The sequence below is a fragment of the Rutilus rutilus genome (genome assembly GCF_951802725.1).
Source record: "Rutilus rutilus genome assembly, chromosome: 17".
NCBI lineage: Eukaryota > Metazoa > Chordata > Actinopteri > Cypriniformes > Leuciscidae > Rutilus > Rutilus rutilus.
Genome location: NC_140230.1, coordinates 25,919,229 through 26,063,407, shown reverse-complemented (window position 1 = coordinate 26,063,407; position 144,179 = coordinate 25,919,229). Strand labels below are relative to the sequence as shown.

The 144,179-nt window shown below is 37.3% G+C and overlaps 5 protein-coding genes across 6 annotated transcripts; 3 read left to right on the top strand and 2 right to left on the bottom strand.

Annotated features, from left to right (window-relative positions):
* Nucleotides 1-5,626: 5,626 nt before the first annotated feature.
* Nucleotides 5,627-8,307, bottom strand: paqr7b (progestin and adipoQ receptor family member VII, b; the record flags this gene model as incomplete). The annotated part of the gene is made up of 2 exons (XM_084385905.1): nucleotides 8,120-8,307; nucleotides 5,627-6,727 (listed from the first exon to the last, which is right to left on the bottom strand). The coding sequence occupies exon 2, from the start codon at nucleotides 6,689-6,691 to the stop codon at nucleotides 5,627-5,629; it is 1,065 nt and encodes a 354-aa protein (XP_084242031.1). The 5' UTR covers nucleotides 6,692-6,727; nucleotides 8,120-8,307.
* Nucleotides 8,308-10,170: 1,863 nt separating this feature from the next.
* stmn1b (stathmin 1b) lies at nucleotides 10,171-13,210 on the bottom strand. The gene is made up of 5 exons (XM_084386057.1): nucleotides 13,096-13,210; nucleotides 11,309-11,354; nucleotides 11,023-11,195; nucleotides 10,744-10,935; nucleotides 10,171-10,631 (listed from the first exon to the last, which is right to left on the bottom strand). Exons 2-5 carry the CDS (start codon nucleotides 11,322-11,324, stop codon nucleotides 10,566-10,568), a joined length of 447 nt encoding a protein of 148 aa, XP_084242183.1. The 5' UTR covers nucleotides 11,325-11,354; nucleotides 13,096-13,210; the 3' UTR covers nucleotides 10,171-10,565.
* A 21,710-nt stretch (nucleotides 13,211-34,920) lies between these two features.
* Nucleotides 34,921-48,630, top strand: serinc2l (serine incorporator 2, like). Its single transcript, XM_084435338.1, has 10 exons — nucleotides 34,921-35,088; nucleotides 38,464-38,625; nucleotides 38,711-38,898; nucleotides 39,019-39,098; nucleotides 39,837-39,974; nucleotides 40,093-40,262; nucleotides 44,163-44,253; nucleotides 44,702-44,852; nucleotides 46,061-46,270; nucleotides 46,570-48,630. Exons 1-10 carry the CDS (start codon nucleotides 35,050-35,052, stop codon nucleotides 46,706-46,708), a joined length of 1,368 nt encoding a protein of 455 aa, XP_084291464.1. The 5' UTR covers nucleotides 34,921-35,049; the 3' UTR covers nucleotides 46,709-48,630.
* Nucleotides 48,631-61,325: 12,695 nt separating this feature from the next.
* hivep3b (HIVEP zinc finger 3b) lies at nucleotides 61,326-127,654 on the top strand. Of its 2 annotated transcripts, none has more exons than XM_084385143.1 (7): nucleotides 61,326-61,607; nucleotides 113,652-118,276; nucleotides 118,446-118,597; nucleotides 121,497-121,672; nucleotides 121,798-121,899; nucleotides 123,514-124,121; nucleotides 125,512-127,654. In XM_084385143.1, the coding sequence occupies exons 2-7, from the start codon at nucleotides 114,089-114,091 to the stop codon at nucleotides 126,274-126,276; spliced, it is 5,991 nt and encodes a 1,996-aa protein (XP_084241269.1). In that variant the 5' UTR covers nucleotides 61,326-61,607; nucleotides 113,652-114,088; the 3' UTR covers nucleotides 126,277-127,654. The 2 variants fall into 2 exon arrangements, with proteins under 2 accessions (XP_084241269.1, XP_084241270.1); XM_084385144.1 differs by lacking the exon at nucleotides 61,326-61,607 and adding an exon at nucleotides 102,624-102,769.
* A 9,276-nt stretch (nucleotides 127,655-136,930) lies between these two features.
* LOC311276154 (uncharacterized protein) lies at nucleotides 136,931-140,914 on the top strand. The gene is made up of 5 exons (XM_084385696.1): nucleotides 136,931-137,093; nucleotides 137,750-137,900; nucleotides 138,256-138,369; nucleotides 139,450-139,614; nucleotides 139,725-140,914. The coding sequence occupies exons 1-5, from the start codon at nucleotides 137,027-137,029 to the stop codon at nucleotides 139,783-139,785; spliced, it is 558 nt and encodes a 185-aa protein (XP_084241822.1). The 5' UTR covers nucleotides 136,931-137,026; the 3' UTR covers nucleotides 139,786-140,914.
* Nucleotides 140,915-144,179: the final 3,265 nt, after the last annotated feature.

Sequence of the window (144,179 nt, the reverse complement as noted above, 5' to 3'; positions counted from 1 at the left end):
CTATTTTGGGGCTATGGTTTAGACATCTATTAAACTTTCACTGACAGCCCAAATTCTGCCCTGTTTTAGACGTCTGGGCTGTGTTTGGGTGGCTATTAGACGTCTTTTAAACGCAAAATTGCTTGCTGGGTAATTTCATGATTGAGAACATGGTCCAACATAGTGGTCCTTATTTCATCAGAAACATGTCAATGTCCTTTGCCTCTACTACCTCTTCTTTTGCCTCCCTACCCTTCCACCACACATCCTTACTCCTCCTCTTCATACAGGTTTACCCTGTTTGTTTCTTTGTTGTCCATTATAAGAAATTGTAACTCTGTGTTGTGCTGTCTATACTTCCCGATTGAAGATTCATGACATGGATCTCTGAGCTATTTTAGAGAACTGGTTGATCATTGGTTTATCTAATGCCTTACATTCCCCTTCATTAGTAAAATTCAAGATTCACCTGTGCTATAAATCAATTCAGGACACATTTACAAAAAAAGTCTCATAGAAATGTATAAAAAAAAAAAAGCATATACTTGACGCATAATGACAACTATTGTAGTTCAATGATTTTGCATTTCATGACTTATCAAAAACAAGACCAAAGCACGCACATCACCGGCAAAAATATGCTCAGGGTTGGGTGCTCGACAAAAGAAATAATAAAAAATAGAAAAAAGACGGCACACCAAAGCTCCAAAATATGCTCACAAAAAAGTGGACTCGCACACAGGTTACGTTTCTCGCACACAGGCTTTTTGTCAGACTGGTGGGCCGACTTTTTTCTGTTTCTCATTTAATGACTTAAGCAATAAACTAGATGTTTTGAGGGGTAAGACTATTCAACAGAGAACCAGTAGTCTATAATACATTTTGAGCAACATGACATAAGCAATTAATAATGTAGCAAACAGCAGACAACTGTACATACTCAATTGCATTAATGTACCAAAGAATTTGCAACTTGTTCAAAAGAATGAGAAATTGCTTATATGATGTGCACAAGTGATATATATATATACATATACATATATATAGTATACCATATATTAGTATCATATTTTACTAATTCACATATTTATTTAATTTTTCTAAATATTTGTATATTTATTTTGCAATAAAAGCCGTAAATTATTTCCAGCACAGTTTTACTGGAAAAAGATGGAATACAGTGCAAAACATCTTCACGTTTTTAAGTTTTATTTTTACAGAATTATGATTAAACAAATTAATAGGCTGGATAAAATATCATAATTGGCATACATGCCATACTAAAGAGTATGGATTTATTGCATCCATACATTTATTGGAATAAGCTTCTAGGCACAGCTGGACTAGATTGCAAACAGGTCACTTTTGCAAATTCAGATTAAAATTGTGAAAATTCTGTCATTTTACTCTCTCATGTCATTCCAAGTGAATGAGAGAATTTGCATTTTTTGGGGGTGAACTTTCCCTCAAAGTGATCTGGCATTGTTGTTTTATCACTTCATTTGAAGCTGTGACAGTCATTGTAGCTGTGGATTGAATGGATTACAATAGCTTTTTTGTTCACAATAACAGATTGTTACTCACTTGTTAGTGTGTGGTGTGTGCATACACCAAACTGATGTTTCATATTAAAGAGGACTTTTCTGCACAGGAAACACAATGACATGTTGAAAGGTAGGACTTACAGTTGTTTATTCACTTACAGTAAATACTGTAGTACATCAACACATCACCATTTCCACACACAATGGTATAGTTTAGGTTAACACAGTCTTTATTTTCCAGTTCTGCACTGCAGCAGAACATGAGTGTTAGTTCAGCTCTGTGCAAGGGCTTGTGGTTGAGTACAGTCAAAAACTGAATTCAAGTGCTGAACGAAATCAAGAGGTTCTAAAGTAACTTTCTGAGTGGTCCTTCCTCTTCACTTAAGTGCAATACAAGAGAAACACAATCACTAAAACAAACTCTAAACGTGGTCATGTTTAAAATAGAAAAGTCTATTCAGATTCTTTAAGTGTCTTCGAGATGAGTAGATTAGTAGAATTTAAGAAAGAGACATTTCAGTTTAGCAGAAATCATTTACAGAGTTCCTTAAAATTCCACTTGAGCATTACGGGAATTGAGGCTTTAGGTCAAATCCCGGTCGTGCCAGGATATGACCTCATCTGTTGTCTTTCTCAGTGACATCAGCTCTTGGCAGCCTCCCTGTTCGCTCTATGTGATTTCAGAGGGTCCATTTATTTCCTAAACACAGGCTGGTACAACAGTAAAAACAACATATTCTCTTTCTGTTTAATATCTTGTGTAAAAATTAATATTCTAAAATAATTTCTTATTTATATCATTATGGTTTTTCAATAAATAAAGCACCCACCATGTGATAATTTTCTGAGATATTTGCCTTGTAAATCACCATTTTGAGCCAACTGACAACGTTAGTCACTTCATCAGTTCCAGACTTCGACAACATCATCAATCTGTGACATCATTGTTGTCTGCTGGTGCTGTTAAAATGGCTTAGGGGCCGTTCACACAGAATACGTTTTTTCATTCCACTGCGCTACTTTTGACGTGTTTGACTGGTCTTTTGCAGTGTCTCTCACATGACACGGCCTGGTATTCTAAAAACGTGGGGCTCAAGTTAAAATAAATTCAACTTCAACCCTTAAGGACTGCTCGCATAGAACTCATTTTTGCATTTCACAGCACTTTTCCATTACTTTTCTATGTAGACATGCACTAGACGTTGCACTTGCATCTTTTACAGTATTTCATGCATGAGCGATGTTTTTAGAATGCTATCTCAAGTTAAAGTAATGCGTTTTTTTGTTCATCCCACAGCCCTGCGTCTCGCGTTTTAAACACAAAAACTTTTAGACTAATAGACTAATGTCTTTGTCCATTCTGCTTGTGCCTCGCGTCTTTTCCAGCATAGCTCTAAACATAGCATTTTAAAAGCACAGCATTCAAGTTAAAAGAAGTTCAACTTAAAAAAAACAGAGTCTCTAGAGTCTAGATCATGCAATTTTTCATTCCACTACCCTGCAACTTGCGTTTGCTTTTCACTTTACTGCTTTTCCATTGTTGTTCTATGTAAATATACGCTAGATGGACACATTTGACCTTTGCACTAGTCTTTCGCAGTGCCTTGTGCATGACACGGCATTTAAAAAGCAGCGCTAAATAAGTTTAACTTGAAAAAAAAGCATCCCTAGACCTTGCTTTTTTTTTTATTACATTATCTAGCGTCATATCATGGTCTGTGTGAATGGCCCCTTATTCTGCCATACGTGTTCCAGGTTGAACACATAAATGCTGGTCACCGTTTATCATGACTTTGATTTTTTACTACAGTATATCTCAAACGGCTCATACCACAGCAACAATTTGTTTTTCTGGGACTAGAAATGCAGCAACAGTCTAGTGACACGATATTCATCTCAGATGAATATGCATCACTTCAATGGGAAAGTAGATTATACTTCTACTTTCTGTCTGATGGATCTGTGTTATGGACAAGGTCTGAAACAAGGGAAGATACACAAGATGTATTTCACGGTCATTAAAAGGCCAGACAGGTTCAGACTAAGATGGAGCCTTCATTTCCTTTCTCATCAGTAGCCATTTCACATAGGTATACATATACATTCAAAAACGCACACACACACGACAAGCACCTGTATGCATACTCACACAAGGAAGCATGCATGTAGTCAGGCACATTAGAATATACATTTAACACATATTAGTTCTGATGCTCAGACTGTTCTTGTAAATAAAGTGCGGAACTTCTAATAGAAAAATCCATGTACGCACAGAACACACAAAGGCATTCATATCAGGGTATGAGTAAAGGTAAAGGCCATAGTTATAGCCCTTGTGTACAAAAGGAGCATCTTCATGACAAAAGGACATCATAGAATTGAAGGACATAAGTTATTGTTTTTCAAAAGCCTCTTTGGCTGTGGAAGTTCACCCAAAAATGAACATTCTGCCATCATTTACAATGAAAGTCAATGTAATCCAATGTTATTTTGGACCCCATTGACCTTCATTGTTTGAACAAAAAAGAGTTGGAGGATTCTAAACAATGTAATACAGGTTTGGAACAACATGAGGGTGAGTAAATGATGGATTTTAATTTTTGGGTGAACTGTCTATTGTAACATTATGCAAAAAAAAAGTGTAATTGAGCAACTTTCTAATAAGTTTGAGAATCATAAAGTACACACAGTTTTTCATTTTTGCGTCAAATTAATAATCAGCCAGGGTTGCATTGAAATCCTTCAATTTGACTATACAAGTGAGTGACATGAAGTGAAGGCCAAGTATGGTTACTTGGAATATGTCCTCTGAATTTAACCCATCAAAGTTAGTGAAGACACATTAGGAGCAGCGAGTAGTGGACACACACACACACACACACACACACACAACTCGCCGGTATTGAGAATCAAACCCACAACCTTTGGGTTACCTTCTGACTCTCTAACCATTAGGCTACGACTGCCCTTGTCCAACATTGCTTGCACACTACCACTGAGCTACAACCCCTATACTTCAATCCAGTGACATCACATCCTGCCTACTGTCTTCTTCATAGCATCTGGCATTTTAGCCCTCTTCACTGGCTAGACATTTAAAAGGCAGGGAAGTGTGCACTGGCAGTGCAAAACCAATCGATTGCAATTCGCAGGTATTTCTAAACTAACCTCAACATGGCACTGGATGGGTTAGACGCACCGTAAGGCAAGTTAGAAGTCAATTTGACACTGATTTACATTGCTCTGTTGAAATAAGTGAAGCCAAAACTGAGAATTGTTGTTTAAAATCTAAAAAGCACTGTAGAGGGGGGAATTTGATCTGATTAATTAAAGAGAAACTGGTTAAAAACCAGTAATCTTTCAGTAAGATATTCCATATGGAGTTTGTAACATTTCTGTCATGGTTTAAGACCTGTGCATTTAACTGACATCCAAATGAGGTTCATCTGAGCACCACATTTTGATAATTGCACTGGTCTAATGGCATGGGAACTTTCTTTACTCACATTTGAATGTCCCGTGTGTATTCTTGTGACAAGAGCAAAGCCAATGTTATGGGTTTGATTTACAGAGAATGCAGGGGGGGGAGTTTTTCTTTGAATGCAATATAATATGTCTGGCAAATGTGTAAATGACATGTGAGTAACAAATAATTAAGAACAGCACACTACACCAAAATGAGGTTGGATTTAGAGGCACAATGCAAGTATTATGGTTATGGTCTACATAAACTATCCAGTATGCAAACTAACCTGTCAGCAAAATGCTGACATTCCCTCACAGATCTCACGTAAACTGGGTTTATTAGGTTGGAATGGCACTCATCAAACAGATCCACTTAGGAACTGAGCACCTTCCAGCAAGCAATTCATTGTTTTAGAGCCATTCTCAATGAGTAATGCGGTTTTAAAGCATGTCAACAGTTTGGTAAACAGAAAGCAGTTGGTTAAAAATGCACTGGCAGGCCACATAATAAAACCATTAACATGGGATATGGGATAAGCTGAAAAATAATAAGAAGGTCCTTCATTGTTAGTTGCTTCAGTTGTTGTAGACCAGTGCAATCCCTCCTACATGTGCAAGCAAGGTCCCTGCCATGACATCTACTCCTGCTTCTCTTCTAGATACGCCTTCACCCGTTTGCGCACGTAGAACGCAGTGAGAGCGCTGCAACACGCTGTGAAGATAAAAAGAGCCACTGCGTCGTGAGCCAAGTCACCATGAAGACGTTCGTAGAGAGGTCTCCTCTCGCTGTAATCCATTCGCACAGCTTCGATCTGCACTAGAGTGCAGAGCACAAGGAACACGTGAAAGATCTGATGGCCCTGTCCGATGAAGTCGCAACATCCCGGGAGCCAGCGCTCAGGATGGGGGTACGAGAAGAAGTAGGCACTGATCAGAAAGAAGAGGACTTGATAGCAGTGGTAGACCACCACCTGGTCAGCGCAGCCTTGTTCAGAGCTGTAGCATTTATAGATGCGATGGAACACCGGACTGATGTCTAAACAGTAGGCCAGGCCCGAGGGCACCACCTGGAATAGCTTGTGAACGAACTTGGGCAAACTCGGGCTGGCGTACTTGCCGTAGCAGCAGCCCGTACAGGACAGCCAGGCCAGGAAGGCTGCAGCCGGCAAGAAAAAGCTTCGCACTTGAGCGTGCCATTCTTCTTCGACAACGTAATAGAAGTGGGCCAGAGCGCTACCATACTGGTAAACGGCTACGCCCACATAGTCCAAAAAATAAAAGGTGTAATGGGAGAGCTCAGACTTGGCTGAGAGTAGGTGGGCCAGCGCACTGCAGCCCAGGTAGGTGAACGCGGCTAGGAGCAAGATGAACATCGGCTGGGCGTGCGGGTCTCGCAGGAAATCCACGGTTTCAGACAGCTCCTGAAACTTGACTAAGATAATGAGGGAGGCCAGCAGGTGTGTCCACACATTTACAGACTCATTATGCCTCTGAAACAGAGTGAGGAAGTAGTAGCGCCAGTTCTGGTCAGGCGGCCGGTAGCCCGTGAATATGTGTGACTCGCGGAAAACCCACGGCACATCGCTCACCATCACAGTACAAGGCAGTTTAGGGAAGGCTGACTCCAGGAAACGTGGGATCTGGCGAAGTTGCTGTGCATTGATGAACAGCCGCCCAATCTGCTCCATCACAACCGTCGCCATAGTGAGGAAAAATTAAGCGGCCGTCTAGCGTGAAATCTGTTTGGGGAAAGTATTAAACAGTTAACTATTACCCTTGTATTCGTCGGTAAGTTCACAAGGGAAAAAATCTAAATACAATGCTTTTTTACACTCTCACCACTTTAATTTGTCTACCAACAGTTTGAATATGCATCACATATGAGTCATAAAAATGTACACTACAGCTCAGATAATGTATTCTATAACATTCTGTGGAGGAAATGATGGTCATGGAAATGATCTGGCATGCTGAGGACATTTTTTTTTTTAACAAAATTAAATATTGTTAGTAAATGACTCACAATATACAACTATCGCTCACAATAACTTTAAATGACTATCCGTTTAGGTTATTAATGTTGTAGACATTTCATAGTTTAAGATTAAAAGTCTGAGCTGGGTAAAACTGTTTTGAAAAATACGCATTTGACAAATAAATCATGAAGGCACAGTAAAAAAAAGTTTCCAACACATTTTAATGTGAATTTCAACTAAAAGAAATAAGGTGAACCCTGTTAGTTTTAATATAAAATCAACCACTAGGACATAAAAGTACCTGAAGTTGCAGAACCCTTATATTTTTAAAGGTTTGTGTTTTTAAAACGTTTTAATTGGTATGTTTTTTAAGATCGTGGCCTATACTTTTTATTGGTCAAGTTATTTCCATTCTATTTGAATGCAAACCACAATCTAAACGATCCATTCAAATTGATACTGTTAAAATGGAAATATCAGGATCATTAAAACTGTATTACCGAATAGCTTGCAAAAACTGTTTATTTCTCTTTTGGTAGCAAAAACTGGTTCATCCTGAAAATTAAGGTAACGTGATGAACACGGGGCGTTTCTTCTCACCGCTTACGTAACATCAGCTCGCTGCGTAAAGCTCCTCGTGCACATTAATTAATAAGGACGAAACTGATCAAACGAAATCATCGATCATAATGTCTGGAAAACAAAAGGGCTGGGAAAATAATGATTTTTACATTTTTAAATCTGTTAAAAGTACGTGATAGAAGGGGGAAGCTGTGGACAATTTTAGTGATGGCATCCCAAAAGGCAGACAACCCTTCCCACACCCTCAAGCTGTCTCGTAAATTCACGAAAAAGAAACGTGACACGCCGGAAGCGCAACAATGAAATGTCTTGACGAAATTTAACGTCTACTGGTGCAAGCAACAAGCCAACACGTTTTCTTCCTTACCTCATGTACTGTACATGTTTTAACAAATGATGATAATCTATCTTGAGCTATGATAATTAATTATCCCCGTTTGTACACCTTAACGGTTCAACACAAAGGCTATGTATGTTTATTTTTACTTTATCTAAAAGATAGTACATAGGGTGGATATCATTTTCACCTTTAATTTAGCCTTAAACAAATGATCGGTAAATGAACTGGTTTACCTTTTAAGAGGATAGTCCCCTCAGTCAGAGAACTGCATTTAACCGCGCCTTCATATGCGTCTTGAGGAAGCGGAATACAACAAAGAAAATTTCATAATGAAAAATTACGTAAAATTGTATTGAGCAGGAGAGGTTCCTGTCAGCTCCCCGCAGTACCGCTGTCAGATGGACAAAATCTAAAGATGTCTGATGGGCATGCAAACTGTCCAATCAGAAAGACCGAAGAGCATTGTCCCCGCCTTCGTCTGGAGTAACTCGCCAATAGGAAACACCCTTTCAGGTGGCAACACCCTGTCAAATGTTTGTGAAATGTGAAACTACCCTCTTATTAATACCGCCTACATGCCCTCTTTAATAAAAGGCGATGTGAGAGCCACTGAGGTATCACACCGACAAAAGATGTGTATATATATTATGGGATATATTTTATAAATTGCACATATCACATATATGTGCCCATATATTTGTGCTATGTGTAAAGTAGCAAATTCCCCTACATTCAGAGTTAACAGCACAGATTTGACAAAAGCCACATGTATACATATTTAAACACTACATTTGTATTGTCCTTTAATTGCAATTAATTAAATTTAAAGGTAATTGTACACTGTCTAATATTTACACATTGTGAATGTACTGTTTTCACTTCTTGTGCTAAAGTTAAACTATGTGAAGGCTTATCTCATCACCCACACAGGCACTCTGGCTGACAATGTGTCCTTGTCATACTCTGTTCACAGTGGAAACAAAGATCCACATTGTGAATTTAGTCACAGGAAGACAAAATATTTCTGTTAGTCAAGCAATAATAGCATATTTCCATTCAATTTGCAGTATTGTACCAGCATAAAGTTGTCAAAGAAGCAGAATAAAAAGAATTCAAGACTTCCTGTTGTAAATTTAATTGTATGTCATATTGATAGGCTTTTCTGTCTACAGTACTGTAGTGACTGAATAATTCAGGCTGGGTCATAACAGCATGTGGATGACTGGAGGAAATTTGGACATTTGACCTTCATAAACCTTCCTTTGACACAGACAAGCACATTATTTCATTTTTATTTGATTCAATAATAATTGATAATATTTTTTTGGATTGATTTAGAATTTAGAGTTTAGAATTTGGAAATAAGGTATAAATCATTATAGAAAAGATTGATGCACTACTTCTTTACACATAATAATGTGACAGCATGTGGACAACAAGCCATTCATCATCGCAAAGGAATATATTTTCATGCACGTAACTCTATTTTGGCAAAAAAGGATAAATCCATAATAGTTGATTATGTCAAGGTTTTTTCTTTTCTTTAATCATTTTGAGATTTTTCACAAAAACCTTTTCCAATAGGTTTGACAAACTCAAACCACTAGATGCCAGTATAGTTCAAATAGTCTCAAGTGACGTATTTTATTAGATTTTCTGGGAACACTACAATAAGGTTTCATTTGTTAACAACTTAACATTAGTTAATGTATTAACTGACCATGAACTAACATGAGCAATACATTATTTACTGTATTTGTTAATCTTTGTTAACATCTTCATTGTTTGTTCATGTTACTTCACAGTGCATTACCTAATGTTAACAAATACAACTTTTGATTTTAATAATGTATTAGTAAATGTTGAAATTAACATTAACAAAGGTTAATAAATGCTGTAGAAGTGCCGTTCATTATAAGTTTATTATAACTAATGGTAACTAATGAAACCTTATTGTAATGTGTTACAATAAGATTTTTATTGTCAGATTTTTTTATTTTTTTTACTCACACGTTTCCAAGTACTTGCATTTTTTTATTTTTTTATTAGCGCATATTACGTATGAATTACTTTGAGTGATCTAGTAAAGGAACTGCTTGTGGATCATGTTTAGTATTAACACGAAAATCTATAAATTATTATTTTGGCAAAATCTTTTTTTCTATATAGAATTACAGAAATACAGGCCATTCATGTCCATAATGTACAAATTTTAAGAAGTTATTTTACTCCACATTACACTCCGGCTGACTTCAGACCAACAAAGAGGCAGTGGCAAAACTGGTACCATAACAAACAACTGTGCAACTTTATTAAGCTCAAAGGATGGCAGTACTGACATACAAGGGAACAGGTGCACAATGCAATATACCAAGATATATTAGACCTATGCATAACACAGGCATGCATCCCTATCAGTAAAACACTGCTCATTTTAAATGCTATAGAGCTGCAACTAGACAAATCTACAGGTTAGAGGGGATGATGAAAGACACAACTGAATACACACAGTGATGAAATGTTGTGCACCAGCTTTCCCCCAAAACCCCTTAATAAAAAAGTGGCAAGTACATGGATCCAAACATGGAAAACAGGCAATTTAATGGAACAAAAAATAAATCTTTGGATACATTAAAAAACCCAACACTATACCCTAAATGAAAAGGAAAATGAGGAAACTTAGTTTTCATCCTCGCCGCCCTCTTTTGTTTCTTTGTTCTTTCGTACCTCTTCAAGCTTCTTGTCCTAAAATAAAGAAACAAATGTCCATTAAAATAATGTATTATTCAATAGAACTAAAGTTTTATGGAGTAATACACAATGCATACTGTATGTATTCATCTATACACACACACACCTTCTCTTTGAACTTCTCGTTCATAGCTGCCATGCGTGCTGTGCGGTTTTCTTTGTTGGCTTCCATTTTCTGGTTAAGCTTCTCCTCTGCCATCTTGCTGAAGTTGTTGTTCTCCTCCATTGCTTTCTGAAGGACCTCCTTCTCATGCTCTCGTTTCTCAGCCAAATGCTTCAGGACCTCTGCCTCATGGTTCTAACATGAGAAAAAAAAAAAAGGAACAGTTTTTTGGGGAACAGATTGCAGGATCAGTATGCAATTCATTGCTAAACAACCACTTACCTTGCGTCTCTCCTCTGCTGCATCCAGCTTTTTCTGGATCTCATCCAGAGATACCTCCTTCTTCTTGGGGGTAGAAAGTGGGAATTCTCCCTTGGCATCTGGAGCCGTGGGACTTAGGATGACTTCAAAAGCCTGTCCTGAGGCACGCTTGTCCAGTTCCTTGACTTGAAAGTCTGTGAACGATACAGCATTGCATTTAATAATCCACGCTCCATTTTCTTTGCAGAATGACTTCATTTAGATGATGGTTTTAGTGAAGCATATTGATTTAGAAATCACATCTTACCTCCAGAGGACGCCATTGCACTTCTAACCTCGAAGGTTTCACACACCTGCCAAATGAAAGCATACAATAATAATATCAGATATAATAACAAACGTTTTGCTACTAACATTGATGCAACGTATGCTAACACAATCTTTTCTCTTAATCATCTGTATTCTGTCACATATTGTAAACAAGTAATAACATTCATATATTGTAAACAAGCCTGAGCTATACAACAGCTTTTCTATCATCTTCAAGGTAAGCTATTCATGAAAAATCCATTGGAGTGAAATCAGTCTCTTGCTGTGATATATACAAGAAAAAAAAGAAGAAAAAAACATATATAAATAACTATAAATAGCACACTACTTTAGGGAGTGGCGTCGCCACAATAGTCATGCATAATTTACTAAGTGAATGATATTATGGGAAGGAAACAAGCAAGACAAAACTCTTGTTAAAAATGCAAATGTCGTGCCTATTAAATGGCAATATATCCTTCTTTTTGCTGGAAGCCAAGAAAAGGACGAGTCGCTGCCAGCACAATAACCACCGGATCAATCTATTCAGACGTGCTGTCATCATCATCCAATTAAACGATAATAGTTCAATTATAATCTACAAAACAGGGTGTCCACTCGGGTGAAATGTAGAGAAAACAAATCATATCTTTTTGTAATGTAATGTGATCGAACTGGTCATTGAGAGAAACAAAGGGGATATTGTGTAAGAAACGAACAAAGACAAACAGGGCAGTGATCCTCGAGCTAGTTCGTTGTGCAAATTCGTCGCATATTAAGCATTAGACAAACTTGACATCTTAAATATGACCTGACAACAAATCATCACTCGATGGATGAAAATAAACATCCAGCACTAGTGCTTATCCGATGGGATGCAGGATCTCATCTGGAGACAATAGATGGCCGAGATACACCCTGAACCCCCACTTTAACATCATGCAAAAAAAATCCATAATATTACATACTATACCATATTAAATAACAATAATGATAGCCTAATAATGTTCAAGGAACATGCTAATATTGAATGCAACCTTTACAAATAATGGTATTCTGTATGACCCGTTTCCAGGAAACAAGATCACACCCAAATCTCTCCCATTTCACACCAGACAACGTTACTGCACTGCCCACTGAAAAGAATAATCTCAGTGCTGACATGCAAAATGCATAATGATACATGTTCATTAATCGATGTTATTGATGCATGCGAAGATAAATAAAATCATTTGTCCGGATTAGTTGGCGAATGCACAAACAACGAAGACAAAAGACGTCGAGACCCTTAGATCACCTGTCACGTCTTTTTGGACTAACGTTATATGGCAGGCTTGTTAAAATTTGAGGTAAAATTTAAATAAAAAAAAACTGCTCAAGTCTATGTCAGCAACAGCAAAATAAACATTCCAAACTGAACTAATAAGAGCCAGTTGGCTCATGTTGAGCTGCACCTCGACCATTTGCACAATTCCTCCCGATTAAACGACGGTAAACACAAAATCTTAACAATGGTCGCGCGACGACGAGCAGCTGCGATGGCTATTTTTAAATGCATGGACTTTCTTTGTTACGGTAACTATCTAACCATACAGAATATTCTCGATGCCCTTGTCTATTATCTACGTCCCCTCCCCAAAGAGTGAGATCAATAATAATGGTGTTACTTACAAAAAAGGTAACCCTGTGAATGTTTACAGTTTTGATACTTTCATTGCCTGTCACGTGAGGAACGGTTGAGATACATTGCAAAAATATTAATATTTGAAAACAAAAAGCACACACCTTTAGACGAAGCGGAAATCCGACCCAGAGTTGACCGCGCGCAGATTCCTCTCTGCCTCAGCATCAACCGTTCGCGCAAAAGAGGACCAAAATGTGTTACGTCATATTTTGATGTGACCAATGACTGTCGAGTAGAGAATTTTGGGATATGTAGTAAACCCACACTATAATTTCAACTGCGTAATAAGATCGTAGTCCTAATTTACTTTTAAATGATTGGCATATATAAGACCGCAGCCTTCACATTTACACAGTGTAATGCTTATTTATGAATAGAAATTTAGTCATAAATTATAAATGGTCATAACGAAGCACTGGTAACCTAAGAAATTTAGTCATAAATTATAAATGGTCATAACGAAGCACTGGTAACCTACTATAGCTTAATTTGGAGGAATAAAATATGACAACTTGAGACTAGCAAATTTATTTTCCTTAAAAAGTAACATCAAGGCAATATGAGATGAGGCTTTATTATACCTGACCTCACCCATCTAGTCATGCAGAGATATACAGCCCAATAAATTATTAGAACAAAGCAGCAACATGTGACCTACTTTACAAATTGTTTTTAGAGCAAAGCAATCTGGCAATTAACAGTTCACTTGGCATTAGTGATTGTTTTGCCTCTGTTCTTTCCGATGCCTCAGTGAATCCTCTGTTATTGCATGAACTTTAGCTAAATGGCAGAGCTGATAGTCTCAGCACTGCGTTATTCAGCTGACTTGTTTTTACTGTCTTGTGGCTAGTGTTTGTTTCTGTGTCACTGAATGGTCTTGGTCTCTGCCTGAGAAAGGCAAATGTTTGGAGTCGGTTACTTGTTTTGACTATTTTAAATGCATAAATATTACATTGCAAATAATAATTTAAGCAGATGCTCTTATCCAAAGGAAAAATACAGCAATGTATTTGGCATGCATTTGCATTATATATATATATATATATATATATATTGCTCCTCAGTTAAATATCTCTCTAATATTTTCCTTGTAGGCCTTATCTCTGTCCAAAAGTGCTTGTATCATGCTCTGCCAGTCTCCTCCTGCCCCACCCTGGATCTCAGTCTCATTCAGGGGGAGACATAAGCTGCCCAGGGAAAAGGGGGAGCAGATGGTGCTTAGATGCCTCGCCCTGTCTAGGGTCTCTGGTGTCTTACACAAAGACACAAAGAAAGCTAAAAAAAAAAAAAAAAAAAAACCTTCCAAGGGACCTTTTGGCCTGGTATTACTGGGGCCAAATGCTATCATAAAAGCTATTTTAGCATTTTAAATCAAATTCATCAGCAGGCCTTTCAGAGACATACTTGCTACACGTGTTGCTTATCACACATGTTGCTGATTGGCATTTCAGCAAAGGAACGCTAGTGTTTGAATGCATCATGTAAGTATATAAACTACCTATCATATATGTAACATTCACACACCAAAACAGTCCAACAATGGTTTTAAGGTTTAAGTCTTTTAGTATACAGTATAAAATTGTCAATACAAATTGATCATGATGAAAAACACCACGTCCTATTGATCTTCCTTCGTTATGTGTCAACCTTATTATAATTGGGCTATAAACCTAAAAACTGATACTTGATCTGTTCAAATGTTTTCAAAAGCCAGTCTATCCAAAGCTGGATGTGCACTCTGACTGACCCATGTGGACCAGATGTGAATAGATTAATGGCAGAATACATTCTGATAAATGCATTGGAACATCTATTGGCATGATTGAGGATCAAAATGTCTGCAGGCAGACAGACAGATAGATAGATAGACTGTGCGTTTAATTTCCCACCGCTGACAGTGACCCAGTTTGGAGAACCACTGAGCGACAGAGAGACTCTCTCTCTCTAATGGACCACTGAACACACTAGCCTGAATAGGTACAGCAAAAAAAAAAAAAAAAAAACACTTCTACTTGAATGCTGGTCTGCTTCTAATATGCAATGTTTGCTTTTTTGAGACAGAATTTTTTTCCCAGTGCCTAGGTTGAAGTCATCAAATTTTTATTTGGATCTTTGGATGATGTCATGAAAAACGTAATGTCATGGTGTTATGTAATGTTCCTCCTCTTTGGACAGAGTGGGGGATGTTAGCTTCCATAAGAGTGACGCCCCTCCCATACCCTAACCACAATAACATACTGGTTGCACATGCTTTTTTCACACTGCTCTGTCTCCTAAATTTGTATGTGAGGGCCTGTCACTGACTGGCTTTATCATGGTAATTCGTCACTAATGTATTGAGCAGTTAATGCAGCATTTGTTTGCCATTACATCACTAGGATCCAAGTTTAACATGTGCTCTGCTGCCTCCATTAGGGGGTGAATAAGCTGGTGATGAATTACAGATGAATGAAGCACTCATCTCTGTGTTGGGATGTCCAGCCAGCCCCACTCCAGAATTTATTTTATCATCATTTTATTATTTTGCCCCCGTGACCTAAGTGAACCTGACATTGTACATTTTGATGCTTATGTAAAAGGTAATCATATATGCATGATGGCCCAACAGTATACCCCCCACCTCCAGTTCTCATCAAAGCTCGCTCTCTTTTTTGCTCTACATCATTAAACCGTTAAGCTGCCTCGGAAGTCCGAAATCACATTCAGTTTTGTGAGGTTCCTTCGTGCACAAACGCTGCTTGCAAAGTCATTGCCTGATAAGGCAGCGAGGCAACAAGTCAGCTGCATACATTTTCGGATGCAGCCATACACTCTCAAACTTCTCTAAGCACTTCCCCTTGGGGGGAATCCCTTCTCTGCCTCTGTGGCTACTCAATGGCAGCATCCGAAAACTGATAAATGCTGCCTTCGGAGGACGCATTCCAAGGTCAGAAGGCATCAAGGCACATCTACTGAGATACCTTCATCTGATCGATTTTTATCCCACAATCCTGTGCTTTCCATTCCGACAGATGAGCTATAAAAATAAATATGGCGTCTGAAAGTTGTGGCTGGTCATCAGTTTGTACGTACATTTTTGATCAATGTTTTCCACTTATATGATGTCATTTCAAGCAAGAAATTACTATTGTAGTCATTCAATATTCACTTAGTTTTCACCAAAGCTTGCTCTGTTTTGCTGTAGATCATTAAACCGTAACACTGCCTCAGAAGTCTGTCCGAAATCAATTTGGTGAGGTACCTTCGTGCGCAAACGCTGCCTGTAAAGTCATTGCCTGATAAGACATTAACGTTTTCGGATGCAGCCAATATGTACACTTCAGGCAGATCTATAGATCACAATGCAACACAATTGTGATGTCACAGCAGGTCATGCTTACCCCCACCCCACACAACTCTAAATGTGATATTGGAGTTATTTTGTTTTTTAACCGCATGTTTATAGCTACCTTAAAGGATTAGTTCACCCCAAAATGAAAATTTCCTAATAATTTACTCACCCCAATGCCATCCAAGATATCCATGTCTTTCTTTCCTCAGTGGGAGAGAAATTATGTTTTTTGAGGAAAACATTTCTGGATTTTCTGGACTTCATTGGTTACCATAGTTTTTAAGTCCAAATCAATGCAGTTTCAAAAGTCTTTGAAGTGTTTAAACGGGCTGTACGCGATCACAGCTGAAGAAGAGGTTGTTATCTAGCGAAACGATGAGTCATTTTCACCTTCAATAGTTCGGATTAAGCTGATCAACAAACGGACAGGGAACTACGTCATCACGTTGAAAGGTCACGCCGGCGCCGGCAATACTATTTGAACTACTATTCATATTCATCAGAATGTTATTCATATTCATATTCACTGAATACTATTACTATTTATATATATATATAATAGCAAACAATACTATTTGAACTATCCTCCTACGTTCGGTCGCATTGTAAACAGCGGGGCGGTACTTCTGCCGGCGCCGGCGTGACCTTTCAACGTGATGACGTAGTTCCCTGTCTGTTTGTTGATCAGCTCAATCCGAAATATTGAAGGTAAAAAGTCTATAAATTATTTTAAAAAATTGAAAATGACCTATCGTTTCACTAGATAACAACCTCTTCTTCAGCTGTGATCGCGTACAGCCCGTTTAAACACTTCAAAGACTTTTGAAACTGCATTGATTTGGACTTAAACGTACAGTATGGAATTTTTTGCCGCTAGGGGTCGCTAACCTCTTTACAATAACAAAGGCGTAGTTTGATGACGCAACATTTGCTAAGAATTATGGATCTTGTCGTCAACGTCAAGCCGACTGATCTAATAATGTTTATGGATGACTGAATACATCGATGTTTTTATCATGACTGTGATATGAAGCAGTTCGGGATTGCTAAGAGACAACTATCAGCCCCACACGTGACGCGAGTCCCGCGGATATAAAAGGAATATGGACATTTCATTCTACCGAACTACACGCAAGTGCAGAATTACAACTCACAGGTCAGTTTATTAAGACAAATTAAACTTGTGAGGTAACGCAGCGCTGTTTCACTTGGTCTAACATTACACTATAACACTAAACTGCATTTGAATGTGTTGAAATGTATGTGTTAGTTTGTCTGTATGAGACTAGCAGTAAGCTAGATCAACATTAGAATAACATACAGATCATATTCTAACATTTTATCATTGTTGAACTATATAACATTGATTAGTTTTATGTAAATGTGCTCACCTGTTTAGTGTTTAATAAAGTACATGTAGGAGCGGTCGAAGTCTCGGATGTGGAGCTCTCGTTTATATCTCGAAAACACCGCGCTGATATTGATTCTCGTTTTAGTTCTCCTTTTTTATCCAAAGTCTGCTTGCCATGGTCCATAATGTTTGAACGAAACAACAACAGCGTGCAGATAGACATGGCGAACTATACAGTTGTCCACGTCTGTCGCTTTGGTTACTATCAAAGGGCTCTGGTTCATAGCTCTGGTTGCTATGGAAGTACGAGCGGAAACCAGGGACAACACGGATATGACGGCATTGACGGCGACAAAACAGAAATAAAGAAACGGGACGTGTCTTCGAATTAAATTACAAATTTCTCCTGGTTTGAAAGTTGTTGGAAACAGTCGGGATAATGTAAGTACACAACAAAAAAATATATATAACATAGATATTTTTGCTATTTTTAAAGCAAAAAAAGTTACATATTGTGCCGTTAAAAACTATGGTAACCAATGAAGTCCATTGTTAGAAGAAAAATCCAGAAATGTTTTCCTCAAAAAAACATAATTTCTCTCCTACTGAGGAAAGAAAGACATGGATATCTTGGATGGCATTGGGGTGAGTACATTATTAGGAAATTTTCATTTTGGGGTGAACTAATCCTTTAAGCAGACTAATAAAACTGTACATATAACTATTCGTTTGAGTATTTTTTTATATATATTTTTCCAACAGCCCAAGCATACATACAGGCCTATAGAATGGTGCGTAAAACAAATTCATAAGGAAGATAAAGGTAAATGATAAATCAGCTCCATAGCGGATTCCAAGTGATCAAAGGCGTTCCATTTAAACCCATTGCAAGGGTTCAGCCAGTAGTGGGTGTTATACGTTACCCCTGAATAGAGAGGGAGAATATTAACCACAAAACTCGCTCGGTGCGAAGTCTGCGAACTTCCCCACTGCGAACTTTATGTGGAATGATTTGTAGCAATTGACAATAATACACAACTTTCAAAAACAGCATCATTCACATTCTTTCTGAAAACGTACACACATTTAACAGTTGGTCACATGTCATGTGCTGTTAATAATGTGCACTTCTCGCGCCCTTATGTAGGCCTAGCGCCATTAATGCTCAAAATGGAGCTCCGAGCTCATGCACCTCTGAACTAATGAGCTTTAAAACATTTAACTCAACACGCAATCCCTAGAATACTCATATCTGTACACTCTTAAACAGTATACAACATAAAATTAACAAATCGTTGGAATTAATACCTGCATAGAGGAGGAGAAGATTAACCACAAAACTCGCTCAGTGTTTCCCCACAGCGAACTTTATGTGTGGAATGGAAAAACCCCGCGAGTTCTCCCCCCTAGTGTTCAACAAGACAAGGGTAATCGATTGCACGTCGCATTGTGCCAAACTAATAGATCGCAGATTAACCCAAAATTACATACAAATGAATTATTTACATTTTATAAACCTTTTTACACACATTCAAAACGTGACTATAGTGCTGTCAATGTTTCACAGATTTAGGGATTTATAAAATACATATTTCAATCTGTCACATGGGCACGCGTGCAACGTAAGCGAGAAAGAGGGAAGTTGGCGAGGGAAAGACATAAAAAATGAACTTAAACGCAGCCCTCTTCTCATCTCTCAGTTCTATGATAATGTATTTTCCGGCAGGACAACGTCACTCATATGATATTGCAACAATAGCAAACGACAATATCCAATCAATTTCCGATGGGTAAAATCAAGTAGCCTAAATTTTTTCTTGTTCGAGAAGCCTTTTTTTTTACTCAGATATACGTTACAATAGGAAAGAAAAGACTTCCATTTCATGCCGACTTTAAGATAAACTAAGAATTCTGAGGGGAAAAAAAATCATGAGACAAAAAGTTGCAATTAACATTTTAATTGTTTTATTCCGTGGCCGAAACTGCTTCCATAACTTCATGCAGTTCCTATGTAGCCTACTGCAAAAAGGTTTCAAATAAATTTATCAACTGATGTTGACTATAGCCTACTATTGTGAACAATATTCATCCCTTGCTAGGCGTAGCCTAATCATTAGGCCTACAGATGATTTTTCCTATAAAGCACACTGTTCCAGGAACAGATGACATTACACCCAACAATGAGACTGTAGTCTCTACACAATCTAAACTGTTCTCCTTGGCACTTTTCCTTTTGTGTCTCTCCCAATGGTGCCCAAGTGGAAAAATACCAGCGTCTCCTAGGAGGGAGCGCTGACGGTTGCTCCAGTATAAAGTTGTAATGCTGGTAGCCGCCTCGATCAAAATGCACAATGGAGAGGCAGATATCAGCTGCCTAGTTTCTCCGGCCCAGAATGGCCCGCCAACATTTCAACAAAAGATCCGATTATAACGGTCAGAAAGCGGGTGAGCTGAATACCCGCCTATAGTCCGTCACAAGGTGGGAGGGGGGAAATTCAGTTGAATCTGTCTCCTAGTCTTTTATCCCTATGAATGACACCAAACCCATTGTAAACCGACCAGGGAACAATTGCTGTATAACAGAACTTACAGCAGCAATTGAACTTGTTCGTAGTCACCTTTTTAATTACAGTTACAGGCCAATCAGTGTCCAATTCTTAAATGTATGACCCCTGTAAGCCGGTTCTTTTTAGAGAATCAAAAACATGGGCAATCGGGGCAGTCTGATTCATGAATGAATTACAATAATTGAGTCAATTCTGTTTCGTGAATAAAACACACATAGGCCAACAGTTTACAACTAAACACGAGACTTAAAATCATTGAAGTTACTGACTGGTTCTATGACAATGTGTAGGCTTAGTTAAAACTAGAATGAAAGATTATGAGTTAGTTATGAGTTTTGTTTATAAAATAAAGTAAAACGCTATATAGCTGTGTTTTGATCCATTAAAGAATCGTCTCACAAGAGTCGTTCGTTCACCAGCAGCATTGTCTGTTTCGCTGTGGATTCAGTTAGTGGTGTTGTGTTGTGGTGCCACATGTTTTTATCACTGTAAACTGTTTTTAGTGCGGTGTTATGTCTGCATCACAGTGAAATAATGCACATGCAATGGAAACAGAATGTAATTTCCGGTCCTTTTTAATGGCTTCAGTTGCTAAATAACCTCATTGCGCTATACCTGACATTCACATTTGTTTATTTAGTAGATGCTTTTATACTTTAACTTACATACAGTAGCCTACACTCAAAGTATGCAGTAGGATACTTCTGGGAATAAAAAACATGCATGACCTTGCCGTTGATAATGCCATGTTGCCGGAAACTCATTTAACATAAGATAAGCTGGGCCATTTCAGGCCTTTATATCAACATGAAGCTGACCCCCTCCAAAGGACACTTGTGTTGAGTGATTATTTTCAGATGATCCACTCATTCACTCCTTTTGATGTTATTTAAATCACTGGTTCTCAACAGGTTGATGTACAGAGAATAGCTGGAGCTAAATGCAACTAACCAAATAATTATGCAAAATAAAAAGATGTCAATTAATTATAATAAAAAGGTTTCATTATAATTATAATTATTGTTATTATTATTATTATCGAATAATATATTATTATAAGAAGTTTGGTTGCCACTTCATGTCCAATGTAAATTCTAATGCAAAACCATCTGCAAACCATTTATTTAAACCATTGCAAAGCCTATTTTCCCGTCTTGGATCATTGTGGCTCATGCAATAAATCACATATAGGAATTCATTGTTGTTTTTGCCTAGAGGTCTGACTTAATGTTTGTCTGCATGTCTTTTTCCATCATTGCACCTCTGTCTCTCTATCCATTGCGCTCACTTTGGCTCTCCCCTCCTCCACTTGCTCCATCTCTCACTCTTTCTCTCTCTCCCTCAGGCAGCATGACTGGCACGTTAAACGGCATGTGCCGCGAGTCTGAATTGGTACTGCCACCCCATGCCCCTGCGCTGCGAAAGCTGCCGATTCTTTTTCATTGGCTCACATCAACACATCATCATTTGCAACAACACAACAAATTCCTCTGGCCCGGTACAGCCAAGAAGCCATGCACAAAATACTGTTAGGCTCAGGACCAAAGAAAAGGTCACCCCTCGGTTAAGGTCTTCAGTGTCTGTATTACGGAAGATCTGAGGGTGCCATGGATAAAGTCAACTGCCTGGGGTTGCGACTACTTGCTGTGCTTTCACACGACATGTAGTTATTAGCATGCTTTTTGTCTGCACCGCATGTGGGTAGATGTGATAGTATCCCGCTGCTGTGAGGATGTAGCCTTTGTTTTCAGCTTTGCATCAGGCTTCACCCATCCCACCTCCACATAGTGTCTCTCCATGTTGTGCCTCTGTAACTACGAACAGTCACATGATGTTGTTGACCTTGCATGATTTCTGAAAACATCAGATGAAAGAGTCTTGTGCATGTTCCTTTTGCAAAACATACAAGACAGGGTTTTTTTTTTTAGCAATACAGTGCATTTTTTAAGCCTAGGTGGTTTCCATGGTAACATGTTACCATAGCAATGGCACAGGCACCATTCTTATTGGCTGACACTCCCTCACAGCATATTTGGGTGGCTACATGCAAGCTAACGTTATCCTCAGACAGCCAGACACAAAGTCAGTCCATGTGCTTGACATATCAAGGGAGGGGGTCCCAATATAGCTGTATTTGATGTCTCACTGAATCTGTATTATATTATCCCTCATATAGCCTAAATAATGAGTGCATTAGCATTCAATAAATGGGGGATTTTGTCATTTCTGTCCTTTCATATTAATTTATTATTATATAATGTGTGTATAATAAAAATATGCTATGAATGCATTATATACAGGAATACATGTGAAACAGGTTTCATTGCATTTACAAATATTTGATTGTACATTAATTAATGATCTAAACCTATTAGATAAATCTAGAAAAAAATATATTATATTTAATTAAATGATTGACATACAGATTTTTTGTTAAAATTGTATTATAATGTTATTTTATTAAGCAAAGTCTTTTAACATGGCTGGAAGGATGTTTTGACCACCAAGAAGCCTCAAAATATAATATATTCAGCTCAGAAACAAAGCAGTTTATCCAATACTAACTCTATTTCCTATCCCATAGGGAAGTTCTACTTCAGCTTATTGTTATGTGATACAGTGGAAGCAAATGCTCATTAAGACAGAGACTAAATGTAACGTTTCTGTATCATTTACACTACACTTTTTGTTTGGCACTAATCTGCATTTCAAATGTAATGCTTATTTAGACAAATTTAAGATTAGATCAAATGATCAGGGCCTATATAAATAAATGTCATTTTCATTGTGGATTCATCACAGATGTTGTCTTAAAATGTCAGAATGGCACAGATGGGCAGATGTTTAAAAGGGGTTCTTATCACGATTAGAAGTCTCCTTTAATCTTTATTGGATGGAGTCTGGATGTCCTCATCAAACCTGCACTAGAGAGCCAAGAGCAGGAGGGACTCCATAATATCAGCAGTATATCACTGTCTTTTTGCTTAGTATCAGTGATACTGTGGCCATATGATGAGCATTATATGAAGATGTTTAAGACGATTAATTGAGAGTGTGATAAAGTATTGGATGAAGGCTGTAATTCTGCTTGTTTTCAAACTTTTTTATTAACAGAAACTGGAAGTGTTTATATTAAATTGCACTATAGGGAAGGGTATTATTTGCTAAGGCCCTTGAGGGAGAAATCATAAACTAATAATGAACTAACAAAAAGGCACAACGACTTAAAAGCACAAAAGGATGATAAAATAGTTGTGTATATTGTGTAAAATATCCTCACGAATATAGATGCAGGTTTCAGTAGCCTATATATATATATATATATATATATATATATATATATATATATATATATATATATATATATATATATATATATATATATATATATATATTTGTAGCATGGAAAAGAGTAGCGTAATTATTTTGCGTTAACATGACAATTCTAGCATGAACATCTTTCACATGATTTTTGATTTGTGTTCCGCTGAAGAAAAATAAAAGGTAAACAGGTCTGGAATGAAATGAGGGTAAATAATAAATGACCTTTTCGCCAAAAGACTTTTCTCAAACGCTGCACTGTCATGACAAATCAACATTTACGTTGACTGCCATGGCTAACAGTGTGATTTGCACACAGATCGTCTCAGCATTAAATATTTTTTTTCACCCTGACTTGTTTACATCTACTGCTTGGGTGCCATACTCAGATATAAGAATCCATTTGTATTGATTGTGTACTTAAAAACAGCTTCACTTTGCCTCTTTACTTCCTGTAAAAATCCAAGCTAAATGTATTATGGCATATATGTATGACATTAGACTTTTATTGCAGAGAAACACATGGTCACCCTCTTATTGTTTCATATCGAAAACATATGACGTGTACAGTAGCTTGCAATGTCCACATGCGAACAGTGGCTCCACCTGGTGGTGCACAGACAGCACTTAATGCATTTAAAAGGGTTCTGAGGTACAGCAAGTTTCAATTGATTTTCTCATACTGGCCCCTTTCGGTATCATCCGTTTTCGATATTTGTGTATATACATAAAGAGCTTCACAGATTCACTGTCTTTGTAATGTTAGATACAATACACACATTGTGTGACTTCATCGATGTGTTTTTAACAGCACAGTTACTGCAGTGTAAAAACATACAAAGGCAATTTTATCCCAGTTTGGCAATTACAACATTTACAACATTTTACATACATTAGCAGTCATCAGCGTAGAGTATAAATGGGACGATAATGTAAAATAAACACACGTATTAAAATAGACAAAAATCGACATCCCAAAACGCCCTGCGCTTCATAAATAATACACTTTTCACACTTATCATGACACAGACAATAAAAAAAGATCTCTCTCGACTTGTCGAACATCAAAGTCATTTTCCTCCATTCAGTTTGCATGTTTCAGACCTTAAAAAGGCTATGGCTCTTGGACACCGCAACAAGTAGGCCTACTCACTGTTTTATCATAGCTATTGTTTAGATTAGCTCAATTATTAACTCGAGTTCATAAGTATTTTCAAGAACATGTATTTTCAACTGACATCGAAGATCTAAACATATACATATATTGTAAGTACACTCCCTTTAGTAAGGACACTCTATACATCACATATACAGTATATGAGTTTATAGAGAAAGTGGACGTTTTTTTTGTTATAAAATCCTTTGCACACTGAGATTACATTAGTTTAGCATTTTTATTTATTTTAAAATGCTAAACCATTCAAATTTAAGTTTGAAATCAGTCTGCATTTTGAAAATTTGTTCAAAACGCTGCAAACTATTTTTTCTTATCCTACTCTGAACTTTCCATTTCCCTTCCAGTCTTTTCATACTACATCCCCCCCCGGTTTGGCAGTTATGATTAATTTACTCACAAATAATTTTAATATTTCAAAATAATGCTACATGACGCTTGAAAATTCACACACATCTGCTTGTATCTCTTCACCGTTACCCTTTCCAAAGACTGAGGCGATTTTCAAAGACACATTACTAAGATCACAGAATATCATACAATATCAAACCACAACTGGATGTATACGTAACTCACAATAGTCATTATTAGATAGAAAGCTCATAAAAAGAACAGCATTTCGTCAAACAAATGTGTAAAATTTATTAAAGCATTCTCAAGCAGGTCCCACCACGTTTTGGCTTCATGTGTTTAAAAAAAGTGAGGGTTGCTCTTCGACTTCCTTTTGCAAGTCCGCTTCCTTTCCTGTTTTTTGGACATTCTATTCTTTCATTGCACAGACCCTTTGAAGACCTTGTCTTTCATTTCAGATTTTAGCTGCCCTCTGTTGCTTCCCATAATGCAGTCTGACAGGCATCAGGAACAGTCGGTAGAGGATGAGCTCCAGGGGAAAGGCGAGGGCGGTCGAGGCCCCATCTCTGTGGTCTAGGCATAGACTCAGCCACCTAGGAGCCCTCCTTCACCTCTGGGCTCTCTGTGGGAGTGGGGGGTTCCTCCGTAGACGGGGACTGAGCATCACCTGGACCGTCTGAAACAGAGGGACAATTAACACTGAGGAATAATAGATGTTTCTATTATTCAGTACTGAAATTATCTTTCCACCCAATACCAGAGTTCCCTCACTTTTTGAATATCCTTGTTTTTTTTTCTGATAACTGGATAAGGATGAAAAGCATTCAAATAAAGTGCGATTCATTAATGAATCACCTGTGAACCGGTTTTGACCAATTCATTAACAACCGACTCAAAAGACAGATTCATTTTCAAATTTTGTAAATTTACTCTACAAGGTTTATATCAAATAATATTACGGAGCTGAGCATAAAATTTTTTTTTTAAAATTTTTAGATTTTATTAATTTCTGTGACTTTTCCAAACAGGAAAATGATATTTCCGTATATAACTATTTGCATACTTTAGTGGTATCGACAACTCAACATAATAACTGTTTATAATAATTATAATAATTGCGATGTATACTTTATTTTAGTGTTAGCAAATCGATTAATAACATAAAGATTCGGTTATATATGTGTGTATATATTATATATGTGTGTGTGTGTGTGTGTGTGTGTGTGTGTGTGTGTGTGTGTGTGTGTGTATATATATATATTAGGGGTGTAAAGGTTCTCTGTATAATTTTTTTTATTTTTTTTTTAACCATACTGTTCTCTCAAATCTGATGACGCATCTATAATATGGTTTGTTGAAAATAATGCGTAAAAGACAGTTCCGCTAATGTATGTTTCTGTCGATGGATGCTCATGCTGGCTCCCCAATAATACATTACAACAGTGATAATAAAAAAAAAACATGAACAAAACGGTCACTCTTGTAAACTTTGTTAAATGCGAGTGCCGTATGCTCGAACATGACGTCATTTACGGCGTCGTCACCCAAGTGTGACGGGTGAGCGCAGGTGAGACCTTAACACAACACCTTGCTATCTGTGTTTAAACTAAACTCAAGCCTTGCCAATTTAAACATTCAAGAACAAGACGCGAAAGAGAACTCGCACGTGCTGTGAGATTTGTGTGTGTGTGTGTGTGTGTGTGTGTGTGTGTGCACTCATCCGAAGTCTTATACAGTCGATAAAGTATCAGTATCAGTATTTTGGTGCATTGTCTTAAAGTGACAGTAGCCTAATATTCCTGCTGTCTATGTTGTTAATATTAATCAAACAACAAAAGACAAGGAAATCACTCACTTCTCATGACTGAATAGCTTTTGTAACTTTAATAATGATCAATCTTTCATTTATACAGTAAAAAATGCAATGTTACTTTACATTTGATGATTACTTTATTCAAATTCTGTACCTGAAAACTATTGTTAGACCTACCTGAAAAACATGCACTGTTTATTTTATAAGTAAATGCAAGTTAAATGCAATCTATAAATAATAAAAAATAAAAATAATATTATATTATATTATATTATATTATATATATATATACACACAATATATACACACACCAGAAAAAAAAAATTATGCTAGATGCGCAAATATGACAGCACTACTTTATTTTCATATTTTCAAATATATATACAGTATTTATATAATTATTTTTACATTATATGTATTATTTTTTATATTTATTTATTTTCTATTAATACTTTACTTTGGATTTTATTTTATATATATATATATTATTATTATTATTTATTTTTTTTAACAAAGTATAAAATAGTTACCTGTGAGGGACAGTTCTGCCAGTTTAAGAGGCAGATCAGGAGGGACTCCAACAGGAGAGCCCAGGATGTCGGGCAGTGCATTACGGCGACCAGAGCGGCCCGATGAGGCAAAATCCAACACCGGCTCCACTTCTGTCATCGCTAAAGAAAAGACAGTGCTGACATGAGGCTTGCAAACAGTATTTGAACAACAGAAGGTTATCTGAATAAAGCACATGGACATGTCTTTTCTGACCACTAGATGGAGGTGGCACCCCAGAAATGTTTTTCGCCCACAGGGGAACAACAGAATTATATAAGCAAACATTTTTATGCTTGACCCATCTCGACGGTTCCACCGTGGCCGGAGGCTTGTCTTTCACAAGCACAAATAGGCCACTCTACAGAACGCAAAGCCTTCCCAAATCACTCTCCATTCTCTCTCAGTCAGGAAGCAGTTGCCTTGGCAACAAGATGGATCACCTATATTGCATAGCAACAGGTAATCTCTTCTGACATACAGTGCTGAGATGCACTTTTGCTCTGTTTTCTTTTGACACAGCTGTTGCAAGATACAAGTTAGCTATTTTTCCACTTGATCCCAGTCTCTGTGTGTATTTCTACTCACATACAGTATGTGAACACTTGAGGGGACATGAACACATGCATGTACTCACATCCCTGTCTTAGCATATGCTTGCTCAAACATATGTCTGCGCTTAAATATAATGAAATTCACATGGGACGAGTGCGTCTTTGGACCACCCAGACCAGGACCAATCTACTGATTAAATCAAAGCTTATTCAAAAAGCTTATAATATCTGGTCCACATTCTCACACTGTTTTACACAGTCAAAGCAACTTCCAAAAATACAGACTAATAAATCAGTGTGTATATACAAATTCTGTAAATCATTGACACCCAAGGCCATGGTGAGCAGGAACTAAAAATGTTATGTCGGTCTTTAATGCAGGATGTACAATGACACATATCATCAAAGATAACATCTTTACGATAGCAGACTTAAAACGTCAGACTTTAATTGTTCTCATGGCATGACTCAAGTGTTTATTGCAGTGTAAAAGCAGTATAATTCAAACACTTCATTTTGTTTATATTGAAACATTATCCTCCAAGCATTACAATTATTGTTTATACACTGTTAAAAATTATTTTTCTAAGGGGCTGTTTACACGACACCATTTTCAACTACAAATGGAAAACTTTTTATGCGTTTTGGCCGTTCATTTACACGACAACAGTGTTTTAGGGGCCTAAACGATACCATTATCGTCTCCGTGTAAACAACAAAAACACAAATTTGTGAAAACGTTGACGTCATGCGTATGCGTATTACGTGTTCAGTCTATATCCGTGTAGTGTCTCTTTACAAAGTAACATCGCCAACTACTGGCCTGGCAGCATAATACAGTATATAATTTATATAATTAAAAATATATCATTTTTAGTCATTTTCACGGATCTGTGTGAATGAGGATCGCTTTGACAATTGTGTTGTCTGTGCGCAAAAAACACAAAGGAAAACCATTCTCGTTTTTAGTACGTTGTTGTCGTATAAATGTACCCTAATTTGCTGGAGTAGGTTTTACAAAAAAATACTATTTCATTTTTACTACTTCAAAGTTCGTAACTTGCAGTTTCTTATAAATTTCTGAGTGAAAATTGTTTCTACACCAATTTGGTGTGTGTGTGTTTATAGTTTTTTTGTATGTAACTCATCTGTTTTTTTTTTGTTGTTGTTGTGTTTTTTTTTGTAGGAATGGGATACTATTACTTTCCAAAGCATATTTTTGCCTGGTGGACAATAAAAAACCTAATAGATTTACACTGAATGAGGGGCCAGAATATTATTTAGAGACTTGAGGGTGGGATCTTCTGACCTGAGACATTAACGCTGTGTCCGAAAACGACCATTAAAAAAAGTATGTTCTATATAGTATGAATATGGGTAGAATGAATGAAATTCAGATGTACTACATTCGCTATGTTGTTACTGTCACGTGACAGTTGTGTCGTTTCACTACCGTTCATATATCCTCTCCCGTGGCCTCATGGGATAGTAAAGCGTCCATCGAATGCGCACTTCAGAATCTCACCAGAAGTAGTAGCCTAGGTCATCCGGGGACTTTTCGCCAACTGTTTTTCAAATGCTATGTTTTTGGACATATAGGCCTACTACACTTTTGGCGTACTGTTTTTCGCATACTAAATAGCAGGGAAGTTTTTCTGCCGCAGCATGAGAAACCACATAGCAACCACCCAAAACACCTTAGCAACCACATAGCAAGACCTTGGCCCACGATACCCTAGAAATGTCTACTAATGCTATAAAATATAAAAAGGATTATTCAAGGTTCTCTCAGCCAGGCACTGAGTCCTCAAGAACTCTTCTCAGGCTATTAAACACTGGTAAAAGCACATCTAGGCTAACTAAAGACAGCATCACTTCCTCTCTCATTCTGTTTGTCTCTCTCATGGCAGGCTGCCTGACTAGCTGTGGCTATTGTAGCTTTATAATCCATATTGCATATTGTATGAAGCTGGAGGATTACGGATGAGAGACAACTCTGGAGTGGATCCACTGCACTCCCAGCTAAACTCTTAATTTATTATCATTTATTTAAACCCCCTTTTATTTAAACGTCTTTGTCCATACTTGCTTCACCACAGATCTTAAACTAAACCAGATGTCATTGCCTCAAAGGTCAAGATTCAAAGAACACTGTCTCTTAATTACCAAAAACCTCACACATGAATTACAAACACACTTTTGTATATGATCAATGCTAAGTAGATGGAAAACATGTAATCTTATGGTTGCAGTAAGTGTGTGGACAAACAAAAGTAGAATTTCTTTTAACGGAAATCTTTTGTAACATTATAAATGTCTTTACCGTCACTTTTTAACAATTGTGTCCTTGCTGAAAAATAAAAGTATTAATTTCTTACTTACCCCAAACTTTTGAGCATCAAGTGTAACTAAAATTAGTCATGGAAGTTACCAAACTAAAAATAACAGTGTATATATCTTTAATCTTGAAAAGTAAACCAATATTAAAAGTGATTTTATTAGAAATATACTGTATATTGTACTGCACAAGTTTTGACAACAGTGGCTTTTGCTTTAACTAAGGCCCATTATAGAAATATTAGCTATTTTACTATTTTACCATAACCTATTTGTCACTGGCGACTTAGTTTTTGTTTAAAGATGAATCTCTTGTAAGAAAAAGTTCGAGCAGCTTGTGCAAAATCATACCATCTGTAACTGTTTGCTTTCTCACACAAAATAGCCACATACAAACAAGACACAATTTGTGTTTGGGAAACATAATCTAACCTGCTGTACGTTAAACATTATATGGCATGCTGTATATTGTAATATGCACTTTTTGATTGATGTGTTTGTTTTTCTATTAGACTCACATGATCGGTCACACAACAGCTGGAAGCCCAAAGCAACGACCTTCACATTGAAAACCTAATTCTGTTAGAGGCGAGACAGTGCACCTAGATTACTGATATCACATTCTGTTGACATATCTCATTTCGTGATTGTTCTATATCCACAGAAAAGCAACATATCAACAAGAGTCGAAGAGATAGAGTTGCACAAGATGTGCAAGGCTATGAAAGCAAATAGAGGTGGACCGCAGGGGTCACTTCACTTCTCGAAGCATTCAGACTGGACAACTCCAGAACACTTTGGGGATGACCTCATACTGTCTATCAAACTGGAAGACACACGTTTGGAAATTGCATTAGGGCAATAATCGGACAACAACATGGGACGAGACAAGAACTGGTGGGTGATCATTCTCAAGATGATAGTTTCTTCTTTTGCTTCATGTCCCTATCATCACGTGTCTAGATTAAAATAATGATAATAATATTTTAACCTTGAGTTTTATATTTTATTTAATTTCATTCTAGAAAATTGATCTTAACCCTATCAGAGTGAGGACCTGACTCAGAGCTAAACTGGAGCAGATGATGTCATGTTAATCCTGTCAATTGTGTTTTTTTATATACAGTCCTAAAGCAAAGGCAGCTGTGTGTGTATGAAGATACTTTCTTATGAGACTGGTTTCACTTCCAAGGCACCATAACGTCTAATGATCTGGAACAAATTTCTCACTGTAGAATCATAAGTTGAACATAAATTAAACGATGGACAGTTATAAATCAGTTCACTTCTTTCAGCTGCTCCAATAAGACACCATTCCTCTGAACTGCAAGCACAGGATTGTAGGTATCATGCATATACAGTACGCTGCCTTCAAAATCTGACCAGATGAAAGCATCCGAGTAAACAGGATGATACGCAAATATTGGCTTCAGACATGACTTGATCTTCCTATTGTCAAATTCTGTCAGCGAAGGCAGCAATTTTCAGTATGCTGACTTTATATTTTACAGTTTGTAACTGTAATGTAAATCTAATATACAAACCTATTTAAACCACTACAATCTTTTTGTTAATATAAAAATATGTGATGACTCAAGTGTGATAGTGAAAGTCCACATGATGATTTAAAGTTCAAAATAGGCCTCTACGGTAATTGTAGCCAACAATAAAATAAAAACAGAGCATGTGTTACCTAGAAACACAAACACTATTAGGTAACAGATGATAATAAAATAAGGTCGCACATGATAATAAAATATTAAACAACATGTGTTGTTTAATATTTAATACTTTTTTTGACAAAAGTTTAAGTAGGGAATTATGGAATTTCTTAACAAAATGAGATAATGCGTACTATATGCATTGCATTCTTCTGCCTTCGAGGCCTAAATGTTATCCTACATTATAAGGTAATTCATACTTTTTAATTCTAAACATTTGTACAAAATTTTACAGCAGCAATTATATATATATGTGTGTGTGTGTGTGTGTGTGTGTGTGTGTGTGTGTGTGTGTGTGTATATATATATAATTTCTGCTGTAAAATGTTGTTATCTTTGCTGTAAAAAATGTTTATATGTATATATACATATACTATCTATGTATGTATATGTATGTATGTATGTATGTATGTATGTATGCATATATATATATATATATATATATATATATATATATATATATATATATATATATATATATATATATATACACAGACAGACAGACAGATAGAGAGAGAGAGAGAGAGAGAGAGAGAGAGAGAGAGAGAAAACCACTTAATACATTCACACACACACACACACACACACACACACACACACACACACACACACACACACAAATAAAACATAATTTAGGCATAAGGTAGGGTAACTAATAGTTAGCCAAATAACAGGTTTTTACTTTAGCATTTTTACAGTGAATTTATTAAAGTTGCCCTCGTGCCACAGCTGAAATTGATCAGAGCAGTACGAGCCCATGGGCTATAAACGTTTATGTTGCACAAGTCCCCTGATGCCTCAGATCTGCTCTGTCACCTTCAAATATCGCAATTCAACAGTTTTACAGAGAATCATCTATTCAGAGCGTTTATTTCTATTTTTATGATTATATTATCATCCTTGGTTCATTTTAATCAACAACAGGGGTGTCCATTCTCCCGATATGTCATTATACTAGTGTCTATCTTGGGTGCATTTAAGTGCAAGTGATCGTTAATGCAAAGATTTGGATAACGTGTCCGTGTTTCACCTTAATAACGATAATGAATGAATTGCATACACTGTGATTGAAGATTAAGCTCATACCGAGCTCGAGGTAGCATAAGGAAGAGGCGAGAACTTACCAGCGGTGTAGACAGATATCCACAGTCCCTGACTGATGCTGATTTTCACGGTACTGAAGAATTATTGCACCTTTTTCCACGGGAGACGGTGTGTTTTGAAAGCACCTGCCCCGGTCCTAAGGTTTGACACCATCTCGGCTCCCGTTTGCGATCGTGATTTCAATGGATTGACAGGGGCAAAGAGGAAGATACCATTAATTATCCGTAGGGGAGACGGTACACTGCAGCGTGAAGGAATACTGAATAAAATCGTTATAATTTCACATAACTTAAGCATTAAAATGACAAAATAAAGATTTTCTGGTTGTCGTTTTTATTTAATTTTATTTAATATATGTTTTTTCTTTAATTGGATTAGGTCGATTCAACAAGTCTGAGAGGTGGGCCCCCAGTGTTTACCTTAAGCACATTCTACAGCAATAAAATATATATTTTTAATCATCTTAAAATGTCACCATTGCCTATTGGATTCTCAAAATGTCTTACATCATTTTCTGTCAGATTTTTTAATTAGTCACGTAATTAAAATGTGTAACCTAAGCTATAAGAGTGAAATATATATCTTATAACCGTATTTTTGTGGATCTAATAAAAACTCATGGAAGAAAAAGAAAAAGAAAAAAAGAAAATCATAGATAGGCCTACCCACCCTGGCACCACCAAACTGTATGTGTAATATATGGCCAACCTTAAATCTCAAAGCAGGAGCTGGATCAGTAGCAGTGACTCTCTGTCACTGTAAAAAAATAAATAATAATAATTGTATTACTCATAATTATGTTAATACCATAAAGGATTATAAGCTATTATGCTAAATTATGCTTAACTGTTATGCTTCAAAATTGCTGATATTCTCACAGATTCCCTATATGCCCTAAGATCTGGAATCCATTCTTATCTAAAGTCATCCAGATAAGCACTCATAAATCCAATAGCACTTTCACTTCAATGCTCACTGCAGTGAACAAACACCAATGTAGGTTAATTACTTCGGTTTGTGAAATATCTGACCCAATTCATCAAAATATGTTATCACTTTAATACATATATCATCAATGGAATAATAAGCTATTTATAGCATTGAATATGATCAAATATATTTAAAAATCAACATCACAAATTCAATTTATTTCAAAATAAATTTATTTTCAAATGCAGACTTTGAACAGATCATCGCCTTTGCTGAGCTCACGATTCAAAATAAAAGTTGTTGAAGTCATCTCAGTTGGTACATAACTCATAGTCGCATTCATAACTCATGTCACATTAATGTAAATAAGATATCAATTTATTTTATATTAATTTATTATAGGCTGTGTATTTATGGTTATTTACAGCAACATAGGATTTGAAAAATACATAATAATAGACAATGTCATTTAATTCAACTCAAATTTTAAAGTTAATATAAAGATACCTTACTAGTATGCATATGTAATTAATATATAAACAATGTAAAATACAATCATAATATATACATCGTTTAAAATACAATAAACAAAGCACTACATAAAAAAATGAACACTACAATGAAGCATACATTTATATAAAAATAAAACCGAGTTTATGGGAGAACATATAAATGTAGTAATTTACAAAAATCTTCGATGTTTTTATTATTTAAAAACCTGGAATTATGTATCATCAAACTACTTAAGCACTTAAGATTCACAATTTTAATAATGTATATTAAAAAAGGAACTTTTATTATGAAATATCATAAGTTGTCAAATGCCAGTTACGATAGCTAGCTTCAAATACCAGAATCATTTAACCAAATAAGAGAAACACCTCATTGTAATTGACTGTCAATTCATCTTCTGAGTTCCGACGGTTTGGAGTTGTTTATTTTTTAATACAAAATGGGAGCCTGTATGGCGTTGTGCTCTCTTGCGAGCTGTGTAAGTATTCTGTTTAATTTTCCACGTTTTAACTGTTAGCTAGCTAACTGAGCTGCCACTTGACATAACAGCGTCGCTAAATCGTTGTCTGAACAGAAAATACTGACTAATATAACTAAGAAAACGTATTGATAAAAAAAATGTACGTAACGTTAATGGAAAATGTGTAATTTCGGAGAGCTTTTCGCTGAAAAACAATAACACGGAAGTGTGTTCATATTTGCATTGAGATCTTTTATATCAAGTCCCACATGTCTTCATAACAAAATAACAATGGGTGATTAAATGAACCATTCGGTCAGATTTATTCTTCTTGTAGTTTCGATGGGGTTTATTTTATATGATTTGCTCTTAGTAGTTCAGGTTATACAGGTTGTCAGAATAACAAATTGGGTTCACCAGTAACTTACTAGTCATGTTCAACGCCCATTTTCAAAGAATTGAAACTTACACATTAAGAATTAATTTGTAATTCAATTCAGTTCAATTATAAAAATGAGGCTCTGATCTGTGTACCTTATAGCTGAAAGAAAGGACTTGAAGCTGAAATGTGCTATTAAATAAAAGAGATCTGATAGAATATGCTAGAAAATCTCGTATATAGGCTACATGCATAAAGTACTAACATAAAATATCTGTACACATTGAATTTCCAACATTATTGGAACATTATTAGTGACAATTGGGGGGGAAAGTAGATGAATTATGACCTATAGATAGACGCTAGTGAGATTTATTTTAATAATTGACTGAACTGCTTTCATCTGCTGGTTTTAGGATCAGGTTAATAAAGGATTATTTCACTGACATTGATTCTACTAAGTTACTTGTTGGTACAAAACACACTGCATGACAGCCAAATCTATTCTAAGTACAGCCAAACAATATTCCCAACACTTAATATTATAGGATAGTTAGGATGGGTTACTTATGTTTGGGAAAAGCATTGTTTTCACTTGACATTTAATATTTGTGGCAGTAAGACACGTTTTCTGATCTGTCCTCAATACAGTCTTCTAGTTCAGTCTACATGTAGTTTTTGAGAAATATTGAAATGAGTGGCAATAATGTTTTTTGTAATAATTTTGCTGGGGAGTTACAGTCTGAGTAACAGTCATGTGTTGCATTTCCTTAATTTAACTTTTATGCAATACGCATGACTGGATTTATGAAGGTCAAAGTCTTTAGCAATGATTTTCTGACTGTTTCCTCCCTCAATAGAGTCAACCAATCCTTCCTTCTCTGGTCATTTTTATATATTATATGTTATATATATATATTCATGAATGTCATGAAGTTTACAACAGTCAAAACATGCATTCATTTTATAAAATCCTTCACTCTTTTATACTTTCATGGGGATAATTAATTTGTTGTATTTGATGTTTATTTTCACATGCTGTGTGAATTGTTTTTGCAGCTGATTCACTAAAGGAATTATTCAGGCTCAAAAATAATTTAAAAATCATTCAAACAGACGTTGAAATTTAATTAATATATATATATATATATATATATATATATATATACAGTACCACAGTACCACAGTACCAGTCAAAAGTTTGGAAACACTACTATTTTTAATGCTTTTGAAAGAAGTCTCTTATGCTCATCAAGCCTGCAGTTAAAAACAAAAAAACAACAAAAAATTATTGAAATATTATTACAATTTAAAATAATGGTTCTCTTTTTTAATATACTTTAAAATGTAATTTATTTTTGTGATGCAAAGCTGAATTTTCATCAGCAAGTACTCCAGTCTTTGGTGTCTTATGATCCTTTAGAAATCATTCTAATATGCTGATTTATGATCAATGTTGGAAACAGTTGTGCTGCTTAATATTTTTTTATAACCTGAGATACTTTTTTCAGGATTATTTGATGAATAAAAAGTTAAAAAGAACTGTATTTATTTAGAATAGAAATCTTTTGTAACAATATACACTACCGTTCAAAAGTTTGGGAACAATAACTATTTTTTTTTTAAGAAATGAGTACTTTAATTCAACAAGAATGTGTTAAATTGATAAAAGGTGATGGTAACGATTTATATTGTTAGAAATGTTTTTATTTTGAATAAATGCTGTTTTTATGAATAAATGCTGTTAACGTTTTACTCATCAATGAATCCTGAAAAAAGTATTCCAAAAAAATATATTAAACAGCACAACTGTTTCCATCATTGATAATAACTGAGTATCAAATTATCATATTAGAATGATTTCTGAAATGGTAAGACACCAAAGACTGGAGTACTTGCTGATGAAAATTCAGCTTTGCATCACAAAAATAAATTACATTTTAAAGTATATTAAAAAAGAGAACCATTATTTTATTATGCAGGCTTGATGAGCATAAGAGACTTCTTGCAAAAGCATTAAAAATAGTAGTGTTTCCAAACTTTTGACTGGTACTGTATATATAACACATTATTATTTTGTGGTTGTGTACTTGTATCTTTACTTTTAAAGACACAAACATAAATCATGCAACTTGTACAAGTATACCAGTAAATGAATTCAATACAATAACTATTTAACTATTTCTATATCTAAAATAACTATTTCTATATCTAAAAACTATTTAAAATACAAGTGTTTTAGTCTACAGTCTGTTTTGAAGTAAAAGTAGTAGGCTAAATTGATCAAAAACAGAATAAATCAAACGACATCACAATAGATTGGTTAGATATACTATAATCAATTGTGATTAATGTTAATGATTTATATTGATACAAAAAGTTTGGGGTCAGTAGTTTTATTCAGCAAAATTGACTGAAGATATTTATAATGTTAAATAAATTACTGTTTCCAATAACTTCGGTTCTTTCGAACGTTCAAAGAATCCTAAAAAAAAAATGTGTATCACAGTAAATATTAAGCAGCAGAACTGTTTTCAACATTGATAATAATAAGACATGTTTTTTGAGCACCAAATCATCACATTTTAATGATTTCTGAAGGATCATGTGACACTGAAGTAATGATGCTGAAAATTCAGCTTTGCCATCACAGGAAGAAATTACATTTTAAAAACACATTCAAATAGAAAACAGTTATTATACATTTGTAATAATATTTAAAAATATTACTGTTTTTACTATATGTTTTTTTTTTTTTTTTTTTATAAATGCAGCCTTAGGAGACTTTCAAAAACGTTTTTAAAAAATCTCTCTGACCACAAACTTTAGATTGATAATGTATGTGTACTCTGTAGATGATCTATTTTCTAGTTAGAAATCTTTTTACTGAACACTGTATATTAAACTTTCACAGATTGTATCTCAGATTGTTTGTGATTTCTGGCAAATTGTGGCAATTAATCAATATGCTACCCCATGTTAACTGGTGATATAATTGCTCTTCCATGTTACAGGCCTCATGTTTGTGTGGCTCTGCTCCATGTCTGCTCTGTGGCTGCTGTCCTTCTTCCAACAACTCCACCGTCACCCGGCTGGTCTTCTCTTTCTTCCTCCTGCTGGGGACACTGGTGTCTGTAATCATGATCTTGCCGGGCATGGAGACGCAGCTCCGCAAGGTGGGTCCACCGTCAGTGCGCATTCACTTCACGTGTGCTTTCAATGCATTGTGTTGATTTTTCTCTGTTTTTAATGTCTCTTCAGATTCCTGGCTTTTGTCAAGGGGGGACCACAATACCAGGGATCGACAACCATGTTAACTGTGACGTGATTCTCGGCTACAAATCAGTCTACCGCATGTGCTTTGCTATGGCGTGCTTCTTTTTCCTTTTTTCTGCAATCATGATTCGTGTAAAAAGCAGCAAAGACCCTCGTGCTGCTATTCAGAACGGGTGAGTCTGACTTATGCTTTATGACCGTTCGTTTATTCTGCTATTGTTTTTTTTTTGTTGTAACATTTACTACATGATTTTAAATTAGCTTGATTTTATCATTAAATGCTTTGTCGACAGGTTCTGGTTCTTCAAGTTTCTGATCCTAGTTGGCATCACTGTCGGAGCCTTTTTCATCCCGGATGGCACATTTCATGATGGTACATTTTTGGTTGAACTCTTCCTTTAACAGTACATAATAAAACAATTTCCATTTTCATATATTCGCGAAGGGAAATGCAATGACAGCATGACAATGATGTTAAGCTCTAAATGCAGCAAAAACATGAAAATGTTATTTTGGGAAGCCAGAAACTCAGGGCTCAATTTCAAGGGATGCAGAAAATGCCTGGTTTTCTCCTGGGAAAAAGTCGATTACTTTTTAATGACTGTTTTGAATGCTCTGAGATGCCTGGGAAAAGATGGGTATTGAAAGTAGAATAGGATGTTATTATTTTTTCATAGCATATTACATTAGCAGGGAGAATGCGTTGTTACTGTCTTGCCAGAATCCTCATGGTGTGGAATTAAAGATGCAGAACATTGTGTTCAGAGATCATGGGTAACTTCCAAAACAAGATCTTGACATTAGTATGCTTCATTGTGAATCTAAGTATGAAACAACAGGCCCTTCAGAGAAGCATGTTTTATTAAGCCTAGTTATAAATAGTTTAAAGAGAGAATTCACCCAAACATGAAAATTCTGTCATCATTTACTCACCATCATTTGAGTAACCTGTATGACGTTCTATCTTCTGCAGAACACAAAAGAAAATATTTTGAGAAATATCCCAGTGTCGGTTATGTTTTTTTTTTTTTTTTGTCTACACGCATGGGTGTGACACATGTACGCAATTTCCACAAGCACAACTGTTTCCTTTTATTCTTCTTTATTACAGTTTGGTTCTACTTTGGTATTGTTGGCTCCTTCTTGTTCATCCTGATCCAGCTCATCCTCCTAATTGACTTTGCCCACTCCTGGAATGAGGTGTGGGTTAGGAATGCTGAGGAGGGCAATAACAAATGTTGGTTCTCAGGTACGTAGAGACCAGATACACAGTAAGACATCCTGTTCATCACAATAGGCTTGCAAAGCGGTGTGTCCCAATCTACTCTTTTCCGAGAAAGTAACATGAGACTATTTCCTGTCTACAGGTCTGTTGTTCTTCACAATCCTGCATTACGCCCTTGCCTTTGCTGCGATTGTGCTGTTTTATCTATACTACACCAAACCCGACAACTGCGCCGAACACAAGTTCTTTATCAGCTTCAACCTTATTCTCTGCGTCATCATATCTGTGGTTTCCATTCTGCCAAAAGTGCAGGTAAAGTATTAAAGCACAATAGCACATGTCAGAGTACTTTTCATTCTGTCTCATTTCTGCTCTTCAAAATTCCCTACAAAAAAAAAGTCAAAACATACAAATAAAAAAAACAAATTCCAAGGCACTTTTTTTTTTACAAAAAGTGTGTCAGAAAGACCCTCTAATGCCATGTTCAGACTACACCATTTTTTTGCCTGCACTGTAAAAAATTTCTAACCCTCCCAAATCAAAAATTTCAAGTGACCGATAACATCTAAATTTTTCAATTGGCCCAAGTGAAATTCTGTAAATTATAAAATTAAATTTACAGAATTTCACTTGGGCCAATTGAAAAATGTAGATGTTATCGGTCACTTGAAATTTTTGATTTGGGAGGGTTAGAAATTTTTTACAGTGTGTTACGATATTCACTGTGTCAGAATATGCGATTTTGACTCCTAAATTCTTGTCATGTCATGGACAAGAAACATGTCAGACTACATGTTGCTTCCAAACCAATCATCGCTTGCCGTCTTTATCGACGTGCGTGATGTCATAGAGAAGGCGGAACTAACGACCAACTTCCGTAAACAAGAGCGTAAACAAACTACTGAAGCGGCATGTTATCTTAATGCTAAACATTAAAGCTGCCGTCGGCAAGATTTTTTTTGATCATATTCACTGAAACTGACACTATGCTCCGACAGAACAACATAAATCAGCCGGTTTTAGAAAAAAAACCTGCGCTTCTACTAGGGCTGAACGATATATCGTTATCGTATCTATATCTAGATATGAACTTTCAAGATATTACTATCGAAAAAAGCAACGATATAGACGATATAGATTTCCCCTCTCCGCGCTCACCCTGCATACAACTCTGGCAGTCACAACAAACATCAGTTTTACGAGTGCCCTTGAATGCATCGCTAAAGCCAGCGCACACACACTACCAGGGACGTGGGAACTATATTGTGAGAGGGGGGGGCGGCGTTTCCATGGTGACGCGTCATTGCTTGTCACGTGACACACCGCAGCAGCAACAGCGCTGAATGAATGATGATCTGCTTTTATGTCATTTTTCCTTTTTTATTCAGAATATTCACAAATGTGTTAGCTATGGCATGAAATATCTGATATTCCGATTGTCAAATACATGCAAGTGGAAGTATATTGTTGTTTAAACACCTTTATAACGATCGCGTTAGTTGAGCTGTATGCGCGATGGGCGCATCCAAGATCTGTTGGATTTACAACCTCTATGTTTACAACACGTGAATTCATCCACTTCTCCCGAAATACTTAAAAGTAAGTGGCTGGTGAACTGGGAATTGAATAGAGTAAACATTGAAGTTACTTACACAATGTGTATCTGATGAATAAAACGTGTCGAATTATAATGGAAAGGATTATTATTACCTCTTCCATAGACATCAGTGTGTATTTTACAAACTCTAAATGTATTGTTTTTTTAGTACTTACGTAGTCATATCGTATTGTATCGAGATATCTGGCATGAAAATCGAGATATGAAATTTTGTCCATATCGTTCAGCCCTAGCTTCTACCTCCACCTGGAGCCTGTTATTTGTTTTGCAAAAATCCACCGCTCCCGGTTCTTCTGGTCCAATCAGTGCAGGGCTGTGTGAGATCTGACTGTCAATCACAGTTCGTGCACACGCCACTGATCCCTCCTCGCGCACGTTACAATATCACATGCACACGCCTGAAGTTCGCAGGTGTATTGGATTGTACGAAGCGCGATGGCGGAGAGGAAATCTACTAACAAGCTTCCAATTCCTCGGTTAACAACCAGAGCTAGAGGTCCAAAACAACCAAGGAAAAGAAAATGATGCTTAAGAGACGGGTGCGTTCACAGAAAATCTGGTGCACACGCACTGACGAGCACGAACTAGATGGGAGGGTGCTCGGTGGTAGTGGGGGAGAGGCATGCGAGTTGTAAACATTCAAAATTTTGGCTAAGTCCCGTCCCCTCAATCTGCCAGACTTGCCGACTGCAGCTTTAAATTGCTGAAGTGCCGCTTCGTAGAGCCTCCGCTATCGTTCGCCATTTATCTTTATTCACTCGGTCGTGGTAGACACTCAAAACATCATAAAGGCAGGAGTATTGTTGCCATAGATCCACAAACCTTTCCTCCATTGCATGATTCTACCTCGCAGCACCAATACCATCATCTCTCTTTTGTTTCACCATGTTTAAAAGCTGTATACGGAAAAGCATCTGTGCTCCTATTGGTCAACTTCATGCCAACTTCTTCCACAATGAAACGATCGGTTCTTTCGTCTCTACGGCCATTGTCTTTTACGAATCACCACAACATCCTAACGTTACGTCAAACGGATTGTTCCAAAATCGTATAGTCTGAACCCAGCATAAGGAAGGCTGTATGGTGAAATCAGTGTGTACTTTTGGTAAATGACTTGCCAAAACAACAGTCTTTTTAACATTTTGTACTAAAAGTTTTTATTTTATTTTTATTTTTTATGTTTGAGACCCAACCAAAGAGCCCCTTCTGGGATTATTTTCATGAGGTCCATTTCGCAACAAGCGTTCTGTGATGTTTCCCTCAAATTTAAAAACCAAGGCCAAGAAAACATATTAAAGTTGACATAACTCACAGTTTCTGCCAATCTCATGTTAATCTTGAGGACCTATAGAGTAGTATTACATCCCTCATATCTCCGAAGAGTCTTTAGTTTTACCAGATTTATAAAAGACAGTTACAGCTGTACCGATTCTTTCCAAAAACAGCCGAGCTCCTGGAGACATGCCGTGGGTGGAGCTTAAGAGTCATGCACAATACATCATCGCATTATCCCTGGCTGGATAACTTTTGATTCACTATACGTTTGTGTTGTTTACATTGTTACTTACTGCCTGCAATTCCGACTCATGACCGGGATATTTTAGCGCTGGGACCGCTCCATCTTTCAGTTTCAAGCAATCTGCAAATCAAGTGTCAAACTGGGCCTTGTCTATAAAACATCTGTCACCGAAATTCTGGGAACAAACAAACACACTTGCACAACTCCGTTGCTGCCACAGAAAAACGAACTGCATCCACTGTTCCCTAATGCTGGGTTATTTGGGAATCTGAACAAGGTTATTTTTCCCTCACAACCAAAAAAACACTTCTTTGGTGACATTGTTGATTTCATGGTTTAAAAACAAAATGACAGCGCCGCCGGCGGCATCCGTAACCCGATCTAAGCAGGTTGATGGGCGTTGCTCTTGCTCTTGCTCTGGTTGATGTGTATCACGTGCTCTTCCAGGAGAAGTGCCCATACAAGGAATTCCACCCTTTATGACGTCATACAGGGCCATACTCGGAAAAATGTTCCAAAATTTATACGAATCCTTTAGGAGTGTCTTTGGCACAGAAATACTCCGTCATACGTCCAACTTATTTGTTTAAACTTTTGCCATGTTTAGCATGAGAATCCAACTCTTTAACAGTGTGAACAAGTCAGAATGCATGAGATAGCATTAGACATCCCCTTTACGATATTAAGCAGCATTAAGACCTTGAATGTGAAGCAACATACAGGAAATGACAAAACCGCTTTAACTAGCTGTTCGAAATATGTAAAATCTTGCCTCAGTACACAAATCCTGACATGAATGCTGATTTATAATGTGCATAAGGAAACAGTCTCTCCGTTGTACTGAAGGTCATCTACTGTTTGCATTAGCCTCCAGCTTTTGTCTTTTAAAGGAAACTTCTTTGTTCCCTTCTTTGCATTCAGAATATCAATGCTGGCCTGCCACAACAGACAAGCTCTCTTCACTGTGAAAATCTGCAGTTTAGATTCTGTAATTTCATACAAGCTTCACTGGTGTTTACTAAATCTGATGTGTACTTAACTAAATATGTTTCTTTATTTTTGCACGTGTTTGCAGGATGCCTCACCTCAGTCTGGTCTGCTTCAGTCCTCTATTATTACCCTGTACACTATGTATGTCACCTGGTCCGCCATGACCAACAATCCTAGTAAGTCACGCAAGAAAATCTAAAAAAAAATATGTTCTGGGAAAAAATATCTGACTTTGGTCCCTCTTCTCATTTTACGCGCTTTCATTATGAACCTACTCAGGTTGATGCTTTTTTTGGTGAGTTTTGTGGTGTCATAATCAGATGCTCAACCTTTATAGCGTCCTTTCCGAATAAAGCCAAATTACCCGTTAGAATCCAGATTATGAATTTAGCCCTCTTTACCTACATTCTGTTATGGTCTAGTAGTATGCATATTATGATCTAGTAAATATACCTATTAGCAATCCAAATAAGCATTACAAAATGTGATTAGCTGACCACTATGGGTGTAGTGTTTAATCACAGTGTTTAGTAGTGAAGTATGTGATTAATTGCCGTAATTAAATTGTATTATGGTTTAGTATGTTCACTTTTAAACCTTTCATTTTTCTGACTCGACCCATAGATCGTGAATGTAACCCTAGTTTGCTCAGCCTGGTGTCCAATATCAACACAACTGAGGCAATGCCCACAAGCTCCCCTGGGATGGTGCAGTGGTGGGATGCTCAAGGCATTGTGGGATTGGTTATCTTCCTCTTCTGCACCTTTTATGCCAGGTAAATTAAGCAAAAAAAAAAGTGAACATGATTTACATTTTTGCGTATTTCACTGAGCTCTTCTTTACTGTTAGTATTTGTTATTAAAATGCATTTCTACATCAGCTTCTGTAGTTAACTGGTGTTTTCCATGCGGATTTATTGTACACTACAATTTGACATTATAATTAACTGAACCGGAGATGGGTTAGCCAGCTGTTTTGATGATTCACTAATTGCTAATAGTTTAAGAATCTTGAATTGGATTTTCTTTGTTGCCAAAACGCGTTGATCATCCTTTTTAATGTTTTAATGAATTAGCCCGGCCCCAGCGTATTAAAGGCTTTTTAGTTTAACCGTGTGAGTGTCTCGGAATATATATATTTTTTCTTGCACGATGGATTGATTGATCAGTGGTGTCAGTCGTGGACACCTGTAGGCAAGGTTCATAATGAACATGTGAGTAAAAAATTTGCCTTGGCAAATAAAAAATAAAAATAAAAAAAGTTAGTTAGATGGTAACTTTAACCTTCAACATTTTCAGTGTCATAAATCTGTTGTTTGAGTAGTGACTAGAAATGGTGCAGAATCTTAAATATTTTTCAGTTTGTATCAACAATTATGTAGGTTTTTCAGAAACAGTTCAAACACAGATTTCTGTTTATTTTAGTTCAGAATTTTGAGTGGCTGTAATATATACACTATCGTTCAAAAGTTTGGGGTTGGTATTGGTAATTTGTTTTTTAAATAGGTATTGTTTTTGCTCGTCAAGGCTGCATTTATTTGATCACAGTAAAAAATGTATATTGTAAGATATTAATATTTTGAATAATTGTTCTCCATTTTATTATATTTTAAGATTACTGATTATGTCACATAATCCTTCAGAAATCATTTTAATATGCTGATTTGGTGCTATGGTAACATTTCTTCTTATTCTCCATGATGAAAAGAGTTGTGCTGCTAAAAACAATTTTTTTAGAAACCATATTAAAAACAAATTCCGGATTCATTTATGAATAGAAAGTTCAAAAGAACAGCATTTATTTGAAAAGGATTAATTTATTTCAAAAGTATAACACTGTGGCATAAATGTTTTTTATATTTTTATATTTCACCAGATCAGAAAAAAATTATTTCCCCCCAATCTAGCTTATCAAATAAATATTAATTTGAGGGAGGTGAAGATCATTATCATGCTATTGTCCATGTGTATGTTCTCTTTTCAGCATTCGTTCATCCAGTAACGCTCAGGTGAACAGGCTGATGCAGACAGAGGAGGGAAAGGGCTCTGTGGGAGGAGAGGAGATGGGTGAAGACGGTCTGCGGCGTGTTGTGGATAACGAAGAGGAAGGCGTCACATACAACTACTCCTTTTTCCACTTCCACCTCTTTCTGGCCTCCCTCTACATCATGATGACTCTCACTAACTGGTACAAGTAAGTGTTCGTTCTTTAACTTTTTGATTCTGGAGTGAGTTCATCTTTTTTTATATATATATATATATATATATATAATAGAGAGAGAGAGAGAATATAAAATGGAAATTGTCGATATTTACTCATCGTGTCATCCTATACCTTTGGTCTTTGGTGGAACACAAAAGGAGAAACTTTGAAAGATGTACTAGACATTATTTCATGCAGTTACAATGAATGGAACAGAACTGCATCATAAATTGGCTCAGGTCTAATTACTGTTTTTTTTTTTTCTGCCTTTCCCTTACATCCATCTTTAGACCTGATATAACCACTCAGGTCATGCAGAGCACTATGCCTGCAGTGTGGGTGAAGATCTCCTCCAGCTGGCTGAGTCTGGGGCTCTACCTGTGGACGCTTGTGGCTCCTCTCATATTCTCCAATCGAGACTTCAACTGAGCTTGAGTGGGTGAGACTCACTCACCCCTTCAAACTGTCTGTGTTTGTGTTGTGTTCGAAATATTACAATCCCAAAAATCGTTAAATAGCATGATTGAAAGCAATTCAAATCTGAAACGGACTGTTCGTGACTAGTATCATAAGGCTAATAGGTACTTACAACTTTATGAAATTGCATGGACAAAAACAAAAGTATTTGATTCCGTGACGTATTAAAAAAAAAAAAAAAAAAAAAAAGGTACAAAAATGACACTTCAGTAACTTGACACGACACATGAGGATTACTGCTGTTCAGAAAGTTGCCATTCATCATTAGATTTCCTATCTGACTTTGGGTGCTTCTCAGTACTTTCATTGAGACTTGACACCTGATGCACACCAGTTTTTGTCCCCACACATGATGGATGCATGAAGGAAATGGGTTATATAAATTTTGTTGCTTCTACTATGTTGTCGATACCCTCAATCATTCACTTCTCATGACCCTTAAGCGTTATTTCGCAGTCATTTCAAACACAATATTGCTATAAGTGTGTTTTATAAAGTGCTAGTTTATTTTGTATTGCATTAAGGAAACGGCACTACTCGTCAGTTTAACAGGTGTATGCTACTCAAATCTGACGCCACACATTTCCAGTGCAACAAATAAACTCAATAACTATCCTAAAGATGTAGTGGTCAGCCACGAATAATAATATGCATAATACTGCTGCTAGAAACCTACTCTACCTGAAGAGGAAACCTTTTTTACAGTGATAGCATTTCAACATCAGGGTCTTCTTCAATGCATTGTACAATAGACTCTCTGTAATATACAATTTCACTCTGATTTAGCGCGTTTTTTTCTCAAGTAACTGGGAGAGAGGACCGTGGGGGAACCCACGTGCACTGGGGGGCTTGAACAGGGGATTGTTTTCACTCCAGGTCCTCTGTAGAGCCCCTAAAACGTGTGCATCCAGGAGATAAGCCCAATATGACACACCCTTCCCCAGTACAGCTCACTACACCATACTCCACAGTGACGTCACACACGCTGACCAGGGTCTTCAGCACTTCCATGAACTACAGGCTGTGCTGTAATATAGATCACTGATCCAAATTAATATAATATGGTGCTGCCAACCCATCAGACCCTCATGTTAGCATATCTAGCTTGTCGTTTGGCAGATTGCTTAAGTGAAATGTACTTTAGTGTGGCAATAGGTAATTTAGTGTGGGAAAAAAATTAAATAGCACTTACATATAAATGAACAGTTCAGGGCTGGTTAATATGTTAATAATTGATGTATTTAATGGGTAGATGTTAATGCCGAAAATTGATTTAAGCTTTCCGCCTGTGACACTACACTTTTTTTTTCCTTTTTTTATGACTAAAATACTTATTTTTGTTGTTATTTTTTCTTGTAAGCACATGCTGGAGTTAAATTATATAAGATTTTGTGGACAAAAATGGTTTAAATTTAGTTACAAATTTTTAATACGTGTGTTATGAAAGCAAAATAAGAAATTTCCTAACTAAGTATTGTAGGTGTGTCTGCCTCAACTCATTCGGTATTGCTCGTGCTATGCTTGTGACATTGGAAGAAACTGATTGTGAAGTATGTACTGTGTATATATAAAGTATATTTGACCTTTTTCCAAAGTAACAGTTTAACACAAGCATGATGGTTCATCTGTAGTCTATTATTAGGAGCAACATACAAGATTAGTAATTCTTCATGTGCCTTCAGCGATTACCCGTCTTATCAAAAGCGACCAGGTTTATTTCAGACCTGTGGAGAAGTGCCTTTGCTGTTTTATAACATTTCATTTTCATACAATATTGCCCTTTCAGTTGTTTCTGTGAATGTACTATTTCAGTGATCTGGTGTTGTTTGATTAGTGTGTATGCTGTATATATTTCAATAAACTCATATGATGGGTTGGTTTGCCAGAGTCGAATCTTGTAACTGTATTGATCTGACTGATAATTTACTATCACAATTAGAAGTCATGATTTTTGGATGTGGAATTTGTCAGATTATTGACTGAAGTTTGTTCAGGGCTCAACAGATATATAAATAATATGAAATAATAAATAAACAAATATGTTTTCCCTACAGGCCCCACCACATAAGTGTTCATTATTATAGTATTTGCTAGATGCCCTTTTCACAAGATGTAAAATAAGTCTCTGATGTCCCCAGAGTGTGTATGTGAAGTTTTAGCTCAAAATACCCAATAGATATTTTTATATAGCATGTTCAAATTGTCACTTTTTGAGTGAGCAAAAACTCACTGTTTTTGTGTCTGTCCCTTTAAATGCAAATGAGCTGCTGCTCCCGGCACAGAAGGCGGAGCTTCAACAGCTTGTGTCCTTAGCAGCTTCGATTACCTCACACAGACATGCACTGAAAATTTCAAAAACTTGTAGCCTTTTATGTTCAAACCGGAGTCAGACAATAATGGAGAGACTCTAGAAGAAGTGACGACATGTAGACAGGACATTTCTGAATGGTTAGTTGATGAATTTAGGTAGCTATAGTTATCTTGTCATTGATTAGCATATTCTGTCATGATAATCTATAAATCGCGTTCCCGTGGGGAGGGGTTTATGTAAGTTTTAGGATTAGTGATGTCACTAACCAGGGAGGAATGTCGTGTAGTCCCTATCAGCCGTTTGTTGTAGTCCTTAAAAAGCTATTTCTTTTAAAGAAAATATCTCCCTTTGCTTTGAACTTTGAGCGTTGTAACTTTGCAGATGTTGTTTATGCTCAAACAGCAACCTCACACACTAACTAAAGTTAGAAAAGTGAAATCATAATCAACCACCCCTTTAAACATCAAAACATTGCTGACCATTTAAATCAAGTCTCAGAGAACAAAATGAGAAGGTTGTATTTTTATTTGCTGTCTGCCCACCAGGTGGAACTGATGTGCTGCTGATTTTATCTCTATATCATGGGGAACATGCATTTCTCAATACTGATGGCCATCACTCTTCAAACAATGTGCCTTTTAATTACTCGATTCTACTCCAGTTGTGCAATTTCATGTCAGCAGGTTTTCATAGTTTTCAAATTACACATTGTTGGAGGTAAAAACAATAATTAAATCAGTAAATGAATCTTTTAAGTGCCGGGTTTCCTCATTCTCCATCCATGTTTATGCTTTTTTCGTTTACCCAATTTAGTCTCAGAGCCCCAAACTGGCCTCACTGACCATAAAACCTTCTTCGAGTTACAAGCAATTATCATGCTCACAACTGTGTAGCCTTTGGCAGCATTTGCAGCAAAAAAAGTTACTTCGCTATTGCCAGAGAAAACTACGAAAAACAGGTCAAAAAATCTGTTTCAAAAGCAGCGATACCAAAAGGGAACGTGTTTCGTAAATTCCTCTCAGTGCTGGAGATGTTATGAGTGGCTTGTGGATAAGGAAGGTATTGAATGTTAAGTGCTTTTGGGCCCTAAAAAAATCAGGCCCCTCTTCTCAAATGTGTGGTTTATCAGTTGGCAGCTTGACTAAGCATAGATAATGCCTGCTTATGCAATAGTGTTTTGTTAATAGTGTTAGTACGTTTTTGCACACTTGTGTAACACTAGCGCAGCAGAAAGACGGCTGAGGTCTCTGTAGGTCAGGGTTCCATGACTCTCTGTGGTTTTCCTTTAGAACCAGGTGGGTGTTTTACAAACCCATGAGTCGACGTCAAGAGCTCAGCAGTACTTTGTTTCCCTCTGTGGGCAGGCTATGGGGTGTTTCATGTGGTTTTATGAGAGCATTGAAGTTTAAACATTGAATGGCATATACTCTGAAATATTTATGAATGTTTCCTATTGATATTTAATGCAATTTTTAGGATTTGCCTTGCTCTTAACCCAAGGCCTAGAACACTAGCTAATGGTGTGTACGATTTTCTGGCATCAGTTGGTCTTAAAGAGAGGAAAATAAGTGCATACTATATGGCTATAACCTGCAATTGGAGCAAAATTGACTATTTACTTTCTTAATATATGTTCTTTATTGTGTATATATCATTGTTGCATGCTATTTCAAAGAAAAAACTTCATTTTTAATAAAAAAAAGCAACTTACTGAACTACTGTACTTTGCTTTTCTGCTATGAAAGTTGCAGGCAGAGAAAATAATGTTAAAGCCAGAAAGTCTGCGCCCATAGGTTTTCAACCAGGGGTTCATGAAGGTACTGCTGGGGGTCAGCAGAGAACTTATGTCTATAAAACTTTCTTAAAGAAGTATTACATTTTTAGCTATTTGGATGAACATTAACTAATGAATTGACTGCAAACTTGCATTTGGGTCTCAAATCTCGTGTGATACCTTTTATAATCAAATCAGTTCCAGGTGGATAAAATCAAGTCTCGCACAGTTATATTTCTTATTAATTATTTATTAAAAAAACAATTTCAGAAATACACTACCATTGAAAAGTTTAGGGTCAGTAAGAATTTTTATTTACAGTATTTATTTTATTTGAAATAATTTCAGCAATGGCGCATTAATTTGGTCAAAAGTGATTGTAAAGACATTTTCATTGTTACAAAACAAAATCTATTTCAAATAAATGCTGTTCTTTTAATCTTTCTACTCATCAAAGATCATGAAGAAACAGTTATCCTGGTATCCACACAAATAATAAGCAGCACAACTGTTACCATTGTCAACTGTTGTCATATTAAAGGTCCCGTTCTACGTGATCCCATGTTTCAAACTTTAGTTAGTGTGTAATGTTGCTGTTAGAGCATAAATAATATCTGTAAAATTATAAAGCTCAAAGTTCAATGCCAAGCGAGATATTTTATTTAACAGAAGTTGACTACAAAAAACGGCTCGATTGGACTACATCCCTCTACTTCCTTCTTTAATGATGTCACTAGAACCGTTTCTTGACTAACCTCCGCCCACAGAAATGCTCCCTCAACTCTACTGGCTACTTGCGCACTTCTTATAACTTAGGCTACTGTGTTTACTCAGCTCTTATGGTGATTTTCTGAAGTAAAACTGACGCTTCATCTTTTGTGTGATGTACAATAAACTTTATTAAACTCATCAGTACATGTTTGATCATCATTCAGACAGCAGACTTGTAGGCTATTAATAAACTAGATGCGAAAGTTCGTCGAGACAAACTTTAAGTTGGCTTGATAAAGTCGGACCAGAAAGTTTGAAGAAGTTTGAAGTTTAAATTAGTTTGAAGTTTAAATTAGTTTGAAGTAGTTTGAAGTTTAAAGTAGTTTGAAGTTTAAAGTAGTTTGAAGTTTAAAGTATTTAAAAGTAGTTTAAAGTATTTTGAGTGGTTGGTTAGTTGTCACAGATGGTTACTATGGAGTTTTTATAGAGTTCTTAGCATGATCTTGGCATTATTTAACACAAAGAAAGAAAGAAAGATAGGTTAGAAAGATAAAAAGGTTAGAAAGAAAGATTAGTTCGAAAGAAAGAAAGAAAGAAAGAAAGAAAGAAAGAAAGAAAGAAAAAGAGTAGTTAGAAAGAAAGAAAGAAAAAGAGTAGTTAGAAAGAAAGAAAGAAAGAAAGAAAGAAAGAAAGAAAGAAAGAAAGAAAGAAAAAGATTAGTTAGAAAGAATGAAGGAAAGATTAGTTAGTTAGAAAGAAAGAAAGATAGGTTAGAAAGATAAAAAGGTTAGAAAGAAAGATTAGTTAGAAAGAAAGAAAGAAAGAAAGAAAGAAAGAAAGAAAAAGAGTAGTTAGAAAGAAAGAAAGAGAGAAAGATTAGTTAGAAAGAATGAAGGAAAGATTAGTTAGTTAGAAAGAAAGTTAGAAAGAAAGAAAGAAAGAAAGAAAGAGAAAGAAAGAAAGAAAAAGAGTGGTTAGAAAGAAAGAAAGAAAGAAAGAAAGAAAGAAAGAAAGAAAGAAAGAAAAAGAAAGAAAGAAAGAGAAAGATTAGTTAGAAAGAATGAAGGAAAGATTAGTAAGAAAGAAAGAAAGATAGGTTAGAAAGATAAAAAGGTTAGAAAGAAAGAAAGAAAGAAAGAAAGAAAGAAAGAAAGAAAGAAAGAAAGAACAAAAGAAAGAAAGATGGATTAGTTAGAAAGAAAGATAGATTAATTAGAAAGAAAGAAAGATGGATAAGTTAGAAAGAAAGAAAGAAAGAAAGAAAGAAAGAGAAAGAAAGAAAAAGAGTAGTAAGAAAGAAAGAAAGAAAGAAAGAAAGAAAGATCAGTTAGAAAAGAATGAAGGAAAGATTAGTTAGAAAGAAAGAAAGAAAGATAGGTTAGAAAGATAAAAAGGTTAGAAAGAAAGATTAGTTAGAAAGAAAGAAAGAAAGAGAGTAGTTAGAAAGAAAGAAAGAAAGAAAGAAAGAAAGATAGATTAGTTAGAAAGAATGAAAGAAATATTAGTTAGTTAGAAAGAAAGAAAGAAAGAAAGAAAGAAAGAAAGATGGATTAGTTAGAGAGAAAGATAGATTAATTAGAGAGAAAGAAAGATGAATAAGTTAGAAAGAAAGATAGATAGATTAGAAAGAAAGAAAGAAAGAAAGAAAGAAAGAAAGAAAGATGGATTAGTTAGAAAGAAAGATAGATTAATTAGAAAGAAAGATGGATACGTTAGAAAGAAAGATGGATTAGTTAAAAAGAGATAGATAGATATATAGTTTAAAGTTTAAAGTAGTTTGAAGTAGATAGATGGATGAGTTTATTTGTTTAAATGAGTCTCAATGGCTCATATAGTATATAGAACGGCAGTTTGGTTTAGTCTTCAAGGTGTTTAGATTTAAATTTTTGTCGGTTTGAATTTTTTAGAACTCCCCAATGTAAGTCAATGGGAGTTTTTGAATGAGTTTTTTCGAGTTTTGATCGTCATTTTTAGGAAAACCGTAAGTCCGATCAGTCTGAAAATAGATAGCACACTTAGTCAGAAAAGTTTGAGTGTCTGAGCCGAGTTTGGAGTATGTAGAGTTAAAGCTCTAGGAGGAGTTACATATAGAAATTTTTAGTCTCAGAAGAATAATAAGTTTAAGTACAATATCAGTAAGTTGGCTTTCTCAAGCCAACTTAATAATGGATACATAGCCTACAAGCAGATGACAAATACGTTATAATAACCGTAATTAAACTACTAAACCATACCTGTTTCATCTCTATACAGCACTCTGACTCTGTAGGCATTATTGTCCGACTCGAAATGAACGCCGTTACTGAGAGTTTCTGATATTATCATCATTCCGTGAGATGAAATTGTCTTGAGAGACTGAGCGCGAGCTCATGAAGCTCCGCCCCCTGGGTCGTCCAGCAGCACCTCATTTGCATTTAAAGGGCACACACTGAAACAGCTCGTTTTTCTGAGCCCCAAAAAATGTCAATTTAAACATGCTGTAAAAAATGATCTGTTGGGTATTTTGAGCTCAAACTTCACATACACACTCTGGGGACATCAGAGACTTATTTTACATCTTGTGAAAAGGGGCATAATACGGGACCTTTAAAATTGAAAGTTTGAAATTGGAATAATATTTCACATTATTACTGTTTTTATTGTATTTTTGCAGTCCTGTTCCCCAAGTACATATACTTACTATACTAATTACACTAATGGGTAATAACTAATAGACTGAACCTACTCCTAAACCTAACATTAACCCATGTAGTTATCTTATATTACCCACTACTTTCTTAGGTAAGTACACTGTACAATCAAGTGCACATAATTTAAAACAAAACTTATTTTATTAACATTAAAGTGCCCCTATTATGCTATTTTAAAGTTTCCTAATAGGCTCCTACAACAGGTTTACATGCATCAAAGGTCAAAAAACTGTTTCATTTTCTCATAATATACATTACCACATTACCACATCTTCAATGATTTTCAAGCGTCAGATGAATCAATCTCTCTAAATCCCTCCTTTTCGCGAGTTACTCTGCTCTGATTGGCCAGACCGCGTACAGCGCACATCGAAAACAAAAACGCCCATTGCCATAACAACGACAGCTGTCCTGAGGCTTCCTACACCGTAAACTAAACACAGTAACGAACAATGACGTCGATTTTACCATATCAATCCGAGCGCGAGTCCAATGATGAAACATTGTAAGAACTAGTTCTTCAACCCGAACCATCATCGCAAGGACAACTCGACCAGGACGTTTCTCAGTGATTCACTACTCTGTTTGAGGTACATTATGAGATGTTGCAACTGTAATTTCTCACCATCAGCATTAACAAGTGCATGTCCATCAACAAACCGATTATTTTACTTGTACTTGTTTATTTACCGAGTATTTGTCTAAATTATTGCGGTGAACATGTGGAAACTGTATCAATAACAGTGCATACATTAGCCGAGCTCTAGCGTGAATGACTGATGAATCATAAACGTTGGTAAAACAAATCTTGCTCCATGCTTAATCTTTCCTCAAAGTAGTGAGAACGACAGACAATCTGCATTAATAGAGTTTTATGTAATAGTGGCCCACAACTGATTAGCAGAAGTATTAATAATGTGAGCTAACCAGTTAGCAGGAGACCAACACAATATAAAACTCAAAACTAAGTATTTTGAACACCATCTTCCAAGAGCAAGCGGTTTGCGAATCCTGCGTTGAACTCCGAGTCCGAGATTTGAGAACCAGTCGTCAGTAAAATAAAGGGAAGAGCAAAAATTTAGGATTATACTGCTGTGGTATCGTGGTAAAGATGAATTTTAACCTTTTAACCACTGATTCTTCACATGCTCGTCCTTAGGCAGTGAAAAAAAAAACCTGGCTTTACCTTCACATTGTACAGCACAGCGTCTTCTCGACATGATGCTATCCAGTATCCACAGGAATCAGCTGCAGGTTTCAGGTTGAAGTTTTCCCTGGTGTCTGCGCGCGCAATAAGTGGGCGGGCAATATGCTAATGTTTCGTCTTGACGTCACAACGAAACGGCTTATGACTCGTTTGACTCAGAGTGGACTCTTACTTTTGAAAGAAAATAACTTTATATATGGTGCACTTTTAGATTTAAAACTTTGCAGGATGTTTTCATTCACTTAGAGCTATGTTACTCACAACATGAAAGGTAATTTTCAAAAATCCATAATAGGGGCACTTTATGAAAAATCTTACTGACCTCAAACTTATGAACAGTCATTACCAAAGTCAAATGGGTGGTGGGTCTATTTTCATTAGACTTTAAATTAACTACAGAGAGATAGAGGATTGAAATGGCTATATTTTACCAACACTAGCAGCCAATGAGGAGAGACGATAATGACTCTGATGTTGAGTAATAAAGACAGAGAGCTAATGTGTGTTTGCAGAGATAAAGCTTCCTAATTAGCGATGAGATATTGACTGAACATGCTGTACGTTACTCTTGATCCACATAGCTGCTGTGTCACAGCACTCTCTCTCTCAGTTTGGCTACCGGAATGTACAGTTGATTTTGGCTGCTGTAGTGGAGTATAATATTTCACATTGTCTTTGTCCTCATTTTTAATCAGGTCTGTCTCATAGCTGCTGCCAGAAACCTTTGGTTTCTTCTTGTTAGAGTCCAGCATTTTGGGACTCTGCCTAGAATGAAACAGAGGTTCTAAGAACAACGAACTTTGTGCCAACTCAAAACCGCATGAAAACATGGTTGGAGAAAAATAAATGTGTCAGGGAGGGTATGTGTGTCTCTCCATACTTTTCAAATGGAGCTTTGCAGCTGTCTTTCTCCATGCCAGACTAAAACAAACATGGTATTAGATGAAATCAGATTATGCATTGTTTTACTACGAAAATGATGAATATTTTCATCACTTTAATGTCACAATAATGCCCTAAAATGAAATTCTGCAGGGGAAAAAACAGCTTAAGCTGTTTTGCTGGTCATAGTTATAAAAGCCTCTCAACTCGGAAAAAATATCTCACAACATTACTGTTTTTATTATATTTTTGATCAAATAAATTCAGCCTTGGTGAGCATAAGAGACTTTTAAAAACTCTTACTGTCCCCAAATGTGTATGTCTTTCATGTTTTCTTTAGTAATTATGTTAACCAGCTGGTATACTGTATTTGATGGTTTTAGTGGTTTTTAGTTTGGGACACCAGTGTAAACTACCTAAGACCAGCAAACCACGCTGTTTATTCACCAGGGACATTGAGTTGAGTCTGTATAATGCAGTGTTCCTCCCTGAAGTCTACAGTAATGTGTTCTCACTGTATCATTTCCCAGCCCACTCTTCATCTAAAGGCTTGTTTTGTTCTCTCGGAGTTGCGCACACACAAACACTATCTCATTGCTATATGAGAAACAAACTTTGGAAGAAGCATAAAAGAAAAATAACTCCCCTCATCAATTCATATAAACTACTTACTCCTGTCTGGAAACTCTCCCTCTCTGGCAGGCTCGCCTAACAATGAACAAGAGAGAGAGACACATCAACAAAATGATCTCACTCCCTCAGCACCAATACACACACACACACACACACTGACTCAGCAGTGCTGCAGGATGTTCTGTCTCTGCTTTGACCCTCTCTGCTCCTGAGTTCCCAGAGCCAGACTGGTAAGTGTATCTCCAGGGAACCCTTTAACCTAATATGAAATCACAATGCTGATACTCAACCTGCTGTCAATGGGATGTGATGTCCAGATGTGCATTTCAACAACAACAGTTGTGCTGAAGAAATTCTGCATCAGTTACTCATTGTCTGCATCATTAAAATTGTATATTTCAAGTTTTCAGGGACCAAAAAAAAATTCTACCCATCCATCCATCTAAAATTGTACCTTTCAAGTCTTCAGGGATTTACACACCTAGTAAACTCATTAGTCAGTTTTTTTTTTTTGTCTAAGTGTGTGGTTTACACCATGATAAGCTGCAGTGTGGCCCATTGATTGGCTTTGCGAGACTAGTATACTGTGTTCCTAACATGCTCCTGGAATTATGCGACGAGCCCTAAAGAAGTTTAAAAAACAGTCATTTTAGTTAATGGGGGTTCCTCTTTTATGTGACCATTTGAGAGTCTGCAAAACCAGCTTTAAGTTTTTGAGAGAAAAAATCATATTCAGAGCAACTGTACTCGATTTGCAGGCGCTGCTCTTATAGTGAAATGACTGAAAGCAGCTGTCAGAGGTGTAATTGCATTTTAAGTGTAAAACCCTAGCACATTGGATTACACTGCAGTATGGAGCAAAGCTAATTGAGTTTTGGTCCTGCTGGCACATGTGTGCTGGAAACATTTACCCAACATTACCACCCCATTAAGGCCCAGAGTCTGGAAGTCGAGTGGCAGAGGGTTGTGATGCCTTACTGCCCGGTTGGGTTTATCTGCTCTGAAGCCCAGGAGCAAGAAACCGCTTCTAGCTTTTGCTGCTCTATGCAAAAATACTACATTAATTATCCACATGGGCATGAGACGAGAAGAAACTTATGAGGGAATAAAAAGGTCATAGATGAAAACACCAGATAATCCTTGTAGTTCCTCACTGTCAGGCCCAAACAGAATCTGCACCCAAAGAAAATGACAGATTTCATTCACTAAACATTCCCCACTTGCACGTGTTTATTCAATATTTTGATTATATGGCTATATAAGATATTTATCACCTCCATATAACCCATTTAACCATGTTTAAATCCTTTCTGAAGATCTTCCTCCACAATCAGATTTCATCTCAGATTTAATCTTTGTCCACCATTATGGAATGTATTTGAAAACATGAGCTCCATGTAATGGGGGAAGGATCAGATGTACATGGTAGTGGAAGTAACCGAAAAATCCGATATTACAAGGGTGATGGTGTACATTGCCAACAAAGTGAGATATATTTCAACCTATTGATTTTACTCTGAGCTATTATATTGCATGTGTATCAAGATCAAATGTTTACATATACAGTATGACAGGATCCCATATCCCTTACAAAAATGACTCTGGAAATACCATGCTGGTATAAATGTTATTATTGTTAACTAAATAAAATCATTTTCATAAACTGAAATGAAGCTCAAATAAAATTAAAATATATTAAAAATGTCAACTTAAAAAAGTTCTACAATTACAAAAACAAAAACTGAAATTCAACTAAAACTGAAATAAACTGATTTGGTGATTTAAAGCTGGCATGAAATGGAAGTTCCAGTTTCGTTTCTTCCCTATTGTGACGTATATCCGAGTGAAACAAACAACAAAATATGAATGGCAGGACTTGATTTTGTCCATCGGGAATCGATTGGATCATTGGATAATCGTGGTTTGCGACTGCTGTGACAGGTCCCGCCCTCGTGCCAAAAAAAGAAAATAAATAATTAATCAGAGAAGAGACATTTTGATTAAAGATTATAAGGGCACATGAATTAAAAACAAATAAATTATGTGCACAGAATATTTTATACTAAATACTGCAACATTCCATTACGGAACAAGAATTGTCAATTTTGATTTCATGGTGACTTTAAACCTGGAAATGAACAGAAAGTTTTGGATTAAAAAAACAAACAATTATAGGTCACTAACCAAATATAATATATTGTACATTACACTCCTGCATCATCTCCGACTCTCTTTGTGTTCCTGCAGCAGGCGGCATTGTTTCTCTCTGTCTCACTCTCTACGTCTCTGTCTCTCGCTCTCTCCCTATCTTTGGCAGGCTGCTGTATGCCATGCACAGGCGCAGCCCGGCTCTGTGGGGAGGCTGATCTAGTTATATAACAGTCGGTGCAGCCGTTGTCTGCTGGAAGACGAGCATGCAGGCATCCCTGTTACATAATCCTGTTAGGATCATATTGTCACACTGTGGAGCATTCACAACGCAGTGTCCTTGCTACTGTGCTTCCCTCTCTCTCTCTCTCTCTCTCTCTCTATCGGGAAAGAAAACCCAACAAAAGTGTGTTCCAATGCAGTTCAAAGAGCGTGAACTTTGCGATCACGGTTTAACCCAATCAAAACAGACCTCTCTGCATGGCCTAAACCCCCAACCACTCGACCGTCACGCACCTCACAGCCACATGCAGTCAGGTGTCCTGTTTGACTCAGCCGAGGACGGCGGCTGTCATGACGATGGAGCCAGCAACCGTCTCGTTCTCCACAGGGAGTCTGAACGACAGTGGCGTCCAGTGATGGGATCAGGCAGCTGTAGGCTATGACTCATCACCTGAATGCCAGGTGAACTTTACCAGACACGGAAGAGTCTACAGTAGTCCATCTAAGCTTCTAAATACACAGCGTTGACCCCACAGAGAAGGTGAGAGTCTCACCTTATCTCTTTGCTAATTTTAGAGCCAACACGTTGACCTATTCAACAGCAAGACACCGTTGCGCATTACGGTGGGAAAATGAACAATACCACACTGGTTTTGTCACGCAATGTTGCTCTAATCGACCCCACTGTGACCTTCTTACGCATTCAAGTTTTTCTCAGTTTCTCAAGCACCGCTCTTCAGCTTCCTTAAGAGTAATTTGATTCTTGTAAAATAAATATAAAAAAAGCATAATAACAGGTTGGAGGCCCAGCAGGCGTGGAGTTTGGTAAGCTATATTTATGCCCAGTAATTAAACTGTCCTTCGGGTATCGACCCAGCACTGCATTTGCATCTGTTAAACAAAGCGTTCCTTTGTCAACCGTTTGTCATATGGTAGTCAGGGGGACTGTGTTTTGATTCATAAGAGTGTCACGAACACTAGTATATTCACAGACAAACAACACAATAGATAGAACTCAACTTACATGGTCTGTGAATTTTTGAAGGTTGTGAGCATTTCAAGTCTGCGGCCATTGTTAAAAGGTGGGCCAGTAAGGAAATAATCTGATTGGAAATATAAACCCAAGAGGGAAAATGCATGAATCAATGAATCAATCAGTTCCCTGCAGAACTGGTACAACTTTAAGCTTTTTAGGGCTTCTGGAAATTTTATGGGAAACAAAGAGCATAAGTGATCATTTACTCCTCAGTTTTGGTTTATAATAAACTAAGGAATAAGCACACTTTCCTGGGAGTTTAGTAATGTTTTTACAGAACATTATGATTTACTTTTCCTCCATGCCCCTGGGAAAGAGTTAAATGAATTAAAGTCCACGCTGATGGTTAACCCCACTAATAGTCCTCATGTGGGCCATGCTATCATTAGTGCAACTGAGAAGCTTCAGTTCTGCTAAAGAGTACAACTGAGTCAGGGAATTGTGGGAATTGTGCTGACATAAGCAACCCAGTATGCATCCCCCAGATGGGCCTGCTCATGAAACACTTGCTCTGGATGTGTTCAGGGATTCTCACCCTAATATTCCATTAAATATTTTGGTTTGGTTATGATGACTGTTACAAATATCAGTTTAACTGATAATTATAAATTATATGAAAATATTACATGTTTCACTAATACATTACATACACCCCCACACTTTTCCCCCATACAATATGGTAACTGATGACAGAATTTGGGTGAACTATCCCTTTAAAAAAAACATATGCAAAAGTATTGATTGGTTGTAAAATGATCTACACACAACAAGTTTTGCAGGGTCCCCTTGAAATGAAGAATACCGGGACAAGGAATTTTTGGAATGTTCCATGACGTCACCTCACAGTCCTGACAGTGAGGAGGGAGCTAAAAATTAAGGTACTTCTTCGGCCAATAGGCGACGCGGGAGGATACTACCTCATGATTATTAATCACCCTGATAACTGCGAGAGCATGGGAAGGGGGCGGGGCCCTCGGGGCGTCGCGTGCAGGGTGGTGCGGTGTGAACTGTTTGCGTTGCGCGACACTGTGGCTGTTGTTGTTGCCCTGATCAGCTGAACGCATGATTGCGCTTCCAGTTTGACAAGCAGGAGGGGAAGCCCTGTTGGCTCGCGAGCGTCCAAATAACGCAGAGAGAGGCGTCAGCAGCGATTCCGTTTGACAAGCGATGGGATGCGGACCACGGCACGCTGCCCTGGAGAGTAAATGGCTACAGCAACGCCAACAGCTGTGTTCAGGTATGGCTTTGCCGCGTGTAAATGTTTTTATGTTTCTACATGTATGTCTTATTCGATAAAATAGATTGATTTTGGTGAATTAGTAAGCAAGTATTTTTCTTTGAAGTCTTGATTCGGCACAAATAATGTTTTATGAAGTCTGTTAGTAAAACTAGACATGTTTTTTTTAGCCGAAATCACTGTCTTAAGTGACAGTCGTACAAGCTAATGGACTTTTCATACGTTAAAAATGAAGACTGACTTTCTGTAAACGATGCGGAACAATACGAGTCAAATCAGCTGTCTTGTTTGTTCAAGCAAGTTGAGAAATGTAGCGCGAACTCACATTTCAGTCTATGGTTTTGTCCCGACGGTCAGCCAAGAATAACGTTTTGCTACAGTACATTAGTGTAACATTGCAAACCACATAACGCAGGAATCTGACTCTCTCTCCTAATTCTTGGAAATGACAGAACATAGACGGAGTTCCCCCGTGTGTGTGGTAGGCTATACAGGGATCACTGGACATTTGCTCATAGAGTGAGAAACCGCACTTAAAGGGATAGTTCACTCCAAAACTGAAAATTGTTATTATTCACTTTCGTTTTTCGTCAAACTCACACGACTTTCGTGGAACACAAAAGGCGATTTCCACTTTCAGTCACCTTATATATCACCTTTTTTTCAAGTCTGTCATTGTTCCTCAACATATCCTGTTGGAAGCCATGAAGTCATACAGGGTTGGAACAGCATTTTTAGAAGAACTAAGCCAATTTCCTTTTTTTTTTTAAATATATATTTTAGATAGCTTTTAAAGTCCAAAATTTAAGATGTTAAATTAAGATATAGCCTACTGAAAATCTCTGAAAAGAGTTCTTTTAATTGAAAATAACTGGTTCAAAAGAACAATTCTTTACCTGATCCGGTTTCAGGAACTACTTTTTAAAAATCTTTTTTGGAGCTTAAAGTCGGCATGAAATGAAAATTCACCCTGTTTTTTTTTCTAAATGCATGTATGGATCTTAATGTGAGCAATTGATCCGTGAATATGTTTAATTTTTTCATAATATTTAATCCAAATGTCACAACTGGACCTTCCGGTAATAATGACAGGTGACATATGCAGGACTTTTCCAATCATTTAGTCCGCTTAAACTCCGCCCCTCCAAGCTCACGTTTATCTTCCTCCACTTTTGATTTCAATGTCCACATCTCAAAATCCAATCAACAACTGATGCATAAAACCAGGTCCCCCGCCCTACATTTTTTTTACATTTTATAATAATCCGTTATTCTTGGATGTACATAACAATGCGGAAGAAAAGATCTGTTGCTATACTGACGTTTCATCGCGACTTTAACATCAACATTGGTTTAAAAACTAGTGATATAGTCTGGGAGGTTTGCTTATGAAATGTATTATAATTAACTAGCCTACATATTTTTGTTATGATAATTTTTCATATTACAATCATATGATCACAGTCATCAGTCGTCAACCACAGGCACTAGGTGATTCTTATCCGCCGTGAGAGACGTGACTTAGTTCTAAACCATTCAAATCATAAATTTGCTGGTGTCAAAGTTATCATGCATTTGAAAAATGTTTGTGTTTCGCACTGTTGTTATCGACTATATATTTGATTCAGGCTAGTTTTGTTTGGAGTTAAGTCAACTCTCTAATGTGATCAAACAGTTTCCATCATCTCAAGTAACATGAAAAATTTGGCTTTGCTTGCCTCAGACACAGTTGGCTAGAGCTAGTGTCTTTTAATGCAGTGTGTGGTGGTGAGGAGGGAGAGCTTAATGATGAATGATGAATTATTTTTGAGTGTATCAGCACAAAGCGGAGAACTGTGCGAATGAGACGTGAAGCGCAACAGTGCTTGAGCAGAATGTGAAGGGAGGAATGGTATTGGCCTTTTTTATTTATCACAATGTCACAATTGTTTGAGTAGGCTATATCATAAGCAACACCTTTGTAAAGAGAGACAGTTTGTATTTCTGATACTCAGGATAATTTTTTTTTTTTTTGCTTTCTGATACTCAGGATTAATTTTTTTTTTTTTGCTTTTAGTCTGGTAATTTGGAGTTACACTGCAGCCTGCATTTGAGAATCAATCTTTTTAGAATGAGAAAAATCAGTCTTCCTTAAATGGACTAGAGAGATTAAATTACTCATTGTTTCCAAATGGCACTTTATGCAGTGCATTGTGTTGGACCATTTTTCATTTTCATTTCGAATACTTGTTTGCAATTTAGAATTTTATATTTAAGTGACTTTTTGGCAACAGTGACGATGTGTTGCTAGCTGATGTGATGTGAAAATGTATAACACTTAGAGTTCACCCAAAAAATTACAGTTTATTTACTCTCCCAATGTCATTCCTTTTCCTGTGGAGTACTTGTGGATTTATGAAAGTCTTTATGGTTGTTTTCAATAATGATAATAATAAAAAAAACTGTGCACAATGACCAAGATTTGTAAACAAGTCATTGAGTAGCTGCATCAGAAATCACATACTAGTAGGTTCTTATTATATGTAGGCCTATCTCATATATAGGCCTATGTATCTTATCTTATGTAGTATGCATATAATCCGGAAGTACAACATTCATCATGTTGTTATTGTAATTTGACCTACCAGCGTTAGCGTCACAAACTTTGGATCAGCACTTCAGAATCTCGATGGAAGTAGTAGGTAATCTGGGTACTTTTTGCCTTCTCTGAATTCAGACATGCAATTCTTTTCACATAGGACTACTGTTTTTTTTTACTAGGGAAGTATTCCTAGTTGCATGTTCGGATGCTCTGATGCAGCTAGTCTGATTCAAGAATAAATAGTTAAATCGTTGCAATAGTTTGCAAACCGAATCAACTGATTTGTTGAAAAGAACTGACTCAAAACTGACACTGCATCTGAAATCGCATACTTCGCTACTATATAGTAGGCTAAAAACAGTATGTTACAAAAGAAGTATGTTTAACTTTAAACTGTTGCTGGTTAAGCTCCATCTACACACAGAATAGAATCAGCATCTTTTAAGCCACTACATTAACCTCTCTCAACATAGAAGTTGGGGAACGGATTCTGACAGCTGGATTATTCTGTTCCCCCCATGTTTCTTACTCAATGGCCGAAATTCACAGCACTCAGTAGGCAAAAAGTACCTGAATGACCTACATCTTCCGTCGAGATTTTGAAGTGTGCATATGATGAACACTTTACCATCCCATGAGGCCACAAGAAAGGATTCATGAATGGCAGAGAAGCCTCGTAACTGACGCTGGTAGATCACATGATAATGACAGCATGGCGAATGTAGTACGTCCAGATTACATTCATACTACACGCATTCAAATTATATAGAACATACTTTTTCGCGGTCGTGAAGTAACTTCTTATTCAAAATAAGTACCTACTCAAGAGAGTATGTGAGTATCCCCTCATTTCAATATGCCTACTTCCCCTCTATACTGCTATAAAGTATTCTCTTTGTGTTATATATGGTATGCAAAAAATAGTTTGTCAAGTGAGCAGTATATTTGAATACATTATTTATAAAACGGTAAGCAAAAAATATCTGGATGGTGTTTGGAATGACATGAACATGAGTGAATAATGACAAAGTATACATTTTTGGCTAAACTATCCCTCATAATTCTCATAAATGGCCCTATTATGTTGAAGTTAACTTTATTTCTAAAGAAACCGAAGTCTAATAGCGTATCTTCCTTCTAATGGTTTCATTAGAAAAGAGCATGGCAAGGTCAAAAAACATTTGTAACTTTCGTCGTCAAACTCTCTTGAAATCCACAGAGGTTAGCAAGGTTAACGTCCGCGTGTCGCCAGTAAGTGCGCGAGAATCTTTAATGACCATTGCTTACCTCGTTAGCCAGGACACTGCAGCACCTGTGGTGTGCTATAACTGTCAGACTAATGAGCTGTTGGCTGAAATTCATCTTGAAGTTTTCCCTGGCTTAACTGCTCCATTTACATTTCTTTCACATGCAAAATGGAGGACATGAAAGATTTGTCTCAGTAAAACAATGGCATTCTGAGGCATTGAAATTCACACTGTGAAGAAAAATAATAACGTTCTCTGCTGATGTTAATGTGCTTTGTTTCATGCCAGCATGCCACACAGGCCCCATCAGTGGCGGATGGCATGTAGATCTGAAGGATCACAGTATGTGCCCAGTGTCTTGTCCTTATCAACCCTCACTGCATCTCTTTTCTCCTTTTCACCTCATCCTTGAACATATTCACAAACATAAACGGACCGGTTGGACATCAAGATCGCTGTTTGCTCTCTGAGTGTTTGGCATGGTAATGAATGACAATGTTGATATGGTTGGTCTTGGCGGAATAGATCTGCTATGCTGCTGCAACTGCAGAGCAAGTACGGGACTTCGCACTGCCAATACATACAACATGCTGCTGTGAGCAATAAGACATGCTGCTGCTGTACAATATAGCATACATGAATTACCCCTAGCAGATCTATACAAGTGGAGCTGGGGAAGGTAGAGGGTTTTCTGAAAGCGCGCTGCAACTTCTACTATTTGAAGTTTGAGCCGCGAGCTCATTGGCTGCTTCTAGAGCAGGAACCTTATAACCCTATAACCTTACAGGAACCTTATCAGCTGTGCCTTATAGAGAATTATGTGATTGCAAGCAGAATGAGTTAAGGACCAATCATCTAGAGTTTCATGACAGAACTTTGTATGTAGATTATTTTATTTGTTTAAAAATACATTTTGTCAAATGTTTTTGAGTTCTCTCAATTTTTTGAAAGGTGTTAATATTGTATTGAGAAAGAGATTAATTTAGATGTTTCTTCAGAATGTAATGTTTTAAATTATATAGAAGTATGTTAATATTGAAAACTGGGTGTTTATGATGGAATTTGGATAAAGTGAAACAATACAATTCCACAGTAGCCCTCAAAATGTGGACTCTGGGTGGTTAATATACAGACTCCTGGGTGGTTTGTTAACAGTTTATATTTTGTGTAGAAATGTGTCTAATATCTGAAATGTAGGAAAGTGTTCTTTAGGGACACCGTATCAGCATCGCAGTAGAAAAACAGAATCATCATCCTGTCAGGTATGTTATTGCAGAAAGATAAGAACTTGGCCGTTATCTTAAACAACCCAAACTGATTAAATGCCCAGTCATCACGCCACACCGCTCCCTACTGAGAGTCCGCCAACGGCACAGGCAGCCTGCGAAGACAGGCGAAATGAATGGGGGATGTCTGCAAAGGGCATCAGGTGCTATAATTCCATAGTGAATGAGCCTGATGTGCCTTGTCGTCCATCAGTAATGACACCATAATGCTCACTCCCTGCTCTTTGATTTACTGCTTGATGAGTAGCAAAGCTCTGGGAAATCCACTGATCACTGGCCTCTCATTTTTAACCCCCACCTTTCACACCCACAGGTGCTGAGCATTTTGCTCTTGTTTTCAGGAGCCGGAAATAACAACTTTCTGTCTTTCGCCCTTTCAGAAGAATGTGATGCTTCTGGTGTAGTACTGTAATAGCAAGAGAACAGGAGGTGATTGTCACTATCATATCTAGTCTGGCACTTCCCTCATGTTGGCATTTCTGTTTATGAAAGCATTCTTGTTGCTGTTACTGGCGAAGCACATACATTTGGGCCCAAAAGTTTGTGTTTTTTTAATATTAAGTAAAAGAGTATAGATAATTTGAAAATGTTGAAATAAGGAAGTTTTTATATTTAAAAATCTGCTGTATTGCTTTTTGCTCCGTGTGAACCGAAAAGTTTTTCCGCTAATATTTTTTATTTTATCTTTTGTTCAGCTTTATTTCATTTGACAAAAATAAAATGAAATAATCCGTTGAAGCACAATATGATAATATAAGTTGAACTTGATAAGAGGAAAATGTAGTTAAAGAATTACCTCACACTTTGCTGTGAACAAGCACTGTCCCAACAGCTGCAATAGGCTAATCATTAGTCCTTCCACAACACTTCCACATACCAGCTAGGGTGCCAGCTAGGCGTGGTTTATGTGACTTTCTCACGCCACATAAAATGTAAACGTCAGACGTTGTTATAGGAAACATGCTGAAAGTTGCTGCAAAAACAAAGTTGTGTTGTTGCGAAGTGCCAGACGAGCAGAAAGTGACAATATAGGAGACGTGTTTTGAGACCGGCGGAGACGACAGCATGGAATAAAGCCACCCATACCAGCCTGCTACGTTTCTGCCGCTGCCTCATCAGACGCAGTAGTCCAGTGTGGCTGCTACACATTGTCATGTTGTAAATAAGACAACATCTGTATTGCAAACCCCCTCCATGTTGCAGCTGTTGTTGTTGTTTTTGGCATATATCTACCAGCATTGCCATGACGGGAAAACAAAAGAGCGGCATTGAAACACAAATCAGATCTGTTGCAATACACAATGTGGACAGTCATTGGTTTAGATCAGATTCCAATTGGACTGACAGTGTGAACGTAGCCTTAGAGCCTTTTGTTGATCTTCCATTTAGTGTTTTATAGCATTTAGATTTAACACTATTGTAGAATTTCAAGTGATCACAATCTTAAAAGTACCCACGTGACTCTTATTCATATGTTGATCTGACAAAGCGAACTAAAGCCAATCATTATCAATGAGAGTTAGTGACCATTGGCGTTGTAATGTAGGCATACCCACCGGTTTGGAAAAAGTTGTGAAAAAGTTTTATTTCATGCAAATGAAAAACACAAAACTGTCAGAAATTGTTGCATTTGTAGTGTGTTCACTTTATTCATTTATAATAATTGCACATTTATAATAAACATACAATATAATTGTTCATCTCATGACTTTAAATTGTATCATATTAGCAGTACCCTTTAGTCATATCATTTAGTCATGTCTTATAGTGCAAAATTTGGGTCAGGTGTTTGTTTGCACTGTGCAGTTGTGTTGAGCATCATCTGGCATGATCCCAGGGGAATGTTGGCTACCACTACTGACGAGGATTACATTTCCTTTTCTGGTACTGGCATGGATTGCTAACTTCCGTAATGCAAATAACTATGGGCACGGCCAACGCTAATGACATCCTCTATACAATAACATAACATATCTTTCCTTTCTATATTTTTTTGTTGCATGTTTATTGAAACAGACAGACTTAGACCAGGTATTACTATAGCTTGGAGTTAATGAAGTAGGAGTCATATTTCCTCACTCTTCCCTAAGGTCCCTTGTTCTTTTTTTATTACTGATGTGTTTTTTATTGGTTTTCTTTTAAAGGTTCGTATTTTGTCCTGTACAGTTTCAAGACATCAAATGACTTCCATTTGTCAGAGGCCGTCTTGGGCCGTACTCCCCCCAAAAAAACTCCTATTGGCAAAAGTAGCTGTAACAGCTTAATATTAAGCAGCATTGTAAAAGATTACTTTTTTTATTCAGTCAAATTCATGGCAGACTTTGAAGCTTATTAAAGTACTTGCACACTGTACACATTTTAATTAGAGTTAGGAAATCGTAGTTCATAAAGTAACTCCACAAGCTTCAAAGGTTGGTGTGAATTTGGCCCAAAACCATTTTTTTTACATCCATAAAGATTTTATTGTAACAAATTAATATGCACTGTGGTTATGTTATACCGGTGGTTAGCTGCTCAGTTGACCCTTATGTAGTCTGGATATCTAGGAGAAAAACTTTTTTTTTAAAGTATAACTTTAAATATAATTCTGTCCAGGACGGAGTTCAATCCAACAATAGGGCTGTTTTTGTATTGATGCACTTTGACATCTCCTCCAGACCAACTTTGTTTACTGTTGTGTACAAGTATCCAAAAGTAACGTTTCGGTTATTTAGACTGGCCACAGCTGTGAGATGTGCTGGCATGCGAAGACATTTGTCTGCACAGGCTTTTGTCTGATGTTTGTGGTTTACTTTTATAATTATTGACCGCTCTGAAATGGATCGTATTGAACAGGAGGAGGACACTCGGCTCTTTTGGGTCTACACTGTTGTACTGTGATATTTTAAACTGTCTTATCTCATTGCTCTTAGGGTCAAATGTATGCAATTTCCCAGAATCAGAGTGCTGACAACCAGGAGCAGCTCTTTACTTCAACGTCATACAGAAATAAGATTCTCCACTCCAAGGAAAGCCGATCCAAAATCTCTACTCTCGGTCTGAGTCTTCTCCCCCTCTTGTCCTTTCCTCCCTGAAAACATGTGTATCTGCATGTGTCTTCACGCTTGGCCTGGCCCAACTTCTTCCCTGAATATTGGAGAGGTGTGTGTGTGTGTGTGTGTGTTTGTGTGTGTGTGTGTGTGTGTGTGTGTGTGTGTGTGTGTGTGTGTGTGTGTGTGTGTGTGTGTGTGAAAGAGCGCGAGATGCTTGAACACGGCTGAGCTCAGCAGTCAAAGACAGACACTCACTGTCTGTTTCACTCACACTCCTCTTCCCTACATCCCTTGTGGTTTAGTAGGGATGCAGTAAACTATGTATTTTCAAAAACCGGCAAAGTACAAATTACATTTTCATGCACAGTTACTCGAGCTATAATCGAGCTACAGTGTTTTTTTTTGTTTTTTATTCATCAAGCTACATGCTTCATTTGTCTGTCAAAAAATACCTGACACAATGCATAATTGAATATATGAAGGAGTAAATGCTCTACCGAAACACAATAATAAATAATTAAATAAGAAGGCTTATATTGACCTATTCATATTTTATTTACATCTACCTTGTAAATATATTTTTTGCTATTTAAAAAAAAAAGTTTTCACAGGTAAATTAATAACAATTACAATTTTAACAATATTTCAAGTGTAATTTATAAGATTTGTTGTATTTTGAATCCAATTTTTCTTTGTAAAAGACATTAAGTTAATCAAACTGATTTCAAAGTTAAGGATTCATTAGTATGAATTTACATTGAACCAAACACTATAATAACATCTAGTTGATAATTCAGTATGCTTTATTTTAGACAAAACATCCCATGTTTAGGTCGTGACGGCACATTTTCGGTAGTGACTGTAATGTTTTGGTAGCGATCACATTACAGAATTTTAACTCGCATACTAAAACACTACTAAAACATACTAAGATACTAATGATTTGCATAACTGTACTAAAATTTAGTTTATTTCCCCCAAATAAATGATTATGTGTTCCTTTTGTCACTACCGAAACATTGATGATATTTTTCGGTCATGACTGTTTCGGTAGTAACATTTTTCGATATTTTTGAGCCTAGCTCAAAGATGCTAACCTGCACATAGGTAACTAGCACAGTTCTGAACAGTTGTACACACACAAAAACTAAATTGTATCGAATAACGCTCAAAAAACCATGATGTCACAACCGAAACTTCACCACATGTTTCGGTAGTGACAATTTTAGATACTTTTAAGCCTAGTTCAAAGATGATAACCAGCACATGGTTACCTAGCACAGTTCTGAACAGTTGTACACACATAAAAACAAATTTTTATGGAATAACACCCAAAAAAGTTTGCTTAATTGCAGAAAAAAAGGTGTTTGGTAGTGACTTTCCTTAAAGTTATCAACCTATTTTCAGACTTTTGAACACATTTCCCTCAAAATGATGGTGCCTATCTACAATGAAAGAAAGGCTATGAGAGAGAGGGACACAGGAATATTTCCTGATCAAAAATGTAGGGGTGTGGTTAAAATCAGTTTCAGCCAATGGACTAAAACACACACCGTTTCGGTAGTGACATGAAAATGCGGGACACATTTTTTACATAAAGATTCATGATTTAAAAATGATTTTTTTTTTAAAACAACAATGCAAAAAAAACAAAAAAACATTTTTAAATCATGAATCTTTATGTAAAAAATGTGTCCCGTATTTTCATGTCACTACCGAAACGGTGTGTGTTTTAGTCCAACACCTTTTTTTCTGCAATTAAGCAAACTTTTTTGGGTGTTATTCCATAAAATCCAGTTTGCACCAATTCTGTAGAATGGCCCAAAAATGAGGCAATTTAGAGACACTTGCAACTCTAGTTTAAACGAGTAAGACTTTTTTTATTGGTAAAAACTTCTGGAGTGAAATGGTACTGCCACTGGACATGGATGGAACTTTCTAGTGCACGTGTTGAGCGCCTGTGTTCAGGCACGCTATCAAATGGAGTGTAGAAATGGAATATACTGAAAGGCTAAATGTTTGGCTGTACACATTTGCTAGAGTTTGCATCAACTTAATGTCACCATGAAATCAAAATGGACAATTCTTGTTATTTATGGAATATTAAAGTTTTTATTATAAATGATGTATCCATGCACATCATTCTTTTTTTAAATTCATTGGCCCTCATCTTTAATCAAAATAACTTCCCTTCCCTCTTGCAAGGACATCTCTTTTCTGCTGATGTGTTTTTCAGCGTGAGTGTCACTCACATGAAATCACAGCAATGGCAAACTGCACCAATTCAATAAATTCCCGATGGACAAGTCCCGTACTACATTTCTTTTTTCTTGTTCGAGAAGCCGTTTCAATTGGATGTACACTCACCGACCACTTTATTAGCTACACCTGTTTAACTGGCATCTAGACATGGTCAAAACGATCTGCTGAAGTTCAAACTGAGCCAGTGAACGGCAGTTATGTGGGTGAAAATGCCTGGTTGATGACAGAGGTCAGTTGATGCCAGAATGGCCAGACTGGTTCCAGCTGATAGCAAGGCAAGAGTAACTCAAATAACCACTCTATAAAACCGAGGTATACAGAAGAGCATGTCTGAATGTACAACACATCGAACCTTGAAGCAGATTGGCTACAGCAGCAGAAGACCACACCAGTGTCACTCCTGTCAACTAAGAACAGGAAACTGAGGCTACAATTCGCACAGGACCACCAAGATTGGACAATAGAAGATTGGAAAAATGCCTCGATTTCAGAATTTGGTGTAAACAACATGATAGCATGGATTCATCCTGCCTTGTATCAACGATTCAGGCTGCTGCTGGTGGTGTAATGGTGGGGGATATTTTCTTTGCACACTTTGGGTCCCTTAGTACCAATTGAGCATTGTTTTAAACGCCACAGTCTACTTGAGTATTGTTGCTGACCATGTCCATCCGTCCACAGTGTACTTCCAGCAGGATAACGCACCATGTCACAAAGCTCAAATCATCTCAAACTGGTTTCTTGAACATGACAATGAGTTCACTGTACTCAGATGGCCTTGACAGTCACCAGATCTCAATCCAATACAGCACCTTTGGCCTGTGGTGGAACGGGAGATTCACATCATGGACGTGCAGAAACTTCATAATGAATCATGTCAATATGGACCAAAATATCTAAGGAATGTTCCCAGCACCTTTTTGAATCTATGCCACAAAGAATTATTAGCAAGGTGTGCCTAATAAAGCGGCCAGTGAGTGGTCACAATACTAGTACATCCTACACCATGCCGACTTTAAGTATACTTTGGGCTTTAGTTTGACTTTGCAAAAACCAGACGGATCCACAAAATATTTGTCCTACTAAATTGTTTATATTATTGCATTAGACACATAGGACATACTGTAGAACCCATTCTTGCATTTAAAAAAGGTGTATGATGTGCAACTGAGTGAATAGAACACATCATCTTGAGACGCTTTTAAAAAGTCATACTATTTTTAACTTGACATGCCATCCACAATGCTGATGATGCAAGACACTCAATAAATTGTTCAATGTGACAATGGCCAAGGACGTCTGCCTGAATGTGAATGGCTGTAACGTTGGTGATTTCAGGTAAAGGTGAATTTAGCTATGCAACATTTTAGAGTGCATGTTTTTTCTATGCAAATTATCTAACAGTTAAATCTATCTTTCGACATGCTAATCACACCATTGCTGCTAAAAAGAATAATATCAAAACTAGTTGAATAGTCACTTATGAACCATCCTTATTGCTTCCAATCAGTTGCTTCAACACACCTGTCCTACACTGAAGAAATCTGGTTTAGGATTTACTTTGAATCTATTTTCACTCATAAATTGCTTGTCATTTATTTGTGAAAATTTTGGAAATTTACACATTGAATTAAACATTACATTTTAAGTAGAAAGACTGAAATAGTGCTTTCTTGTAAAACATACTTATTTAATCATTGTTTTATTTACAACTTTGAAAAAAAAAGTGTACCTGTTGTCCCGCCTCCAGCCAATGTCCAGGACGGTGACACTTTGTTTGCACTGAAAGCTGAGACTTTGTGATCACCAGGCCTACGAAATTTTGGAAATTCTAGGGAGTGGACTTAAACATGATTAAACGCACTACACTCTTAAAAAAACATAATATTAGCCAAAATAGCTTATAATCAAACATGAAGGAGGTGGGGATATGTAGAACTTTTATTGATTAAATAATGTGTTTCAGTTCAATGAAAAGGGGCCTGGCAATCAGCCGTGTGACTGAAGCTGCTTCTTTTCTCTTTGCTCAGATGGAAGGAGGGGTTTAGGGGGCTTTGGCTGGTAAATCCCCAGGCGCAGAGGGGATCAACAGCACCAGGCTGAGCTCCAGCAAAGCATCTCTGGCATCAGATCCGTCATTAGCATGGGCTGCTTCAATTCCCTAAATCTCTAACGGGCCTCTCAGAGTGATCTAGCTGTGATATCCCACACCTGTGATTCTGAGTTCTGCCTGCCTTTTAAGCCTCAAGGGGCTTGAGTTTTGCTGTGTGCACAAGCGTGATACTGAGGAGGACAATGGTTGGGATTGCAAAGTGCAGAACAAGTTGTACATTGTCTGAGGTCATGATGTTTTTTTTTGTTGTATATACTGTAAAGTTCGCTGCACAGATTGCTGGAGTGTTTCGGACCACCTTTGCATATTTGTATCATGTCAGTCAGTGCTAGTGCTGGTCCTGGTTGCGGAGCCCCTGATGTTAAACTGCATGTCTGAATCCATGTCGATGGTTACATAACTACACGTCCAGCGAGTCGCTCGTCACTGCAGCTGTCTGCACAGCTGCCAGCAGTCAGAGAGTTGCCAAATGTCTTTGCTGTCCAACAGAAGCTGACTATCGCACAGAAGCTGAGTTTACACCTTCATTTGACAATCCAGTCTGTCACACTCTCATGCCTTTTTTTAAATGTGTTATCGGCCAAGAAACACTTCTGAATTCACATGATAGCTTTGCATGAGAAACGGACTGAAATTGACGTCATTGACTTTAAATTTTGACATCCATTCTACCTCTCTTTAGCGAGTAAACAAATCATTCTTTTCAATCAGATATTTTCATTGAATCAGCTAAACATATTGAATGTTTAGTTCACAAATTGGACTGATCCCGTTCAAATCATTTACTCTATAATTCCTTAAAGGCGTTTCTCGAGTCAACAGCTTGGAATTATTTTAGTATTTATATGCTATTGTTTTCTAATAGTTAATATTTTGAATTAGCATTTATTTTTATATTTTCAGTTTTTATTAAAATTTTTAGTAATTTTTATCATGTGCATTTGTAATTTGTATTAGTTTAATTTTTGTATATTTCTATATACAAATATATACTATATATATTTCTAGTTGCTTTTTTTTTTTTTTTTTTTTAGGTTGTCTTATTTCAGTTAGTAATTTTAGTACTAATTTCAGTTAATTGCCAAGGCAACATTTCAAATTTTTGTCTAATTGAAGGTCTTATTTTATTTTATTTTATTTTATTTTATTTTATTTTATTTTATTTTATTTTATTTTATTTTATTTTATTTTATTTTATTTTATTTTATTTTATTTTATTTTATTTTATTTTATTTTATTTTATTTTAGTTAACTTAGTTAACGATAAAAATACTGCTAGGGAGGAAGTTTCTCTGTAAAATAACTTACAGTTTGAAATGACTTCATAAGATTTGGAATATAGTGCTCACAAGTTGTTTTGCTGTCTTCGCTATCACGTATCTTTTGCTTCCAGGTGCTTCTAAAACATTTTTTTTTTTAAATAAAAACATAAATACAAGGTAAATACAAATGTCAGTATTTTGTGGTTTGCATTCAGGATTAATTAATTTGTAATGCATAATGTACTTTTTTTGCATCAACCCTTACATTGCTTGGTGGTCACACACGAACAACAGACTCATGACTTGGATTTGTCTGAGTATTTACACTAGTGTGCACTTTATGGTGTTAAAAGATCAAATATCTTTTTGTCTGTGTTATGCTGGTTTTGCCATTGTGCCCAAGCCCTCTGTAAACACAACTCAGGGAATGCGTCAAGTTAGACTGCAGTGTGAGGCCATTGAGTTTCCTTAAGTGAGAGCTACCTGTCTCTTGACATAGTACAGTCTGTTCTCAGCTGTACTGTCTGAGGTTTTTTTTTGTGTCGGTGAGCAAAATAGAGTGAGAGGGGGCCCGTTTTCTAACTCGTTCGTGCCAACTCGCATGTGCCAGACTACAAAAATAACCTGATTTGGATCTACACGTCTGCTAAACAACAACAACAGATTTTATAACCAAATAGTTAGCATCCTCTCGTTTTTATCAAATAGATGATGTTGTGTCATTAGTATGCTAAAATGGCGAGTTGCAGGAGCAATGCAAAAATGTTTTACCATAAATATGCCTTGCTGCATGGATGTAAAACAGTTTTTAAAATTTGTATTAAAATATAGGCCTATATTTTTGACCCTATTGCATAGAGATTATGCAGCTTTTCTCTTGCAAATTTATGACAAGAGAAAAGGTACGTAATGGTAAATGATGCACTCGCAGCATCATATATGAAATGAGTCAGATCTACCTCTGGTTAAAACCGTGCCTGCTGCACGAAAATGTGAAGACATATAGGCTAGGGATTTTGTTCCTCATATTTTCAATATGGTGGCTGAATATGATGAATATTCCACGTACTGGAATTCTGGAGAAGAGAAACTTAAGAGAAACAATTTAGTTGTGTCCCGATTTTGTTCTTTAGTAGACGATTAGCATGTCGTTTGATTTGAATCGCCTGTCATATTAATGTTATCATTCTTACATTCCGAAATTGCATACTTTCAGAGTATATGTTATATAAGTGAAGAACTTGCTTTAATCCTGTGTTGTTAAAGAAGTGCTGCTTTTCAGTGTTGCGTCACTGTCACCGTCCACATGTGGAAACATTTAAACCCTGTCTGTATCATGTCCCGATTCCTTTCTCTCTTTTCCTGTTTTTTTTTTTTTAAATACTTTTTTAATAAAAGTGGCAAAAAGCTAAAAAATAGAATAAAACACTAACGTTTATTCTTAGAAGAATTGAGACCCCAATTGTTTTTTCCCCCCTGCTCTGCATGAACCACTTTACCTGTAAAACAGAATCTTGAATGCACTAGCTCATTTCCTCTGATTCACCCCGAGATCCAATAATGGCCCGCGCTGTATTATGCAACACCCGTGTGGTATTTCAATGGAAAGAAATATTCTGGCAAACGAACGCCTACTCATGTCTCTGTTCTGCTTCTCTCACAGTTCGTCTTTCTACAACAGCACCTATTTTCAGTGCTGCCATAATATCACATTGTATGGCATGAGCCGATGGAACGGATGTTAGCTTCTAAACTGCCCGCCATTAGCGTCAAATTCATTGCTATTCCCTCAGGCCAATGAAGATAGGGACCCGTTTTGATATCGGGCTGAAGTGCTGCATATTACAGCCAATCAGTGATAATGGCAGATTTATTTTTAAGAGCTTGAATAGTTTCATAATGTGTGTTTTCAGTGCCCTGTATGCATACTTAGGGTTGTAACACTCCTCCAGGTGTATGTTTGTATGTGTAGCAAACATTGAGCTGGTAATCATGTTCCAGACCTGGGGCCTGATGCATACATGTTGCAAAGAAATGTGTGTACGCAATTTTCCATGCACATGTCGGGATTTACAAAAAATAAACTAGGTGTAAATATGTGCGCACTGTACGGACACTCTACTAGGCCGACTATTTTACTGGAGTGAGCGAAGTAAACAGATTGATTTAAACTCTGTTTTACATCTGATATACACATTTAGATTACATATACCACTCTCATTAATGGAGTTAAGCACTGAAATATCATGAAATCATTTTTAATTAATTTAAATAGAGATATTTGTAGTGGATGCGCTGCTTTTGAACACTTTTGCTGTGGCATGCTGTGTTTGAATGTTTTAACTAACTTAAAACATGAGTTCTGCCATTTAGAACAGGATTTGAGAATATATTTTTGCGCAAATAATGATCAATGATGAGCACTTGACTCTGTCTAAGCAGATGGTTTAGCAACATGGACGGTATAATGACAGACACCAAAGGACTCGCTCGGTGACCGATTGGTCCATTGGCCGGTTTGAATAAGTCTGATGATGACACAGTAACTACTGTACAACCTGTGCTGAACGCAGGTGTGCTGTTGGTGTCTTGCACAGACGACAGTCTTCCCAATATTATGAAAAATACCTTATTTGAAGCATAGAATTTGAAGGAAAAGGTAAGAAATGCATGTTTTATTTTTTTAAATGTTTTGTCAGTGACACGCTGAGTCAGACAATTATTTACACCTCAAAAAAAAAAAACCTATCTCTATCAAATAAAAATATATAAACATGTATGTTTACTTTAAAGACAAAATTGCATACATTATCTTTCTCTGAAATATATTTTATACAATTGTGATTTATTTATTATAAAACAAGGCAAGGATATGATTTTTAGCAATGCAATGTGACTGCACACAGTTCGTATTATTTTCCTAATGTCTTGTACCGTTAAACGTAATATCACGTGGATGGCAATATGCATGAAAATGATATGCAGATGATAATATGCATAGTAGAGCTATGCGTTGTAAGCTCCATATATGTTTTTTCGGGAAGGAGACGGGATGGAGATGCATGTACAATCTTCCGCTGAATGGGTTTTATAAAGGAATTTGACAGTTTCTGGCGTACGCATGGTTTTATAAATCTGAAAACTTTTGTGCGTATGCAAAATCTAGCTTTGGTGCGCATGTACACTTTTAGGATGAAGTCTACAGAAAGTTTTATACATGAGGCCCCTGCTGTTTAGGCCTCATGCTGTGTTTAGTGTATATCTCTAAACGGTCTTCGCACTGTGGCGCTTTGGGCCCCTCAGGAAATCCTCCAGACCCCTAGAGACGCTTATGTGTGCCCCCCTGTTCTGCCCACTGACGTAAAATAAGCTGCAGTAATTGGGAAAATAAACAGTAGATTAATGCTAGACCATGTGGCATTGACTGTGTTTATAGTAAGCTGCTGGATATGAAAAAGTCTGTTTGTCGTCACCCTGTGGGTAACGTTTGTATAGGTCAGGTTTTGTGAATGTTCAGGCTCCATCTCTGAGTTCCCGTGTCACGAAAATGTGAAGATGTGTAGTTTTGTTCCTCATCTTTTCATTTTGGTGCCTGAATGAGGACTTTTTCATGTTCTGGAGTTCTTGAGCAGACTAGATCTGTTTTTTTGTTTGTTTTTTTTGTTTTTGTTTTGATAGAAAGGCTCTGTGCTTGAAGACTGGGATATGATTGACAAAGGAAGAAGGTCACCTGTTATATGTACTTCAGGCTAGTGAGGTGGGACAGAAAGTTTCACTAGGTTGAAGTTGCTCTCTCTGCTGATTAAAACCCATCTTGAAGCAATCTAAGCTGGTTTCCTGGTCTAGAATTGCCCTTTGACACTGATGTATTACATTTTGATGTATGATATGTACCCACTACCCACCTAAACATGTTGAGGATTGTTGGTCAGATATGAAATCTGAAACAGTTACCAGTGGTATTGACTGTGTTGTCTTTTGCATGTTATGAGTTTCAAATCGGAAATAACTTTCTGCCAAACATTTCAGATTGTGAACTGTTGTTATATGAAGTTTTACATGATATTTAGTCAAATCAGGTAGTATTTAATTGCTTGAAGTGCTGCAGCTTTGCTCTGCAGTGTCATTGTGGGTTAAGTCCAACAAAGCACTTTAGTCTGATTTAAGATGTTTTTAAGGAGGACTCTAAGACAAAATGGAGGATATGCTCTGTCTTACCCATATGACAATTAAAAAAAAAAAAAAAAAAAAAGCACTTGTGAAATTACCATCATAATATAAATAAAGGACAAATGTTAAACAAATGTCACATTAGTTTCAGGCGTCATCTATGCTCTATCTTTCATTTACAGTGCTGACATTAAACTTAGCAACCTAAAATGAAATGAAAACCCAGACACACTTGCTAAACCAGTAACCATGGAAACACATTGGAAGTCTCTATAACTCTAACTCGGGCTCAGGTCCCAACTGTTCCCACTTGTGAAAAATAGACTGTTTTGGAAGGTCAGTGAAGTACCCAGTTGAATGTTTTGGCAGTGAGCACTGACACAAGGCACTCGCTGGAGACTCGGAGACTCTTGTTCCAAACCCAAAGCACCTTCGGCATATTGACCGAGCCTGGTTAATGACTTTAAAACTCAACAGACCTATGACTAGTCGTGAGTGTATGCTGGGTCAGCGACAGACCTTACAGTCTGTGAGGTGTAAAGAAAGCAAATCTGGCTCAGTCCAGTCATTGACGCTTGGCTCAGAAATGAATTTCACCCCGTTTCATTCGCCAGTTCTGAGATTCCATGAACACACTCATGGTTTATGAGCTATAATGTGATGTAGCCCTGGAATGGCACCATGAACTTATTACAGGGTCAGTCTCACAGGAGAAACTGGTGCAAAGAAAAACAATTTTATTTTATTGTCCATTCATCCATTCTCCAAACTGCTTGTCCCATGTAGTGATGCTTGATCCTATCCCAGCTCCTCAAGCTGAAGGCAGGGAAACAACCTACACTGGTTTTGTCTTATTTTAGTTTTTTTTACATTTTAAATTAGTGATTATTTTGTATATTTTCAGTTTTCGTTTTCGTTTAAGTTTTAGTAATTTTGTTAATTTATTTTTCTCATAGATGGCCAGTCCATCACACTCACAGTTGTTTTGTAGTTTCATGGCATATTACACACACGACACACTGCAAAAGTCATTTCAGTTACTGTTTTTTCAGGTTTTTACCCCATTGGTGAAATGGTTTTCTTGTTTTATGCAAAACTCTGCTCAATTTTGTTAATACATTTATTTGATTACACTATAGCAATCTTATATACGTTTTGCTTCTCAAGAACATTTTCTTGATTTAAAAATATGTATATTACACACAAACAAAATTAGACAAAAATACTGATAATTTTGATGACTTCTTTTGGCACTGACCAAACCAATTGTAATTGTAAATGTCGTATTGCTCATCATTTGCTGCGTTACCACTTTGGCCAGTACACTGTTTTAGCCTCTCAGGATCAGCTTTTGCAGCTCTTTAGGAACATTAAAAGCGATTTATACTCTCTCAAGCCCCGATGGTCAACCTAGTAGGCCATTTGTAATAGCATGTGTTTTTGTGAGGAATTCCCTCTGCACACAACGATGGATGGGTTTGTATCCGCCTCATCCTCCCACCTCACATCTGACCTAACAGAGCTTACCAGGATGCAGTATTGCAGCCAGTGAAACACCTATTATTGTTTTCGTTACGAGATCAAAAGTAGGTTCCGTCTTAAATTCTGAGCTTATCTAAATGCTTTTGAATTTCAGGAAATTGTGCGGTGTAGCACATTCACCTCAGAATGTCTGACAGTGCCTTTCTTTGTCTGTGTGTATGCATTGGGATGTACAGGCTTGCATGCTGTAAAGACATCATGCAGATTCCTTTCGTCTGATGCTCCTCAACCCTGCCAGGCTGTGACAGCTCCTCTCGGCCGCCAGCAGGAGGGAGCGGAGTGGATGTGTACATCCATTATTTTCCTTCACTCCATCCGTTTTCTCAACTTGGAGCAGCTGGGCTGTGTCAGTAGTCTGTGGAAGACTGTACTGGAACGCCTGTGCTTAGTCACTGTAAAGGTTTTTTTCCATTCTCATTCCAGCTATTTATGCACGTTCTCTGTGCTCTGTTTTGGCTGGGACTCGCCCAGTCTCGAGGAAAGAAGAATGGATTCCTTTTACAATTAATCTGTTGATCTGGTTCACAAAATCAGTCCGTACGATTTAGTTTACAGATTGGTCTGTGCAATTTTCAGTTTAACAACACTTTTCAACTGAGAATGGAGAACTGTCTTTTTCAGACATGCTGACATTTTGACATTATGCTGTTATTAATAGGTCTTACATTTGTTGGTCATATACATTTTTGCTTTATAAACTTAAGCATATGGTGTTTTTTTTTTTTTTTTAGCTGGTTTAAATATGTCACCAAGGTAATGTTAACTTGCTGACAGCGGTGTCAAGTCGGTCCTGGGGGGTTTTTGTCCTGCAGAGTTGTGTGCTACAACTTGCCTCAACACACACTTGCCTGAAAATTTGTAGTATGCCTAGTAAGACCTTGATTAGTTTGTTTAGGTGTGTTTTTATTGGGGTTTGAGCTAAGCTTTGCAGGACATTGACCCTCCAGGAGCATGATTGGGCACCCCTGGTCTAGGAAGCAATCAGGTGCAGTGGGTTGATTTATAATATTATAAACAAATGAACTTACATGGAACTGTAAAAGGCGGCTTTTGTTTGCGGTGCTCGGTGTCTGTCTGTGATGACGTGTGATGTCTGCACGACCAGGGTGCACAGAGGTATGGAAATGCATACAATGACAGGCAGGTAGGACATCGTACGATGTAGGACATTCGGTCCGAATGCAATGTTTGGACGAATTTTGTTTTGGTCCTGAGACTTCCACAGACGATAAATGTACTTTAAAAAAAAAAAATTTGTAGACCACTTCTATCATTGATTGCTATCAAGATGTGAAGAGAGTTTCAACTTGAACAACAAAAAGTGTTTATGAAAACAATTGCCTACCTTAACCTTTAAGTATAGCTGTAAAAATGTGTAATTGCAAAGTAAAAGTATAAATTATTTGGTGTATCCTTTTTGTTTAGAAGACTTGAGATTCTATGGGGGAAAATAATTCATATAAATGTAAATATAATAAATCTAACACATTTCAAAAGTTCTTATAAATCGTCATGGGTAAACATCTATAGTGGTGAATGGATTTTTTACGTTCACGTTTTCCCCAGTAGTGAAAGAAACCATTCACAAGAGTGTTTTTATGACTTGTCAAAAGAGGAAAAAATATTGAGAGATTGATTATGTTGATCAGAAGAAAGGTGTAAGATTTGCCATCACTTCCTCTGCTGTTGTATGATAAATATTCATGCAGCAGCGTTAAACTACTTGTCTGTAATTTCATGCCAAGGCAATTTAACATAAATAAAAAAATTCAAAAATAAAAAAGTTGCTAGATTTACTATGTTAATAATTGAAAACGTGTCATCACAGTGAGTGAAAAGGGTCCATAAGTGTCAAATATTGAATTATATTATTACTATAATTGTTCATATTTAGTCTAACACGTGATAAATATGTAATTTTGAATTGTAATGTTATTAGTATATATTTTTTATTTTATTATGAGTTGCATGAGTTTTGTGACCATAACTAAAGACATTTAGACCAAAAGCAGCTCAGACACTGTACAGTGTGTGGACTAGATGTAACTGACCCAGGGGCCCCTCTGTCTCCTGATGTTCTGGGTGTGACTGGATCTATCCATCATGCTCTCGGCCCTGTGTCTGTTAGAGCTGACTCAGGCCTTCATTCTGCCTGGAGGAGACCTCCCCAGCTCAACCCCTTACAGCCATGCTAACACCCATAAAATGGACATGTCAGCTTACCAGTAAATAAGATTAAGGATGATAAGTATATGTGTCAGAGTGTAAGGGAGGGTGACTGTGTGTGTGTAACTGGATGAGGGCCAGAGGACAGGATGCAGCCCTGTTCTGCAACAGTCTGCCTGTGTCTCACACTCAGTAGGAAGCGCCACACTTTCTACTCAGACTCTTGAGCCCCTCCCAAATAGTGTGTTGTGGAATATTGTATTCCATAATTTGAGGGTCTTGACCTTTTTGAATTGTGTTCACAGTTCCAGTGTTATTTTAGTATTATTTTTTATGTACTATATAGTATTTATTAATTTTGAATGAGCATTTTCATATTACTTTTTAAAGTTTTAGTAATTGTATTATGTGCTTTTGTCATTTTTATTAGTTATATATATATATATATATATATATATATATATATATATATATATATATATATGTATATATATATATATATATATATATATATATATATATATATATATATATATATATATATATATATATATATATCTCTTTATAGCTTTAATTAATTAATTTCAGTTTTAGGTTTAGTCATTTTAGCACTTTAAATGTATTTCAGTTCATTTTTCACTTTATATATCTTATTTGATTTAAATTGCCAAAAGCCATGTTTAATAGTTTAAGTTAGCAATAACAACAGCACTGTACCATCCCTTGGGTTAGTTTTTGTTGTGCTATATCTTTCCATTGTGAATGGAATGTTTATGCAAGGATGCAAATGTCTGTTTAAAAGTGTTTAATCTCACCAAATTAATTGCAAAAATAATATATAGCCTGCTAATAGCATATTTGTCTCTGCACTTTAGACTTGGATAGGAGAATATATTGTATCATATCATGGTCTTCAGTCGCAATGTTTTCAGTGGGAGGTTTTTTTTTTTCATTTTTTTTTTCATTATTTTAATGGTCACTCTATTCATTTATCTGTAGAGAGACTTGGTTTAGCAAATCATTTTTATACCCTTTCAATAAAGGGGAGTCTGTGAAGTATCAGGACACATTGACCTTTTCATTAGAGATAAGGTCTTTCTTGAGCTGCCACTTGGCTTTAAGTGGTCACTTCCAAAGCTTCAATGTTTTAACATGGTAACTTACACTTCACTGATTGAGTTATTCTTCCTACACTTCCTACAAAAACCTTCACATTTTCAGAGCAATGCTACAGAAGAACCATTTTGGGTTCCCCAAAGAACCTTTCAGTGAGCAGTTCTAAATAACCCATTCCACTATAAAGAACCTTTTGTGCAATGGAAAGGTTCCATTTAATGTTAAAGGTTCTTCATGGAATCATAGCCAACAAATTGAATTCTTCTTGGAATCATAAATTACATTTGTAAAGAGTGTAGTATGCAATACAATGCACTGAATGTAAGTGTTTTAAACTCATTGTATGCCAGTATGCTAAATTGTTCATTACCTAAAACGTACTAGGTCTTACTAGTCTCAGTAAAAAAAATGTGCATAATAATTTTAGCGAACTAGCAGTTTACTTGCCTGTGGGAAAACACTTGCCAAAATCTGCACACAAAGTGGACATTTAATCTGAATCACATTATTATAAATTAATTATTGTGAACACATTATTTGTTACTGGAAAAAAAAAAAAGTTTGGCATTTCAATCAAAAGACCTTTAACACAGGTCAGATATGATTGTATTCAAGCACTCACATTTATCTTTCATTCATCCTCACAGAAGACCAGATTTTTTTTCTCTTCTTTCTTTTCCCCTACTCTCATTATACAGCAGTTTGGTTTTAAATCAGAGAAGTTGATCAGTTCCTTGAATAAAAAGATTCTGGCTCGAATCCAAGATTGGTGTGCTCGATAAAACAGTTTTGATCTCTGCTTCCTCTGTGTGCTCTCCAAACTCAATACACACTGTATATCGATTTCTGAGTGCAGTGCTGGAGTTGAAGGCCTTGGCCAGCTCCCATTCTATGGCAATTCACAAGTAGAATAGTTTGAGAGAGAGAGGGACAGAGAGAGAGAATTTTTTTTCTTTGTCTCCTCATTTCTAGCTTGGAGCTGCTGAGGTCATTGGGAGTGATCTAGAGATAGAGGCCCTGGGATATTAGATATTGTGGTTTGCATTCCCTATATTGGTTCTCTCACTTTACTCAGAAAATGTTGTGTTGTTAAAAATGACTGAGCTTTTAGGGGTTATACAAAAAGATTACAATCATTAGCAAGTTTGAAGCATTTTTGAAGTTGCTTCTGGTGTTTTCCAGGAATGTAAATGATAAAAGCATCAATCCACATTGTTATTTTTGGTTCACACTTCATCACACATGTTCACACATCATCAAATGAATAGTTCACCCAAAAATTAAATGTGTCATCATTTGCTCAGCTTCATTTAGCTCTAAACCTGTATAACTTTCATCCTTTTGTAGAATGAAGATATTTTGAAAATCAGTGGGGTCCATACAAAACAAAATATAAACGTGCACACACACACAAAAACACCAATAGTGCATTCCATTCAACTGTAAGTGCCCTCAGGAAGTGAAGGAAATTTACCCACCAGTCATTGCCCATCACTCCAGTACTACAGAAATGCATACCCGTTTGGAGCAACATGGCACCATTTTCAATTTTGTGTGAACTATCCCTTTTAAAATGACTGCTATTTGTGCACATGTACCATTTAGACCCCATCAGAATCATTCAGACGTGCCTGTGGATCATCAGGAAAGATTAATGAAGCATTATGTCAGCTTTCAGACAGAATACTGTGACTATGTCACTCTTGGCCCCATAACAGCAGGATGTAGTTGTACAGCACATTTAGAGTATAATGAAGACTGACTCAGTGGCTCAGAGCCCTTCCTCATCTACACTTCCTCCAGACACACACACACACACACACACACATCACTGCTCTTCAAGCAGCGGGTAGATCAGAGACACAAAATGCAGTGTTTTAAATTGTAAAGCGTCTTTATTGGGGCTCAGTGCTTGACGGGTATTAAATCTGTTTGACAGCATGAGGCCAAAGACAGCAACCCAAGGACCCTCAAAGACTGCACAATAAACCTCAGGTGTTTTATCATACAGTACAGTACGTGAATGTTGCTATAGGATGTAAAAAAGGTTGCACCCAATGCATTACATTTTTGCAACTAAACTCATTTTGGGCCGGCTGGAACGATCTCTCCGGGGTGCCGTAACACTGACATCCTCCTACAGCTGTTATCCTTTGTCCTTGTCTCTGTGGTATGAAAAATAAGGAACCCTTGCTGAATACAGATTGTATCCTCTCACAGTTAAATTTGGAGATGCTACTTCTGGAATTGTTAGATATCTTCCTCATAACTAGGTGTGACGCATCATCGTGTGTGGGATTATCCAGCACGAGGGGTTAAAAATAGAAACCAAGCATCTGTCAAAACATCTTGATGTGCAACTCTGTTGACAGTTGTGGCTAGTCGGGTTAACAAACTCAGATTAACGTGTTAGAGATGCCATGTATCACTTGAAGGTTTATTGTTAGGACATGGCACTGCTGCTGCTACCCTTGTTTGCTATTTCTAGTTCACTTGAGTTTCATCCAGTCCTCTTAAATGACATCGTCATTGGCCTAAAGGTGAGAGATGATGGAGTTTTGGCAGTGGACAAGTAAAGTTTTTGGCAGGCTACCTTTGCCTGAAATTAATTTACTTTTGTGCTTGACTTGAAAGGTGAGCGATGACGTAACTCAATATGATACTTTATATCCTGCCATCATGAGCAGTTTTTGCTGCAATGTTAAAAATATGTATTTTAATGTATTGGCTAATATATAGAATTCATAGCAGTTGGTGCTAATATTTAGTATTTCTAATAAAACAATTTCATTTCAGATGGACTGGATCTGCTGTGCATATAAGGTGACTGATTTTTAAGTTTTGTATAATTTTATTTTGTTTTACATCAGTCTAGCCAAATTAAAGGTCACCTTTGCAAAACTTGGGTGAAATTTTAAGAGCATCTTTGCTCTAGTCTTAACAGTCCATTACCTGTTGTCAGTAGTGTAGCAATATATGAAGCACAGCTACCACAGTCACTTTAAAAAAAAAAAGTTATAAAAGTTATTTCTTTAATCTTTTCCATTGTATTATTTTGGTGTAATTCAAGGTTGCTATTTATTTGAATTGGGAAAGCACAATATGCACAATATTAATGCAAGACATTTGTATCCTCGTGAAAAGAATGCATTACAACTTTAATTCAATTAGGGATAATTCAATTATTTTGCTGTGAAATGGCGAATTATGCAGGGTCGCAAAAAATTCTTAATTTTGTGTTGTATTCGGCAATCGTGGAAACGCAGAAAACTGGAGCGACTGATATGGTACAGATATATTGTGCATCCTTAATGCATAAATAAATAAATCAAATAATGTTAGTGAAAGTGAAGTTACTCAACTATAGATGGTGTAGATATTTTGTTCTACCTACATGCAGCATTTGGTTCCAACTTTACATTTCAAGTGAACTCTGTAGAACTTGATTAACCAACAGCAACTGGACCAGCTTGTTAAACTAAACTGCATGAAGGTAGATCTTCAGGAGATTGAGTACCGTGCGTTCCCAGTGTTCAAGAAGTAGTCTCCTTTTCCCGCTTGTGTTGGTATTGGTTGACACATCGACTCGCGCGCTCACACAAAAAAAAAAAAAAAAAAAAAAAAGAGAGAGAAAGAAAGAACAAAATCGATACACAACAGAAGCTCTAGGCCATCAACCAGAGACACTTATATGTGCCCCCTCCCCATGAGCTCCTAGTCAAAGTGAGAGGGAAGATGAGATCCTAGGGCTTTTGTTTGAGAGCTTTTGGGAGCGACGAGCCACGGTGGAAGCGAGGTCAGATTTCCCCTCAACAGATTTTTATGAGTTGATGACAGCTGCCGGAGTGTGGTGCCAATCCCCCTGACAAGAGTCATGTGACCCCTGCCTCAATTACTCGAGCTAACCCGGCCTCAGCTTCTCAATGACACATGTGGTATAGTATGAAGATGTAGGCTAAAGTTGCCCTGTCAGCAGTTATTTGAATGCATTGCTTGAACAGTATATCAAGGTTTCTGCTTCAGCCTGTGAAAGGGATCCCCAACCACTCATCCTTCCAATCTGACTACAAATCCTCCCTCTCATAAGGTAGATAACGTTGCTTGTTAGGTGTGTGTGACCACATCCCAGGAGTCCATTCTGACCTGATTCCAGACCACCAGCGAGCCCGGCTCATTTCTCTGACACACTTTTGCCTTGTTGATGGTGGAAAACTGGGCCAGTACGGTTTGTAATTGAGTAGAATCTTTCACTCATGCTACAGAGGGTTAATACTGCCATATCACATCACATCACTCCAGCTTCTTTTTAATTCGTTCTCATGTTTGATGTGGCCATTAGCCACCTCATTCTTTTTTTTAGGCTAACTTATTTGTGTTTGTTGCCAGGCAGTTTTCAACCATTAACTGTGCTTTGGTCCCAACAGACTTCTGTAAACGTGCGTTCACACCTCGCTGGAGGTGCTAAGCCACTATTGTTGGTTGCTAGTAGCTGTTCCTATTTGACCGCCGTTTCCAGCAACTTCAGACTGTGGAAGTCTCCGCACCTTTTCAATAAATTTGAACAAGTTGCTAGGGATGCACAATACATAAAACTTAAGCCACAAATGATGTTCTGCTATTTTGTCTGAATAAATAAAAAATGCTATAAGTGAGTTCAGGCATCACATCATTATAATGTACAGAGTAATTTAGTCAGATCATGGCATGTACTCTACAGTTCAAAAGTTTGGTGCTAGTATGTTTTAATTAATACTTTTATTTAGCAAGGATGCAGTAAATTAATACAAAGTAACAGTAAAAACTTGTACATTGTTGCAAAAATTTCTATTTCAAAGTTCTTTTGAACTTTCTATTCATCAAACACTCCTAAAAAATTAATTTAGTTTCCACAAAAATATTAAGCAGTTCTCTGTTTTCAACATTAAGTAGAAATCTTGAGCAGCAAATCAGAATATTAGAATGATTTTTGAACGATCATGTGACACTGACGACTGGAGTAACGGCTGCTTAAAATTCATCTTTACCATCACAGAAATAAATTACATTTTAAAATGTATTTACTCGCCAGCGTAAAAAAAAAAAAAAAAGTTTATAGCATCAAATAAACATGAATGAACGTAAGAAGGAATGTTGCTTTAACCGCGGAAAGACATCAGTAGACTCCGTTTTTCAAGCTCAAATCCTCCAACGTGAATCTACTAACTCTCCTGACTGCTTTGTCGGACAAAAATGGCGGATTCGGCAGATGGCGGATTATGATTGGTCAGATCGCCTGTCAATCAAACTTCCTACGAAGGGTCAATTGTATACATCGCGCGTCCAGCTTTTATAAGCTGTACGGATGAGTGGTTCCTACCACCATAGGCTACTTTATTAACTTTATAACTCAAATCTTTTAGTCTGATTGAAAATGAATGACATCCGGGTGCTTTGTAACTGCAAATCGCTGTCACCCCTTTAGAATAATGAACTATGAAACATTGTTTCACCTTTACCATCATGATTGATTGATTTTCCTACAGGAGGAGTTTTAAATGGTCTGTTCATTATGTTTTTTATATAAAATGGAGTATTATATTCTGGTGGTGAATAAGTTTGCTTGCCAGCAACCCCTGGGGTGTTCTTCAGACCCCTACTTGAGAAATACCTTTTTAAATGATATTTGTCTGCATGTGTGTGTATGTTTGTACGCCAGCCGTACGCTCCCCTCGGAGGTCTGCAGTAGAGATCGAGCACAGTCAAACTCCTGTTTCTGCGCAGGCTGTAATAGTGAGCCAGGAGACCTGAACAAGAGAGGATAGAAATAGATGCCTGGTGTCAGGGGAGAGTCCTAGGGACGGCTCGCATCCAGGAACATAAACCACAGAACGTAAAGTAAACCACCCTGACCTAATGTGTCTCTGATTGACAGCTATCTGTCAGTTAAGCCTTGTTTTGTTCGTCAGACCGTTTGTATAATAGAAACTACAAACAAGTCACTGACCCTTATTGAAAGCTAATTAAGCGTTACCAATGGGCAGATGAGAGTTTTTCCTCCATTTAACTTGTTTATGTCTGTGGCTCTTCCTTTGCTTTTTTTTCAGGCAGTCATTTGTTGGGCGTGAATGTGGAGTTTATCTGCACAAAGAGTCATTTAGGAATAAACTGCAGTGATTTTGCACTGGAGCTGCACTGCACTGATGGCTGACAGCTGTAATTTAATGTGCGACTGGCTGCACTGTCCCTAATATCATTGCCATGCGTGAGAGATGGACAGCAGATGGTGCACAACTGTATATGTCTGATGACCTTTTTGAGATGATATCTGCTGTCTTTGAAGCTCTTTTTCTGTGTGTTTGATAAACATAAACACGGAGATGGCCCTAGGAACGAGAGCCTTATGGTGAATATGCTGGTCAAACAGCTGTGCAGGCAAATCGAAATACATGCATTAGTGTATTAAAGCTGAGAGTGACTTGCACTTCTAAAATGACAACTATTAGATGACTGCAGCATGCCATAGGCGACCCCCTCGCTGTATGTATGATTGGCAGAGGAAAAATTTGTCCAGGAAGTCATTAATTTTCTTTATACAACATTGAGGTTTGGCTATGCAGTCTGTTCAGCCGTTATTCCAGTCTTCACATCCTTCAGAAATCATTAGGTGTGCAGGATTTTGTGAAACTGTGGTGGGTGGACCTCGTCCCTCTAGGGGGCCACCCCACATGCACTGTGATGTTTGCTATCAAAGTACCGTGAGAGCGATTTGAGAGCAGACAGCTGACTCGTCCGGCACAACTTCTCCAGAGCTCTGATGACGACACGTATGTTCCACGATTGGCTGGATTCACCGCATGTTGTTTGCACATGTTTATTCTGACACCTTCAGTTCCACTAAAGCTCACAAATCTGTATTTTTAACAGTAAAAGCTCTTTTCATGTAGTCGAGATGTGATATAGTGTCATGTTTATCAAAAAACATAGACCCCACTTCATTGGTACTCTATTAAGCAGTACATAAATTATAAATATTGCATTTAATTCACTTGATCTGTGATTAAGTTTTGCAAACACAGCACGAACGTCACTACGGGAAGCAGAAAGTGTCCAACATCACATGTCCGTTTTCAACTCCTCCCCGACTGCAAACACTGATTGGTTACTTACACACCTATTCACCGAACACACCTATTCTAATATGCTGAAACATTTCTTATTATTATCAATGCTGAAATAGTTGTGCTGCTTAATTTTGTGGAAATTGTGATGCATTTTTTTAAACATTTTTTTTTAAGGAAAGTCACATTATAAATGTCTTTACTGTCACTTTTTATTAATTTACTGCATCCTTGCTGAATAAAAGTATAAATTTTCTTAAAATACTTTTAAGAAATAAAAAATACTTACTCACCCCATACTTTTGAGCAGTAGTGTGTTGGTATTATAACATATTGACCTAATGCTCTAAAGATTTTGTTCACTCAACCATTATAGATGTAGGCTAGCTATAGATATAAACATGGTCAACCAGATAAGAATGTTGTTCAACCACTAACCTCAGCTGTAAGTCAAACACCAACCCAAAACCTAAGCCTAACCCTATCCTTAAAAGTTGATATGATGATGCTCTGTCAAAGACAAAAAATCTGTACCTTTAGCTTGTCTCTGGGGCTGTACCCTAAAGCTATCCCATTGTACCTTTTCTACCCTTGTAGAGTGCATATTAGTGCCCTTGAGGTCCCCCTAAATATAATTTTTGCATATATTTTTGACATTTTGATATGTTGTTCCAGGACCAACAAGGATATTGTTCCAGGAATGGGTTTTGGATCAATGACATTCAGGTTCCTTTGACCTGCGTTCTTGTTAATAGCAGCTTTACACTGAATATTTTTGTGATGTGGCCTGACACCGTGTCCTAACTACATGCAACGCCGCGACACACGATAAAAGGTATCTTTTCCATGTTAATTATGGCGTTCCGATCGGCTCTTTAATATGACTTTGCAACATGCACTCGTCTCAATGAACGTCTCACTCAACGTCTTATTATTATTTATTTTTTATTCTGCTATTTATTCCATTCAATTTAAGACGTGACGCAGACGTTATACAAAATTATACAACTACAATCTGCAAACACAACAACTATGGCTATAAACACAAAACATCTTATGTCCTATAGGCCTACTTTACTGTAGTTCGTCTTTTGTCTGTTTATTTATTTAGCCCTATTTATTTATTTGTTCAATTTTTGTAACGTCAGCATAATAAACCAATGAGCCGCGTTTCGTTTGTCACCTGCTATTGTTTCGGTTTTCAGCATATTTTAATTCCAAATGTTCAGCAGATATGAGTTAGCCTATTGAACATTTAATTTATTTAGCCTATTAAGAGTTACGAAGGTTTTACTAGTGTAATATGACTTATTTATCATGGCCGTGTTTCCTTTACATGTTGAATTAGGCTACCCTGCGTTTATGAAATGTAATTTTTATTGTGGTAGTTATGTTACATGTGGAGGACGAAACATGTAAAAACAATAAATAAAAAAATATGCAAATTAATGAATAAATAAATAAGTCCACAAAAAATATCTATATAAATAAATGTATAAATAAAAAAAATGACAAATAAATACATAATTATCTAAATCCACATATTCCTAAATAAAAAAATATATAAAGAATTAAATGTGCGAGGAGATAAATAATTCAATAAATAAAACAAATATTTGGGGAAACAAAATATGTTAAAGGAAATGCTATACTGAAAGTTGACCTTTATTATGTGATTATGCAAAGGAGTTCCTGAAATAAGTAGCCTGGCTTATGTTCTTTGCTTGTACAACAAACTTTTTTTATTTTTGAAATAAAAAATGTAGCCTACTGTTTTTGATTTGGGACTCTGGGTCAAAAGAGATGGACGACAGATTAAAACTGCTAACTCCACGTGGCCAGTTTCATCTCCATAAATGTAAAGTCACTGATTCTAAGCCCAATTTTAGGCTTTTCTGTGTTGATTTAAAGTTATTCTATGACTCTCTTTATTAACCAGCTAACAAGAAAGCCGCTAAAACTGCTCTGTTGTTACCTCCTGATTTCCTGAAGATGACAAATTTTTTTTTTGTTGTTTCATGTAATTTATTTCTATTAATTTTTAATGGTGTATTGTATGTTTAATTTCTATTTCTTTAAATGTTTTATGAATTATTTTTTAGTAGACTATCTCTAACTGAATCTTGTTTGAAAATGTACTTTATTGCCTTGCTCTACCTCAAGTTCCTTATCCTATTTATTTATTTTTGTGATGCGTGTCCCCTGTGAACTTAGTTCAATTTAATAATAATAATTAAAAAAATTAAAATAATTGCCAGATGCAGACATCACGTTCATTGAGACGAGTGCATGTTGCAAGGTCATATTAAAGAGCCGATCGGAACGCCATAGTCAATGAGAGTTTTTGTCCTAACCAGCCGCGACGGAGACACGTGACGATTGAATTTTAGAAACGGTTTCTATTTTTCTGCGACGTCAGAAGTGTGACAGTGACAATCTTTGGTACTGTTTATGTGCTTTATTTAAACTAAGGTCCTGTTCTTCGTGATCCCATTTTTCAAACTTTAGTTAGTGTGTAATGTTGCTGTTAGAGCATAAATAATACATGTAAAATTATAAAGCTCAAAGTTCAATGCCAAGCAAGATATTTTATTTAACAGACGTCCCCTTTCAAAGCCTACAGCGAACGGCCGGTTTGGACTACATCCCTCTACTTCCTGCTTTAATGACGTCACTAGAACAGTTTTTTGACTAACCTTCGCCCACAGGAATACACAAAAAAAGGGGGCGTGGTCTTGTTGCGCTCCCACGGAGAAGAGGAAGAGTTGCGTTTGTGGAGTGTGTTTGTCGCCATGTCGTCGAGACGCTGTTATTTTCATCCCGGAGCCAAATCACCTTTGTTTGGCCTGAGCGCATGCATCTCCACGTTATGGTAAGAGGCGTGACCTTTCCGGGCAACGTGCGCTAAGCTGCTGTCGAATCACAACACAGGAATCGCTGGCACAATCAGAACTCGTTACGTATTTCTGAAGGAGGGACTTCATAAACAAGGAAGTCATCAGCCCGTTTTAAGCAACAATGGATAATTCACCTCAGATCTTGAAATGAAACAAATGGAAACAAAAGTTCAAACTGTAACCAAACAAGTGTATTCGTTGACAAAGATTGTTTTAGTAACTCAGTAGCCTATGCTTTTTTAATAATGTTTAAATGATGTAATATTTGTGAATTTTATTATGTAGCCTACTTATCCATTTTCTTGCAGGTGCCTTCAAGGTTACTCTCTGGTAACTTGCTGCGAGAGCCCGCCCACACGCTGTTCTGATTGGCTGTGGGTTTTGTTTGATTTTGACGCATCTCAGTCGCGTCGCGTCTAGTGTGGACAGACAAATTATTTGTTGCTGGAATCTTATCGCATCGCATCTAGGTAGGACACGGTGTCAGTCTAGTGCTCTTGATGCACAGGAGGCAGTGCATGCAAATTATGGTTTTATAATCTGTTCTGTTAGTTGTCATGTGTGTATGTGTTGCTGTCAAAAAAGTGAGTTTGGCTGTGTTTGTTTTTCTTTATACATGGTTGGAGAAGCTCTGTTCTTGTGCCAGGTTAGAAATCAGACTTGCTTTTGTTGTGTTTACAGTGACAAATTTTAACTCTAATCTTGGTCAAGGTGATGTCTTTAAATATGGCACTGGCACATGAAAAGAGAATTTTTTTTTTTTTTTTACTTATTTGAAAGGAGTTAAATGTGTAAAATACAAAAGGACCAGTGGAGTTCACAATCAAAAAAACCAGCAGTCGGTTTATGCAGGCCAGTTTCAGATCCCCTTATTTTTAATCTAGTCCAAGTGAAACCATTTTTATTCTTAATGCCCTCTCTTTCATCAGTGTAATTTCCTGGCTCACTGACCACTTCCTGGTCTTGTCGGTCATGTCTCAGCAAGTTCAGGTTGTTGCTTTGTAGAAGAATGTGTGTTGTGGTTTCCCTGTGCTTTGAGACTTGTCACCCACGCAGTGACGAGTGAAACTTGCCGGCTTTGAAATGAGTGGGCGGCTTCTAAAAGTGTGACATCCTCCTTCTATTTTTATCGCTCATGTTCTCTACCCATGACATGTCATGCTCATTTCTGTCTCTCTCTCCTTCGTTGCTCTCTTTAATTTGTCTTCCGCTAAGTAACTTGAGATTCTGATTGTTGCCATGACAGCTGGAAGTTTCTGTCAGAATGTGTCTCATTTTGTCCCTTTACTTTCACAGATGTCCCCGTTCTTTTTACGGTTGTTTTCTGAACATTGTGTTCTCTAGTCCTTTTACATTCTCCCATTTATATCACTCTTCTTTCTATTTGTTCACTGAGAGAGAGCTTTTTCATGTCCCTCACCATGACGATACAACCAAAACTGTAACCTACAGATGCTGATAGTAGTTCCTGTAGCTAAACTGGTAGAGCACAGCAACGCCAGGGTCATGTGTTCCATTCCCAGGGGACACGCATACAGATAAAATGTAGCCTATCTTGAATGCACTGAAGTGTCTGTCTGCCAAAGGCATAAACGTAATGTAAATGATAGGGGAGGATGCACAAGTGCTGTATTACACAACACATAACACCGGAGAGCTTCACTCCTACTCATGCTTCTGATGAGAGCTTCAAGCTGCAGTATTGCACTATGCCACCTGAGTTTGAACAGTCTAGATTCATGTGTATTTTAAATTTGGAATCAGGCCCATGATTTTGAGGGATTTTTGGCTGCTTTGCTTTTGTAGCGTAGCTCAGTGAAGCTGGGTAAAGAGAATTGTGAGGGATATTGGCACTCTAATGCAATGCAGACTATACACAGAATTAGGATTACTCTACAGACATAATCAGATCACGTATCCGAGCCAAAGAGCAGCTTTATTGATCGATCATAAAACAAAAAGGACTTGCATGCGGTAGTCCATCAGGATCTCATTCACTTTAGGTCATGAGAGTGCGAGGTATCTATGTGCACCTGTCTGTGTCGTTAACTGAGTTACTTTATAAATGTGCTTATAAATACTTATAAATATATGCTTGCGTATTTAAATAATAAACACACAAATGTATTTATTTATTGTTTGTAAGTGCTTTAAAGGGGTGGTTGATTATGATTTCACTTTTCTAACTTTAGTTGGTGTGTAATGTTGCTGTTTGAGCATAAACAACATCTGTAAAGTTACAACGCTCAAAGTTCGAAGCAAAGGAAGATATTTTCTTTTAAAGAAATAGAAATAAGAAACAGAATATGCTAATCAATGACTAGAATATAACTACACATAAGCTACATAAATGTATCAACTAACCATTCAGAAACGTCCTGTTGCATTCTACATGTTGTCACTACTTCTTGAGTCTCTCCATCATTGACCCCGTTGACATCATCTGACTCCGGTTTGAACATAAAAGGCTAAAAGTTTTTGAAATTTTCAATGTATGTTTGTGTGAGGTAAAAGGACACAAGCTGTTGAAGCTCCGCCCTCTGTGCCGGAAGCAGCAGCTTATTTGCATTCAAATGGACAGACTAAAAATGGAGAATAGTTAGAGGTAGGCTCATGCTGTTAAGTGTACTGCACGTGTTAAGTGTATTATTTACATTGCAATACCCATAAACGGTAAGATGCACGTAAATTGTTGCGTCCAACATTGTTGAAATTTACAACTGTACTTCGGTTCCTTTTGTGGACACCGCCTTCACCTGCCATGTCTATCGGCTCGCTTTCGGGTTAAACTTTCTGCGACTGCGCAACTGGGTTATAGGTTGCCAGGTTGAGGTGACAAACGGGTTGAAATTGTATATGGTGTGTGGATTGTGTGAATATATAATGCATTTAATACAAGATCTGGAAACTGGTCAACATTAGACAAACATATTGGTCCGATTATTCGTAAAGGAATTTGGGCCATGCAAATTACGGGAGTTTCCCGGGAGAAATAACAAACCGGGAGGGGTCCGGAAGATAGGGCTAAAAAACGGGAGAAACCCGGGAAAAGTGTTGACAGGTATGATTATACCACCCCTTTAATTAGTATGCCATTTATTTTAATGCATTTGGCTAATGCTTTTATCCAAAGTGACTCATCCAAACATTTGCTGTGACAATGCTCTACCAGTTGTGCACACAATCTTTTTGGTCTGGTTCTCAAGGGAGCACCTGGAGATGCTGCTTGGTACGCACACTTTACGTAGCACACTTATCATTCAAGATGTCGTCATCACTTTCCCGCTGACTGCTCTCCTCACTATCTTATTTTCTCCTGACCATGGTAGATGATGATGATGATGATGATTTATGTTTTTATTTTATTTTATTAACATTAATGACACAGACCACAGCAGGGATATTAGGCTGCTGTCACTTTAAGACGGAATGCACGGGCCGAATATACTGACACACATCAGGTTTCTTTCTCAACTATTCCGAGAGAATCCTTGCCGAGACAGGTATTTTGTCATAATTTTGTGTGTATGTGTAAGTTCAAGCTGAAGTAAAAGCGAAATAGGAAACAATTCGGTGTTCGAGCGCTCTCTGAACTGTATGCGCACCAGTTATGTTACATGTGCACCCCTAACTATAGTATACTGTAGCTACAAAAGTTGCAAGATCAGTTCTAGGTAGGGGTAATTGAAGATCTGAACTTCAAGAAATCCAAGTTTTGCACCAGCATCATTGTGGGAAAAAGCAATGGGTCTATCACACCCAATAAATTAAGGAATAGCTAAATTGTTGATTTGTTCTTTTCCTGAACTCCAAAACAGTGTTGTCTAGTTGGTCTGCCATTTGCAATCCCTGTGCAAATATTTTCACAAGCAAAACCATTTTTCCCTTTTCCATTTTTATAGGTCCTCATTTTGTGGGCGGCAGTGCAAAAATACATTTCATCTGTCTGCAAAGTCCAAGACCGCTAATTTGATTTAAATTACAGTCTAGGATAGGGCCAGAATGACATAAATGTGCCTCGTAAAGCTTGATATGTACACATTGCATCACATTTGCCTGATTTAGCTAGTATAACTTGTAACAGATAACCCTGTGTGGAAAATAGTGTTGAATTACCTAGGGGGCACATAGCTGCCACAACCAGGGGCTCTGTGGATTCTTGTTGTAAACCAAACTACCATCTCTGTTTGCCATCAGGGGTGTGAGGGAGTGTCACTGGCTGTGAGTTATTCACTTTTTCATGTGTGGGTGTTTTATCGTTGGGGATCGGGCTATTTTTGATTTCCAGTCCCCCACCTTCAACCATCTCCCCTCTGGAGAGAGACTGGTTGGTGACAGCCAAGGAGACAAAGGCCTCCTATATCGCTTTCGCTCTAAAAACAACCCCTCATCACTCCCACTGCAGGAGAACACTAATAGAAGTGAGTGTTTTGCTGAGAAAGCTGGGAAAGTTTGCCATAGCGCCAGCATTTTCAGCTCAATAATCTTTTTTTAAATCCCTCTAAATGTGTATGCATCTAATGACATTGATAAGAGATTGACGTCTTTTTAAAGAGCAACTTTAGCTTTAGCATTGTTAAAACCGAGAGTCACGTCCGCTTTCTGTAAATTAACTGACGTGCTTAGATTTTCAGGACCCCACCTGTTTAAACTGTTGCTTTAGTGCCTGGAGCTGAATTTCCGGAGAAGACTCATTAGTTGCATAAGAGTCTGAATGAGAATAACAAACAGGAGTCATGTGGAGATGTCACCCTGGAGGTATAGACTAATGGCAAGCTTCTGTCATTCCACCTTGAGGAAATGCAATTCCTGATTTTGAGCAGCCACCCAAAGCTAATTTTTAGTAGTAGTGCTTGCTACGTAATTACTATTGCTCGCACTTTGGGTTAGGGGAGCGTGAATATTTGAGAAATGGCCAAAAGTGCCCCCTCTGAGACCCCTCTGAACAACTACATAAAAACGCCTTGGCACCATCAAGGCCCTAGCATGAGGGCTGACAAAGCAGAATCTTTGTTGTGTCGTCATGCTACTCCATTGAATTCTTGGCGTACAAGGTTGTGAGAAGCAAACACACCGGGTAAGGTAGTGGTCCTAACGCATGCACTCTTTCATGTTTATACAGATGCCTCAACTATGAGGAGCCTCAGGCTGAAACAGTTTCAGTTTGTAGAAAGAACACTGATGACTCTAAACCTACTTTCGTTTATGTACTCTCTGGCTTTCATGATATCCAGTTATTTTTGTTTTGATCTGGTATTGACAGTCTGGATCATTTTCTAATTTCAGTGCAGTTTTTATTTGATTTTATTGTATCTTGTATTTGCTGACAAGGTCCAAGGACACTGGCCTAGTTCTCTTTGCATGCTGTAGTAATGGAGATTTCGCTCTAACAAGACAATCCGTCATGCCATTGTTGTATATAGCACTTGCCCTGTTGATCAGATTTACAGAGCCTCTGTTGTCCCATCTCTTTTTGGAAAAACAGAAGACAAAGAGATGACGGAAATGTGAGTTCCCCTCCCAGAGGGCTACAGTATGGGCAATGCCTGGCCACAGCCCCCCCTCCCCTTCTAAATAGGCTGACCATCGCCACAAAGATCACATTCAGTCGGACACAATACACGCACGGCCCCAGGGCCACAAACACTGCCCTACTCCACATGACGCTGAAGGTCACACAATCATTTAGGATGATTGATAAAACAGAGAGAGAGAGAGAGAGAAAGAAACGAGGAAGATAAAACAAACAGTAAAATTGTGTAGGAAGATATTATCTTTTGTCTTTAGGAGCAATAACGTCCCTCAAAATCAATTCCAGGGTCCAAATGTGACCTTTTATGATGGCATTCTTAAATAAAATATATGATGCATGTCAAATATTTCAATGAAAGTTGATTGGAATCTTTTATTTTATTTTATTTTATTTTTTTTTTATTTTTATTTATTTTTTTTTTTTATTTAAAAGTTTCATATTAGCTAAATAATTGCTGCTTCATTTTAAATATCTTTGTCATTATTGGTCCATATAGTTTGAAATTTATGACCCTTTTTGTAGAAAACAAAAGGGGAGATCAAAAATCTAAAGCTGTTCATTTCCATACTTTCTCATTAGATTTTGATTCACCTCTGCAAGCTACTTTTTTTTTTCTTTTTTTTTTTCTTTTACTATTGGGTAGTTTGGGAAACCAGAATAGAACATGGTGGCATGCATTTTATATCAAGAATCAGAAAAAATCTGTTGATAAAACCACATTTAATAAAGAGTGTGTTCAGTGCTGTTGGCATCAAGAGGAAGTTCAGTTCTCCCATGATTCTTAGTGCTCATGTCATCCGCTCACTGGGAAAGCCCCATTTTGGAGTGTGTTTATTTATCGGCCCACAATGCATCATCACGGCTCTCTGTTTGTGCAGCAGGAACATTTGTGTGCCGCAGCTCACATTCCTGGAGGAATTTCCTATAACTGTGACCTCCATTCACACTCAGAGCTTGTTGTGAAATATCCAGCATGTGCACCTGTGGATATGTGTGGAACTAAAAGTTAATTGTTTTAATATTTGAGAGCTGGACTGTAGTTATCTGTCAGTTATGGTATGTAGCTTCTTTGATTCGTTCGTACAGTGCTGTATATCAAACTCTGCTTTTCCCAAAATCATAGTAGCTCTCAATATCTATGAACTACTTACAAATTCCTTCCAAAGTTTTAGAGCGTATTTTCTAACTCAAAATCTGTTCTAATTCTTAATAGTGGTAGATGCTTACTTGTACACGTACACGTACACGTACACATACTCATATGTGCTTCCACCGTTGACTGGGTGGAGTTCTCAACTGTGGAATCATTCTGTCGTCATGATGTCATCATCCAAATATGCTGAGCTTTTCAGTTGAACAGTAGATGTTAAGAAGGCCAAACTGAGGTGACCTGACAGTCATGCACTAAACGTTCTTCTTTTTTTTTTTTCTCAACTTTTCTTTTGGGATTTGTTTGCTGTTGTAACTGTAATTTATAAAAGCCCTTCTAGGGACAAGTGTTGCAAATTAGCTTTAGCTACAAGCACTATGATACACGCATTGGATGGCTGTTTTATCTATGTTTATTGTATCTGTTCCTATACAAATAAAATATTAAATAAATAAATATGACCTACCCTGATAAACGCAGTGGAGGTCAGTATTTAGTCGCTGATTCTTATGTACTGAGACAAAACAATATATAATGTATAATGTATAATATTTCCCAATGTGTACTACCGGTCAGTAAGATGATTTGGAAAGGAATTAATACTTCTATTCAGCAAGGATCATTTAATTGATCATTTATAATGTTACAAAAGATTTCTATTTCAAATAAATGCTGTTCTTTTTTTAACTGTCTATTCATCAAGGAATCATGAAAAAATGGATCACAGTTTCAACAAAAAATATTAAGCAGCACAACATTTTTTACCAATAATAATTTATTGAGAATCAAACCAGTAAATTAGAATGACCTCTGATGTGATATTGAATTCAACTTTTCAATCACTCGAATATGTTCCATTTTCAAATATATATTTATTTATTTTTTTTAAAATATTTCATTTTAAAACTGTTTTAAAGGTGTTTAAAACAAACTTAAATGGTATAATTGTTAACATTTCTTTATCATTTCTGATTCCAGTTTAAGTTTATATGTTGCTGTTTTAAAAGGGAATGACAGATAAATTATGTAAGAAATCATCTTTTGCTGTACGTCTCAATAATCCATGTTTTATTTGTAACTTTAAAATATGAATAAGCCATGAATATAACCAAATATTTCAGATTTGCTGGTACTAAAAGTAAACCTTTAAGATTCGTTCGATCAATTAGGCCACTATTCTAAATACTGAAGAGGAGACATGTGTCCCCATCAGTGTCTCTGGAGTTCATGGCCCTGTAATGAAGTACTTGACCAACTGACAAAGCCAGATTGCATCATTGGCTATCACAACGAGAACGCTCCTGGTTGTCCTTGTACACAGAAGAGAAGCCTGTTATTCTATTCATTCACACAACCTTTTCTGCCACCTCGTTCCCGCCATGTGTCTCCATGTCTCTCTCACACCCACTCGCTTTCGTACTCCTTGTGTTTCTCACTCTTACTCTCCCCCTCCCATCTCTCTCTGTCTTTCTCCCCTCTTCACCCTCCTCCCCCTCACTCACTTCACAGAAGTACACCCACTCACACACAAACATTCATATCCGCCGTGTAGTTTGGTGGCTTTCATTCATGCTTTAGCAGTATGAGGTGGCAGAACTCCTCAGGTAATGGACGGCACTGCCTCCCTTCTATTCGACTGTATGCTCCGTTATGTGTGGAGAACGGACACTAACTGGAATTAAAAGACATAAGGGGATCAGCTTTCACAGTGAGTATTTGACTGTTTTTGTTAACTGCGTTAAAATTTGATGTCATCACATTTTGTGTATATGTGGCATCTGAGTTACGTTACACGGGACTGAGTGTGTATGTGTGCACACTGCAAAAACTATTTTGTAAAAAAAATTGTATTTTAGTTTAGTTTTCCAGTAGCCTAAAGATATATCTTTAAACCAAGATAGTATCTTATGTTGTTTTGTTTCTCTAGTCAATTTAAGACAAGATTATATATCTTGAAACAGATTTAATCGGGTTTGAAATGGCATTAATGTGAGTAAATTAAAGTAATTTAGAGTTTAAATTTTGAGTACATTCGTGTGTGTGTGTGTGTGTGTGTGTGTGTGTGTATATGTATGTGTGTGTATATATATATATATATATATATATATATATATATATATATATTAGTGCTATCAAATCAATTAATCTTGATTAATCGCATATAACATACATTTTTATTTTTAACACATATTTTTTTTAAACATGAACTGTTATAACACATGCTATATGTGATTTAATCATGATTAATACATTTGACAGCACTTATATATGTATATGTATGTGGGTATATATATATAACAGGTTGCACTAATTAATTCTGTGAATAATTCTAAAGAATACAATTCATTATTTTACTTGCGTAACTGATCATCTTAATGATGTTTATATATTTTACAGAAAATGTAAAAATACTGACTTAAAACATTTGCGATAACTTTTTTGCGGTGTTTTCACATGAACTGTACATACAGGAAGGGAAATTTGTCACAAATGACTCAGTCATTCTGTAAACAAAGATTTCATTTGTCTCACATGTAATCAGTTCTACAGCTCATAAACTAGCTTTTAAAGTGTTTTTGAGCTGTTATTCTTAACTATATTCAGTTAACTAATCATTTCAGTTGTAAGAAGCTGCCTGAGGCTGTGTGAGTTGTATGATTTTTAGGGGTGAGAAACATTGCTTCTTGAACTCCGTGCTAGTGTGTCAAATCTGGCCAGCTAGAGCTCTTTGTGGTGTCCAAGGCCTTTATATTCCATGTCTTAGTGAGAGAATCTCTCCATCAGGAAGAAGATGTGTATTACAGGTAAAGTGCACTTCTGAAAAGCCCAGAGAGGCTTCCTCATTAACGCTGCTTTGATTTTGGAAGGTTAAAGTCAGGAGAGACCTGAGAGGTGGCGGTAACGAGGGAATAAAGAAGCTCAGAAATGCAGCCAGAGTATGACTAATCATATCAGAGCGCTCCGCGACGGCTGTGTGGGGCGGCCCGTGCGCTTGTTAGAGTTCTGGGGGCCATCTGATTCACCGTCGCTCCCCGTTAGAGACTCGGCTTGATTCACTTCCTGATGTGGGCGGAATTTTCCTATCAGCCCTGTGCTATGAAAGCCTGAAGGGTGAGGTGATTGACGGGCCCGTGAACACGATGTTGTGGGTGGCTTGGAAGACTGAGCCGTTCCACTTGTTCCTCTGTGAATGTGAATGAATGAAACTCGCACAGCTCATCTTTCTCATTCTTTGTCTCGGGTTACTATGGAAGCCCTGAGTGGCCGTGTTTAGCAGTACGCTTGAAGTAGGCATGTGTCATTTAGTGTTTTTTATTATCTTTTTTTTTTATTTCGATTATTTTTAATACGATTTTTATCATATTTTTTTACCAGTCTAAATCTTTTTAAAGAAGTAGTTCTTCTAAAAATGAAAATTCTTTATTTACTCAGTTCTAAACTGGCATGACTCTCTTTCTTACAAATGAGACCTTTTGTAGACAATTTTTTTATATAATTGCAAGGAATGTGCAATGAAGCTTTTAAGCTTTAAAATGTAATTAAAATCACCATAAAGGTATGATAAAAGTGGTCCATATGACTTCTGTACCGTTTCAAGTCTCCTGAAGTCATAGCCATATCAATCCATACCAGTCGGTGAGCCATATCAATCCAATTTGTGAATGAGCCATTTAGACTGAATGATTCATGAATCTCAGCATCTCTTTTGATCTTTTATGAATGCACCGAATAAATGCTAGGACAGATGTCAAGACTTTGTTAATAACAACAACATTTTTGGTCTGGACTTCAGAAGATCTGGAAGTGCACAAGTAACATTAAAACATGTATCATCTGTGAAACTGCTTTTAAAACAATGTGTGTTATGAGAAGTGCTTTACAAAACAACTTGAATTGAATTGAATAGAACTTTTATGATACTTTTATAGTGCCTTTACATACATTTTTTAATTCAGAGCATCAGGAAAACCGTTAAAATGTTATATTCACAGAATTTTAATTATTTGGTAAGCTATTCATTTAAAATAGTTAATTTCTGTTCTAAATAAGGTGAGGCTGAACAAAAACAACAACAAAAAAAAAAAAAACATATCCAGCATGGCTTGTGCTTTTTTTTTTGCTGATACGCATACCTGCTCAGAAACAAGCACCTTGGGCTGGTGAAACTGAAGACCTGCTGACCTGATTTGCCCTGGTTGCTCCTTAATCAAAGTAAACACAAAGAGCCTCTTGAACTCCCGTTCACAAGTCTGTCTGTAAGCATCTGAACATCTGTGAGGTAAACCAAATAGTTCATAGAGTTATTCGGGGGGGTTTAGTGCTTTCTTGTGATGCATAGTTTCAGATAAGTGTAGCCCCAAATTTTAAGGCTCTGATGCAACATTAATACTATTTTCTTGTTGATTACTGTGGAGCTGCTTTAAAACAGTCTGAATTGTATAAAGCGCTATATAAATAAATGTGACATGACTTGGGCTTGTATCCTTCCCTGGCATTTAAAAGTAGCTGCTTTGAAATGTATATAAGGGATGGAGGGCTGTGAAACTATAAAAACTGAACAGATAGGCTAATTTAAAATACCACCATATAGGCTATGTACTCTATCATTCAAAAGTTTGGAGTCGGTAAGGTTTTTTAAAAGTCTCACATGCTCGCGAAGGCTGCATTTATTTGAGCAAAATAAAAAATTTATTACACTTTAAAATAACTTTTCTATTTTAATACATTTTAAAATGTAATTAATTCCTGTGATGGCAAAGCTGAATTTTTCTTTAGTGTCACATGATCCTCCAGAAATCATTATGTTATGATTTGATGCTTAAGAAACATTTCTTATTATTATCAATGTTGAAAACAGTTTTGCTGCTTAATGTTTTTGTGGAAACTGATAACTACTTTGATGGCTTTACTGTCACTTTTGAGCAATTTAATGTGTCCTTGCTGAATTAAAATATTTAAACAAAAACATAAAAAAACAACAACATTTGAACAGTACTGTACAGTATCCGCATAATAATTTATTCATATAATAATATTTTGGTTTTAATTTTTTTTTTTTTATATTACATGGCTATTAATGCATTTGTTCCTTTTCTCTTTTTTATTATCTTAAATCACTATCATAATTAATTTGTTCTACTCCTTTATCCAAATTCAGCTTTGATTTTGGGCACAAAATTGGAACGCTCATGTCTTTGTTCAGATTTAGAGCGAACACTTTTTTTGTTGTTGTGGTAATTCAATCACAGTTTCCACACAAGCACAAACTTCCCCGAGCCAACAGACAGCAGGCCTGCGACAGGGTGTGGGCATGTGGACATCCATGTGAGGTCCTTGTTCTGAGAACAGTCACAAGGTGAAATTCTATGCTTTTACAGTCGACCATACATAAATAGATTGCGTTTGCTGACTGTTTTGCATAAGCAAATGATATTCATATCAGCTGCCCATTGCTCTGTAAACATAGCTGTTTCTGGCACATAATTGAGCAAGTCACTAGTGATTATCCCTTCGCAAGGAAGGTATGTTTCCTGTGTGTTGGACAGGGACGATAACCAGCACGGTTCAGAGGGGTCGTGATGTCTTTCCCCCCATGATCTTTGCTGAATGTTGATGTTTGTGCCAGTACAGGCGGGGTGGTGAGGTGTGCCTATGACTCCTGCGGCGTGACATTCAGGAGGGGCCTTCTGGCTGCATGGGCCAGCGGCACCGCCTCCTCCGGTTTGTCTTTGATGAACATGTTGAGGTCTCAGCAAGGGGACACGTGGGGTCATGAGATGCTGCCACTGGCGTGCGGAGGTCAGCCTGTTTATCTACTTCCTCTTGCCGGCGTGCCACTACACTCAGATAGGATGCTGGGGGACAAATTTAGACCTCCAGCTCACCCTCCATCTGCCGCGGCTAGCTGTAGGACTGTCTCCATGGGAACCGGAGCCAGGTTGCCAAGAGTAAAGCTGGAAAGAGAAGCACAAACTCTTTATCCGTCATTCTGCTCAACTAATAATAAAAAAACACCATTTTAATGGACCTGACATGATGAAGACAATGAATAATATTTCTTATACAGAATGATTGGATTATTATTATCACTTAAAAGCCAGAACACTGCCATCAATTTTGTATTGTAATTATACAAGCATTAGACAAAATTAGCTCCTTGGTCTCCTTATTTACTACAGTCTTGACAAGCTGCCATGTGGCCTCTAGAGTCCTTGAATCTACTCTCAACTCCATTAAAGAACCTATTTTTTTCACAGCAGCAGGGTCAGCTCACCTGGAAACCACTAAAACTGAGCCGACCACATCCAGTCGGGAGATATTTATATCATTCTTGGTGGTGCAATTAACATACGACGAACAAGGTGACATTTCTGTTATCAAATCTGGCGAGTTGTCACTAGGACAGCAGGAGGCAGAGAAAAAAAGGCAAAAAGATGGGAGAGCTTTAAAATGTGTTTTTCCACTCCTGCCTATAAGCTTCTGTGGGCTATTCTAAGAGACGGCTCGACACGTTTTTGTTATTTCATACACTCAAGCACACTCATTTTACATTCTCTGCGCAATGTGTGAGACTTGCATATGAGGGCTGGTTTACTAGTTCATCCATGATACATGATTCAGATCAGATTACCATGTCAGCAAATCTTGAAAGTGAAACCAAACCTAAATTAAAAATGTTCCTTGAATTTCAGAGCAATTTTCTGTGTTTAAAGTCATCATCTACTCTTCCCCCATGTCATTCCGAACCCGCAAGACTTTTTTTGAAACATAAATTAAGATACAGTGCCCTCCACAATTATTGAACCCCCTGGTAAATATGATCAAAATTGGTTGTAAAAAATAAATCTGCATCAATTATCCTTGTGATCTTTCATTCAAAAAATGTGCAAAATTCTAACCTTTCATTGAAGTAAAAGAATTGAAAGTGGGGGGAAATCACATTATGAAATAAATGTTTTTCTCCAAAACATGTTGGCCACAATTATTGAAACCCCTAGAATTTTTTACGAGTAAAATATCTCTGAAGTATATTCCCATTAATATTTACCTTTTTTAGTACACCAGGGTGACTAGGAACATGAAACTGTCCAGCTATGACTTCGTGTTTCACAGGAGTTTAAATATGAGGAAACACAAAGGCCAAATCCCCTTAATCATCCATCACAATGAGTAAAACCACAGAATATAGTTCTGATGCGTAGCAAAAGATTGTTGAGCATCACAAACTAGAAAGTGGCTGTAAGACAATAGCTAAAGAATTGAAAATCCCCATTTTGACCATCAGGGCAATAATTAAGAAGTTATAACCAACTAAAGATGTTATGAATCTGCCAGGAAAAGGACGTGTGTCTATACTGTCTTAATGCACGGCGAGGATGAAAGTTTGAGTGGCCAAAGACTCTTCAAGGATCACAGATGGAGAATTGCAGAGATTAGTTGAGTCTTGGGGTCAGAAAGCCTAAAAAAAAAATTATCAAACAACCCCTACATCCCCACATTTTGTTTGGGAGGGTTTAAAAAAAACCCTCCTCGCTCATCCAAAAACAAATTCCAGCAAATTTAATTGTCAGACACGACTGGATCTTCAAACAACACAGGGTTCTGTGGTCAGATGAGACTAAAACAGAGCTTTTTGGCAGCAAACACACTAGATGGGTTTTGTGAACACAAGGATAAAAAGTACCCCATGTGTACAATTTAATATACCATTGGATCTTTAATGTTGTGGGCATATTTTTCTGCTGGAGGTCCTGGACTTCTTGTTCAGATACATGGCATTGTGGATTCTATCAAATATCAACAGATAAAAAATCTAAACCTGACGCCTTCTGCTAGAAATCTTATAATGGGCCGTGGTTGGATCTTCCATCAGGACAACGATCCAAAACAAACATCAAAATCAAAACAAAAATTTGTTGTGGAGCACAAAATGAAGCTTCTGCCATGACCGTCTCAGTCCCCTGACCTGATGAGTGGGCTGAACTGAAGAGGAGAAGCACCAACATGGATCTGGGAATCTGAAGGATCTGGAGAGATTCTGTATGGAGGAATGGTCTCTGATCTCTTGTCAGTTATTCTCCAAACTCATCAGGCATTATAGGAGAAGACTCAGAGCTGTTATCTTGGCAAAAGGAGATTGCAAAAAGTATTTAATAAAAGGGTTTCAATAATTGTGGCCAACATGTTTTGGAGAAAAACATTTATTTCATAATGTGATTTCCCCCCACTTTCAATTCTTTTACTTCAATGAAAGGTTAGAATTTTGCGCATTTTTTGAATGAAAGATCACAAGGATAATCGATGCAGATTTATTTTTTACAGCCAATTTTGATCATATTTACCAGGGGGTTCAATAATTGTGGAGGGCACTGTATTTTAATGAAATCTGAGAAATTTCTGTCCCTCCATTGACAGTCCACGCAACTACCTCTTTGTCGCTTCAAAAGGTTCATAAAGAGATCGTATGAATCCATATGAATAGAGCGGTTTAATCCAAATTTTCCCTTTGTATGGTAATTAGATTGAATTTAGGCTTTATTTACATATAAACATTGATCAGTGAACATAAACAGAAGCTCAACCATAAGTTTGCTTGATGCACGAGTACAGACCTCATTGGTTCTTACGTGAGCTCAAAACTTGCTGCCCAACACGAGAATGAACCTCATTGGTTCTCACACGTCAAGCGAACTTGCTTGAGCTTCCATTTACCGTATCTGCTGTGTGCGTTTATATTGGTTTATATGTGAATAAAAGCCTAAATTAAATCTGTAAATTAAAGCAAATATCTCTCTTCAGAAAATATTTGACTAATCCTCTCAGTACATATGGATTAGTTTTACAATCTCTTTATGAACTTTTTGAAGCGTCAGAGTGTTAGTGGAGGGACAGAAATCTCTTAGATTTCTTAAAAAACTTTATTTGTGTTTTGAAGATTTAAAAAAAGTCTTACGGGTTTGATATTAATACAACATATGAGGGGTGAATGACTGAATTTTCATTTTTGGGTGATCTAACCCTTTAAGAAAATGTGACGGGTGACTGCTGGGCCAAAACCATCATTATTGTAGTGTGTTGTGTGCTATAGGGATTTGTTAGCTGGTTGCAACTCTTTTAAATATAAAGGTTCTTTATTGGCATCTATGATTCAATGAAGAACCTTTAACATTCACGGAACCTTTTCAATCAATAAAAGGTTCTTTAGATTTTTCTTAAATGTTCTTCACACTTAGAAAAAGAAAATGGTTATTTTAAGAACTGCTCACTGGTTCTTTGGGGAACCAAAAAAAAAAGGGTTCTTCTATTGCATCACTGTGAAACCCCCCTTTCGGAAGCTACTGTACTAAAGACTGAAACGTTTTTCCTTTGTTTTTCGCGTACAGACAACCACGTTGTCAAAACGATCCGTGTTCAAAGGGATCCACAAAAATGATTAAAAAAGCTGGATTATGCATTTTATGCATGTCACTTTGTAAAGAAAAACTCTGTGCCTATAGATTGAACGCGTAATATGCATGCGCGTGACGTCTCCGTTTTCGCAATTTCACGTTTTTGTAGTTTACATGGAGACAATATAGGTATTGTAATTGTATTGTAAGCCTGCACTTTGAAACCCATTTTCAAAAAAAAGTTTTTTGTTGAAAATGGTGTTGTGTAAACGGCCCCTTAGACTAGTGAAAATAATACATCTCATTGTTTAAGTGAAAGTTAATTGCAAAAGTGAAAGTCATTTTATTTTACCTTATTTTACTTTTTATTTTTATATTAATTTTTTCATGAATGTAAATTACATAACAGGAAGTTGCGAAGTGTCAGTACAGCAGGGTCTGTATGTCAGTTTGAGGACATCCCAGCTGTTCGATACTCCCTCTTCCTCCATATGTTTGAGAGAGAGAGCGAGAGAATAAGGATCTTGCATCATCTTTTGTCACATTCTCCTTGTGCCTTCAGTTCATTCTTCACTTGACCTCTGTCTGGTTTTTGTTTTCTCTCTCTCTCTATTCTTGATGTTACATGAGCCTGTTACAAAAAGTAGTGCAAATGTTTTGGGGGATTTCCAATATTCAAGTTCGAGCATCATTTGTATTTTTTGTTTTTTTCTGCTAAGCACAGTCCAAGCCCTTCACTTCCACTTTTTTTTTTCTTATGTCACAGATTCATTATCATTCTCTGTCTGTTGTGCCAGTTATCATCATTACAATTCAAGTGAGATTATACATAATCAAGCAAATATTAAATTAATACAATACTTATTTCCTGATATGGAATCAAGTCGGAAATCACAGTTCCTGTTGACTTTAGGTCACTTTTCTAATGCAGATCATTTCCATTGTGCACCGTGTATATATTTGCAATTTTAGTTTGCAAGTGGGATTGATCATTCATTACATAATGTTAACTAACCACATAACATATTATAGCTGTTTATTACTGCCATATGGACATTACTTTGACACTCTCATCTCTGGATAACTTCCTGATTGTAACATTGAAACAACCGTTTTATGTAAAGCTGCTTTGAAACAATATGGATTGGGAAAAGCACTATAGATATAAATGCTGTAATGCCTGGGCATCTCCTAGTCCAGTACATTGTGCATAGACAGCAATGAATAATTCACATAGTGCTCTTCCCATCCGAAACCCTCTTAATCGCCCTGTTTAAGAGCCACATCAGTACCGTGTCAGAGGTCATTAGGCTGTGTCTCGCACTGATCTTTGACGTATGGACATCCATTATGGAGTGATAACAACACTGTCTCCTCTCCTGTCTACATTTGTCTGTCTCTGTGCCCTTCTAGTTTGCATCTGTATGTATCAATTCAGATGAAAATTCCAGCAAACAAGCAGTGTAATTCTATAATGCACTGCACGCCCCAATCACAATAATAAACCTGTGCAAATCGGATGCGTTCATTATAAATTTGTGGTTCAGTCCTTTTGCAGTCAAATATGTACCTATGTCATGATAATGATGAAGGTCTTAGTGTTGTTGTATCTTCAATAATTGCTTGCTGTTGATAAAACACTGTGTAACCAAAGCCTACCTCTACTCTGAGAAAGCTCATTAAATTGTTGCGCATCACTCAGCCAGCAGCAGCAGCTGTTTAAGAAAGCAAACTCAGTCAAGAATCTGTCAAGTTTTTTCAGTTTTTGTTTTTTTTGTTTTCTGCTCACTGCCTTTTCCACAGTGAACACCAAGAAATGAAAGCTAAGTGGCTGTAGTTTTTTTTTTTTGTTTGTTTGTTTTTAATGGAAAATATGTAAGGCACCTCACTGAAAATGCTTTCCAGAAAAAATTAATTAAAAATCATAATATTTAAATATGATACATTTACTGGAATTAAAATTGTGTAAGCTACTAATATAAATATATATTGAATTGAATTAAGGTTGTTGTTTTTTTTTTTGTTTGTTTTTTTTTACCTCATTGGCAAACTCAGCATAAATCTCACAAAATGTTAAAAATGATGGGATAAACTTGAAGATATTTTATCTGGAAAAGAACTAAACTTTTCTGACAATTTCTTTCTTGTGCTAAGAAATCGCAAAATGTTAAAAAATTAAAAGAAATAAACTATACAAACTACTGTTTATGGATTTGTTTTCCATCTGAAAATGTAGCCTAAAATATGGTTTAATTTGCTCATTGAACTCCCTCTGGCAGATTAACATCAATGCTATTTATGAGTGCATTTCAAGACATCATGTTAATAGATTAAAGGCACAAGTGTTTTGTCCCTCAAGTAAGGAATTAGACCAGTTTTAAGCCCAGTGTTCATTATGAAGTACACTTAAGAGATGGTCCCTCCCTAGCACTTCTGATGTCTTATAGTCTCTTGTATGATTTATGTACATAGACAAAATCAGCTTCTAATCTATGTTTTTCCTTTCCTTGTTTTTGCTGAAAGGATGACAACAACTTGCCACAACTGCTTTTTACAAAGCTACGGTTAGATGTCCAGTCTCATATTGTGTGTGCAAGGAACAGCTTGGAAGTTTAAAAGAGAAATACTATAGGTCAATGAAATTTAGCAATTTCCTTGTTTATGCTTATGAGATCATTTTGAAACCACTGGCTCTACATCAGCTTGGATCACTTTACAGTTAGAGCTTTGCTTTGTTCAGACTCAGAGCTCAGAATTTAGTGTTTTTCATTGGTGTTGTTTGGATTTTGTGTTTTTAACATTTCAGTAGAATTCTGAAAGATTTTGTGACAGCAAGGTGGTAAGGGTGGGAGTGTTGTTGTTGGTGGTGGTTGTTGTTGTTGTTGTTGTTGTTGTTGTTGTTGTTATTATTATAAAATCATGTAGATTTTTACTTTCAAAGCTTTTATCATCAATTAAGTAGCTTGTTTTATTGTCCATTTGAATATTGTAAAAAAGTATGTCTCCAGTATTCTTTCCTTAAAAGTTTAGAATCAGGAATATGGATATATGATTTGCAAATTAATCCCTCTTTTCAGAAATCGTTTAAAAATTAGTAGCAGTAGTTGGTAGCTTAGCATAGCATTTTTGTATACAGTAGCTTACTCAATACTGTTTATTATAACAACTAACCACTTATTTTATGTTTCTGTGCCTCTGCAGGGCTATTGAAGTTCTAACATGTGACAAGCTGAAGACGGGAGACAAATAGGTCTTGAATAATTATTCACGTGTCAGCAGAGAAAGTGCCTCAAAAGCATCTTGAGACATTCTTTGTCAAGCCCCATTGCCAGGCATCAGCCCAAAAGACACATAATGATGAATTTCACCAAGCCTGTTTGTGTACAGGAGAGGAGACATTTAGTACACAACCAGCACTCACATTTATGGCGGCTGCATACTGACACTGCTTAATTATGGCTTTGTCAGTTAAGACACTATCCGGTATCTTACATTAATTATGGCATAATACAATTAGCCCCCTAAAGCGAGTGTAAAGACTTTTTCCTATTGGAAGAGTATTGATGCAATGATGTTTATCAGATTGTTGCTCAAAGTAGCATTCCCATAGCATCCTTGAGGCCTCCTCCCCACATCCTATGGAGGCAGAGGAAAAGCAGTCGACCGATGTGGAGCGGTCTGGTGGGCAACAGCAGCCATTGTCAGAGTCTCTGTTAGCAGCACAGCTGCCTCATTTACAGCAACAAGCTACCTCGCAATCTGTCCATGGATCACATGGCCGCCTTCAACACAGGCAGCCAAAACGCTTTGAAATGCTCCAAAGGCAGAAGCAGCAGCATCAGTCACAGGCGAGTGGGTTATCTTGGCAGCTTTCAGAAGTACCTGGTCCTTCACGAAGCAGCTGTACTGCCCTGGAAGAACCATCTCCCCAGATTCATAATGTTCATCAAACTCAATCTCTGCCTAGTGTTGAAGTACAGGAAGGCACCCCATGTAGACGAGAACGCAAACCCCAAAAACCAGGGAAATATGTGTGCACATACTGCGGCCGTCCTTGTGCAAAGCCTAGCGTCCTCCAAAAACACATCCGATCCCACACAGGAGAGAGACCCTATCCATGTGTTCCATGTGGCTTCTCCTTCAAGACCAAAAGCAACCTGTATAAACACCGCAAATCTCATGCGCATCGAATAAAAGCAGGCATGGCCTCGAGTCGTGAAGAGACCAGTTTTACTGAGCCAGAAGGTGGAGCACTGGGAGATGATCAAGAAGAGGGTACAGAAGGAGAGAGTACAGGTTCTGAGGATGAGACAGGGCAACACCAACCATCTACCTCACATGGTAGGCCAACTCTGAAAAAAAGTTGCAAAGTGGAATTGTCATTCATAGAAGAGAGTCCCCAAACTGAGGATTCACAGGCAGTTAAGCAAAGGCTAGCAATGAGGCTAAGCGAGAGGAAGCGAGCTCCCAGAACATCTTCAGATGAAACCCGATCCTCACTGGGTCCTGGTAGTAAGGGGAGCACAGAATCTGGCTATTTTTCCAGTTCTGGGAGTGCTGAGCTCTCCCAAGTGAGCCCGCCAAATGCCAGTGCTAAAACATATGCTGAGATAATTTTAGGAAAGTATGGACGACTAGGACAACAACAAAGAATTCCACATCAACAACTGCAATTATCGTCATCTTCAGGTCAACAGGAAAAATCAATCCCTTTCCCTGTTCCTAAGACACAAGTCATTGAGCATATAACCAATCTAATCACTATAAATGAAGCTGTGGTGGATACAAGTGAAATTGATAGTGTCAAACCAAGACGTTCCTCGCTCTCTAGAAGAAGTAGCATTGAGTCAGTCAAGTTCTCTTCACCCAAAGAACCCTGTGTTAAAGCGGATGCCCCAGGCTCTTGTGGCTCTGCTGTTCAACTTATTCCTGGTAGTTATGCTGGTGAATTGCCTGGCTCATACTTGGCTCAAACAGAAACTTTGGCTGGTCAGAGCTCCAGTACTCTTCTCTATAGGAGTCAATCAGTGCCATCTTCGGGTAATACTTCAGATACACCTTCACACAACTTTCATCTCAGTCATTCTTTTGATGATCAGCAGGCCATAGCAGCTGAAATGAGGATTGGGCCACATCAACGAATGTTACGACGCCAACCTGCTATTGAGGTGGCAGTTGGGGTGGACCTCATTATAGACAATGCAGATCCTTCTTCTAGTTTGAAAGAAACAGAATCAGGAAAACAGCAAGAAAAGGAATTCCACCTTTATGAAAGTGAAATGTCTGATGCTCGCTTGAAGAAGCATGACTCTTACGCAGAACACAGATTAGCATGTATGAGTAAATCTCCACACGGCCTGCGTGAGGAAGGCAGTTCTTTTATTGAGAATCAGCCACAGATTATGAGCTACAAGTTCAAAGCCATGGCCATGGCTGTGCGCAAGAGGAAAAAAAAAGAGGAAAGTCTTGAGGAAGACCCTCCCAGTCCAGGTCCAACAGCTATGTCATTCAGTTCCCAGCCTCCATTGATGCTAGGCAGTATTGATAATCAGGGCGCACCTTGTGGTCTTTCACAGAGTGAACTAGAAGGGAGGAGTCAATGGAAAGAAATTTCTGTTATCCAGCATACCAGATCCTTTGAAAAACAGGAAAACATCTCAATGGCAAATCAGGAAGCGGAGCCAGAGCATGAGCCATCACAGGAGCCAAAACCAACCTTCACATCACGGTTAATCCGTCAACCCAACATTCAAGTGCCAGAAATTCTGGTTACAGAGGAGCCAGATACAGAGACAGTCTCTCATCCAGTGAACACGTACATCTTAAAAGAACCAGAGAAGGTGGAGGAATTCCAGTGGCCTCAGCGTAGCCAAAGTCTGTCTCAGCTCCCTGCAGAGAAGCTACCGCCAAAGAAGAAGCGCCTCCGTTTGGCCGAGGCAACCCAATCATCAGGAGAATCTAGCTTTGAGTCAGTATCCTTGCCACATAGCCCAAGCCAAGAGAGCAATGTTGCCCATGCCTCCAGTCGATCTGCATCCTTTGAAGAATCAGGAAGGCCAGATTCTGAGATGCAAAGTGGTACCTGGACCTCCCAAGGGTCTCACATGCTGACCGTTCCATCAAGTCTCCATCAGCACCATCATTCTCACAGAGAGATGCGCCGTTCAACATCTGAACAAGCATCTGCAAGTCCTTCACACCATGCACATGTAGAAGAAACAAGAAGCAAGTCATTTGACTATGGCTCCCTCTCTCTAGAGCGTACTTCTGCTACTTGGAAGGAGAGAAGGAAATGTCTCTTGGTGAAGCACGGAACCCTTGGTGAGCCTGACCAGGAGGAGCCATCTACTAAACCTGGTGTCTCAGCTGTTTGCCAGTCCTACCCAGTTCATCCTCCATTCACAATCACAGAGCATAGAATGGGAGGCAGGGCCTCTAGGCTTAGCTCGGAGCATATTGGGAAGACCTTGCAGCTTTTTCAATCTCCTCTTGCCCTCCCACCAGCCGTTTTCCCCCTACAACAAGCAAACCCTGATTTTTGTTCTCCAAGTCAGCTCACAAGATTCCTCCCAGTCACTACAGCAATTTCTGCGGTTGTTTCCACCCAGATGTTTCAGCAAGCTTTCCTTCACAGTGAGGCACCTCTGCTACATCCAAGACCCATAGAGTATGTAGAACACCTTGGACTACCCCTTCAGCCATTCACCACTTTTTTCCCACTACAATCAAGTGATGTTGCTCAGGATGTTTGCTTTCCCATGCCAGGTGGTCTGACTATTCAGGTCCCCTCAGGGCCTCTTTTCAGGGAGTCTAGGTCATCACCTTCCTCCTTGCATAGTCCCGGTCATTCACAACAGCAGCTAGCCATTCGCCACAGTCCCCATCCTGTGATTGCTCCTTGCCTTCAACAGCTTGTGCCAGTGGTGTCTCTTGTTGTGCCTGTGCGCTTACAGACTCAAATTCCCACCTATGCTAGTGCCATGTATACAACCATCTCACAAATTTTAGCCACAACGCAACATCCAGTCTGCTGCACAGCTATGGTTGTCATGGGTAAGCTAGAGGAAGACAAGCTTCAGAGATCTTACCTTAGGCTTCCCTCACCTATTCCCAAAAACTATATTCCCTTGCCGCTGCCTCCTGAGTATGGAGCTGGAACTTCATCTGATGACTGCTCTGGGCAGCTCGTTGCTGGAGGAAGTAAGCGAATGCTGTCACCTGCAGGCAGTCTAGAACTCAGTTTAGAGGCACAGCGGCACCAAAAACGGGTGAAAGAAGAGGAGGAGGAGGAGAAAGAAGAGGATGACAATGAAGATAACAAATGTGACAAGATATCTCAGGAGGTGTGTCAGGGAAAAAATAAGCAGAGGCTAACCATGGAGACAGCAGGGAGGGACAACGATCCAAGAGAAGTAATAGAAACTGAAAAGTTTAGCAAGCAGGACTTAACCCAACAGAAAACTGAAAACATAAAGGAGGAGGGAAGGAAAGAGGCAGGACACCGGTACACTCCAAGGGTAACAAGTCCTGAGAGATCTGTGGAACCCTCTTACCCCAGTTTGAATACAACTACATCTGTCAGCTGGTGCTATCTGAATTACACAAAGCCCACCCCATCTACACATAGAAATTCAACTTCTGTCTATTCCTCATGGAGTGTAAGCATGCATAACCCCAATATACCTGGCTTGTCCACCAAAATATTACTTTCTCTGCTGCGCTCCAAACAGAAACATACTGCTGAAACATACACTATGGCTACAGCTCCAACATCAACGACTGACAAGCTGGTTCCTACTGACAGCAAAACGACCAATGCGTCAGAGGTAAACATCACTGTAATTTTTTCATTTAAAAATATATTAAAAAAATATATACGAAAAATTATATTGAAAGTTTGAAAGTGCATGCATTTTGATATCTAGCATGTGTTTTGTAAGTGGTGTGTTGATGTACTACAGTGTTGGTAAATTAGCTTGTCTGTCTGGAGTGTAGGTATGTGCCTCTCCACCCAACACACCCGTCAAAGTAAAAGAGGAACCACCAAGTGAAAGAGGGGAAAAGGATAAGACGAGTGCTGATGACGTGCCCGCTGCCTCGACACAAAGTGAGGCAGCTCGAAATCGTATTTGCATTTTTGAAGGCGGGTGAGTAAATTCTTATGAGTTATTTTGGAACTGTAGCTGTCCAGTTAAGATACAGTAGTTAAGAGTTATTACATAAATAACAATGAATCATTTTGTCATGCTACACTTATGCTTACTGGAAGAAATAGCTTGTTATTGGAAGTGCACTATTTGAAAATATTTGACCTAGTGCGGCACTTAATTCACGATAGAGGCGGGGTGGAGTTATGATGTTTTATCGACAGTTTTATTACCTCTTTTTAATACTTTTCATTGGTTAAATATTTGGGTGATCAATAGGAATAAAAAAAAAAAACGAAATATGGTTTCCACCCAACAGTGAATATATGTTAAATATATGTAATAATATATAAATATCTCATGTTAAAGAGTACTAATAGTGCAGTTTGTTCATGATCTTCCCCGCCATGAAATTGCATTTTTGTTAGTGCCAATTATAGCACAGTTGCCTCTCAGCTTGAGCTTTTCTGTTTGTTATTTGCTGTGTGAGAGACAAAGACATGGTAGTACAGGTGAGACTACGAACCATTAGAGACTTCATTTATCCTGCCTTGTTCAGTTGTCTGCTGAATTCACACCTTGCTCAAAGGTATGAATTTGGATGGCGTGTATAGAGAGAAAGAGTGCTGATAACTTTGTAGCTCTGCAGATTGATTTTTGATGTCGGGTGCTCATTAGTGTTGTACCAACTATATCTGCATAGCACAGTTAAAGAGTAAAACAACATTTTTACCTTGAATGACTAGAATAACTAATCAAAATTATTGTTTACATTAGAAAAAAAATTTGTAATTATTTCAGATCCCAAAGATTTCAGATATAAGAGAGATTTTGCAATGTATAGACAGCTTTTTATGATACCGGTGAGTTTTGTGAGTTCATGTACTTGTGCTGAATTGCAACATCAAAGTGAAAACTTGCAGTGATAACTTCATTTGATGTATAATTGGATGAGATCATCAAAATACCACATTAAATAAATGTTAATGTCAATTCTGTTAATAAACATTAATAGTCATGTGTACATTATCGATGGAAATAATCAACAATGATTTTTTTCACAATCATTTAGTCCTAGATTGTATTACATGATTTCAATATCATTTTTAGTATAAAAATGAAAGGACCGCTGATTGATGGATGAATAGATAATAAACAGGAGAGCTGACCTGTAAACATCAAAAGCTTTGGATTCATTAGCTGGGTCTCTTGCATTCATCTGCTTATGCGGGGCTCTCAATGTGGTTGAGTGCTTAAACTGCGGCAACAACTCACCACAGCCTGCATTTTTATCCTTGCTTCCTTTGTCTCTCTCACTGCCTTTATTTTGCTCATACGGTTCTTCCGCCTTGCACACCCACGCTCTCCCTAATCACATCAGACTCTGCACTCTGTCTCACACACACACTCCATTTTGTCTCCAAAACTTTTCACATCCTTCAGCACCCTTTTGTCTTTGCACCTCTCATAACAGTTGTTGTTTGCTTTCTTCCTCATTAGTAGAACACAATGCTACTGAAGGACAATCAAAGGCACCAGTTTTTCTGTAGTCACCAACCCCTTTTCAAAGATACCTTTCTAAAAATAGTCGATAGGTGTGTTCGTATATTAAAAGACTTTAATGGTGTCACTCTGATTGCATTTGCTGAATCCTGAATGAAGGCTGGGTCCTGTAAAATGGAGTGTTAGATTTTTTTTTATTTACCTAGAAACCGATGTTTAGCAAGTGGTTTTCTCTCCACCCCATCCATTTTTAAATTTTTCATGAAAGCCTACAGACATTTTTCAAAATGCATATGCTGTCTACCCAAACACATCCCATCCTGCTGCTATCAGGCTTATAAAGCAGATGAGGATTCAGACTCTATCAGTCAGTAATGCAATTTTACCTTAATATGTTTTCTCTGACTGCAATGTTAAAATGTGTATACTTATTTGTATTTATAATATTTGACACACAATAAAAATAAATAAATATACATTTTTATAATATTTAAAATTATATGTTTTTTATTTTATTTTGTAATACTTTGTTTTTATATATTTATTATACATTTTACATTTAAATGTTACAAATAAATAAAAATAATTCATTTATTTTTTACCATTTGTCTTATATCACCTAAAAGGGGTTTATTTTAACAGACTGGCTTTACAGTTTACAGCTTATCAAATGGCTGCTTATACCAAATAAATAAATATATAAACTTAAATCCTAATTTCACATCATTTTATTATCTTAGATTATGTTAATGTTTCCTCTAGAAGAATAGTCCAGTACAACATAAAAAGCAGCCTAGCAACAAGACAAACACTGCAACAAAATAAAATTATATATTATTATTATTATTATTATTATTAAGATTAATAACCCAAATACATTTTTGTATGTTAGATGGCATACTTAGTCTCAATATAACTTTTCTCTTACTCTCTCATCTCTCTCCTAATTTACTTTTGATACCTATGTTTTATTATTTCCTGATTGTTTTTAAAATAAATAATAATGTCCTTTGTTTCAAATAAATACAGCTGAAATCTCATGTGCAGTACATTGTTTATTGTGTAAACTATGTAAGAGACTTTTTAAATATGGCCAGTTTTAGCTCTCTGACCTCAATTGGAATTGTCTTGCCAGCAAAAAACACCTAGTTTGAGCCAAAGAGTGAATTATTTTAGACCATCGGTGGACTAACAAGTGCTTAAAATATATACTGTCAGTCCATACCTCTAATAAAGAGGGATTCATTGTTTTGGAAATTCATGAGGATCCTGCCAAAGTGAAGAGACTATCTTTATATTGTTCGTCGTCTTGAATGGTAACCTTTTTAAATCTTTTATCTATTATTTTTATTTACCTCTCTGTCTGTCTGTCTGACTCTCTCTTTCACCTGAGCAGGTATAAGTCAAATGAGGACTATGTGTATGTTCGGGGTAGGGGAAGAGGGAAATACGTGTGTGGGGAATGCGGGATTCGCTGCAAGAAGCCCAGCATGCTAAAAAAGCACATTCGCACTCATACAGATGTCCGTCCCTACGTCTGTAAACACTGCAACTTTGCCTTTAAAACCAAAGGTAGGCATGTGTCTCTTTCAAACTCCTACTTTCCCGTACCTATCTTTTTAATCACAAAATTCTTGTATTCATTTTTGTACATCATTTTTGTATTCTGTGTCACTGAGAATACCTTTTCCTCGAAGGGAACCTTACCAAACACATGAAGTCCAAGGCCCACGGTAAGAAATGCCTGGAGATGGGTGTGTCCGAATCATCTGTGGATGAGCTGGAGACTGAGGAAGCAGGTAGGGTTGCCAAAAAGAGTTGTGGTCTGATGGACAGTGGGTGTGTGAACTGCAGTTTGATCATTCAAACCATCTTCCATGTTTCTCAATAACGATTACATTACATGAGTGAGAAATTATTATAAACATTCAGGCATGGTTTATTGTGTTACAGCACATGCATATAATGCTTCACACATTAAAAATGTAAACGGCTTGTGTTAATAGCGCAGAATACGTTTCAAACCCTGAGATTGCTTTCCCTTTTGGTGACAGACTTTTTCTAGGTCTACCAGAGCAATGTATTTTTTTGAATCTATGTATTTTTTTTATTATCTTTGCTTCATTGGTGCAAAAGTGATGTCAACCTTTCAGTGTACTTTCAGACTTGCCAATGAAAATAGTTTGCCATAAAGAGAAGCAAGACTGACCTCCAGTTTATCGTGTTTATATAAAAGCAGAAGTGAAAATTGCCTCTCCCATCCCCCCCCCCCCCCCCCCCCTCTCTCTCTCAACATTTCTCTTTCTTGACATTTCTCATTCTTAGTGCATCTAAGAGTTCCAAGGACATTTCAGTCAGCCGCACTCCATTCATTAGATTTCAAATGTTGCTGATGAATTAAAGACAACTCAAAACAAATGCCCACCCCTCTCCGCTGCATTTCAGTGTCATATATATATATAGCTTTCCTTGGGGATAATAAATAATTATGTACAGTTTATGAGAGGAGACCGGGGCTAGTTGTCACATGGGGAAGTTGTCACAAGGGCTTTGAGTCAATTTTTTCTGTAGCTGTTTGATGAACAATTGAACACAGTAAAACCACATTTACTATACATTCAGACAAATGTCAACTATATAATGATGTATTTTAACCAATGGGTTGAATTGTGTTCTCGGGGATAAGGGAATTTTTCATAAATGTCAAGTTGGGAAAAGTTGCCGCATGCCTTTTTAAATGTTTAATATTACCATTCAAAAGTTTGGGGTCGGTAAGATAAAAAAAAAAAAAAAAAAATTAATAGCTTTTTTTCAGCAAGGTTGTATTAAATTGATCAAAAGTAACTTTAAAGACATTTACAATGTTGTATGAAAGATTTCCATTTCAAACAAATGTTTTTTTTTTCACACAAATATTAAGCAGCACAACTGTTTTCAACTTTAAAGAGAAATGTTTCTTGAGCACCAAAATTGCATATTACAAGGATTTCTGAATGATCATGTGACACTAAAGACTGAAATAATGGCTGCCGAAATCAGAGGAATAAATTACACATTAATTGGTGCTCATGTTTCTTGAGCACCAAAATTGCATATTAGAAGGGTTTCTGAATGATCATGTGACACTAAAGACTGAAATAATGGCTGGCGAAATCATAGGAATAAATTACACATTAAAATATTTCACTATATTACTTAATTTTTACTGTATTTTTGTCTTTTGGCAATCCTTTGAACGGTGATGTACATGTCTATACAAAAATGAATCTACCCTTAAAAATATTCACTGGATTAAAATTTGACAACTAGCCCCAGTCTCCCCTTTAGTTCATTTTTGAGTTTGTATCTAGTTTTTTTTTTTGTGTGTGTGTTGACTCCTTTGCTAAATGAACACATCCATTTCTGTCCAACAGGAGGCAGTGAGGAGCAAGTGTGTGATTCAGAAGACCAGGAGGGGCACCAATTCTCTGATGTTGAAGATTCTGAAGCAGAAGATGATGAGGAAGATGAGTTCTCTTCCCACGATGAACCATCTTCAGCCTGTTCCACTGATACTCGTCAATCCATAGGTGACCTCTCTGAAAGTGGCCAAGGCTCACAGACTGAGCCCTCTGACCCTAAAGCAAAGGAGGAATACTCTTCACCCCGCAGGCCTTGGCCTGCCATGCGAGCCGCGTCTCCAGGCAGCAAGAGGGCGTTGTTTTCTCGCAAGAGCTGGGAGGTTTCCCCGAGGAACTTTTCTCCTAGCAGTGAGGGCTCTCCTCTTAGAAGCCTGTCTCCCAGGCTTAAACTGTCCTCACCTAGCCGTCATCTCTCTCCCTCCCCAGAGAGGGGCCCGTCACCCATCAGAGCCCTCTCCCCTCTCAGGCCCCTCTCACCTCTGCGGCCGCTATCCCCTGCGCGGTACAGGAGTGCCAGGGCTCTCTGCTCTCTTACGCCTCTAAAGCCCCAGCATCGACCGCACAGCTCACCCGCAGGGCTCCTTTGGGAGCCTGGCTCACCAGCCACCGAGGGTCTAAAGGTGGGTCAAAGTGACAGTTTTAAACCGTGCTTGAAAGTAGCGTACCACCTACTATACGTAACTAAACCCTACCTAGCAAAGGCAAACATAAGATATAAACGCATTTGAGCTTTGAGCTCATTTAGTCTTTGAGCTCTGTTATTGTGACTTGTTTCACGGGACTCGTACCAGAGTGTTCCATATCCCAAGTACCAGCTGAGCTACAGAACAAGTTTCACAAGTCAGGAAAGACATACATTTGTAGCTAGTTATGTTATGCAAACATAAAAATGTATTAGTTTAGAAATCATGCACTATGGTAAAAGTGTTTGAGGTCATAACATACAGTATGTTGTGCAAGGAACTGCATGATTGTGTGAAAATGAATGAAAGATGGTGTTTTACTGCAACTAGTGTACATTTTCACTGGTAATGCATTGATTGCATTGAATTAGGTATATGTTATAGGTAGTTTATGCTTTTGGAGTTGTGCAAAAATGTACGTAGAGGCACGTTTTTCCAATAGGCATATGTTGTTATAGTTGTTGTTTTTTGTCTTTAGCTTAAAGGTATAGCGGAGGATTTTCCCGAATTTTAGAAAAGAACCGCCCTCTCCACTTTTTGATTTTAAATGCATTTCTCCAAACTTTACCTGTCAAGTAGAAACTTCGCGACTGAGGCATCAGTGGGAAGCCCAACCTGTGTTTTGAGCGCACGCCATCGTGTGAATCGTGTGCACGAGCACGTATGACGGCCTTATGTAAACATATCACCAGAATGATTGACACTTAAGAGGACCAATAGTCTTGATGATCCACCCGGAAAAAGAAAATCCTCCGCTATACCTTTAAGAATGGCAATGGCAGTGTCAGTGAGTTGTTCTGTTCGTTTTGCCAACAACAACAAAAAGAAAATTATGATGATAGTTAAACTATTTTAAAGCTGTTAAATTAAATATATACTGTTGAGGAAAATCTTATAAAAAAGCGAAACAATGCACTAACAATGTTTTTAAAGAAGAATACAAATAAATGAATCCGGTCCAACCCAGTCAAAATATCTAAGTTATGTTGTAAATGCGCTCTTTCCATAACAATGCACTACGTGAACGTGCAGAAAATGAATATTTAAAACAAAGAATTCCCCTCATTGTATTACTCTTTCACAATAGTGTACTCATATTGTTATTTCAGATGTTCCCATTTTCAACAAGGTTGAAATGTTTATACGAAATATTTGAATCTTTTGTTTAATTTGACATATTCTCGTCACTAGATGCCATTTTAGAGTAAAACTTAATATGACATGACAAAATATTCATAAAAAGACAAAAAGTATGACAAAAGCAGTGTAAAAATGAACTGTCATTGAGAATGGAAGTTTGATTGCAATGCCATGTCTCCCCCTACAGGACAAGCCTGCTACTCAACCAACTCTACAGGAGCGTATGCCCCCAGATCCTATCCTGCTCTCCCCATCCCTACGCTTCTCTCCAAGCGAGCCTTTCCCTCCCACTCCTTTGACACCACGGACAGTGGACCGCATGTTTAGCCACCTTCCTTTACACTCCCAAGATCAAGCCCGCATGCCCTATCACATGATTCCCATTGGGGGCATCCAAATGGTGCAGCTTAGACCACGATCACGCCCTAAACTGGAACGACAGTCATCCTCCACCCCTTCGCCCACCTCTCCCAAAGAGGACTCCCCTTTTTCTCTCGCCAGGAGGGATTATCCATGGATTTCGCTTCCAGAAACCAGTCTGCAAAGAACTCTGGCGGACAGCAGGACAAAAAGCCAAGATGAGGGAGCCAGTCGGTCTGACCTGTCTTGTCCCAGTACAAGCTCGACGTTACCCAAACTCCCCCCTTTACAGCAAGGTATAGGGGAGCAACTGACTACAAAGGTCAGAAAGCAATATGGTGACTTGAGCTCCGCCACAAAGACTAACACCTTCGGTCCCGAAACATCCAGAAAAGCTGCGGCACACAGCGATGAAGGAGCCGAGAGGATCTCGCAGGGGGAAGGAGCGAGTTCCTCACGTGAAACCAGACAGCTGCGCGAGACAGAAAAGCCTATAGCGGCGCCACTCAGGGGACGTGGCTCTTTTTCAGAAGGATGTTCAGGATCTGCCAGTGCTCCTCAGAGCCAGGAAGGCGATCCAGATAGCACTTAAAAGCATCTGTGCACAATGGTGAAATGCTTTCTACTGCTAATACTACTATTGTTTTGTTTTGTAATGCGCTTATTTTTTATATACAACATTTTCAATACTATTGGTAACTTGGTAAATGTTTGTTCTGCAATATTCAAGATTGTAATATGATGCACTTTTTTTTTTTCTTGGAAAAAATATTTCTGTAAATCGATTACGTCTGTCCTTCCTGTATCTTAATTGACATTGCAATCTTAATATATCTATTTGAATATGTATATGTAAAAAAAAAAAAAAAAAAAAAACTTGTACTTGTAAAACATTAAGTATAGATATGAATACATTTCTAAGTGACCAAGATGAAACCTTAAATCGAGAGTAATTCCAATATTTCGTCTCTTGTCCAGTATTGCGCAAATTCTAGTGATGTGTGCCTTTTTCTGTCCAGATTTACTGCTTGAAGTGTCAAAGATGAAAGGCTGTGAATTCTTTTTATGAATATAGATTTTTGTTTTTGTTTCAAATGATCTGGTATTTGAAGAAGCGGGAAGATGATTTTCTTTGTATATGAGGGTAAACGAGACAAGAGACGAAGGTTTCGGTGAAGAGCCTTGCAGGGAAATTGCACTGAAGTCATATTTTTTATAATACAAGTGATTAAATGATTAGATAAATTGTCTCTGTACAGATAGAAAGTCTATGGTCCATATTTATTGCCATGTGAAAATATGAAAATGCCTATGTTTTGTTTACTTTAGTTTTCAAAGGGATTTCTATTGTCATTTTTATTATTCTTTACACTTTTTTTGTTAATAGTTACTTTTTTTAGTTATGACCTCAAGACTTGAAATTAATAAACTGGACAGGCTTTCAGTGAAGTCGGTCAATAGCCGAGGTTCAGGATGGACCAAATGCCCTCCAAAATTGTCACAGAGATTTTGCATTTCTGAACCAATAAAGGTACACCAGGAATTACTAAACCTGCTTATGATGGTGTCCAGTGTTTTGCGACCAGCAGATGGTGCAGTCTGTCCTTTCATGCGACTTTCATTCACGTTTTCTAGTTATCCCACAGGGACCTGAGCAGGCGGACTTATGTGAGCTGTGTGGGAGGCATTCATAGCCTGTTCAAAACATGTTTTATAGTTTCCGGGAGAAATACAATAGCTGTGTTGAGTCAATTATCTGGGATTCCTCAAGAATTCCTATTCCCAAGCACAACATATTTGAGCCTGATACGTGGCAGATCATCTGTTCACTTCCTAAAAGCGGTTTGTCCAAAGCTGATTCAGAAGCGTCATGAGGTTTTTTTTAGTTCATTAAGACTTTAATACTTGCTTTATGTCTGTGACAGACCTTGAAGCTATTCTCTCATTTCATCAAATGCTTTATCTAAAATGATTCAGGTACAATCTGTTGTTGGCATAAACATAGGACAAAAGAAATGTTGAGAAATATTTAGTAATTTACAAGTAATTAGATGTAGCCCAATCTTATATTAGATAATTACCTTTAATCAATTGCTCATATATATATATATATATATATATATATATATATATACAGTGAGGAAAATAAGTATTTGAACACCCTGCTATTTTGCAAGTTCTCCCACTTAGAAATCATGGAGGGGTCTGAAATTGTCATCATAGGTGCATGTCCACTGTGAGAGACATAATCAAAAAAAAAAAAAAAATCCAGAAAATCACAATGTATGATTTTTTTAAACTATTTATTTGTATGATACAGCTGCAAATAAGTATTTGAACACCTGAGAAAATCAATGTTAATATTTGGCCCCTCTAACTGAGGGAAGGAGGTTGTTCCCCAAAATCTCGCAATACATGGCCCCGGTCATCCTCTCCTTAATACTCCTTAATAGTCGCCCTGTCCCTTGTGCAGAAAAACACCCCCAAAGCATGATGCTACCACCCCCATGCTTCACAGTAGGGATGGTGTTCTTGGGATGGTACTCATCATTCTTCTTCCTCCAAACACGTTTAGTGGAATTATGACCAAAAAGTTCTATTTTGGTCTCATCTGACCACATGACTTTCTCCCATGACTCCTCTGGATCATCCAAATGGTCATTGGCAAACTTAAGACGGGCCTTGACATGTGCTGGTTTAAGCAGGGGAACCTTCCGTGCCATGCATGATTTCAAACCATGACGTCTTAGTGTATTACCAACAGTAACCTTGGAAACGGTGGTCCCAGCTCTTTTCAGGTCATTGACCAGCTCCTCCCGTGTAGTTCTGGGCTGATTTCTTACCTTTCTTAGGATCATTGAGACCCCACGAGGTGAGATCTTGCATGGAGCCCCAGTCCGAGGGAGATTGACAGTCATGTTTAGCCTCTTCCATTTTCTAATGATTGTTCCAACAGTAGACCTTTTTTCACCAAGCTGCTTGGCAATTTCCCCGTAGCCCTTTCCAGCCTTGTGGAGGTCTACAATTTTGTCTCTAGTGTCTTTGGACAGCTCTTTGGTCTTGGCCATGTTAGTAGTTGGATTCTTACTGATTGGATGGGGTGGACAGGTGTCTTTATGCAGCTAACGACCTCAAACAGGTGCATCTAATTTAGGATAATAAATGGAGTGGAGGTGGACATTTTAAAGGCAGACTAACAGGTCTTTGAGGGTCAGAATTCTAGCTGATAGACAGGTGTTCAAATACTTATTTGCAGCTGTATCATACAAATAAATAGTTTAAAAATCATATATTGTGATTTCTGGATTTTTTTTTTTTCCGATTATGTCTCTCACAGTGGACATGCACCTACGATGACAATTTCAGACCCCTCCATGATTTCCAAGTGGGAGAACTTGCAAAATAGAAGGGTGTTCAAATACTTATTTTCCTCACTGTATATATATATATATATATATATATATATATATATATATATATATATATATATATATATATATATATATATATATAATTATATAATATAAAATAAGGGTAACGCTTTACAATAAGGTGTCATTAGTTAACGTTAGTTAATGCATTAACTTACAATAAGCCATACATTGTTTACAGTATTTATTAATCTTTGTTAATGTTAGTTAATAGCTCAGGTCCATTAAATAATATTAACATACATCTTTTGATTTTAATAATGTGTTAGTAAATGTTGAAATCAACAATAAATAAGATTAATAAATGCTTCATTGTTAATGTAGATAAGTAATGTTATCAAATGAAACCTTATTTTAAAGTGTTACCATAAAATATGTATTTCATTCATATTATTAATTCATATATATAGTCAACAATATTTTAATAAAAGATTGTTTATTTGTTTGTTTATTTAGTAAAACACATTTTTGCAAAAGATAAATGGTTCTATGGATCATTTTACTGAGGATCAGACATTGAACCAGCAATGTTCTAGGATTTTTTCCGTCTCCCAACCTGATGTTCAATCTGGTTTTCTCAATTGAGAAATGCAATGGAAACAATGATCTTGAGTTCAGTGAAATAATCCCGCCAGGATGCCTTTGTGTAATTGTCATGCTCACGTCATGCCAAAAATGTAATTAGTACAATCATAAATCGATGGAAATCTACAGGTTAAATGGGTCAAATGATTAAAATTTGAATCTGGATTAACCCCGGTGCAGTAAGTGCCATCCCAGTATCTTTATTGACCTTATCGCTATCACTTTCTCTTGAATACAATCTGGACTAAACATTAACCTATCCCACAGTGATGCATGGCACAACACTTTACTTTCTTTTAGTCTCTGTATTAGCGACAGCCTGTCTGACACTCAGGATTATCTTTATGCAACACTGGATGATATAGGCATAAAGCTATGCAGGTGTGGTTCTTACACAAGTTTTTCATAATTTTAGTTTTTCATAAAATAAGTAAAAACCAGTCCATTTGTTAACAGAAAGTTACTTTATATATAGAAAAACTGCTTTGTTTGTGAATTTATTCATTTTGACTATACTTATGATGACAATCTCTTATTGTTTTTACATCTTATTTTTTTGTCTATGCCTAGCATTCTGCTGTTATACTTCATACATACATACATACATACATACATACACACACACACACATATATATACACTCACCTAAAGGATTATTAGGAACACCTGTTCAATTTCTCATTAATGCAATTATCTAATCAACCAATCACATGGCAGTTGCTTCAATGCATTTAGGGGTGTGGTCCTGGTCAAGACAATCTCCTGAACTCCAAACTGAATGTCAGAATGGGAAAGAAAGGTGATTTAAGCAATTTTGAGCGTGGCATGGTTGTTGGTCCCAGACGGGCCGGTCTGAGTATTTCACAATCTGCTCAGTTACTGGGATTTTCACGCACAACCATTTCTAGGGTTTACAAAGAATGGTGTGAAAAGGGAAAAACATCCAGTATGCGGCAGTCCTGTGGGCAAAAATGCCTTGTTGATGCTAGAGGTCAGAGGAGAATGGGCTGACTGATTCAAGCTGATAGAAGAGCAACTTTGACTGAAATAACCACTCGTTACAACCGAGGTATGCAGAAAAGCATTTGTGAAGCCACAACACGCACAACCTTGAGGCGGATGGGCTACAACAGCAGAAGACCCCACCGGGTACCACTCATCTCCACTACAAATAGGAAAAAGAGGCTACAATTTGCACGAGCTCACCAAAATTGGACAGTTGAAGACTGGAAAAATGTTGCCTGGTCTGATGAGTCTCGATTTCTGTTGAGACATTCAGATGGTAGAGTCAGAATTTGGCGTAAACAGAATGAGAACATGGATCCATCATGCCTTGTTACAACTGTGCAGGCTGGTGGTGGTGGTGTAATGGTGTGGGGGATGTTTTCTTGGCACACTTTAGGCCCCTTAGTGCCAATTGGGCATCGTTTAAATGCCACGGCCTACCTGAGCATTGTTTCTGACCATGTCCATCCCTTTATGACCACCATGTACCCATCCTCTGATGGCTACTTCCAGCAGGATAATGCACCATGTCACAAAGCTCGAATCATTTCAAATTGGTTTCTTGAACATGACAATGAGTTCACTGTACTAAAATGGCCCCCACAGTCACCAGATCTCAACCCAATAGAGCATCTTTGGGATGTGGTGGAACGGGAGCTTCGTGCCCTGGATGTGCATCCCACAAATCTCCATCAACTGCAAGATGCTATCCTATCAATATGGGCCAACATTTCTAAAGAATGCTTTCAGAACCTTGTTGAATCAATGCCACGTAGAGTTAAGGCAGTTCTGAAGGCGAAAGGGGGTCAAACACAGTATTAGTATGGTGTTCCTAATAATCCTTTAGGTGAGTGTATGTGTATATATATATATATATATATATATATATATATATATATACACTGCTCAAAAAAATTAAGGGAACACTTAAACAACACAATGTAACTCCAAGTCAATCACACTTCTGTGAAATCAAACTGTCCACTTAGGAAGCAACACTGATTGACAATCAATTTCACATGCTGTTGTGCGAATGGAATAGACGACCGGTGGAAATTATAGGCAATTAGCAAGACACCCCCAATAAAGGCGTGGTTCTGCAGGTGGTGACCACAGACCACTTCTCAGTTCCTATGCTTTCTGGCTGATGTTTTGGTCACTTTTGAATGCTGGCAGTGCTTTCACTCTAGTGGTAGCATGAGATGGAGTCTACAACCCACACAAGTGGCTCAGGTAGTGCAGCTCATCCAGAATGGCACATCAATGCGAGCTGTGGCAAGAAGGTTTGCTGTGTCTGTCAGGATAGTGTCCAGAGCATGGAGGCGCTACCAGGAGACAGGCCAGTACATCAGGAGACGTGGAGGAAGCCGTAGGAGGGCAACAACCCAGCAGCAGGACCGCTACCTCCGCCTTTGTGCAAGGAGGAGCAGGAGGAACACTGCCAGAGCCCTGCAAAATGACCTCCAGTAGGCCACAAATGTGCATGTGTCTGCTCAAACGGTCAGAAACAGACTCCATGAGGGTGGTATGAGGGCCCGACGTCCACAGGTGGGGGTTGTGCTTACAGCCCAACACCGTGCAGGACGTTTGGCATTTGCCAGAGAACACCAAGATTGGCAAATTCGCCACTGGCGCCCTGTGCTCTTCACAGATGAAAGCAGGTTCACACTGAGCACATGTGACAGACGTGACAGAGTCTGGAGACGCCATGGACAACGTTCTGCTGCCTGCTTTCATCTGTGAAGAGCACAGGGCGCCAGTGGCGAATTTGCCAATCTTGGTGTTCTCTGGCAAATGCCAAACGTCCTGCACGGTGTTGGGCTGTAAGCACAACCCCCACCTGTGGACGTCGGGCCCTCATACCACCCTCATGGAGTCTGTTTCTGACCGTTTGAGCAGACACATGCACATTTGTGGCCTACTGGAGGTCATTTTGCAGGGCTCTGGCAGTGTTCCTCCTGCTCCTCCTTGCAAAAAGGCGGAGGTAGCGGTCCTGCTGCTGGGTTGTTGCCCTCCTACGGCCTCCTCCACGTCTCCTGATGTACTGGCCTGTCTCCTGGTAGCGCCTCCATGCTCTGGACACTATGCTGACAGACACAGCAAACCTTCTTGCCACAGCTCGCATTGATGTGCCATCCTGGATGAGCTGCACTACCTGAGCCACTTGTGTGGGTTGTAGACTCCATCTCATGCTACCACTAGAGTGAAAGCACCGCCAGCATTCAAAAGTGACCAAAACATCAGCCAGAAAGCATAGGAACTGAGAAGTGGTCTGTGGTCACCACCTGCAGAACCACTCCTTTATTGGGGGTGTCTTGCTAATTGCCTATAATTTCCACCGGTCGTCTATTCCATTCGCACAACAGCATGTGAAATTGATTGTCAATCAGTGTTGCTTCCTAAGTGGACAGTTTAATTTCACAGAAGTGTGATTGACTTGGAGTTACATTGTGTTGTTTAAGTGTTCCCTTAATTTTTTTGAGCAGTGTATATATATATATACTGTATGAATGTATGTACTGTATGTATAATACCAAGAAACATGAAGAAACGACTTGAAGGTAAAATAGTATCGTTTACGGAGTGAGTTTGAAGATGGAAAGTGTAGAACAGAGCTAAATGTGCATGGACAGGTCAAAGGGTTGAAAAAGACTGTAATTAAAGACAAACAAAAGTGTTTATGAGAGGAGGGGACAAAGACACTCTAACCGCATTTAAGTGCTAATACTACACCTCCCTCCGCACTGCCAGTCTGGTGTGCTTGTTTGTGTTTATGAGGGAGTACCTGCTGTTTTCAGGTTAATCTGCTTCTACTTTTTCAATAAAACTGATTATTTGATAGCATGAATGCACTGAACAGGAAGTTCAAGTGCAAATGGATTTTTGAATCAATAAATGTGAAGCAGTATCAATAGCTTTGACATAAAATATGATTGTACATTAGATATCACTTTTTATTAGTCACTGAACATTTTCGCTGGTTTCATAAATATATTTAATCATTAATCATTATATATCCTGATATGTTTTAAGTATGTTTTAACCTGTTTACTTTGATAATAGCAGTGCCAAAACCTTTCAACTGTGCAAGTGTTACTGTCACTGACACTTTACAGGTTAAATATTACACATATTAGTTGAACGCAGTAGATTCTGTATATTTGTACATCCACTACCATTATTTTATTTCTATTTTATTCAGCAAGGATGCATTAAACAGATTTAAACGTGCAGTAAAGACTTTTACATTATATTTCCAATTAATGCTGTTCTTTTCAATTAATAAAAGAAGCCACAAAAATATTCAGCACACCTGTTTTAAACATTGATAACAATCATAAATGTTGCATGAGCACCAAATCATCATATTACGATGATTTCTGAAGGATCATGTGACAATGAAGACTAGAGTAATGATGCTGAAAATTCAGCTTTGCCATCACAAGAATAAATTACATTTTATAATATATTATAATAGAAATGAATTGCAATAATATTTTATAATATTTCTGTTTTTATTGTATTTTTGATCAAATAAATGCAGCCTTGCTTTAATAATTAAGAGACTTCTTTCAAAAACATTTTTAAAAATCTTACCGACCACAACCTTTTGAATGGCATATTCATCAAATATGTAAATAAGTTAAGGGTGGTGTAGTCATTTTCCCTTACTTAATGCCTATGTATATTATCAAGCTCATTACATGAAATACTGATTTGAGATTCAATTGATTGCATGAGAAGAAAAAGACTGAAAAATGCTCTGAGAGACATTAAACTATAGCACACCTATCTAAGAAATTATTAGAGTTGAATAATTTGAGTTGAGTGACTGCAATACCGTGACTGGCCAAGTATTCCAAAGAGCTGTGCACTAAAATGTTCATATTCTGTGTTAAGCACTCTTGCTTAGTTCTTCAAGGATGGTAAAGAAGCTAAAAATGTAACAAGTGTCTTTAATCACAGTTCACTCCGCTCCACTCCTCTGAGCAGCTCTGATGAACAGCTGAAGGAAGAGACCGGAAAGAACATGATAGGATTTTGGAGGGATGAGCACATTTCCTCTGTCTGTGGAATGCAGAGGAATGTGTTCTATCACTCTACAGTGACTTCCTCCACAGTGTCGCACATTCTTTCATCCATCTGCAGAAGATATGATTTGGCAGCGCCGAGAAGAAAACTCTCAGCATATGTCTGCTAAAGCTTATTTCTTGCTCATAAATAACATATATGAGAGCAGTTATTCGCAGTTCATAAAATCTTTCCATCTGAGTGTGGGATAATATGCAATCTGTACGTCCAGCGCTGATTAATTCAATAAGATTTCCATATTGATATTACTATCAGCACAAGGGACTTTTCTATGCAGCGATGAGAGAGGTGCTTTAGCAAACTCGCATCTCTGTTTTATGATACAAATGATAAAACATGCTAATCAAAGTATGTGGTGAGATGATTTTATGATGCATTTGCATCAGCCACAATGACTGGTGACTCTCCATACACATGTGCTGGAAAAAGTGCTGTCAATGGACAATGTGAGCACATCCCACGCTAGGGGGCTGCATTTGCAAACTCGGTCCGATACCTGCGAGGCTCTGTGCCCCATGTCTTATCTTTGCACGGGTCACGGCAAACCATCACGGAAACCCAACAGCTCATCTACTGATGAATAATTGCTCATCTTCAGTTCCCATAAGGCAGATTTCTTTGACAGTGCAGTGGCACTAAATTGTTTTTAAGTTCAACATTTATGGTTATTCATACAATGGGATGTAGCTTAAATAGTGATTTAAAGAGGGGAAAAAAAGAATATATATAATTGTCCTGGATATATATATACAGGACAATTATTATTTCACTTAATTAAAACTAAAAATTTTGTTACTTGAAAAAACATTTTTTTTTATTATTATTTTCATTTGTTTAAACTGAAATAAAAATGAATAAAAACTATATAGACATTAAAAAAACTAATAAAAATGACAAACACACACACACACACACACACACACACATATATATATATATATATATATATATATATATATAATATCACTTTATTAAAATTATAATTTCAGATAAGAAAGCCTTACATTTTCTTTTTATTTATACATTTGGCAGATGCTTGTATCAAATTTGTCTTACTGTGCTTTCAATTTTTATAAAAAATATTTTTATTTTGTTTTATCAGACCATGCATTCCCTGGTAATGGTCCTTACTGAACTTTAATATTATATATTATTGTCGATGTTATTTTAGCATCATTGAGATACTTTTTATTTTATTTTATTTTTTGCTTTCGTTGCAGTTTTAGTAATTTTGTTGTGTGTCTGTTTTAGTCATTTGTATTAGTTTTTTTTAAATGTCTACAGTTTTTATACATTTCTATTTCAGTTTTATTTTAGTACCTCAAGTTTAAACAAATGAAAATGATAATTAAGTGAATACGTTTAAGGTTTGCTATATTTGATTTCAGTTAGATTTTATTTCTGTTCTTTTTTAAGTGACAAAAATGTTAGTTTTAGTTAACTGTAATAATAATTTGAGTTGGAATTTTATAAATATCACAAGTGGCTTAAGTGAATGATTTATACCGCAATTGAATATAGGCTGATTCATAAATGTATCTCTCTTTTTTTTTTTTATATATATCTAATGTGCCACAGCAGCTATTTAATATCTGAAGGAAATGTATTGGTCAATGCTATGCGGCAACACAAAATAATCAAATGAATTTTGAATTATGTTTTCATATCTGTGACTAATTTGTGTAATCAGAAACAAATAGTAACCAGAGGGCACAGGAAGCTACTTTCCACCGTCTACCCACACCTGGACCTCACAGACAGGAGCTACCCACCAGAACGTTCCTTCTTTCCATGGGACACTGTCTTTCCCTGCGAAGTGCATGCAACAGAATTCATGCAAAGCAGCAAATCTGCTGATATACTCTGTGACTCCTCTTTTCCTTCACCCCTAAGTCCAATTAGTCGTATTAGATCCACATTGTTTAATTCGAGGCAAGAAAGATGAACTTTTTTTGTTGTTGTTGATGAACATTATTGTCTTGGACCTCGGGTCTGTTCATCCCAAACAATCCAGTGATCCCGCCGTCCGAGGAGGCAGCAGAGATTCTTGTGTGCAGAATGTAGCAGAGTGCAAAGACAAGCTGGAGTTGTGTAACTACCACCCATAATGGGGGTGGTGCATATCATACACTATAAGTACGGGACAGGAGGGTTCAACATTAGACAAGCACCTGCAGCACAGTGAGATCTATTGAATTGCTTTGTATTGTATTCTTCGTATTGAAACGTATGTGCAACATGGAGTCAAGAATTAATCTGATCTTCATTTTTAGCTTGTGCACAACTCTTCAAGAAGGTAAAACATTTTTGTGTTTGTATTATATATTTTGGGGGATTTATTACATATGTAATAAGTGATAACACAAAAGAGTAGATAGAGTAGAATAGATATGGCATGTATAAATTAGTGATTTTTTAAATATACATTTAAATAAGTATTTGTTCAATTCTAAATTGATTTACTTGATTATAAACCTGTAGGTTTGACATTTTAAGTATTTTCTAAGTAGGCTACCTTCATTTTCATTCTCAGAAAAAAATCTTTAGGTTTGTACATTTATTTGTAGACTGTTCGGAATAAACATTTAAACTCTAATTTGTAAACACCTAATAAAAGAAATGATAGTGAATTCAGTTCTGATTATTATTTTAAACATATGTCTAACAATATGCGAACACAGTTAGGGGCTCATATTCATTTTGTACTAATCAGTCATCACAATTAAAGCCAAAATTGACAACTCAGCACAGATGTGTGTGAATAGCTTTGAACATAAGATAACGGACACCAGTGCATTGAGGTCTAAATCAAAATCATAAAAGTGTTATAATAACATGTGGTGAGGCTCATAATTTCTCTGAGACTCAACCAAATATAGTCTCTGCTGGAGCTTTTTGGCCCAGAATGATTATGGCAAGTTTAATGGACCACAAGATATTCCTTTTCTATAGGCTGGGGGTTGCCTCTAGTGCCCCAGACTGACCCGAGCGACCCGTCTGAAACCCATAGGGTCAGGAGCAAACGCTGCTCCTGCAACAACCAGCTGGACTCCGAATGCCATTATTTCTGCCATCTGGACATCATCTGGGTGAACACGCCAAGGTGAGTGCTCACCTATGCACAGGTTAACCTACATAAACCATATGTAAGTAAACCACAAAGGAAGTTCAACCTGTGCAAAGACACTTTAGAGGCTCCAATGTGTGAAAAGAAACATCATGGACATATGAATACATATCTGTGTATGGCCAATGCACCTTTGTGACTTGAGAATGCTTTTATATAGTTCAGAAAGATTCACTTTTGAGTTATTGAGCATTTTATTGCTTTTTATCTAGAATACTTTTGACACTAGTTGCAGTTTTCATGCTTAAAACAGTACAAAGTCCCATTGTGGTTTATTCCTTTCTAATGAGTTAATCAATGACTGGATGCTCTTTGGGTGTCTCCTCCACAGTAAGACCACAGTGTATGGATTGGGCAGTCCGTTGGCTCGCCGCCGTAGGTCCACAGGCCGCTGCTTCTGCGCCAACCCTGCAGATCGGACATGCAACAGCTTCTGCCACTACAGGTAAACCCCATCTCATGCATTAGTATTCTTCTTTGGAAGGCTATTTTTACTGTGAGGGTGTGCTCTTTTAGGGTGTGGAGTTGTCATTAGGGTGTGAGGTGATACCAGACAAACACAGTTGGAGAATCCAGATGATATGACAAGTGAAGTGTTTTTGAATTGGAGTTACTAGAGAGTTTCATCTAATGAATCAGAGTTTTAGTAAAGGGTTTCAGGCTATGACCGCTATTTGAACCATCATCATGATATCATGATAGGCTGCATAGTCAATAAAGCAGCCTCGTGCATTATCAGCTTTTAACCACTGTCATGCATTCATAAACTATGCAGTTGTGTTGTTGTAATCTGTTGATATGACAACCAGATAGAATATAGATTGATCTTGCCACAAAAAACCTACTGTAAGAACAACCAATCAGCGTAGGACAGTGTTGGGAAATAATTCTCATAGAATTAGAATGATCATTAAAACTTTATAATGTATACAGTTATCGTATTCGGTGTGAACTGGTCTACTAAAAATAGAAATGCTGTTAGATTTTCAATAGCAATTTCAGCAAGTTTTCAAAATAGCATTTTTTTTTGTACATAAAAAAAGCTACTTTTCCCCAACAAGTAATGGTGGAGCGTTATTGTCATATTGTATTGCACACATAGCTTTGTTGCCGAGCGAACTGAGGAAATGTTGTAAATGTTCATATATAGCATTGTAAAGTCCTGGTTATATGAATTTAACTCTTAAAAGGTTAGTTCAACCAAAAATTCAAATTCTGTAATTAGTTACTCACCCTCATGACGTTCCAAACCCGTAAGACTTTTATTAAGATACTTTAATGAATCTGAGAGCTTTCTGTCCCTCCATTGACAGCCTGCACAATTACCACTTTCAAGGCCCAGAAAGATAGTAAAGAGCTTGTAAATTGTAATTAGCTTGTAGCTACGGTTTGAAGTAGCTTCCTCAACACTTTTTAAATCGATTTATTAGCCATTATAGCAGTCATCTAAAACAATACAGTATTTATTTTGAAGCCTTTATAGCAAAGAATGTATTTTGACAAATTCTGTGTACATTTCTCTAAGCTCTGAAAACCCTGCCATCAAGCTGGTGCACCCATCTGAACCTGTGCATGAAAAACAGGAAACACCCATATCAGAACACCTGACCGGCCCAAATGACTCTGGAGTTCTGGTTTTAGGGAAGTCTTCCTCCCTTGGGGCTCGGTCAGACGTCATAACCTTCCTTAGGTAAGGCCACAGTGCACAAATCATGTAATTCATGTTTACACACCTTGAGAGAGCTGTGACTGTGTCGTCATTAGCACCATTACTTACAGCAAATTCATCTGACTTTTCAGGAACCTGGTTAGGGCTAGAGCGAGAGCCATGGAAAAGACATCCAAACCTGGCTACAGATGAAGTCCTTACCTGGAGGAGAGATAGGAGTGCGAGCACATGAACAAAAGATGACCCTTGTGCAACCTGGGGCAGCAGAACATATATACGCTGCGATCTGGAAGTGCCGTTCCTCATGGACAGTACTGTGGAAACAGAGCCTTTGAAGCATGTTTAAGACAGAATAGGAGAGATGAAGGCTTGTGAGATGTGAAGGAGATCTTTGTGAGTTGAGGGCAAGTCAGACCTGATCACTGGGACTGCACAAAAGAGGGTTAGGTGTTATTGGCAGTCCTGTAATGCAAACAGGACGTTAGCTAAGTGGCTATGCTAAAGCTATCTGACAGGATCATTGCCAGTCCAAAACACCAAGTTTGAACAGTCAGAGATAAAAGAGACAGGCGAAGTGCTAATTCAAATTTTGTTGGAAGGGCACAGAATGTGAAAAACTGCAGTACTTGTACTATTTATCTGTACCATTGGAGCTGACCATATATATAAATATATATAATATTTTAGGATAGACAAAAGATGACCTATCTATGAGTTAATTACATATTTACCTGAGACAACCAATAGATTCAAATTAAGTGTCATGCCAAAATGGGTGGCATCTTGGGATACAGCAAATGGGTTTTTAAACACCAAACCCATTCAGGAGCATTTAAGTTGGAATGTTATCAAGGAAAATATATGAGGGTGTGATAAGTAATTTTCCTTTTTCTTGGCCAGGTTGGATAATGCTTGTTGTTAATGCTGGTTGCACAGCCATGCAAATCTTAGCTGGTGAAGATGGTTGACCAGCATAGTCTTTTTGGTTAAGCTGATTGCTCACAGAAGTCTTGGTAAAAAAAAGAAAAGAGCATTTTAAAAAGAGCAAGTTAACATTCCATGCTGGGAACCAACATGCAAATTACAACATATACTGGTCAACAGTAATACTTGTGTTTCCTGCATGGAGCTTTTTTAAAGTTGACATAATAATGAGATTTTTTGGGGGGATACCGCATATAAAGGTTGGCCACTTTGTATGGACTGTGCACTTGTTTACTCATCCATCCACCTTTAACAGTTATGTTGTTCAAGTAATGTTGTTCAATCTGTTGTTATGACCACAAGATAGACAATAGATTTAAACTTGCCAAAAAAAAAAAAAAAAAACCTTTCCTGGAGTACTTTCCTATTTATTGAATAGCACTGGATCATTTTAGAGAGCTAACAATGTAGTGTACACAAGATGTATGAACTTTATGATTCATTTTGTGCTATATTAATTTAATCATTTCTATAATTTATCATTATAAGTTACTCAATTTGCTAAGAATAGAGATATATTCCTCTATGTATATCAGCAATATGGTTTTTGTTATAATGTTTTATATTATAATGAAATTTATATATTCCATAAGTGATGTATTTATTCTATTTCGAATATACTCTGAATTGTTTTCTGATATGACCTATCAGATTTGTTGTTAGCAATAAATGCTCATTTTAACCCCTTAACGCCTGAATTTATAAAGCTGTATATAAAAAAAAAAATTCTGTGTGTTTTTGACTTTAGGTAGATGGTAAATAATGTTGAGATTATCAATTTCACTTTTGCACAACAAATAAATAGAAATTTTGGTATGTTGCAAATTTGCGACAACAGGCATTTAGGGTAATTTTGGTATGTTGCAAATTTGCGACAGTGGGCATTTAGGGTATTTTTTTACAAAATGGAAAAATTAATAAAACACATTTTCCCATCTCAGGAATGTAGATTTTATTCATGGCACAAAGTTGTTAGAACTTATAAACTTTATACTTATAAACTTTGACAAATTAATGAATCTTGACAACAGCAAGAAACAAAACACTCTCCTACTCCCTAACATTGACAGTAGTTTTTATACATTCCATGTTACACTCTGTTTAACTCTTTCCTTGTTTCTCCAGTGCATACATTATATATTCTTATAGTGTTATATCCTAACATGCTATTTTTTGTAAAAAAAAAAAAAAAAAAAAAAAAAAAATTTTTGGGCTGAAACCATCTAAATACAGCATTATTATAATATGTAGCCATTAGCCCAATCCAGCCGTTATGGCCCAATGTCGCAAATTTGCTACAAACAGAAATCTACAAAGTACGTAAAAAATATTCGTCACATGAAGTCTATATGAATAACATAGCTATAGAAGCAATCAATAAGCTGGTACATATTTTTATCTTAGCACAACTTAACTCATTTTGGGAAATTTCTCCACATTTGCGCACTTGATATGCGGATTTTGCAAAACAAAATATTAGCTTCGGTGAACCGGATGTAGTTCCCACTCCGACCGCTCCTACGATAAACCAGTGCGTGCAAAATGTTCCTAGGTATGTATCAAATGTGCACAAACAGGCATTGGGGGAAAACACACGCTATCTCGCCTGCAGTCTGAATGGAAGGGGTTTGTTGCAAATTCGCGACAGTAGGCGTTAAGGGGTTAAAATACCTGTTATTATAATTTTTTGTTCTGTCCCTAATTCTGTGTCCTACTGAATTCTGTAACCCTGCAGTCTTGTTTTCTCTGTTTCATAAGCAGGAGTTGGACATTGTCAGATAATTTGTGAAAATAAAGAAATAGCCCACAATTACACTTCATGTTAAAACATCCTTGGCTTTATCTCTTGCATACGTAGGTTCGTATAATTGCCCTGGATCACTGCCTATTCCTTGGTTTACAAAAGATCTTGGCATGAAAACTCAAAGGGTGTGTACATGGTTGAAAATTAATTAGTTTGAACACATTGACATGTTGTTGTGATGTGAAAGATAGACTCTTATGGAACAGGTGAATTAGGCAGGAAGCTTACAGGCGCATGGGAAAGAAACAGTGTAGACAATAGCAATGCGAGAACAGTCCTGGTTTCCATCTTCCTGTCATGATAGATTATATAGGCCAACAGTGCACATAAGGCTAGTTTCCAAAATCTAAGACCTTATCCTGAGTATTTATTCTCAAATGGTATTCTTATTTTTAGTCGAAGACTATGGTTCATCTAAGTTGAAAAACAAAAAAATTGCACACTTGATTGTTATGTCTGCAGGTCTGCTGTAGGCATTTCATACCAATCCAGACATTCAAATGTACAACATTGCCTCAAGGTCTCTCACCATGTCTGCTCATTTAAATGCGTTTAGTATGTGTGAGAAATGCAGCCACATAAATGGGCCGCAATGACTGATGGTGAGATAACCTGCATTTTAACTGAGCACAATACCAAGAAAAACGTATATTTCAACATTACATCATTGTGCTGGTATGAGAAGCCTTATAAAACTGCTTTTAATCGTCAAATATTAGCAACACAAGTAAAAGAACCTGATATGTTTTAAGAGCAAAGCTGCCTTAGAGGAACATTTCACCCAAAAATAAAAAAGCTGATGTATTTACTCACCCTCATGTTTTTTTTTTTTGTTTTTTTTTTCTACTGGACACTTGTTTGAATATAAGTAATCTTTTATACAAGTATAAAATAGTTCTTATGACTTGTACACTATACTCTGAGTTTTCGGAAGTCACATGATAGATTTATGTGACAAACAAAGATTTTTTAAAGTTATTCACTGTAAATCTTGACTTGACTTCTCTCCTTGGCACGTTCATGAGCAAACAGTTCGTGTCAAATCTTTTCAATGAATCAGTTGATTCGTTTCACAAAAGCTGAATGAAAGCTAAAAGTCTGAATGATTCGTTCATGAATCGGACTGATATAGTTCTTGAGTTACTCATGATATGGTTGCAAGTAAACCGTGCACTGAATGGAAAAGTTATCACAAAATAAAGGTGCGGTACAGCACAAAATATGAACCACTATTATGATACTTTTGTGATGCTTAATATGAGTAAATTATTACAAAATTGTCTATTTCATTTTAACAGAGATGCCATTTCTTTTGAACACACAAATAATAAATTACAAGTTCACAAGGTTTATGCCTCCAACAATAGTGACATTTGAAACAATCTCTCCCTTGAGTTTAGCTTCAATGTCTCTCCCACTCGAAAAACAGGATGCCTTTACACATTCCATCCCAATTGCCACTGTATTAAGAGTGAGGAGAATGTCAGGAAAGGCACCTCAGAGGTAAATAAGAGGAAGCAAAATGAAGTAGACGGCGGTTGATCATGGAAAGCATAAAAACTGGCACGTTTTCTCTCCTTGGTCACAGCTGCAGGCACGAACAATAGGAAGAAAATGTAAATGTTGTGTTCTTAATTGGCTGTTTTAATTCCCTGCATCTCATAGAAGCTCCTGCTTCTGACCTGGTTAATCTGGGGTTAACCATCAGATGTCAAAGTTTTCTGCATCCAAAAACTCTCTGATTAAGAGTTGTTAAGAGTTAACATCATGAGATAACCAGATAATGTGTTTACGTAGT

Coding starts and splice junctions, on each gene's coding strand:
- stmn1b (XM_084386057.1), bottom strand. Junction 10,936..11,022: donor CAGCAGAGGAGAGACGCAAG/GTAAGTGGTTGT, acceptor TTCTCATGTTAG/AACCATGAGGCAGAGGTCCT. Junction 10,632..10,743: donor ACGAGAAGTTCAAAGAGAAG/GTGTGTGTGTGT, acceptor TCTTTATTTTAG/GACAAGAAGCTTGAAGAGGT.
- serinc2l (XM_084435338.1), top strand. CDS start 35,050: ATGGGAGCCTGTATGGCGTTGTGCTCTCTTGCGAGCTGT. Junction 40,263..44,162: donor CCATTCTGCCAAAAGTGCAG/GTAAAGTATTAA, acceptor ACGTGTTTGCAG/GATGCCTCACCTCAGTCTGG. Junction 46,271..46,569: donor ACTCTCACTAACTGGTACAA/GTAAGTGTTCGT, acceptor ATCCATCTTTAG/ACCTGATATAACCACTCAGG.
- hivep3b (XM_084385143.1), top strand. CDS start 114,089: ATGGAGGCAGAGGAAAAGCAGTCGACCGATGTGGAGCGGTCTGGTGGG. Junction 118,277..118,445: donor AAACGACCAATGCGTCAGAG/GTAAACATCACT, acceptor TCTGGAGTGTAG/GTATGTGCCTCTCCACCCAA. Junction 118,598..121,496: donor ATTTGCATTTTTGAAGGCGG/GTGAGTAAATTC, acceptor TCACCTGAGCAG/GTATAAGTCAAATGAGGACT.
- LOC311276154 (XM_084385696.1), top strand. CDS start 137,027: ATGTGCAACATGGAGTCAAGAATTAATCTGATCTTCATTTTTAGCTTG. Junction 137,094..137,749: donor GTGCACAACTCTTCAAGAAG/GTAAAACATTTT, acceptor CCTTTTCTATAG/GCTGGGGGTTGCCTCTAGTG. Junction 137,901..138,255: donor ATCTGGGTGAACACGCCAAG/GTGAGTGCTCAC, acceptor TCTCCTCCACAG/TAAGACCACAGTGTATGGAT.